Source organism: Astyanax mexicanus, chromosome 21 (genome assembly GCF_023375975.1).
Source record: "Astyanax mexicanus isolate ESR-SI-001 chromosome 21, AstMex3_surface, whole genome shotgun sequence".
Taxonomy (NCBI): domain Eukaryota; kingdom Metazoa; phylum Chordata; class Actinopteri; order Characiformes; family Acestrorhamphidae; genus Astyanax; species Astyanax mexicanus.
The window spans coordinates 27295989-27398495 of record NC_064428.1 but is presented as its reverse complement, the minus strand read 5'-3'; the positions used below and the strand labels follow the sequence as shown (position 1 = coordinate 27398495).

General features: G+C 36.4%; 6 protein-coding genes across 9 annotated transcripts; 3 read left to right on the top strand and 3 right to left on the bottom strand.

Annotated features, from left to right (window-relative positions):
• Positions 1-14694: 14694 nt before the first annotated feature.
• On the bottom strand, positions 14695-33765 carry si:ch211-243a20.3 (uncharacterized protein LOC100151507 homolog). The gene is made up of 4 exons (XM_049470137.1): positions 33387-33765; positions 21959-22096; positions 18656-18785; positions 14695-15795 (listed from the first exon to the last, which is right to left on the bottom strand). The coding sequence occupies exons 2-4, from the start codon at positions 22077-22079 to the stop codon at positions 15471-15473; spliced, it is 576 nt and encodes a 191-aa protein (XP_049326094.1). The 5' UTR covers positions 22080-22096; positions 33387-33765; the 3' UTR covers positions 14695-15470.
• Positions 33766-41277: 7512 nt separating this feature from the next.
• si:ch211-243a20.4 (uncharacterized) lies at positions 41278-52233 on the top strand. Its single transcript, XM_007253134.4, has 6 exons — positions 41278-41486; positions 44546-44824; positions 47606-47727; positions 49615-49719; positions 51790-51882; positions 52027-52233. Exons 1-6 carry the CDS (start codon positions 41423-41425, stop codon positions 52081-52083), a joined length of 720 nt encoding a protein of 239 aa, XP_007253196.3. The 5' UTR covers positions 41278-41422; the 3' UTR covers positions 52084-52233.
• A 1128-nt stretch (positions 52234-53361) lies between these two features.
• f8a (coagulation factor VIII associated) lies at positions 53362-59249 on the top strand. 2 transcript variants are annotated; one of them, XM_049469390.1, is made up of 12 exons: positions 53362-53473; positions 54409-54455; positions 54644-54716; positions 55350-55509; positions 55594-55662; positions 56105-56225; positions 56383-56475; positions 56807-56871; positions 57209-57278; positions 57971-58017; positions 58179-58234; positions 58771-59249. In XM_049469390.1, the coding sequence occupies exons 1-12, from the start codon at positions 53415-53417 to the stop codon at positions 58850-58852; spliced, it is 942 nt and encodes a 313-aa protein (XP_049325347.1). In that variant the 5' UTR covers positions 53362-53414; the 3' UTR covers positions 58853-59249. The 2 variants fall into 2 exon arrangements, with proteins under 2 accessions (XP_049325347.1, XP_049325346.1); XM_049469389.1 differs by having other exon boundaries at positions 57197-57278.
• A 1002-nt stretch (positions 59250-60251) lies between these two features.
• emp1 (epithelial membrane protein 1) lies at positions 60252-67983 on the bottom strand. 3 transcript variants are annotated; one of them, XM_022674690.2, is made up of 5 exons: positions 67510-67983; positions 64340-64457; positions 63222-63330; positions 62937-63077; positions 60252-62352 (listed from the first exon to the last, which is right to left on the bottom strand). In XM_022674690.2, exons 2-5 carry the CDS (start codon positions 64415-64417, stop codon positions 62192-62194), a joined length of 489 nt encoding a protein of 162 aa, XP_022530411.1. In that variant the 5' UTR covers positions 64418-64457; positions 67510-67983; the 3' UTR covers positions 60252-62191. The 3 variants fall into 3 exon arrangements, with proteins under 3 accessions (XP_022530411.1, XP_007253193.1, XP_007253194.1); XM_007253131.4 differs by having other exon boundaries at positions 67521-67982; XM_007253132.4 differs by lacking the exon at positions 67510-67983 and adding an exon at positions 67366-67435.
• A 4165-nt stretch (positions 67984-72148) lies between these two features.
• Positions 72149-86943, top strand: LOC103042293 (uncharacterized). The gene is made up of 18 exons (XM_015606849.3): positions 72149-72713; positions 73547-73675; positions 73758-73876; positions 73989-74154; positions 74255-74361; positions 75881-76682; positions 77266-77393; positions 77662-78034; positions 78885-79027; positions 79660-79750; positions 80682-80804; positions 80905-81077; positions 82034-82131; positions 82888-83015; positions 83136-83316; positions 84691-84850; positions 86267-86336; positions 86755-86943. The coding sequence occupies exons 1-18, from the start codon at positions 72224-72226 to the stop codon at positions 86775-86777; spliced, it is 3504 nt and encodes a 1167-aa protein (XP_015462335.3). The 5' UTR covers positions 72149-72223; the 3' UTR covers positions 86778-86943.
• Positions 86944-87055: 112 nt separating this feature from the next.
• LOC103041482 (zinc finger protein Gfi-1b-like) lies at positions 87056-98333 on the bottom strand. The gene is made up of 6 exons (XM_007253127.4): positions 98130-98333; positions 91724-91967; positions 90240-90400; positions 89082-89195; positions 88157-88322; positions 87056-87237 (listed from the first exon to the last, which is right to left on the bottom strand). Exons 2-6 carry the CDS (start codon positions 91938-91940, stop codon positions 87140-87142), a joined length of 756 nt encoding a protein of 251 aa, XP_007253189.1. The 5' UTR covers positions 91941-91967; positions 98130-98333; the 3' UTR covers positions 87056-87139.
• Positions 98334-102507: the final 4174 nt, after the last annotated feature.

The following is a 102507-nucleotide window of genomic DNA, read 5'->3' as shown; positions in this document are numbered from 1 at the left end:
AATAAGCGACTTTAGATTTAGAATTAACAGCAACTGCAGTATTTTGAACGGTTTATTCTGATCTACATGTGCAAATTTAAATACACAGTATTGTTAATATATATGTCAATATATAACATTTATATTATAAGTGTATGAATTTGCACAATGAGTGGCGAAAGGTCACCCAAAAGCAGTGTGAAAGACTGGTGGAGAGCATGCATTCTTCCAGGGTGTTGTGTTTGCTTTGTTTCTTAAATCGAAAACACCTTAACAGAAATCATGTGGAATTTCCCCCGAGGATAGTTTTATTGCACAACTGTTGATCTTTAGTGTCTCTGGAGACTCTGTATTTGTGATTCTCACTTACTGAAAGTTTCATTTAGAGATTAACTTTGCCACAAATGTTCCTCCAAAAAAAGCATTAGATAAAAATGAGACTTATGAGGTTAAAGTGCTCTAACCACTGAGCCACAAACAGTTTAATCAGTTTAACCTTTTATATTTTAACATTTTATTCCTTGAACAGAAATAATTTTGCGTGATAAAAAAAAATAAATCATATTGCAGAAATAAACCTAAAGTCAGAGATCCGAACAACATTTCTTCCTAATTCCAAACAAAAATATATTAATTTAGAGCATTTATTTGCAAAAAATGAAAAATGGCTGAAACAACAGACCTCAAATATTGCAAAGAAAACAAAGTCATATTCATAAAGTTTTAAGAGTTCAGAAATCAATATTTGGTTTAATAATCCATGCATCTTGGCATGTTCTCCTCCACCAGTCTTACACACTGCTTTTGGATAACTTTATGCCTTTACTCCTGGTGCACAAATTCAGACCAAAGCAGTTCAGCTTGGTTTGATGGCTTGTGATCATCCATCTTCCTCTTGCTTATATTCCAGAGGTGTTCAATTTGTTAAAATCAAGGAAAAACATCTTCATTAAGTTATTAGTCTCTTATTTTTTTCTATAGCTTTATATATATATATATATATATATATATATATATATATATATATATATATATATATATATTTCTCTGCTGTGCTGTGCTCTGCTGTGCTGGTGATAACTGTAACAGTCACTGGGAAGTGTTACACTGATGTGAAGCATTGGGAACAGTATGTACGTATATACAGTATGGTGTATATAGTCAGTGTATAAGTGTAGCTGTAACAGGGTGGTAATGTATATGTCTCTATAGTCTGTGTTACGCATGCAGCCCTCATCTCATTCCCCCCAGCATTAGTACACACACCGAGAGCCCTGTGACTGACAGCTGCTGCGGTTGCCATGCGACGGCCGGTCCAGTGTTGCAGCGACCGCCTCAGTTGGGTAAGTTACCGCTGCCGATGGTTGATTTTGGGGGGAAATGAGAAAAAAACTCTGAACTCACTGGTTTGGGTTTTTTTTGGCTGGTTGAATCCACTCAGACTCAGCTGATATGAGTGTTTATGAAATATTCAGACGCGTCTACTGTTATCACTGTCGTTCTGCTTAAAAAAAACACCAAGGTGCAGTTTATTATTCCATGAGGCTATTCTCTTCATGATGCTCTCTCTCACTCTCACTCTCTCACTCATACGCACACACTCTCACCACACACACGTATCCCAAACCCAGCCAATCCTGGAATACATTGCAACACATGTAACTACTTCTTGACAATTAACTGTTACCTAGCAACTGGGGGAAGGAGAGAGAGAGAGAGAGAGAGAGAGAGAGAGAGAGATTTGCTGTGTTCTCGTCGTGTCCTGGTGGATTGGATGCTACAATGAATCAACACTCAAGAAATGGAAAGTACAGCATGAGCTCAACACCCACACTCATCTAAAGAGAGAGAGAGAGCAAGAGAGAGAGAAAGAGAGCGAGCAAGAGAGAGAGAGAGGGTTGTGAGAAGAGGAATCAGACATCTAGAGATTAGGAATGAAAGAATTGAGGAGGAGGAGGATGGAGAGATAGATGACGAGAAAAATACATAGGATGATAAGGAAGATGGAGAGATGTAGTAGATTAGACATGCAGTGATAAGGAAGAGATAAACAGACGGTGAGATGGATAAGAAGAGATTGAGAGAGAGAGAGAGAGAAAGATAGATGAAGTGAGTGGTGGAAATGAGAAAAGTTATCAGACATCTAGAGAGATGAAAAGAAAGAATGGAAGACAGCAATAGAGAGAAGGAAGAGAACAGAAAGAATGGTAAGGGAAATGGAGAGCTAAAGAAGAGATGAGAAGAAGGTGTATGGATGGTGAGATGTATAAGGAGAGAAAGGAAGAGAGAAGGAGAGAGAAAGAGAGAGTGGTGATAATGGCAAAAGGTTTTAGACATCTAGAGATAAGGAGAGAGATAATGGAAGACAGTGATAAGGAGAGAAGGAAGAGAACAGAAAAATGATAAGGAGAGAATATGGAGAGAAAGGAAGAGAGAACGAGAGGAAAAGAGAAAGTGGTGATAATAAGAAAAGGTATCACATCTACCTTTGAGAATAAGAATGGAAGACAGCTATGGAGAGAAGAAAGAGTAGAAAGAATGATAAGGAAGATGGAGAAGTATAGGAGAGATAAGAAGGAGGTGGTTGGATGGTGAGGTGTATGAGGAGTGAATGTGAAAGAGAGAGATGATAATGAGAAAAGCTATCAGACATCTAGAGAGATGAAAAGAAGAATGGAAGACAGTGATGGAGAGAAAGAAAAGAACAGAAAGAATGATAAGGAAGATGGAGAAGTATTGGACAGAAGGTGGTGGATGGATGGTGAGATGTATAAGGAGAGAAAGGACAAGAGAGAAAGAGAGAGTGGTGTGAGAATAATGAGAAAAGGTATCAGACATCTAGAGATAAGAAGAGAAATCATGGAAGACACTGGTGATGAGAGTAGAGAGAAGAAAGAGAACAGAAAGAATGATAAGGAAGATGGAGGAAGATGGACAGATAAGAAGGTGGTGGATGGATGGTGAGATGTATAAGGAGAGAAAGGACTAGAGAGAAAGAGAGAGTGGTGTGAGAATAATGAGAAAAGGTATCAGACATCTAGAGATAAGAAGAGAAATCATGGAAGACACTGGTGATGAGAGTAGAGAGAAGAAAGAGAACAGAAAGAATGATAAGGAAGATGGAGGAAGATGGACAGATAAGAAGGAGGTGGATGGATGGTGAGATGTATAAGGAGAGAAAGAGAGAGTGGTGATAATAAGAAAAGGTATCAGACATCTAGAGATAATAAGTGAACAAATGGACAGATGTATAAGAAGGAAAACAGATGGATAATAGACAATGCTGAAAGGAAAAAATAAGGAGGAGGTGGAGAGATGTATAAGGAGAAGAGAAAATACATAGCTGTGTGAAGTGTTAAGATATCAAGAGATGAAAAGAGAAAGAATGGAAGAGAATGATGAGAGATAGAGTTGATCAGAAGGAATTGGAGAGATCAGGAACAAAAGAATGGAAGAGGAAGACGGAGAGATGCATGAGGAGGAAACAGATTAAATGATAAGGAAGATGGAGGACAAAAGGTGGTGGATGGATGAAAGAAGAGAGAGAGAGAGAGAGAGATCTAGGCATTAGCAGTAAACAAATGAAGAGGTGTATGAGAAGGAAAACAGATGAAGACAATGGACAAAGGGAATGATGAGGAGTATGGAGAGATATAGGTAGAAGACAGGTGGAGGAGGGTGAAAAGAAAGGTAGTTGTGAGAAGAGTTATCTAAGAGACATCTTGAGATAAGGAGAGAAAAAAATAGAAGATAGCATAAAGGAATAGAACAGAACAAATACGGATGGATGGATGGATGGATGGATGAATGGATGGATGGATGGATGGATATACGGATGGATGGATATACTGATGGATAGATGGATGGATGGATGGATATATGGATGGATGGATGGATGGATGGATGGATGGATGGATATACGGATGGATGGATATACGGATGGATGGATGGATATACGGATGGATATACGGATGGATGGATATACGGATGGATGGATGGATATACGGATGGATGGATGGATGGATAAGGGAAGAGAGATGAAGTATCAGAGATTTTAAAATTAATAATGGAAGAGAAAAATTGAGGCATGTATGAGGAGAAGACAAGACTGATAAGAATGATAATGAGAATGGAGAGATATAGGAGATCAGACATGCATAGATAAAGAGGAGACAGAGAAATATAAAAGGAGGAGAATAAAGAGCTGGGGGGGGATCTAAATGAGAAAAACATATTTGTGAGAAGATGTATCAGTTATCTAGTGATTAAAAGTGAAAGAATGAAAGAAAACAAAAAAGATAATTGGGAGAGACAAAGAAGGATGTCAGATCTGCAGAGATAAGGAAGAGATGGAGAGATGTATGAGAAGAAAATCTGATAGAAGTATAAGGGAGATGGAGAGCTATAGGAGATAAAACAAGGTAGATAGAAGTAGAAAGATGGATGGAAGAGATCTAGGGCTTAGGAAAGTAAGAATGGAGGAGAAAGATGGAAAGCTATCAAGATAAAAACAAGAAGGTGAGATAGAAGAGGTATCATACATGTAAAGAGGGAAAGAAAACATGACAAATAATGATGAAAAAGGAGAGAAAGAGGGAGGGGATGGATAGATATGAAGGTAATGAAGAGATGTGTAGGATAGGATTGGAGAGAAGGGATATCAGATATGTAGACATTAGTAACAAAATAATAAAAATGATGATAGAGTGAAAGAAGAAGGAGAACATAGAAACTTATGAGAGGATGGAGAGATAGAGAAGATCAGGTAATATAAGTAGGGGTTGTAAAGAGGTTTTTGAAATCTCGAGATTAGGAATGAAAGAATAGAAGAAGAAGAGAGATGTGTGAGGGGGAAAGAACAGATAGAATGATAAGGAAAATAGAGGGAATGTTTGAAAGGAATGATACGGTAAGGAGAAAGATAAGGATAAAGAGTCTGAACAAAAATATGGATTAGAGAAAGAGAGAAGAAAGGGAGAGAATGATGGATAGATAGAGAAAGATCAGACATGCAGATATAAGAAGGAGGTGGAGATAGGTATCAGACTCTAGAGATAAGATAAGATGAATAAAAGAAAAAGAAGGAAATGGAAGATGAAGCGAACAGAGAGAAATATAATAGATGAGACATAAAGAGATAAGAAGGAGAAAATTGAGAAATTGTGAGATGCATGAAGAGAATAGAGAAATTGATAGAGAAAGGAGGTTTTAGACATGCAAAGATCAGAAAAGAAAGAATAGAAGAGAATGATGGAAAGACTAAGGAGGAGAGGAGTGAAGAGGTGTGTCAGGCAGAGAGAAAAAGGAAGACAGAAAAAATGATGAGGGGATGGAGAGATATAGGAGATCAGAAATGCAAGGCATGCAGAGATAAAGAGGAAATTGATGGATGGTGAGATGTATAAGGATAGAGAATGAGAGAGATGACATCAGATATGTGAAGATTACAGAAAAAAGAAAGGATGAGAATGTGATGAGATAGGGAGATGGAGGAGGACAAGGGAAATGATGAGGGGATGGAGAGATAAAGAGGAAATTGATGAATGGTAAGCTATATATATATATATATATATATATATATATATATATATAGAGAGAGAGAGAGAGAGAGAGAGAGAGAGAGAGAGAGAGAGAGAGAGAGATGATATCGCATATGTAAAGATTTTGAAAAAAAAAGAATGGATGAGAATGATGGAGACAGAGAGAAGATGAGGGGATGAGGAGAAGATCAGAGGAGATCAGACACACAGAGATAAGGAGTAAATTGACAGATTGTAAGCTGTATAAGGAGAAAGAGAGAAAGAGAGAGTGAGACAGATGACATTAGATATGTAAATATTATGGAAGAAAAGAATAAAGAATGATGGAGGGATAGAGAGAAGGAGAAAACAAGGGGAATATTGAGGAGATAGAGAGATATAGAAGATATCAGAAGGCATGCAGAGATAAAGAGAAAATTGATAAATGGTGAGAAGTATAAGGAGAGAGAGATGACATCATATATGTAAAGATTACAAAAGAAAAGAATGGATCAGAATAATGGAGAAATAGAGAGAAGATGAGGTGATGAAGAGATCAGCGGAGATCAGAAATAGAGATAAGGAGGAAACTGACAAATGGTAAGCTGTATAAGGAGAGAGGGAGAGAGAAAGAGAGATAGTGAGATAGATAACATGAGATATGTAAAGATTATGGAAGAAAAGAATAAAGGAGAATGATGGAGAGAGAGAAGGAGAAGAACAAGGGGAATATTGAGGGGATATAAAGATATAGAAGATATCAGAAGGCATACAGAGATGAAGTGGAAATTGATAGATGGAAAAAAAAAGTATACAGAGATAGAGATGACATATAAGTGAAGATTATGAAAGAAAAGAATGGATGAGAATAATGGAGATAGAGAGAAGGAGGAGGACAAGAGAAATGTTGAAAGGATTGAGAGATATAGGAGTTGAGACATGCAGAGATAAAGAGGAAATTTATGAATGGTAAGCTGTAGAAAGAGAGGGAGAGAGAGAGAGAGAGAGAGAGAGATGATATCAGATATGTAAAGATTACGAAAGAAAGAATGCATGAGAATGATGGTGAAAAAGAGAGAAAGAGGAGGAAAAGGGGAATGAAGAGGGGATGAGGAGATATAGGAGATCAGAAATGCAAGACATGCAGAGATAAAGAGGATATTGATGGATGGTGAGATGTATAAGGAGAGAGAGATGACATCAGATATGTAAAGACATGTGAAGATAGAGAAATTGATTAGGGGATGTAGAGATAGAAGTTCCGACATGCAGAGATAAGTAGTAAATTGATGGATGGTGAGATGTACAAGTGGAGCGAGAGAAAGAGAGATGACATCAGATATGTAAAGATTGTGGAAGAAAAGAACGAATGAAAATGATGGACAGATAGCGAGAAGAAGGAGGAAAAGGGGAATAAAAAGGGGATGGAAAGATAAGGGATGAGACATGCAGAGATAAAGAGGAAACTGATGGATGGTTAGATGGGTAACTAACAGAGAGAGAGAGTTCACATCAGAAATGTAAAGAAGAACCAGAATGGAGAAAAGAATGAAAGAATGATAAAGAGATGTACGAGGGGAAGAACAAAGAGAATAACAAGGAGGATGAAGAGATGAGACATGTGACAAGAGGTATCAGACACTCAGAGAAAAGGATTAAACAGAGATAAGATATAAGGATGAGAGAAGAGAAAAACGATGAGGAGGATGGAAATAGAGAGAGAGAAAGAAAGAAAGAAAGAATGTAAGAGAGATAGACAGGAGGAGGAGAACAGATAAAACAATAAGAATGGAGAGATTCAGGAGGATGGAGAATAGAAGGATGTTTATGTAGGAGAACAGAGAGAATGGAGAGGAAGACAAACAGATAAGTTAATGTATGAAGAGAAGGAAAGAAAAAGTAAAGAAAGAGAATCACGGTGAGGAGGGAAAGAATGGAATGGATGGAGGGAAAGTTGTAAGTCTATAGAAGATAGAGAGCCATGTGTATCAAAAATGCAGAGAGCAGAAAAAAGACGACAAGGAATGAAGAAGAGAAAGGAAAGAAGGAAGGAAAGAATAACAAACTGGAAAAAAGCCACATATGAAAGATTTTCACTGTTCTTATGATAGTTGAGATTTATTGAGATTAATATTTTCTTCAATATCATCTCTATTAATATTCAACACTCATCTCAAATCCACTGTTTCAGCAACCACTGCTAACGACAGTTCATAACAGTACAGTCCAGTGTGAGTCTGGAAGTGAGTGATGAGGGAGAAGGAGAGAATAAAAAAGATGAAAGAGAGTGGAGGAAGGGAATTACAAAAATAATAGAAGTGATAAAGAGGAGGAAATTAGAGAGAAAAAAACAAGGTAGAGAAGAAGAGCAATGGAGTAAAGAAAGAGAAAGTGGTGAAAGTGATGAGCAGAATGGGAGGAGAAAAATTGAGAGAGAGGGATGATTGAAGAGAGGACTAGTGAGAAAGAAAAAAGTAAAGCATTATAAGAGTGATATGGAGGTGGCAGAGGATGAGGAATGAGGGATGAAGGAAGAAAGAATAAAGAGGGAGAGAAGAGGATTAAGGGAAAAGAGAAAAAAGATTAAAGAAAACGAAAACAAAAGATGGATGGATAGAAAAGGGATGAGAAAGAAAAAGAATGAGACAGAATGAGAGAAAGTAATAAGCAGAAAGATGAAGGGAGAGGGAGTGAAGTGGATGGAGAGAAGATAAATTAGGAAAAAGGAAGAAGTATAGAAAGAATGGAGAGTGTAAAGGAGAGGAAAGAGGAAGGAGAGACAATAGTACAGAGTGTGAGAGAGTGTTGAGGAGGATGGGGAGAAGAAAGAATGAAAGAGAAATCAATAAGAAGGATGGAGAGAAGAAAGGAATGAGAGTAAAGAATTGAGAAAGTGATGGAAAGAATGAAGACAACAGGAATGAGGAAGAAAAGAAGAATAAGAGAAAGTAAGGAGCAGAATGGGAGGAGAGAAGAATGAAGAAAAAGGAGGGATGAGGTTGGAGAGAGGAATAATAAGAAAGGAAAAAGTAAAGAATTAAGAGAGTCATAAGGAGGTGGGAGAGGAGAGTAATGAAGGAGGAGAGGACAAAATCAAGAGAAAGATAAGGACGGATGGAAATAAAAGGGATGAAACCGTAAAGGTGAAAGAATGAGAGAAAGTAATGAAAGGAGAGATGTAGGGAGAGGGAGCGATGAAGAGGATGGGGAGAAAAGAAATGAGAAAAAAGAGAAGAAGAACAGAGAGAGTGATGAGGATGGAGGACGGAATAGTGAAAGAGAAAAAGTAAAGAATAGAGAGAGTGATAAGGAGGAGAAGGATGGGAAAGGCATCGTTCCAATTCAGATAAAAGAAGGAGAGGGATGTGCGGGAAGAGCAGACAAAGAGTGATGGAGTGATGGAGCGATGGAGGGAAGAATGGACAGAGGATGAAGTAAAGAAGCTTTAATAGGCTGAGGGACCGCTCGACCATCATTTCTGCGGAGAGGAAGAGTGGAGAGAGGGAGGCTTGTTGCCGTAGAGACAGAGCACAGCGTTTTAGTGCTTAAGTTTTAATGAGGACACATAGTTCATACAGCCACACACAAACACACACACACACACACACACACACACACACACACACACATATACACATCTCAGCATGTGTACAGCGCAAAATACCTGAACACACACAAACAAATTACACTGAGAAACAAATGTAAGGAAAAAAGTGCCTGCGCTTACAGAATCCAATACAGCCTACACACACACACACACACACACACACACACACTCATAAATGGACAATACAAATAATGTACTTTTCTGTCCTATTCAAAGTGATAGCAAGGCTATTGTGATTATTTTGGTATCAATACTAGGCTTGTCACCATTTTTTGGCAATATATTGTTAAGCGATATATTGTATACTATATGATAAGCAGAATTTTTATTGTAAAGCCATTTTACATCACTGATATATTAAAATTATAATAGCATTATAAAGCAAATACCTAATACTTTTAAAGAGAACTAAACTTTTAAATAATGTAGTCTTTAAAATTGGCATATAAAATGTTTAAATATTAAAAATAATAAAGGAGACATAATACAACTCCCTTTGGCAGGAATAATGTCCTCCAGATGTGAAATATACAGCTCTGGAAAAAAAAAGAGAATATAATGGAATATAATCAAGAGGCAGATGAATGATCAGAAGCCATCAAACCAGGCTGAACTGCTTGAATTTCTGCACCAGGAGTGGCATATCCTGGTTATCCAAAAGCATTACATTACATTACATTACATTACATTACATTACATTACATTACATTTGGCAAAGCAGTGTGTAAGACTGGTGGAGGAGAACATGCCAAGATGCATGAAACCTGTGATTAAAAACCAGGGTAATTCCACCAAAAATGGATTTCTGAAACTCTTAAATTCCTTATGGGCAAAGGCCTTTTAAGCAGAGATTTATTCAGGCGGGTGCGATGGCCACTCTAGAATCTTCCAGCCCTTCTTCTGCAACCAAACCATGGTAGAATTGAAGTTATGCTTGGGATTGTTGTCCTGTTGAAAGGTCCAACGTCTCCCTATCTATGTCACTGACTGCATGATATTTCCTCTTAAGATCTCCTGGTACTTAACCGAATTCATGGTTCCTTCCACACGGTGGAGATTCCCTGTACCTGAAGAGGCGAAACAGCCCCAGAGCATGACTGACCCACCACCATGCTTCACAGTAAGCAGAGTGTTCTTTTCTGCATAAGCCTCATTCTTCTTCCTCTTTGAGCCATGGGCCCAAAGACTTCAAATTCTGTCTCACTGCTCCAGAGAACAGTATCCCAAAACCTTTGTGGTTTGTCCACATGGTTTTTGGCCACACTGGTTTTAAATCTTCTTATGCTTTGGAGTCAGCAGGGGGGTGTGCCTGGGAGTTCCTGCATGGATGCCTTCATCTTGCAGTGAGATAAAATCTGATACAAACCTTACAAATCCTCAAAAATGTGGTGTTTAGCTCAATAATACACACCAAATGCTATTTTTTCCCTTTGCTAGGACTACTGCACTTGCGCAGATCTCCCCACCAGAACGCTCACCTTCTACCTCTCATTTTTTTTTTGATTAAGGGCAGGACTTTATTCGGAAAAAGCCACTGGGTTGAGCACTTTAAAAAACTCCCATTCATTTTTCAGTCAGTGGCTGGTCTTCTCATTCATACAATCTCTGGTTTAATTCAGCTTTTCCTCCATTTTCCACGGATTTAACTAAATAATGTAAAATTGAAAATGTGTCTCACTGTCCTATACCTACAGCCAGATGAGTCCAGTTATTCCCTTTTATCCACACCCACATCTTGTCAGTTTTACATGCTGAAAACAAAAATAAAACATGTCAATCAACATGCTGGCATTGAAACGTGGCAGTCAACCAGCACTTTTTTTTATTATTTATGAAAAAAATACTTCTACTAATTACTAATTATTACAGACTTAATAGCATGTCTTTTTGGATAATATATGGCATTAATATATATATATATATATATATATATATATATATATATATATATATATATATATATATATATATATATAATTAGTGTTTTATATACATATATAGAGCCATATATTGAGTTTTATTGCTTTAATTTAATTGGTTTTGTAGCAACTTTCACCTTCTTAGGAGTAGATGTAAATATTTTAGTAGCTACTAGGTCCTATGTACAGTACCCGTCAAATGTTTGGTTGGACACAACTTAAATTTTTTAATGTTTTGCATTGTAGATTAATACTAAAGTCATCCAAACTGTAGAGAAGCACATCTTGATTTATTAAGTAAACAAAAATAAGTGTTAAAGTGAGATTCTTTGAAGTAGCACCTCTTGCTTAGATGACAGGTGAGGTAGAGTCACCTAAAATTGCTTTCAGTTAACAGCTGCGCTGAATACTTTAAGAAATGAAGGTCAGTCAAAATTTCAAGAACTTTAAAAATCTCTTTAAGTGCAGTTGCAAAGACCATAAACAAATTAATGATGAAACTGGTACTCCTCAGGACCTCCACAGGAAAGGAAGAGCAAGAATTACCTCTGTTGTACGGGATAGATTAATTAGAGTTACCAGCCTCAAAAACTGCAAGTTAACAGCTCCTCAGAGAAGAGCATCAAAATGCTTCACAGAGTATTTTGATTGGTTTAACACTTTTAAGTTACTACATGATTCCTTATTCTAAAATGTACTTTTTCAATAAAATAGGAGTTTGCACATCCCATCAGGCTTCTCACACTTACGTTTAGGTGTAGAACAAAATAATCTGTCTGTAGTCCTTATAAATGGCAGCATGATGTTACACACTGTTATATCATAGGATATCTCACTAAATTCGGTACCACTTTATAAGACTACCTTTATAAAGGGTTTATAAATGGTTTACAATTAGTTTATTAATAGATACTAATTAGGTTGGAAATGCCTTAAAAATCATTAATTATCAGTTACACATACGAAGAAAGGGCAACAATGACCTGTTGTTTGTCAAATAGTGAACCCACAGCCATCTATATTGTTGCCTTTTCTACGTAAGTGTTATAACTGATTATTAATGATTTTTAAGGCATTTACAACCTAATTAGTAACCATTAATAAACTAATTGTAAACCAATTATAAACCCTTTATAAAGGTAGTCTTATTTTACAGTGGTACCCTAAATTCTAACTCACTATGTGGATCAGAGTGATCTGAAGACTCGGATCTGAAGTCTGGTTGCTGAACAAAAACTGACACAAGGCTGCCACCTTATGGTCAATGCTGTATAGTGCTTATAGGTTAGGATGGCCCTTATTATTTAGTGCGCTAATACCGGTAGTAATTGCACTGCATTTGCTGGGCCTGTTTATATCAGGAGATACATCTGTAGGGGCTTATAAGGCACGCATTTTAGTTACTTTCTATATCTTTATAAACTACATATATAGATTCTGTATTTATTGTGTAGAGTATGCATTATTTACTATTTATGGAATGTACAGTAGAATATTATATTTCTATATAATTCTGTATATAACCTGTGCACAGACTAATGAGGATTTTAGAAGTGTAGTATATTAGAAGTTATAGATATATACAGTATAATAGAGCATATGTGTATATGTCTAGAATTGTGTTTTTGGTATAAAGTTGAATACACTATAAAAAACAATGACTGATTACTATCTTATATTCTACAGTAAATTAAGAGCATTCTGAGTATAAACTGTTTATAAATTATATCAATTTATTTTATATACAGCTCTGGAAAAAATTAAGAGACCACTTAATGATGATGTTTTTCTTTGAATTTGATATTTTTGCACCAGGAGTAAAGGCAAAATGTTATCCAAAAGCAGTGTGTAAGACTGGTGGAGAAGAACATGCCAAGAAACATGAAAACTGTGATTAAAAAACAGGGTTATTCCACCAAATATTGATTTCTGAACTCTTAAAACTGTATGAATATGAACTTGATTTCTTTGCATTATTTGAGGTCTGAAAACGTTCTGCATCTTTTTTTTATGTCAGCATTTCTCATTTTTGCCAATAAATGGTCTAAATGACAATATTTTTATTTGGAATTTGAGAGAAATGTTGTCTGTAGTTTATAGAATAAAACAACAATGTTATTTTACTCAAACATATACCTATAAATAGCAAAATTAGATAAACTGATTCAGAAACTGAATTGGTCTAATATTTTTTTCTAGAGTTATACACTCAGATACACATTCACACACAGATTAATCCATTGCAATGGTTATTTACCCCAAACTTTGCTGCCTGCATTAGCTCAATATGTTTTTCCCCCAAGGTCCAACCCAACATAGCTGAAAAAGAAAGTTTGTCCTAACTTGGTCAAAAAGCAAAATTAGCCAGGGACCCGTTCTATTCCCTCATTGGTGTAAACCGGCTAGGCAAGGTTTTTCAGCCATAGGGAGTTAGTTCCAGCCCAGTGAACCCGGCTTAAAGTTCCCTGTGCCGGGGAAATTTGATTGGACCTTTGAGATCTAAACTAACACTAGTGCTGCAGCAGCAGCAGCAGAGAGAATACAGCCTGGTAGCAGGAATGGTAGCTATGGGTAAGCCGACCCAGGCTGATCACAAACCTTCCCAGTGAAGAAAAATAAGGGGAAAAAGGTCTTTAAGCTGTTTGTTATTGTTTTCCCTGAGGTTCCATTTTGATGTTTTATACCAAAAAAAAAAAAAACCCTGTTTTGATTTAATTTAATTCTTGTGTCTCAAATCATTAAAGCACATTGCATGCTTTTTATGATGTGTTGAGGATATACCATATATGACTACTAAACAAAAGAAACAATTAAAGATTATTCAGGATAAAAATCTGTAGTTTTGGTAAACAGTTTATCAGGTGTTTTAGGTGTTTTACAAGGTAAAAAAAAGACTAATTTACCTAAGGACTGGGGGTGGCTAAAGTGTCGTAATCATAAATTGTAATAAAACTTTTTTTTCACACTTAAAATCCTTCAATTTTCCGTAAAAATAATTAGTGCGACTTATGTATGAATTTTACCAGTCAGGTTACAGCGTTATAAATAAAAGGAGTTCAGGGAAGCTTCTCCAGCACCGAGACTCGAGGCTGGAGCAGTATTAGCATTAGCCGCTAACTGCGCTAAACTCTGCGCTAGCTCTTTCGCCATCCAGAGGTGAGTATGTCGGACTGTAGCCTGCGCGTTTATCGTGTTAAAACAAGCTACTTGTGACTTATCGCTAACTGAAAGCACCCTGGGTTACCAGAACACTCCAGGTTCCTCAGTTTACTGCTGTAGGGTGGAATTTAATAGCGCTAAGTACTGCTAACTGCGGCTAGCGCTGCTGCTAACTGCGGCAGCTAGCACTGCACCTAACCGAGCTGTTAAAAATCATGGAAATCTAAGCTTACTGTAAATAAACAGAAGCACTTTACTTACACAATTAAACAGTTTTCAGGAGTGAAATCTGTGTGGATTAACATTCAGCACTCTGGCGACACCCTTGTTCCTTACTATTGTCCCTTACAATGTGTTTTTTAATCTGCGCCTTATTACCAGAAAATAAACGTTCATTGATAGCGTGCCTAATAATGCTTTGCACCTTAAAGTCTGTAAAATAAACTGTAATATTCTTAATGAAAAATATTCAGATGAATAAAACACAAACATAGAAATACTTCAATAATAATAATGATTAAGGATACATCTTTTATGAACATCTTTTGATCTTTTACAGTGTCAAAAAAAATACGTTTGAATTATATAGACAGGGGGCGTGAATAAACTGTGGTAGGCTATATAGGTGAGTATATGTAAATACATTAATAAAAAAAAACATTACATTTTTCAGCTGTCCAATTACACTGATGAAACAAAAATTCCATATTAAATAAAAACAAATATCTGAACTTATTGTGTGTCACAAGGGATATATTAAAATTTATATGAAAAAAAAAAGAATTTCACGTAACAATTAAAGTGAATTATTACAATTAGTATTTTATGTTAAAATATATTTTTGCTGTAATTTTAAAGTTAAAATGTACACTAAAATGTATTTGTTACAAAATTACTCTTGGATTTCCAACTGAAATAAAATATTTTTTAAAATGTGAACATGAATCATATAAAATATCACAAAAGTCGATAAAGTGTGGAATAACAGCTGAAATGTTTTTACAGGCCTAGTACCCAAAAAAAAACAGTATTTCTGCCTAGAAAAGCCATGTTTTTTCTGACTCACTCGCTATATATGTGTAAAATATATCATTCATAATTCATCATCAACATAACATACAATATTCTGCAGAAGTTATACCATATTTAATACATTAAGCAATGTTTTCCATATTTAATACAATATTTATAGTGTTTATAGTATCAGATTTACTCACACTCTTTTACTGTCTCTCTCTCTCTCTCTCTCTTATTCTTTCTATTCTTGTTTGCCCTCCCCTCTCGCACCTATCTCTCGTTCTCTCTGGCTACGACTCTACCGCTCTCGTCCTTATACACCCTCACTCTCCGGGTCTGTGGCACTCTGTTGACGGGCCGCAGCACGCGAACCCTGTAGCGTCGGGGGTACTTTGCCAGGCTGGTGCCTGCCCCCCTCATGCTCTGGGGGGCAGGTTCAGCCCCCTCGGCCCCCTCTTCTCCATCCTCACGGTAGCCATGACGACGGAGGAAGGGCTCCAGGGTTGCTAGGCGATGGTTGAGGTCGGTGATGCGCCTCTGTAAGTGTGAGACTTCTCTGAAGAGATCGTTCAGAGACTCGGAGAGAGGACGGACCCTGTGGAGAGGAGAGGAACTTTAGAGTCTGTGTGTGAGAGTGTATAAAAGAGCAAGAGTGCATTTATATAAAGGGTTACCAGGAATACTAAATGATTACTATAACCAATATTTATTATTATTAGTAGTAGTAGTGTGTAAAACAATGCATCTTGGCATGGATTTGTAGAGGTTCTTAATGAAATTTTGTGTTGATCGTGTGTCTAATAGCATCCTACAGCTGGTCATGACACTGACATCATCATAAACATTATGTTAACAAGTTCTTGCAACCAGTGGCCCTACATTTTGGCATGCACACTATTTCTGTGCACTGTTTAAACAGGACAATGCTTGTCTACAAACTGCTGCCATCTCAAGAGCTTGCCTTAAATGTCAAGCCCCATCACTACGCATCTCCCTGACAAAGAAAATGTGTGGGTGCTGTTGGACATGCTATCAACACTCCTACACTTCCACAAAATCTAAAGGATCTGGGAGAGAATATTTAACTGCATAGGATGGATTATTAAAGTACACCATTAAGAACCTCTACAACTTTATGCTGAGACATTTGGCCTCTATGTACGTATATCTGTATAACAGATAATAAATTATAAAAGAATGCATGTGTGTGTCTGTGTGTGATGTTCTCCCTCTTCCCTTTGCCACAGTGTGCTCTGTTTCCGCAACAGAAAAATCAATAAATGTGAAACAAGCTGAAAATATGATTTCATATCAGCCTACAGAGCTGTGAAACAACAGCTACTATTTACACACACACTCACTAACACACACACACACACTTTCATACTCACTAACACAATATGATTCAGTATCTATAATGATTAACTCAGTCAAAAGTAATGATTCAGAACTATTAGAAATGATTCAGCAACTGCTTTAAGTGATTCAGTTATTATTACATATGATTCAGTCAGTAATTAAATTGTACTACAAATTATTCAAAGTATATTCGAAATGGTTCAGTAACTGTTATAAGTAAATATATGAAATGATTTAGTAAATAGTATAATGTAAAATGTAGTAAAAATAGTAAAAAAAAAAGTACAATTATTCAGTAACTGCTAAAAGTGAATTAGTATATTATAAAAAAAATCAGTAACTGCTATACATGAAGTGGTATAAATGATTCATTATTTATTATAAATCACTATTATATATTATTATATAATTATTATTATATATTTACTAGATATATATGATCCAGTGAGTGTGTGGTGTGGGAAAATGTAAATATAACTCATTTAAAGTCACTTATGTGCTATGTAATCAATATAAATAATTTTGCATTTTTTAAAAAGAATAGTAAACAACAATGCATTCCACCTATCATAGTAACATTGGATAGTTTAGCATTTAACAATATTAAGCTGTGCTACAAAAATAACCAAAACCTCAATAGCTTAGCACTTTTGCCAGCAGACTCTGATGTTATTTATAATTCCTAAGGTAGGTGGTGCTTATAAAGTAAATGAAAATAAGGATCTAATAAAGCACAGAGCGAGTGTGTTTGCTCTGTTCTGTGACTCCTAACCCCTTTAACAACTAATTACAAGTAATCAGTGGAGCCTTAATGTTCTGCAGCAAAGTGCATGTGACTCTCAATGACCTGCACTTTAACCCACAGTCATGAGCTGCTGCACCACAGCTCTCAGAGAATATTATCCAAACATGAGGCTATGTGCGGCACGCAGTAGCCAAGAGAAAACTGGTCTTAGGGAGGGTATTCAGTGCTCTCACCTCCAGAGATGCTTTGTAACAGCATTAAATTAAATTGTTGAGTTAAAATTAAGTGCTGTTTGGATGTCACGGGTTAGTGATACTGACAGTAAAGAACCTTGGGGCATTCTAAGTGTTCAGAGAAGGCCTAATGATTTCTGGGAACTACGGCATACATACAGTTCATTTTTAATTTCAGAAAATCATTATGCAAATCAGTGTTTGTCACACTTATTCTGCACTGCCTCCCTTTTGTAGAATATTTGTAAGAATTCCAAAATTGTAATTGGCGCAACCACCTCAGGCTGATTCCCAAATTGTTCTCAGCAATCGGGTTGTTTGCACATGCGGCTCAGGCCGATTCCCATATTATACTCAGCAACCAGGGTGTTTGTGTAAATGGCTTGGGAGAATTCCTATATTATACTCAGTAACTGGGGTTGCTACATTGCTATGAGCCCCATAACTGTGTCAATCTCTGTTCTATACAAGGAACTAAGGAGTAAACTAAATAACTGAAAAAAGATAAACAAATAACCAAAAACCAAAAACCAAAACAAACGAGAGAAACTAAAGAACATAAACTAAACCAACTAGGGATAATAATAAGAAACAAACTAAACAGGGCAGGAAAATATACACGAGAAATAAACTAAGAAATAAACAAGGAAATAGACTAAATATATATACAAGGCAAAAACAGAGAAAAACACAGAGCAAGGAACTAGGGAACGAGGAGAATAAACTAGAGTAACGAGGAACGACAAAACAACAGAGGAAGGTGCAAAGGCCGACGAAGACACAGTGCCACAAGAGATCTATAAATTGGAACATGAAACAATGAACACCTGGGGAAGGGCGGAGCTACAAGTGCACGTGGTGGAAAACTACTGAGACAGGAGACACAGAGGTGCAGGGGTCACGTGGGAATAACACACAGGCACGAGGACAGACAGGAACAGGGCGAGGACGTGACACATGCAGCTCGGGCAGATTCACATATTATACTCTGCAGCTGGGATGTTCAGGTGAACAGCATCTGGTCAAAGCGTCCAGCTTTCACTGATTACAGATCACATCTCTATGTCTCTATGAAAGATATTAATGAAGTCACAGTTTGGGAATGTGTGATTAAGTACCTTGAGTAGTCAGGAAGTAGAGTGCTGGGCTGCGAGTGCAGCAGCGTCTTGATCTCGTTAAAGATGCGCTTCCCCCAAGCGTCCAGCACGCGTGTCACACTCCTTACATTAGCCACGTTTACGTTCTCCGCTGCCGTGAAAACCAAGAATACAATAAAAAAAATACAATAAAGTCAGGCACTAATGAGCAGAGTGAGGCACCGTGTGACCTCAGGCCACAGGTCAAGGAGATAATGAGTACATTAGATTGGTGACCCTGTGTCATTCTCTCTTGCTATTGTTAGCAAAACTGGAAAACCGGACTGAAAGGAGGCTGGAAGTGGACGTGACCTTTCGGAGCAGACGGCGACCGGTCGGCAATGTGATTTTCATTTCAATAACGTGACTGCATGAATGCTATCAGCCAGATTGCAATTAGAGTTATTATTGCTATAGGAATCTAATAAAGCAAAACACTCATTAGATTTCCAGCAGTTATTACAGCGAGCTTAATAAGTGTCGCAGCCCTCAGGGATTAGCATCCCGGATAACAAATTAGCCTGGATGGAAAACATATTTACATGGTGATGAGTCAAGAAATGATGATCATCTGCATGTTTTAAATCAAATAATTATACCAATCAGCAAAAGAGCTAAAAAAATATTTTCGATAATTAATTTTTGAAGACAGTCCGTGCACAAGCTGACATGAGGAGAACTTGTCTCATTTAGAGGCTGTATGATAGGAAGTAATTTGCAAAAAACGCTTTTTAAATATTTTATTTGACTAGTTTCACAAATAACTACATAAATTATTTTTTTGTCGAAATTTTTTGGTGGTACAAATTTTCTGGGATATTATTGTCTAAACTGCTTTATCAATGTGTTACAAGAAAGAACAGCCAGTCAGAACTGATTTTTTTTTTTTATCCCGACTAAAGGACCCAATAACAAAACCAGTTCTGTTTTATTCAAATGAATAAATATGGATTGGGGAATGGTCATAAACAATTTAACTATGACTTATTACTATAATAATAATTTCAGTAGGTCTTCTACTTAAGCCCACACAAATGAGGACCCTAAGGGAAAACTACAAGACCATGAAAATCTCTTTGTCCAAGAGAACAAGTCATCTTAAATTTATTCTAAACTAAATCTCCATACAAAGTCTGTAAATTGTGGCTCCCTAAAGTGAGGCCGGTTCACACAAGTTTAAGCCAACAGCATCTCTCTCAAGTGTTTTATTATTACAGAAAATGAACGAGCCGTGAATTAATAGTTACTTGACTGGGCGACTAGCCATATATCACCACTAATTAATTGCTAGTTTTTCCCAGATGCGAAGCTTTCGGGGAAGGTTTGGCCAAATTCCTGAAAACGCTTTTTTATTTTTTCATCTCTGGGAGACCTAAATGACTTTAGGGATTTGATTTTAGCGTGGAATGCTCCTTTAAACCTCATTTTACTGTAATACAAGTGTGGCAAAAATCGTTTTTTAATCATTCCCCAGATGAAGGCAGGCTAAATGTTGTTTTTTTTCATACAGTCTTTCTCAGGGAGGGAGAACAGCAGAGCATCGCTCCTAAGTGGAATAATTGGAGAGTGTTAAAACAGCAGGCTGTCCTCATCTGACACTGAAGTTTCCTCCCTTCAAGTCTCTAAATGAGGTGAAGATGGAATCAAGTGAGGAGAAGTGATTTCTAATTCGAGGCTGATATTAGACGCAAGAAATTGAAAAATTATTGTTCCCCTTGTTGCTATTTCTGCAACGCTGGAGATTCTCTAAACTCTAAACTGAGTTTACTGTATGTGATCTACTGTGTTAACATACAGTGTACTGGTCATCAGACGTTCAGCAGACGGCATGCTGTATAGTCAAAGTGCTTTACGTAAACACAGTAAAAAAAAAATAACATTTAAAATCAATATAAATAGGGCGCTGAGTGGTCCAGCGGTCTAAAGCGCTGCCACTATAAGCAGGAGGTCGCAGGTTCGAACCCCTGCTCATGCAGTTTTGCATCAAGCTGCCGGCGCTCAGAGGGAGCACAATTGGCCTTGCTCCCTCCAGGTGGGTAGATGGCGCTCTCTCCCCACATCACTCCTAGGGTGATTTCCACAGAACAGGGCATCTGTGAGCTGATGTATCGGAACTGAGCTGCTGCGCTGTCCTCAGAGCGCACTGTGATGCTGCTCTGCAATGCTGCATCAGCAGCAGCTTGAAAAGAAGTGGTGGCTGACTTCACATGTATAGGAGGAAGCATGTGTTAGTCTTCACCCTCCTAGTGTGTTGGGGCATTACTAGTGATAGGTGGAGTCCCAGTAAGTGGATTGGGTAATTGGCTGTGCTAAATTGGGGAGAACATGGGAAAATTTTGAAATTAAATTATATATAAAAAATAAAATGATATTTGGGACAGTAGTTACATTTTTTAATATTTAATAAAAAAACACCTCACCAATGATATGTTTACCTATGGCTGATTTATTTGTTTTCTTTTTTTAATGTTTCTCAGCCAACTCTCCCCTTGACATTGCAAGTCATTCAACACATAGCTAGCAATTACTTAATCCTGTGCTAGAGCATGAAAGGTGGTGTTGGTGACTGGCTGGATTAGAATTGTGTAGATTGAGACTTATCGAATCATGGGAAACTAAACTTTCATATACAGCACCTTTAATGTTAAGCAAATTAAGAAACCATGTCATGCTGTTCGCTGAGAGATGGTTCTACTTATAGTTTATAGTCAGCCAAGGACAGAAAGCTGAGGTTGCAATGGGCACAGACTCACAAGAACCAGGTAGTGATACGTTTATAGAGTGTATTTGTAGTACTATGTGTTTTCTTGGCAAACTTTGGACCTGTTGATACCAATCACTCAGTCATCACTTGTATGCCACAGCCCATTTGAGTATTTTTGACCACGTGCATCCCTTTATGGCCACAATTCACCCATGGTATAATCGTTTCTAAAACCAATCAGATGCAAAATTTGCAATCATGTCAGGATGCACCAGGAATGTTTTTTTTACATCTTTGGAATCCATTGTACAAAAATCGGAGGCTGTATAGCCATATCTACAACAGCTACTACAATATATTTGATATTTCTAGGAACATATAAATGGTGTCAATCCATAAAGCTGCTGGTACAAAGGTGTTAATATATAAAAAGTGATTTGATTTGACCGAATAATTGACAGATATTCTGAATACAGCATCCCTCTTTTTTCCTGATGTGGACCCCCCGTGGAGCCACTTGCTTTAGAACTAAAAGAGGCTTGTCAGGTTTTCTCAAATGCTTTTTTTAGTCCAGTGTTTACCTCCTTCCCTGTAGTTCCAGTTCCCATAATCCAGCTCGTTACTCATTGCAAGAGACTGAGCCAAAAGCGTCATGACCAGCATCAGTGTCGTCACGGTCCTCATCACCATGGGAACAGCCATGGTGAAGTTTCAGAGGCCTGAGGAGAGGAAGAGCGAGAGAGAGAGTGAGAGAGAATGGAAGAGCGTTTTAGTCAATTCAGTGGCAGTAGCTGCCAGTGGCATTAACAGTATCACAGAACATTACTGTACACTCAATGTCAGAATTTTGTGAAAACCCCTTCTAGTGAGAATGCATTCAGCTACTATAAGCTTTATAAAAGTTTCCCATACCAGGGATTGAACACAGACAACCCAGACCAAACCCAAATAAACAGACTTTTTTAACCGTTAAACATATACAGTTAGAGATCCTGTGCAGCTTGAATATTCTCACAGCAAATCCTGCAGATTTTGCTATAGGGTGGATGGAGAAGCAATAGCATGTCCACAAGCATTCCACACATTTTCAATCATTTCAATCAAAAGCATTGTCCTGTTGGAAAAATGCACAGAAATGTGCATTCAGAAAAAGTTGGTTACACAATGGTTGCAGGACCATGTTAACGTAACATTGATGTCTTAAATGGCATCTAATGGCCACAAAACGTTGATCTTGGTGGATCCAGATACACAGATGCCTTGGTCATCTCAACCAAGACCAAAGTGGGGCTCGTCACAGTCTGGCACAACTGCCTACCAAGTTTCATTCCTGTCAGTTGATGTCAGTTGGGCGAAACAATGAGTGTAGGCATTGGGGTGCAGCAAGTAGGGCTACCGATCAAGAGTTAAGTCAGCGCAGAGCACTCAAAACCAGAGGAAAACAGCAAAACAACAGTAATCAGCCCTTTAATCAGGCATTAAAATGGCTTTTTAAAAAGCTAAATAATAGTGTTTTTTTCTGGGATTAAAAGTGTGAATTCTGCTGTAACTGGAAATATCTGTCCAAAACTGTGCCGGACTGAGGTGCACATCTTTCGACACGTGTGTTTACTAGCACGTTTCCCAACCATGTGGATGAAGGCCGTGCAGTTACCTTGTGTTACCTCCTGCCCCTTTACCCTGTTGTGATCCCCTTATGCTTCTCAGGCAGCAAATGAGAGAATAAGGTGAAAATAAATGAAGGGATTTCATTCCCCAGCATGAGCAGATGCCCTGAAAAAAATCACTTTTATCTATTTAAATCAGACCAGATACTGGATAATATAGCTGTTTACAACAGTTACTTTTTCAGTTCATTTTCTTACCTGTGGAAAAGATGTTTAAAATTAAAGTAACACACCTGTTTTCTTGTACACATTACTTAGTGTTGTCTGATCTGAATCTAAATGATCTATTTTTTTTATATGACCCACTTACCCCTCCTTAATCAATCAATCAATCAACCTTTATTTTGACTTGGATGTACATTGAGGGCAACCCTCATTTTCAATGTAGCTGAGCATTTACAGAAACAGGGATTGACATGACAGAAAATAATAGCTAAATTTAATTATTGTAAAAGAGCAGTAAATAAAATATAAAAATAGGTAAAAAATAAAAATAGAATTGGAATAAAATAGAAAAAAATAAAATTAATGATTATAATAAAGTATGGTCTAATTGATAAAAAATAAGATCAAAAGAAAATAAGGCTAATACAATAAAAATGAATTAAAATGAACAAAAACTAACTTTTACATAATGCAATAAAAATCCAAATAAATAAATGAACTAAAAAATAATAATAATACAAATAATAGTAATAATAATAAAATAATAATAATAAAATAATTTAAAAAGCTGTAATAATAATAATAATAATAATAATAATAATAATAATAATAATAATAAGCTAAAAGAAGAACTAAAATAAAAAATAAAGAATAAATAGGATTAAGTAAAACAGGTACAGGCTGTCTGAAGGTGGTTAGATATTAAATGTTTAAAATGATTTAGTGACACCAGTGAGCTGAGTTTTAGAACCTTAAACTAGAGGTAGAGGTAGGGTAGGGGTGGGGTTGGGTTTGTTGAGTGCTCAGCATCCTTAAACTTCTTGACTCTTGATCCTAGCCTCGCCCCTGAGTGTTCGTATAACTGTACAGAAATGTACTGTATTTGTGTGCAGAGCATGGCTTGACCTAAGGCCTAAAATGAGCCTCAAAAGCTTGAAAGTTTGACCTTATAAGCTTGTTGGAAGGAAAACATCCGTGAGAAGGAAGCAGATCTGCTGCACCTTTATCGCACCGATAGGTCAATCTAAAAGCCAGAAAGCCGATCCGTCTAGGGGTGTGGAGAGAGCAAGTCAGAGAGGGTGAGAGAGAGAGAGATCGTACAGATGCACAGAAGATCAGATGAAGAAGAAGAAGAGAGACTAAGCTAATAAGCTAAGGGTCTCTGGCCCCTGCGGTAAGCCTCACAGATCAAACTGGGTCTGGGGACTGGCTTTTGAAGCCGTCGACAAGAAGGATCAGGAAGGATTGAGCCGCGCCGGTCGGATGGCATTACTGCGGTGTCTGTTTTTGCGACCATGTGATGCTAATTAGCTCATTTTCACTGTTGATGAGCAACAGCACGCGCTTAATTAAGAAGAGCATTAGATGTCTTGATTTAAATACGGGCTAGACATGAGCAGATCCATACTAAGGTATTAATACTTCTGATCCTGACCTTTCGTTTTCAGCATATTGATCTATGTAAACATAAAAAGCAATGTAAGCCAAATGAATGTATTGGATAGAAACTACTTTTGCTTTTCCCACTTAATTCCTCTGTTCTTTACACACACACATATATATACACACAAACAAACAAACAAAGCAGCAAGATACAAGATCCCAAAACCCCAAAATGGTAGGCTTTTTCAAACCTGTCAATCAGAGCGATTTCAAGCGATACAACATATATATTTCTAAGGACCCGCATTTACCCTCAGTTCTCTGCACACATACATATATACAAGGTAAAGGGAAAAATACACAATACCTTAAAAAATGGGCAAATCTTTGGAAAATTGTCTCTTAAATTGTTAGTTTTAATAGTTACAATTGATTCCTATGAAAAGTTTTACACCACAATTCCAAATGGTGTAAAAGTGCTTTCTCTGCTGCCCTATAAAAATCTCTCAGACAATATTTTTGAGTAGTGTACCTCTTGGTGAGAGACCATTGACTGCTAGACATGCCTCTACAATTTATCCAGTTCATAGACTTTAAGAATTCTTTCAACACATTTGATTTTAATCAGCTAATAAACAAGCCCTTTTCAGTTTAGAGTTACCCTGCATTCACACTGGAACGCGATGAGTCGCTTGTGTTGCCCAGCGTTTGTCGCTTGTGGGCGTGTCAAGATCAACGCACGCGTTTATCATGGTCCAGCCTCCGACAAGAAAAAAGGCACAAAAAATGAATTGCTTGGGCACTTTGTTCTACAGCTATAAGTCCCAAACTTGCTGGACTCTTGGGCTTTTCTGTGATTTAACTGCTCTGTAAAAGCATCTGTTCCCGCAGATCGACGTGGGTCCACCCGGTTCGACAGAATGAACAGTGAAAATACAGAGAGCAGGAGCTTGAGGACGTCGGAGCGCCTTGTTTGTGATTGGTCCAAAGAAAGCTAGAAGCCAATCGGGTTAGAATGTCGATTCACCGCGTCATAATTTATTTGCATAAAGTTGAGAAAAATTCGGCTCTGTGTCGCTTGTCGCCTCTCGCGTGTCAGGGCGATAAATCGCGCCCTGCCATAGGAAATTAATAGTCGCCTGTCGCTTTGTCGCTTTCCAGTGTGAATGCAGGGTTACAGGGGTTTGTTAAAGCAGAGAAACCTTTAAAATATGCAGAACAAGGTGCCTCCAGGACCAGGATTGATAAACACACACAACAACAGCTAACACCTCACAAAGTTTGAAACCCACCTTAATCAAGAAACAGCAAAACGGCCAATGCAGACCTAAACCAAAAGCTTAATTTAGTTTCTCTATTTGCGTTCTTATCTGTATATGTGTTCTTGTGGACTCAGGAAACAACCTCAGTCATTGTGTAGACTTCATACAATCTGATATTCAATAATTATACCTTTGCACCAGTGTTGGTATGATGGTAAAAGAGAAAGCTTTTTTTAAATAGTACTATTGGGTGACAAAATTAAGTTTTAAGATGCAGTATTTTTAGTTGAGAACGCTGTTGTTTAGACTTATAATATGTAGTTTATTTAATGAGAAAGGAAACTATATGAAAAAAGTCAAAAATATTTAAAATCAGTTGTAAAAGCTGACAAAAACTGAAAAGTTAGATTTTTCGGTACCACTTTAAAATAAGACTACCTTTATAAAGGGTTTACAATTAGTTTATTAATAATCAGTTATAACACATGCATAGAAAGGGCAACAATGTAGATGGCCGTGGGTTCACTATTTAGCAAACAACAGGTCACTGTTGCCCCTTGTACGTATGTGTTATAACTGATTATATGATTTTTAAGGCATTTACAACCTAATTAGTAACCATTAATAAACTAATTGTAAACCATTTATAAACCCTTTATAAAGGTAGTCTTATTATAAAGTGGTACCGATTTTTGAGCTTGTTATGGCTGCTGCGCTTGCACAGATCTCCTCACAGAGGGGAGCTTTTCCTATTAATAACAACATAACCAGCAAGTTGATTGGCTGTTTTTGACTGTAAACAGATTTAAATTGTGGTGACGCAACGTAAAACAGCATGAGTCTCGTCATTTCCATATGAATAAAGTATATTACAAATATTATGGTCATTTTAAATTAATATTATTCACATTTTTTAATCACATGCAGAGTCTGAGCCCATTTATTACAGCAATAAGTGAGAAACGCTGTGTGCTGATCAGCTGGTCTCAGGCCATGGCAGAGACTTGCTGCATGGCAACAGGTACAATTAAAAACAGAGAGAAATAAAAGAGTCAGGAGAGAAAGAGAGAGAGAGAGAGAGAGAGAGAGAGAGAGAGAGAGAGAGAGAATAAAGAGCTTTTTTCCACACATAACAGACTGCAGGAGTCGTCTCTGGGGCCAAGCAGAGAGTCCAGAACATTTCAGAACTCCTGCACGTGGACTCGCCACCACACATGTTCTTCTAATCTCAGCTCAGATTCATCTTTTCCTCTTAAATTTGGTGTGGAGTTTCTTTTTCATGCAAGCCATTAAATGACTGACCCATTGAACCCACTGATCGCCATTTATCTTTAAACTTATTCTGTGTAAGCTGTGAAGCTCCTATCTAAAATATGTTGCTAGTTATAAATAAAGGCATAAATATATAAAGGCATTTTTTAACATAGTCCACCTATATTTTCAGTTCAAAGTTCACAAGTAGCTGGAAAACTGAGCTCTTCCAATAAGTAACCATATGCCCAGATATTAAAGAACATTTAAGAAACATTTTAAAAAGGTAATGGCTGATTTGCATCACAACTTTTTTTTCACATAACATTCTCAGCTACAAATACTAACATTATGGAAGTTTATTAATAGTGACATTAATATTAAAACATTTACACAAGTGACATTGCAGCAACGTTACTAATTTTCTATAAAAAAATGTTCAAAGAACTTTCTGAAACCTTGACAGATTGCACAATCTAAAAATATCATTTGTAAGATTCAGAAACGTTCTAATAACTAAAAATTGTTAGCTGGGTATCAAGCATTTGTATAGGTATCAAATCAAATCAGTTTTCTTTACTATTGTAAGTTTATTTTATTTTAAGGGATACATATTATACCTCTTTTTACACAAGCTAGAATAGAATATATCTATAGGCTTCATGTTGGGCCATTGACATGTCTATAAGAGATCTCACCAGCTCTATTCTTGCCAGTTTCAGTCATTTCAGAATGAGCCATTTAAAAGCTCTGTTACTTTTATGGAAATAAGCTATTACTGGCCCGCCCCATGTTCACACTGAGCCTTTAGCACATGTTACTGTTAGCTTGTGCTAATAGCAAAACACAAACATACTAGTCCATGCATAAATGTGATGAGGCACAAAACTCATTATTTGAAAGTACTCTGTCATGCCACAGATCCCTCTGTCAGACGAAGTCTGCTGGCTATTCCCGCTATATGCTGTCTAAGGTTCTCAACCAGCAGTCCAAAGTGGGTGGGGCTCAGATGGTGGTTGATGAGTGAGGGGTGGTGCCAGGGAAGTTTGATGTAGGTGTTCTAAACGCGAGTTTTGTATAACATGTTCCCTTTAAGTGCCTTTATGAGTTAAGAAGTATTAGTCGAAATAAAGTTTTTTAAAGTAAACAGAAAAAAGGGATAAATGGTTGGTATATGGTTATTTATTTAAAGGGCTCAATTGATAAATAGTTTTCCTCATCATTTGAATAAGGAATGAAGGAGATAAAGGTCTGGGCATGTTAAAAGTGATAAATGTGTTTTGTTGCCTTGCCTTTTTTGGAGCTCTTTAAAAGAAGTTTTCCATGGATACAAACAGGGACTATGTTCATTCATGCTCACAACAGAGAGAGAGAAAGAGAGAGAGAGAAAGAGTGTGCTGATGGTCTTGTGACTACTATAACTCAGGGCTAACTTGATTAGTTTATCTATAATGTTTGTGTAAAATAGCCTTTGTGCTGAGTGAGGTCACAAGGCCTTGGTCTGCAAATGAGTGCAGACTCAACGGCATAAAGGACTGAGTTCACATTACCCTAATGCTCTGACTGTCAATTCAGGACATATTGAGTTCAAGTCAAGATCAAGGGCCCTAGTTTAGCGATCTATAGGTGAGAGGTCAACAGCACACCGCGCAGCTTGATTTAGGGCGTGTCAGTGTGTCTTTGCTATTGTAATGATGAGAAAAGTATGCATTGTGCTTCTTGAAACACGCAAAAGGCACCCCTTTCTTTTTTGTTTATGATACAATGCAAAAATGATACTCTTAAACAAGTTCAAGAATATGACTTAGCAGAGGTCTTATCAATAATTACTTATTTAAGTTGAATTTTACTTTTATTTAACCTTAGTATAATTGCATTCTCTGCTTTGGCAACCAACCTCAACAGCAAAATGCAATGTATACTAGACATGTATGTGACAGAAAAACATTTTTACATTCATTTTACATCATAATATCCCTAACGTTGTTGCACATTTAAAAATTGTAAGCAGCTTATCAAGCACAACCTTAACTTTACTCGCCTTAGAATTACACCAGTTTTTACACTGCCATGCTAAAAATCATGGGATAGCAGTATGTAAGTTGATCATGACAGCTTGGGTGAAGTTAAGCACTTGAGGCAAGGTGAATGTGAATTTTGTGTGGGATGTGTGGCCACATTTTCAACCGGTAGACCCACCCTCTTCTCCTAAACCAAGTTGCCTTTGTCTCAGACTTCCTTCATTGAGCTTACAGCACAAAAGCCAATCGGATTGAAGCAGCATAAAAATCAGTTCCTGTAAGTTGACTACAACTCAGCTACTCCATGTAATGAACAGAAAGGGCATGATGCAAAACCGGTTGGTTCCAGGCAACTCATTTTGAAGTGTAGCCCCACCTTCTTATGATATAAAAGAATAACACTAAAAATTATTTCTGAGGAAATTGTAAAAAGTGGCACTGGAGATGGAAAGTCAGGTAAGATGAGAAAATGAGATGGTAGGAAAAATGGGAGGGGCTGTTTTGTTAATGAAACCTTTGGGCATGGGTGGAGCTACACACTGCAATCATACTGCAACCAGCCAGCAGAGGCACTAGACCTGTGGTGACTCCACTTTTAAGAGCAGTTGCCATGTTCATGCTTTTCTACACTTATTAGTTATTATCTGACATGGACTTGTAATCAGACCAGCTTGTAAATCAGTATAGATAGCTTTTCCAATTCTATTCTTTGTTCTGCTGATTAAACCCTGGAAGGAAAAAGAGACAAGTCAGTGTAAATGTTGCTCATACTGAGGCACACATGGGTGGACCTTACATAACACTGAAATCACAGGAGAAAGTAACTGACTCTGATTCTTCTGCTTGTTATTATATTACATCATCTGAAAATGCCCTATAGATCAGGGGTGGGCAATTTAATTTCTTAAAGGGCCACCTCAGAATCTGTGACTGTTTTGGAGAGCTGGACCAACAGACTGATTTCAGTTTGGCTTAATGTTTATTTTATCTCTTGCAAAATGCAGTAAGTTTGATAAGTTGTCACTGGTGAGAGTAGATGTTACAATTAGGTCTAATAAAAAAAAACACAAATTTTGTATCATGATTTAATCATTATTCACATAAACAACTGTGAAGAAAATTGTCATTTATTTGTATTTCGATCATTAGGTGTGCAATACATCTATACAATAAATGAGTTTCACATTTTAACTTGAATTTCTTAAATAAAGTAACTTTTCAATTATACAATTTTCTTCTTTGGTTGTAATTCCTACCCTGACTATGTAGTGGCAGTACTGGTGTTTTATCTCAGATTAAAAGCCAAAAATGGGAGTCATGGGGTAACAATGGAGTTCAGGGGAAGCTGCTGCTTCATGTCTCTGATTAATGAATCTTTGTTTGAGGAACTTTAAGGTCAAAGCTCAATGCAGGTGTTTTAAATTATTCTGTTAATAAGACAGATCTTGGTACTTGTTTGTACTCACTTAAGTTTAGTACTGTCTTTTTTTCCAGAAAGGTTTTTTTTTCTGTGTCTTTTCTGTTTACTTCTTTGACTACTTTCTACTTATAAGAACTTTTTTATATACAAAGCTGAACTATTTAATCATTTTAATTCATTTTACTGCAGGGCGCATGATTGGTGGATATTGGTGGACTGTCTCAGTGAAACATGGGTGAGAATTATCCATTTGTTGTACATTTTTTTATTCTTTTGCAAAAACTGGACCAGAGAGAAAATTTATTTTTGTTGTTAATAGTGTGAACAAAAATCTCAGTAGACTCAATGAGTTATATATGTATATATAGTTTGGGTAATTTGATAGTTGTATATGTCCATTAAAAATTACTTTTTATGGATCTGTTAAACCTCAACAACAATCCAACCAAGTCTTCACCACGACCACCAAATAAAAGTTGGATAAATTTCACTACAGTGCACAGGATTGGTGGATATTTTTCTAAAGGACTGTCTTAAGTTAAACATTGGTGATAATTATCCAATTCTTTTACATTTTTGGATTCAAAAAACTGGATTGGAGAAACCTTTTTTGTTTATAGTGTGAACAAATATGTCAATGGACTGATTTATATATATATATATATATATATATACACAAAACTAAATATAATTTCTGTGATTCTTGATTTTGATGACTTTTTTAGTCCACATGAAATTGATCTTATTTGATGGTACCGTTCTCATTTATTAAAAAAAATATAAATGTATTACATATCTTAACCAGTACAATAGTACTGTATTTCTACTAGGCCTTTTGATTTGGTGTCTAATTGTGGTCTATTTTGGGTTTAAACAGTTTCTGAAGTGAAGTTATAAAGTGCCAGTTTTTGAAATCCAAGAACAGTACAATGCACAGGTCTGCCCTAGATAATATAAGTGAATAAGTCTGAAAAGCAAATCATTGTTGTGTTTAAGTTACTTTAACAGATACATTTGTTTCTATTTAAGCAGAACCTATTTTCTTTTTTATTATTATTTTTTTTAACCGCAATAAAACTCTTATTTTGGTTGGAAGCATCTTAAGTGATCTTGAGTTTTTCAACTTTTAAACTATTTACATCAACTAATAAACTATTTATAACCCTTTTTGTGTATATATAGAGTACACCTATACCTTCAGGACAATAAAGGTTTATATGTTGCTGATACTCTTCTTCACTCTGAGCTACTAAAGCAAAATAACCAAGGCCAGTGCCAGTAGACACTTTTTATAGATAAGATCTGCTTTATGGATATGGCTTCTGGACTGGAGTGGAGGAGCATCATCTCTCCCCACAGAGTAAGTGGAAATACAGATACAGAGAGCAGAGCCAAATACTGTACTCTCACTCTGAGATAAGTGCTACAAGACATGCATGTTAAAGTCCTGGAGTCCAACTGCTACTTTTAGAACCAGAGATGTTACGATGTGGAATTTTTAACTAGAATTTGGGCTGGAGGCCATGGCTAGTCGTTTAGACTGAAATGACACTAGGGATACAAGTCCTAATCTTTTTTTTTTTTTTTAAGATTTTGATTTAAATACAAAGTCTGCAGTTTTACTAGCAGAAACACTAATTTCAGCATCAAATATAAAATTCATACTAGTCAAAATATCAGCTCAACAGATCTATAATTCCATTCTGGCTAGTCACATAACAAGGACAACATATCCCTGTCCAATCTATAAATTGAAATAACTAGTAACGCTTGTAAGAGTTGGTTTAAGAAAAAGATAAATAAAATCCTCAAAGTTTTGGATTTTTTTACTTAACAAATAAAACTGTAACGTTAATTAACTAACGTTTGTACTTGACTTTTGCTGCAATTCTGCCGAAGAGGCAAAAATTATATTTTACAAATTCTTGCATAAATACAAGAACAAATTTTAGTTGTCATGCTCTTACATCTAAAAATGTGTGTTGATTTTTGCCTAAAGATATTCACATTAATAATACAAGTTTAGATTTTAGTTCACAAGTCCACACATTACAAAAACAAATTTAGATTTTAGTTCACACATCCTCATTACAAATACAAATTTAGATTTTAGTTCACAAGTCCTCAAATTACAAAAACAAGTACAGATTTTAGTCCACAAGTCCTCAAATTAAAAGTTTAGATTTTAGTTCACAAGTCTTCACAATAAAAGTACAAGTTTAGATTTTAGTTTACAAGTCTTCACATTAAAGTACAAGTTTAGATTTTAGTTTACACATCTTCAAATTAGAAATACAAATATAGATTTTAGTTCACAAGTCCTTACATTAAAAGTACAAGTATAGATTTTAGTTCACAAGTCCTCGCATTACAAATACAAGTATAGATTTTAGTTCACAAGTCCTCACATTAAAGGACAAGCTAAGATGTTGGTTTACAAGTCTTCACATTACAAATGCAAGTATAGATTTTTGTTCACAATTCCCCATATAAAAATACAAGTTTAGATTTTTAGTTTACACATCCTCAAATTACAAATACAAGTATAGATTTTAGTTTACAAGTCCGTAAATAAAAATGTAGAGCTTATATTCTTACTATAAAAACATTTCATAGCTGATACTGAAATGAGAGTTTCTGCTATTAAAACTGCACTACAGAGATCTGTTATTCACAGATTCATAACCTTTACTGATAGTTAGTTAGAGTCAAAGTTAGAGTTAGTACTGTATCTCTGGTGTAATTTTAGGCTATCATGGCTTATTATAGGACTAAATAAAAAAGAACATTAAACATGTTAAAGATTGCAGCAGAGCTCTGCAGACTGGGGTTCTACTCACAGTTTCCAGAAGCTGATGGTGATGTTTGGTTGGTTGCTCGTTCTCCTACACCTGCTTCAATGTATTCTAAATACAGAAAAAGCCCTTCTCTTTACCTCCTCACTCTCCACAGTTTCTCTCTCCGCTCTTCTCTCGTGCCTTCACTTTCTGAAGCTCTCTCTCCTTCCTCTAACTTATAATAAGATTAAAGCTGGAGCAGACGTTCCACTTAAACTAGTTTTATTTCTGCACAAAGAGAGAATTCACACCCCTCTCTCTCTCTCCCACTCTCTCTCTCTCTCTCTCTCTCTCTCACTTTCTTACTTCCTCTCTCCCCTACTCTCTCGCTCCAGCTGTGTCCAGATCCACAGATGTTTGCCCCAGTGTCGTCCTCAGTTTGCTCTTTCTGCTTTTGTTCTTTGGATCATTCAGCTCCCTCTCTCTCTCTCTCTTTCTCTCTCTTACCCTTCCTATCTCTCATACACACACACACACACACTGACAAGTTGGCAAATCATTCAGCTAAATTCACATCGCTCATATGATTTCTGTTATTGAATCAAAAGACTTGAGCAAAAATACGTCAGGAACAACTGGAGAACTGATGTGAGGAACTGAAGCCCAGTGACTTCAGCTCAAAAGCTTTAGATAACCGACCGGCAATTCAGGGGCCTCAACTTCTACTGCTACAACAAACACTTTTAAAAACTAGACAAAATATATAAATGTTGAGACGTATAGCTCTGGAAAAAAATAAGAGACTACGTTAAAATAATGAGTTTTTTTTTTTATTTTACCAAATTGAAAACCTCTGGAATATAATCAAGAGGAAGATGGATGATCACAAGCCATCAACCCAATCTGAACTGCTTGAATTTTTGCACCAGGAGTGCAGGCATAAAGTTATCCAAAAGCAGTGTGTAAGACTGGTGGAGGAGAACATGCCAAGATGCATGAAATCTGTGATTAAAAACCAGAGTTATTCCACAAAATATACATTTTTTAACCAAAAAAAACTGAAACACTGATTTTTCTGACAGCATGAAGCATTTCCATTGTGTGATGGTCCATCCCAGATGCTTCCAACTCCAGAAAGGTTGATGAACGGCTCCTGTTCTCCACAGTAAAGTTTTATGTGACATTTATGCATTTAATTGTGCATTGTATTATTTCACTAAGGTTTGCCAAGTGTTTTCTTGTGTGGATACTGCTCTTGTACCAATTCATGATTGCAACCAGCTGTTGTCATCCCTTGTTTAAAATGACATCATATATTTTTTTACCTTATTGTTAGCCCTAACTTTCCCCATCCCAACTTTTTGTTGTTGTTTAGATTGTGTTTCAGGTCTAAAATGCAGGAATGGATGTATATTAACACATTAAATTGAGCTGATCACACAAAACATGACATATCTTGGGTTTGTGCCATCTGCAATCAAACAAATATCATAAAATAATATAAGAAAATATATTATGGATATAAGAAAATGTGAGAAACACTGTATTTATATTTCATTTGCACCTAGGTTTGTCATATCATAGCAACTAGTGACCATGTAATTTTGTGAGGAAATACACATTTCTAAGATTCCAATCATTAATCACTTGAATTTATTATTAGAATTGTACTTTTTTTCGGTCCGAAGCGCTGCCACTATGTTCGGGAGATCACTTGTTCGAATCCCAGTCAAGCAGCTTGCCATCAGCTGCCAGAGCCCTGAGAGAGCACAATAGGCTTTGCTCTTTCTAGGTAAGTAGATGACGCTATCTCTCCTTATCACTCTCAGAGTTGTGCAGCACAAGGCATCTGTGAGCTGATGTATCGGAACCGAGTCACTGCGCTTTCCTCCGAGCAGACAGTGATGCTACTCGACAATGCGGCATCAGCACTTTACATGTATCGGAGGAGGCATGTGTTAGTCTTCACACTCCTGGTGTTGTGGCGTCACTAGTGAAGGGGGGGATATACAGCTAACTAGCAGCTGAATGGGTGGGACAATTGGCCTGGCTAAATTAGAAGAAAATGGAAAAATAAATAATAAAATAAAAAACATTGTACTCATTTATGTCTGTTTTTTAAATATAAAAAATATTTTATATTTTTATAAAAGGTATAAGTCGCATGAGGCCATGTATTGAGTTTCTGCATGGCCTCATATAGTTTAAATCTGTAATTTTAATTTACAAAACCATCCTCTGAAAGATTCTTTCCACACTTTTCTTTTGTCGCCTCCTAACTATACTAAATACTAACGCTAAGATTTTTATATTTATTGTTTTTTAATGGACAAGTTCCTGTTCCAAATCTCTCGCCGTCTCAAGCTATCTCTCTCACACACACACACACACACACTTACATCCTCTTCACTTATCACTCTCTCTTGCCCAAAGGCCTTCTTCTCGCATTCTTTTAAGTGGGTCACAACACACACACACACTCACTCTACACTTCACTCTACTGATTCACCTTCAAAACTCTACTGTCAAATCACTTAATAACTCCAAATGATAAAGTCCAGTTTTCTCAAACACTTTATAAAAATGTTTTAGTGCTCATAGTGTCAAGTTGAGCTGTTTACTGAACAATATAAGAAAGCTGGACTGAAAATTCTACAAAATCTATGCTATCTAATCTTTGTGCTATGGACTTTTGGGTAGTGCACCTCTTGGTGAGAAATGGTTGATTGTTAGACATGCCTTTACAACATACTCAAATACATTTTGCCCACTTTACAGATTTTAAATGGGGTACATCTTTGAAACAACCATCCTACATATCTCAGTCCAACAAATTATCCACAATGTAGGCCATCCATAAGCCATCACCACTGCCTTTGTTTGCAGTGATGTTGCGAATGAGGAACCTGGGCTGCTATATATATCCAGGATATGTTTGGTATCTGATGAAAGTTGGGTTTGACAATAGTTGCCTTATGATGAGTGTTTCAATTCTGCCTTTTTGTCATGGAGTGGCACACTGCAGTGATGTTGCGAATGAGGAACCTGGGCTGCTATATATATCCAGGATATGTTTGGTATCTGATGAAAGTTGGGTTTGACAATAGTTGCCTTATGATGAGTGTTTCAATTCTGCCTTTTTGCCATGGAGTGGCACACAGCTCGAACTGGTAGTATGATTGTTGATCTGGGAAGCCATTGCATACAACAGTTGGTCACCCGTAGTAGTCATTGGAGAGACCCTAGCAGCTCTTATAGCATGAGAATGTTCACCCTAGTAATGTCTCTGCCTGGTCACCATATTTATCGCCAATCGAATATTTATGAAACCAGCTTACATGGCAGCTTCTGCAACCTACATACATGTTTGCAGGACCTACAGCATATGTGAATAAATGTGCTGCAGGATGCCATACGGAACCTGTAATACCTTCATCAGTTTTCCTAAATACACGTATTCCTTCACTCCCATATCCCATCACATACCTTTATCATTATTACGTTCACACATACGAAGCATCTTTCAATTCTAAACTCCTTTTTGGATCATTTTGTTCTTTTTTTCTTGCCAGGGAATGTAAATGCATTACAGCCCAGCTTGTCCTAATCTGTTCTCAAACAGCTTTGTACTGTGACGTGTAGTGAACATCTTTAGGACCTTAACATTTGGAGCTGTTTACTGGTTTAAAGGAGATGTTTGAACGTGGATCAGTAGAGTAAATGTGTGTAATGGACCCATGTGTGTTGTGACCCCTCTAAAGAATGCAGAATGAAGGATTTGGGGGGGGGGGGAAGAGAGAGAGAGAGGGGTGAAGAGGAGATAAAGGGAAAAGAGAGAGAGATTATAACAGTTTTTCATTGACTGACATCCAGATGTTATTTCTGTTGGCCTCACATTCTCTCTCTTTCTCTCTGTCTCTCACACTCTCTCCCTTTCACCCTCTCTCTCTCTTGCTTTTTCTCTCTTTCACTCTCTCTCCTACTTTCTCTTTTTCACTCTCTCTTTCTCTGGCTCTTTCTGTCTCTCTCCTACTCTTACTCTCTTTTTCCCTTACTTTTTAGCCCTTCACATTCTCTCTCTTTCACTCTCTTTCTGTCACTTTCTCTTTTTCAATGTCAATGTCTTTCTTTCTTTCTCTCTCTCTCACTCTGTCTCTTTATTACTCTTTCTCTCTGTCTCTTTTCACGTTCACTCTTTTTCTCCTGCTCTCTTTTTCACTCTCACTCTCTCCTAATCTTCTCTCTCTCTCTCTCAGTTGTTGTACTGACATCAGCCTTGGCTGGCATTAATATCCAGTAACATAATCAATATAATGTTCTGTGTCTGTGTTTAAATTTCGTACTAGACCTGTGTAACAGTTAATGTTTCAAGATGACTCCGAATGAAGCCAATATTATAAATATAGAGGAATATTATTCTTCAATTTAAAGTACTTTCAGGACATTTTATTTCGTTTTCTAGGCTCTTTTTGATGTGTATATCTCCATGAGTAGGTTGGTAGCGCTTTCAGTCACCCTGTTGATTTTTTTGCCCTCTTATTGTGTGAGAGTCTCAGCTGTGTTGTGAAGAGGTAGAGTTGGTATACCGAGACCATCAAAAATATTATGATGGAACTGGCACTCATCAGGACAACCCCAGGAAAGGAAGAGCAAGAGATTACTTAAGTTAACAGCACCACAGATAAGAGCCATCTAAATGCTTCTTCACAAAGTATTTTGGTTTGTTTAACACTTTTAAATTTCTAAATAATTTCTTAAGTGTTCCTACGTAGTCTGAATGAATTTATTTACAGAAATATGTAGGAGGGAAAAAAATAAAAATAGAATGAACAATATAAAAATTGTCCACCCTGTAGTGCAGCTTGTCGTAACATGTATTACAGGAAATATAAAGGAAAAATGATCAATGTCTTATGTCTATAAAAAGTCAAAAATTAAATGTTTTAAGGCCCAAAAGTCACAGTATTCTGATGATAACCCCAAAATAAACTAAAGTAAAAATGAAGGTGTTACGTTTACTCTTCTCTTCTCTCTCTTTTCTCTCTCTCCCTCCTCCATAAGGCCCACATGCACCTGTTTTTCATTAAGCATGAGGTAATTTGTCACTGCAGACTGAATTCCTCTCTCTCTCTCTCTCTAGTGCTAACAGAAGCTAGAAAGGCAGCCAACTGCTCAATTAAATGAATGTGTGTATCACTATGCTCAATTACATCAAACTCAGTCTAATTTTCCTCTAAGAGTATCACATTTTCCCGAGCAGCTGTTTTCCCCTCAAAATAAGCCCATAAAAACATTAGTAACGCATGAAGCAGAAAGAATGCACAGCTCTCTGCTCATTTTATAACTTAACAATTCCTCTGACAATCTTACAGCAACAACAAATCCCCAGAAAAATAGAGGAAAACAACCTAATACACTGCTTAGCTCTGATATTAGAGCACCATGTGAGAGTTACACCATTAGAAAAGTATTTGTTGTGATTGAGGGTTTTTACCGAAGAAAGGTTGAGGGATATTCTAGAAATAATCTGCTGCTGACATCTAGTGGCCAAATTCAGAACTGTATAATATTTAGACTCTTAAACATTATGACTGGCTCTGTTTCACAATTACAGTCCTGAAAAAAATAAGAGACCACTACAGTTTCTGAATCAGTTTCTCTGATTTTGCTATTTATAGGTAAATGTTAAAGTAAAATGAACATTGTTGTTTTATTCTATAAACTACAGACATTTCTCCCAAATTCCAAATAAAAATATTGTCATTTAGAGCATTTATTTGCAGAAAATGAGAAATGGCTGAAATAACAAAAAAAGAATAAATAATGCAAAGAAAACAAGTTCTTATTCATAAAGTTTTAAGAGTTCAGAATCAATATTTGGTGTATTAATGTTGGTTTTTAATCACAGTTTTCATGCATCTTGGCATCATGTTCTCCTCCACCAGTCTTACACACTGCTTTTGGATAACTTCATGCCTTTACTCCTGGTGCAAAGATTCAAGCAGTTCAGTTTGGTTTGATGGATTGTGATCATCCATCTTCCTCTTGATTATATTCCAGAGGTTTTTAATTTGGTAAAATCAAAGAAACTCGTAATTTTTAAGTGGTCTCTTATTTTTTTCCAGAGCTGTACATGCATCAACTTTATTATTTTGGTAGATTTTCTTGCTACTTTTTTATATTTATGTTACATTATTTATTTAGTTACATTTCTATTGCTTTTTACAAAATTAGACTCTTGGTAAGTATTGTGACATGGATTTCAGTAAATAAAAATTAGAAAATAAAAGTGATTAAGCTGGGAAGTATGATTTCTGTGTAGTCTGTATTATATCTATGGTAGTAACATTTCTAAAACTGTAAATTGACTGACACAACTGAACAACGTTACTAGAACATTTAAAAACATTGCCATCATTTGAATCTGGCAGTTTATATTGTGGTATAAGTTCATGATTAATTGGCCAATAGAAATGCTCCAAAATGACTTTGAACAAAAACAATTACAATGACTTCCACTGAAAGAAATAAAGAATAAGAATTTGAAGATACAAGTTTTTTGTGTGACACTAAAAAAAATTACCAGTATCAACCTGCTGGCCGTCCATCATGATCAACAAGACCAAATGGGTCAATCAGCAAGACCAAAATCAAATTTAACATACACTATGATGGTCAAGAGCAGGTTAACCCCTAGCTTAGAACCAGCATAATGTACAGTATGTTTACACCTAAAAAAAAACAGCTTTTCATCCACCTCACCACCAGCTGGACCTTTCAGCAGGGGTCAACAGTTAGTCATATCATCCTCATATTAATCCCATAAATAAATACACAAGACTTCATTCCACTGCATGAAAGAGGAGAGGAAGTGAGGGCTGTGATGAAAGGAAAAGAAAGAAAGAGGAACACGTTTGTGAGGGATTGCGTGGGAGATTGTGTGAGAGACTGAAGTCTTGTGACAGCACACTGTGAGATAAGCTGTTTTCATATTTTGGGGAAGAACTTTATCATTATTGTAGATTTTAGTTAATTTTAGCGTTTTGGTGTTCAAGTGTTGACAATAAGGTCAGGGTATATTTTAGGTTCAACATCAGAACGTGTGTTGGGAAGTTATGGAGGTAATTCTGTTGCAGAATTTGAGAACTTGTTAGAAATTGTCTGTAAAATCCGCTCTTGTATTTTAAAAATTTAATTTTAAGTTGATTTTCTAGTTTCAATTCACAAGTCACTTTAAAAATGCAAGTGCATATATTAATATACAGGTTCCAAAAAAACAAAAACACATATACAAATATAAGAGTTTGTAGTGCCTGGTTTGAGAACATGTAAAACAAAAATCTATTCTTGAGTTTTAAAATTTTCTCTTCTACTTGTGAGAACAAAAAATTTAACTTAATTTTTGATACACTCAGAAAAAACAATAAAATAAGTTCTCACAAGTTTCTACAATAAAAACAACAGCAAAAATATTAGTTTACGGTTCTCAAATCAAAAAATAAAATAAAAATACATAAAACATTTTTGTACAATTTTTGGTTTACAAGTTCTCACATTAAAAATAGTAGGTTTACAAGTTCTCAAATAAAAAAAAAATAAAGTACAAATTTAAATTCACAAGTTCTCTAATCAAAAATGTAAATATAAAAATTAGTTTACAGGTTCTTAAATTATAAGTACAAGTACAAATTGTGGTCCACAGGTTCTGAAATAAAAAATACAAAAACAAATGTTAGTTTATGGGATCTCAAGTATAAAATAAAAGTACAAGTTTAAGTTTAGAAGTTGTTACATTAAAAATACAAGATTTAATTTTAGTTTACAGGTTTTTTTAAATGTAAAATGTAAGTACACATTTTGTTCTACAGGTTCTAAAGTTCAGCAACATAATTACCTCCATAGGAAGTGTTTGTCAAGCAGGTTCTTGTGCAGCTTCAGCTTTTGGTTGTGACATGACTTCCTGTAGTCACTTCTTTTGGGCAGTACAGAAAATGTTTGTCCAGTACTTCTCTGTGATCGTTTGTCACAGCGACCTCAAGCTCGCTACTCATTGAATTTTTCACCTTATCTGAGATACTTTGGGACACTTTGGATAGAAAATGTTTGTAGTAAAGTTTGGGATTTTCTGCATTTGTCTCCTGTGTTGCTGTAATAGGAGTGAAGGTAAGTGAAATTGTTGCTTTTTTGTTGTTGCTGTTGTTGTTGTTGTTGTTGTATAATGTCAGGCGTGGGTTTGAGGGGTATAAATCCCCCCAGTAAAAGTACTGAGCTGTAGAGCAGCTGTGGAGTTCTTGAGAATTGTTGTGCTCCAATCAGGACTTTTGAGACGTGTTCGAGATGATGTAGTATTATGATCATCCATTATTTTGACCTCATTTATGCCTCAATAATCTTTTCACTGATTGCAATCAAATCCTCACAGCAATGTTCCTACAAAATTTAAGAGAGTAAAGAAGGATAGACTCTTTTTAATACTCTTGACTAACAAGTAATTAGCAGGTGTCTCAATTAGGGGTGGGCGATATGGCTCTAAAATAATATCACGATATTTCAGGGTATTTTTGCGATAGCGATATACTCGCCGATATATGAAAACAGAAAAATAATTAATTAATTTCAGGAATATAGTATAATAGTATAACAGAATAATCATAATGTAGCAAAATAAATAATATAGCATAAAGTAATATAATGCAGCAAATAATATTGCAGAATATTTAGTGCATGCATATAAACTGCAAACTAAAACAATTATACAATAAATACACCTAAAGCTTCACAGTAAATAATAGACTACTTTTAAGACAGAACATCTCTATTATCACAATATGGATTTTTAATATCATGATATTTCTGTGTCACGATATATTGTATAGGATATAATATTGCCCACCCCTAGTCTCAATACAATACTTGTCATATATTGTCATATACTGCATTCATATTACTGTAACAGTATAATAATATTAACGTTCAACACACACACACACACACACACACACACACACACACACTGAGCCTGAGGTAAATATGTTGTGCTTTGTTGGTTTGTCTGCAAGAATATTAAAAATAATTAGTGTTTACAAGATTTCTTACAAACCAAGACAAAGTATAGATGATTAAATGTAATTTAATTTATTGTAAAAAAAAAATCATTGTGCACATTTTATAATGAATAGAATTAAATAAAACAACATACTGTAACCTATTTACACTGATTTATAATGATACTAGAATAATGTACTTTATAAGGGTATCAGATTGAAAAGAAAATCAGTAATATCTGCCATCCCTATTTACCCACAACCAAACATCCAAATTTTTTGTGGATATATAGATATGCCTGCACATCTATATAGCATCGTTTATTATATATTCACTCTTAATTAACGTAATTCTGTGCAATACCATTTTTTTCAGTATGTCTATAGTGTAAGTTATTGTGTGTATTGATATATTTGTATATTTGTAAAGTTGTCTGTATATTCAATTTTATTTCACTATTCACTATTATTTTTATATTGTGTTTTTTTTTAATGCAATGTAAAGCGTCTTTGAGTTTTCCTGAAAAGCGCTTTAAAAATAAAATGTATTATTATTATTATTATTATTATTATTATTATTATTTATTATTCTACATGTTGTAATTACTGTTCACTTCACAATTGTGGGAACCTTTTTCACTCCCATGTACACCTGTACTTTGTGACGTGACACTAAAAATCCTGAATTTTGACTCTTAACACAAACACACTAAAACAACCCAACATTAGCCAAACTAATCATAATATTTTGGCTCATCACTGAATCTCTGTGGGGAAATAAACAGTCCTACAGCTTGCACCTTTTAACAAAATTCATCAGTCACTTAATCAGCAAGTCAGTAAGCGAAATTGCCTCTTCTAGGCCGGATACTCGAGGGAATATTCAGAAGATGGCTCTGAAAATGAAAAATCACTGTTGAATTAATGACTCTTTCAATGGATTGACCCCAACCACTCAATTCTTATTCCAAAGGTTCTGTAGGGAACCAAAAGAGGTCATTCATCTATGGCACCAATTCAAGGAGCCCTTCCTGGACATTTTTAAAGGATTGGTTTATGTTAGACGTGGGTTATCCCACATAATCATAAGGATCTCGAGCAGTGTGAGTCATTTTGGACTGCGTCAACAGAAAAGCATTGGAAAAATGTGCAAATACTGCTGGACATAGTGACTATTCATATGTTCTGATCTAAAATTAGCTCTCAACCACAGCTGCATCATCCCTAAATGTTCTTACACTGCAAAAAAATTCAATTAACTAGACAGTAGAACATCCAAAAACTAGACAAAATATCATATAATGTAAATTGAGACGTATATTCTTGTATTATGCAAAAAAAATCTTAGTAAGAATGCTCAAAATCCTTAAAGTAAGACTTGAATCAAGTAAAAGTCCCTGATTTTATAACTTAAAAATGAACACAAAAATCACTTGTCTGGTGATTTTTTGTGCCTATTTTTAGACTGATTAAGGTCGTTGTTCCTAAAATAAGTAAAATAATCATACAAAATAACAAAAAATTTTATCTGAGAAAAAAACTTTTTTGTCCTGAAATTTGATTATTTTACTTGATAAAATATAGTTTTTTTTCTCATTTATCTGCACTGGTTTCACAATATGATAGTCAATAATACTAGACTTACATGTCAAAAAGTCATGGGACAGAAGTAAGTTGATTGTGATGTGTTAACTCAGAGTTATACTTGAATAAGTTGTGAGGTGTTATCTTTAAATGTGAGTGAGGTTAAAAACTGATCAGTCCACAGTGTCACGTTTGTATCAGGAATATGCTATAGAAAGCTAAAATTACCACCCACGGTGGACAGTGCAGTGCAGTAAGTTTACTAAGTGGGTGGGAATGATTGTGACCGGCAGCATCTGACTAGAATTGTCCCTTTGAACAGATAGACATTAGATAACAGGTAGATATCATTTCCTCTTTTAATGCAGGTGAATAACATGGAGATATATCCCACATATCAATGCAGCATCTTTTAACTCCTGTGGGACATGGCAAAAGTCATGGGACACAATTCGAACTAGTTTCTACCTCTTGGCATGTATGATAAGCCTAAATATTCCTTATTGAGCAAAGTAAACGGGATATATTTAGTATTAATTAATATATTATTCCAATATCAACCTCTCTTTGTTTTGTTTTTTTCTCTCCATGCAGCCAAAGAACTCGTGGTCAAGAACAGGACTAGCGTGGCATTAGCAGGAGAAACGCTCAGCATTAACATCATGGTCACTGTCCCAGTCAACAGCAGTGGAACAAAAGTTTCTTGCAAATATAAAAACATAGAGGTGTGGAGGCACACATTTAAACATGTGTATTCTGTTCCTACACCCATGTGGCTGTGGGCTAATATCTCCATGCCTAACAGCTCCTTCAGTGGGGAGTACAGCTTCAATTACCAAGCATCAGTGCTTCCCTGGCTGGTTCTTGTACGAGGTGAGTGAGCTTTAGAAAATAGGGGTTGGTGAATGAATAGTGTTATATTGTTAGGGGTGTTCTGCATCACTTATTACATTTGGTATCAGTCAGCTACTATATAACAAGATTAAATATATGAGCTTTACAGGACTAGGATGGTAACATTAGCTGAGCTAACTTGGATTTAGCTAGCATTTGTTTAGCATTTTTTATAAAATGTGCAAAACGATAACAGCCTTGGAATTCCTGATGGACCTGCTCTGCTAAAGCAAATTTATGAATAAAAGAGCAATACTGAGGTAAATGTATGACTGAAAAAGGACTTGTAATATATATTTATGATTAGAGTAGCATAGCACTGCTGAGGTGAATTTGTGACTGGAAAAGCACTGCTAAAGCAAATGTATGATTAGAGTAGCAGTGGTGAGGTACATTTATGATTAGAGTAGCACTGCTAAGGTAAAATTATTATTGTAGTACCAGTGCTGAGGTACATTTATGATTAGAGTAGCACTGCTGAGGTGAATTTGTGACTGGAAAAGCACTGCTAAAGCAAATTTATGGTTAGAGTAGCAGTGGTGAGGTACGTGTATGATTAGAGTAGCACTGCTGAGGTGAATTTGTGACTGTAAGAGTGCTGCTAAAGCAAATTTATGATTAGAGTAGCAGTGGTGAGGTAAATTTATGATTAGAGTAGCACTGCTGAGGTGAATGTATGACTGAAAATCCGCTGTTAAAGTATATTTATGGTTACAATAGCAGTGCTGAGGTAAATATATGACTGGAAAAGCACTGCTTTAGTAATTTTATGATAACAATAGCACTTCTGTGGTAACTACATTGTGCTTTAATAATTTGTCTGCAGGGATATTCAAAATGTTTAGTGTTTATTGTATGTTTGTTTTTCAAAGTTTTATCACAAACCAAGACAAATGTATATTTAGATTATTTCATGTATTAATTTGTAAAAAAAAAAAAAAATTATAATAATAATTTCAGTTCTGGTAAAAACCTCAGATGGGAAGGAACATTCCAAGTTCATTAGGAATTCCAAAGCTTCTATAATTTTATAATAAATAGATTTAAATAAAACAACATACTATAAAATCTATTTATAAAATAAATCAAATCAGTTGTATCTGCCATCCCTATTGACCCACAACCAAATATCTACATTTTCCTCATTTTACAATATTCACTAAAATAAGATTGATTATAATGGTAAAATAAATTAATTGAAAAACTTGCCATTAGAAACCCTATTGATAATTAATAGGTGTAGATTGTGCTCCGATAAGCAAGGCTATATCGTGCAGCTCTGAGAAAAGTAAATAAAGAGTCCTTATCAATCACTTCCACATTTGGATTTGGAGAAGTGTCCAATAATTTGACTTCTCTTTTCCTAATCTAGACCTATTTCAATTCTGCATTGTGTTATGTGTTATGTACAACATGCAGGGCCATTATTTAAAGTTTCACATGGTAAAAAAAATACTTCCCTTATGAGAACATGTGATTTATTATAGGATTCTGTATGAAAAGCTTTAATGACAATAAATGTTAAATATAGGGCATCTTTCATGCATCCAAATTTAGCTCAAAGAAAGATAAAAAGAGAAAAATAATTGAACGTACCCATTAAAACCAGTTAAAGAAGTGAAATGAGTTTAAAAAAAACAATAACCCAACAAAACAACAAAAATAACCCAACAATAAATGGCTGGAAATTGAAGCTAATTGAATTAAGCTAAATTCAGCTCCAGAGTGCAGAGTAATTCAGTAAATTAGATAATAAAGCACTAAAATAAAGATTAATATGAAAAACCCTAGTTAATAGAAGAGTTAAATAATAAAAAAAAAACAATTATTAAACATTATTAAAAGACATATTTATATGAGAACCAGAGAAATAAAAGGTAATAGAAGCTAAAATAAATCCCAATATGATTATTAAACATCTAACTTTTAAATTTAAAATTTAAATTCTCAGCACTGCAGGGACACTGGCATGGGGCTGGTGTGTTTGTGTGTGCAGCAGTGCTGCTGGAGTTTTTAAACACTGTTCACTTACTCTCCACTTCTGTGTTTAGTACACTCATACCAGTACTACACACACTAACACACCACAGCCATGTCAGTGTTATTCACTGCAGTGCTGAGAATGTCCCACCACCCATGTATAATACCTTGCCTGTGGTGGTCTATCCTGTGGGGTCCTATTGAAGAACAGGGTGAATAGAGGATAGAGAATAGAGGATGATTGGAGTACCAGTGCTGAGGTACATTTATGATTAGAGTAGCACTGCTGAGGTGAATTTGTGACTGGAAAAGCGCTGCTAAAGCAAATGTATGATTAGAGTAGCAGTGGTGAGGTAAATTTATGATTAGAGTAGCAGTATGCAGAGCAAAGGAAGGTCAAAAATGGTGAACATAGAAGCATGGGGGTGGTTATGATCATAATGTTATGATCATGAATACTTTTGCACTGTAAATTAAATGTTGTAACTTAAAAGTCATGAATGACACAAACAGCTATCTACTACTACAAGCTCAGGAGGAACTTTAGCTTCTTCTTATACAGTTTGTAGCATGACATTGTCCTGATAACACTTCAGTAAAAATTGTAGAGCAGCTGGAGAAAAAATAGAAATCCCCAAGCAGAACAGAAAGTGAGCGACAGTTGAGTCTTGTGACATATTGGACAGAAGCGGCCATCGCTGATTGAGCAATATGACATTTAACTTTCTTCATCATGTAGCTTTCTTCCTTTCTCTTTCTCTCTCTCTTTCTGTCTCGCAGATGTGGGTTATGTCAAGCCGGGTGAACCTCTACACAGTGATGTCATCGCTTTGCTGACTGTCACCCTCATTTTAGTCCTTTTCAGCATTATCGGATCAGTTTTCGTAGTCAGATGGCACAAGGTCAGTATAGAAGTGAACAGTGATCTGCGCTCTTATAGGATCTATAAGGAATATATTTTCTGTATTAATTCATAATATGACCAGGATGTGTGATCGGATATTAGATAAAAATGCTAAGTTAGTTAGTGTCCAGGAGTGCAAATGTACAAGACGTACCATAAAGTGTCCAGAGTGTCCAGGAGTGCAAATAAACAGAATATACTGTCAAATGTCAATTGAGTCTCAGGGTGTAGATGTACATGTTACAGAGTGTGATTACAGTACAGTACTCTCTTTTCCGGCTCCACTGGGAGGAGTTGAAGAGTCTGATGGCTCTCGGGACAAAGGATCTCCTGAGTCTGTCTGTAGAGCAGCTTTGTGACAAGAACCTGCCACTGAAGCTGCTCCTATGATCTATGATGATGGAATGCAGTGGATGACCAACGTCTTCCATGATGGAGAGTAGTTTGTGCAGTGTCCTCCGTTCTGCTACTGTTACCCCAGAGTCCAGCTTCACACCAACCACGCACCCTGCACGTCTGACCAGCTTCTCCAGATGCATTTTGTCCCTCTTGTTCATACTTCCTCGCTAGAACACCACAGCATAGAAAAGACAGCTAAAGTTAAAGCACTAGCATCTTTTAACAGCAGTGTTTCAGGCAGCATGTTCTTATTGTCCCATTCGTCTGGTACAGAACAGAAATCTGTGTGGGTTTTATTCTCCGATCTTACCCACCATCATTCCCCCAGTGCCATTTCCACACCCCGGGATGCCAGGAATAGAACACAGCAACAGGCAAACATTGTGCTGCAGCCAGAGAAGCAAGCAACAAACTGCTTGGTTCAGCACAAACAGCCTGAAAAGCCTTGTCATCTGTCTAAAAACCTTTATAACTAGAGACAGAGTAAAACAAAGAGTAAACATTTGCAGTGATTTAGACTGATGGAGACAGCTTTGAGCCCAAAGAACCCAGAAGAAAGATGCTAAACAATCTAATTTTCTCCTAAGCAAGTAAGAACTGAGCTTCAGCTAAGGTTTGCTTACTATAGCTTGATAATTTATTTCAATCACTAGGGTAGTAGTAAAGATTTGCTGATCTGCTTACAGAGTATGACTCTTTACTGCCTGCCACTGTGCAGGGGCGTTGCCTGGCCTGGGCTTCTGGGGCTTTAGCCCTGAATAATTATCCAGTAGCCCCGAATCGTTTGGCTCGTCTCAGCTGTATTATTAATGAGGAGACCGCTGTGTGCATGGAAAATCTATTAACGCTTATCACGGTGCCGGATCAAGGATAATGTTCAGGAGAATTTCAGGAGAAACAGCCAATCAGCTTGCTGGTTTTGAAGAGCGCAGTGAGCTAGTAGGGAACTGCCCAACTGATCAGCTAATGAACTACACATTATAGTGTTAAACATTATATATCAGGATACTTATTGTAATATATTTATATAACTAACTGGGCTGAGCCCCGGATCTTTACATACCCAGGCATCGTCCCTGCCACTGTGTTGTCAATCTGGCAACCATGTGAGTGGTCAGACAACTTCTCTCCAGTGTTTGGAGGCTGAAGTGTTGTAGGCATTTCGCACCTTTTTATCCTTTAAATTTAAAGGTGCTACAAAATGTTATTTGAGTAACACCATACCCAAGTCTTTATATGTCGATTTTGAATCCAGATTCCAGTCCTACATTTTGTTCTCATAGGAAGTTAAGGAAGGGTTAATGGTTTTGATGTGGTGTCTCGCCAACCAAAGATTACAAAGTCAAGAACTGAAAATTAGATTAGATTCCAGAATGTGCAGATTTTATCCATTTTTAACAATCACATAAAGGCCATCCTGATACTTAATTGGTTCAGATTCACATAGGAATTCAATTCTTTATTTGGTTTTCTGTAATGTTGTTAGGCTCCTCCTCAGACAGAGGTAAAAGAAGATGGAGTAAAAGGCAGAGAAAGACAGAGCAGTGTCGGTGTAACCACTCAGGTTGCACACTCTGAATCGGTGTACTCGGTAAGCCTGTTCTTCACTGTTTATTTAAGCTGTTCTTGCTATGCATAACGGTTTCTCTCAACTGTAGACAGCACACATCTACAGTTACAGCTTTCCTATTGGCCCCTGACATCCTTTATTTGCATAATGGGTGCGGCCCATCTTGCCTAACAGACTATCTTTGCCTGTTTATGTAGTTATTATTTTAAATAATGGTTGACTATTTGGTCCCAGTGTTGTAGGTCATAAGAGCAATTTGCCATTTGCTTTACTGCAATGCATGACTTCATCCAGTGCAGTGCAGGATCTCTGCAAAGTTACAGATGTATTAGGTTGGGATGTTGGATGATCTGTGTCAGCAGTGGGTGCAACTTAAAGTAACTAAATGTAGCATTCCTTAGGATTTTACGTGCTTCTCTGTTAGTATTTCTCAATTGTGTAAGTTTAGATTTGACTTTCAGACTAGTTTATTTTTGGTTCTGCATTTTGTTCTCTCATCCTAGTTTAGTACAGTATATTGTATTCATATAAAAAAATTGCCCACTTTTATACATTTAATGCAGCAGTTTTTAACCAGTGGGCTACAGTGCTACTACTATGAGGTGGTTGGCCAACTATATATATATATATATATATATATATATTTTTTTTTTTTATGTATTTTTTTTTTATCCTTCTAATACATATTAAAATTTCAACACACATCATTTAAGATGTGACAGATATTATATACATTATTTACGAAGATAAACTATCCTATTCAAGTTAATTTATTGGTCTGGCATATTTAGTAAGCACACTAATTGTAATAAGATTATAATAAGATTTTATCTTATCAGTGACATATATATATATATATATATATATATATATATATCAAAAATTGCTGAATGTAGTCCAGCTTACTCCCCTTGAACAATTAGCCAGTTACCGAGACAAACCAGTTTACTTTCCTGGTAGGATGAAATAAACACCTTCTACGGTTAAAAGTTCTAAAAACTGAACGGGCTGGTGAGTTTAATGGATGTAATTACTCTCTACATGTAGATACTATCTCATAAATCATGTGTGAATGTTGTGATTCATAGTTTAATAGTGCTTGTCTGCATTAAAACCACTGTGCAGTGATTTTTCAGTTGCCTTTTCGCAATTCCTCAAACTGGGGTTTATAATTTCAGGACAGCTGACTCAACAGCTGAGTTTCGTTTTTGCTGAGCATCACATTTTTACCTTTCCAAGATGCCTCAAATAAATTCAGAGTGCTGCATCAGGAAAAGGTCCTCAATATATCAACATGTCAGCAAGGACACAAGGCACTGAGCCGAAACATTATTACTGTAAAACACTGTAAAATATTAGAGATTCTGCAAAAAACAAATTGTGGTTGAAACCAAAACCAAACAAAATTTTAAACTGAACATGTTTTTAACAGGTTTTCATATTTTGCCACTTTTCTCTCATCTCTAAATAAATGAAATAGCCTAAATGTATTTTGATCATGCTTTATAAATAAAGACGCATTATCAATACTACACTCGACAAATATTTTTCAAGCATTGCTATTATAATAATGAATTTTCCTTAGCACTTCTACTCCAATCATATACTGCAGAAAACACTGCAATATGACTTAATTAATTTATAAATATTAACTTTTTTAGTATTCTTTTTTTTTTTTTTTTTTTTACATTTTCAGCCTAATAATTCCGGTTGCCAAATATCTTGAGTCTGAACGAAAATAGTTTTACCACATTTAAACAGCTTTTAGTTTACAATGAAGATTTAGACTTCTATTAAACTCAATTTAATGGCCTCGATTTTAGAAAAAAAAAACAATAAATGAGAAGGTCCCATTACTTTTGTCCATATAGTATCAACATATGTATATCTACATATTTGCCATTTTTACCTTTTAGATATAATGAGTTTTTTTTAATGGACACTTAGAGATGCTTCAACATGTATTCTGTTGATAATTCTTTTTTTTTTCTTTCTGCTCGTTTGCATTAACACTGATGTTATCCATGAATTCTTTAACTTTTTTCAAATTCTCTTTCTCTCTTTCTTTCTTTCCTTCACTCTCTTCCTCAGTCGCTGGAACCCAGACCGGTCTCTATTTATGATGTGCTGAATGTCGACCAGGTCAGACGGGAAAGCACAGAGAAGCGCACCTCACAGGAAACGGTTGGTAAAGCTCTAGAGTCAGGATGAGTTAGCAAACTTCACATTGGTCATTTAAACAGTGACAGTGTGACAGTATACTGTGACTGATAGTTGTGAAATATACTCTCAGATGCTCTTAAATAACGCACACTGTTTCTCTTTCAGGCCAAGACATCTCAGGCAGAAGAAGGAGTTTTTGAATCTGTCTATGAAAACCTGTGAAAGCTGTGATTAAATTCTAATGTTATGTATGTATGTATGTACAGTTGGTATGTCTAGGAAGCATGTGTATGGTCCCAGAATCTGAAAACTTTTATATATTAATATTTTGTCAACATGCACATAAATAAATAAAAGTCAACTAATTTTCTACCTGGCCTAAACGTCTTTTATTACCATAACAATGGAATTAAATAAATATGTTAATTTAAGACACAAAATAATTTCTCTGCCAAAAATGTAAATCGGTTAATTTTTTTCTAATTTGAACTAATACAGATCCATTTGGTACTGTGTGCTTTTGTACATAACTAAGGTATAATTACAGGGCCTTATTTCTGGTGGTATAATTGCTCCAGAGTACATTTAGAGTCTATTTTTTTAACACTTTTGGGATTGAATATAGACCATAAACAGTAGTTTAGTAGTGATACATTAGTACTGTATCCATTAAACATAAATACATAAAACACATTCAACCCCACACTACTCTACAGTGTGTCTTTACTGAATGGGGGAAATAATGACAGTTCTGTTCAGTTTGAACATTGACTTCTATATTACCCATTGTGGGTTAAATTCCTGCAGACAGCATGTTGATTATGAGCTCGTTCATTAACATTGCTAACATTAGTTAAACTAGCAGGCAATAGGTGTTATTAAGATATGGAAATGGAGATACTAGGGTTTAAAATACTTCAGTTGAAACATAAACTTAAACTTGTTATTCAAGTTTTACTTAAGTAACTTATATATCCATATAAACAATCCAAATAAAAAATTCTGGAATATAATCAGAATTCTGGAATATAATCAAGAGGAAGATGGATGATCACAAGCCATCAAACCAAACTGAACTGCTTGAATTTTTGGACCAGGAGTGGCAGAAAGTTATCCAAAAGCAGTGTGTAAGACTGGTGGAGGAGAACATGCCAAGATGCACAAAAACTGTGATTAAAAACCAGGGTTATTCCACCAATTTTGGATTTCTGAACTCTTAAACCTTTATAAATATGAACTTGTTTTCTTTGCATTATTTGAGGTCTGAAGGCTCTGCATCTTTTTTTTACGTCAGCCATTTCTCATTGTCTGCAAATAAATGCTCTAAATGACAGTATTTTTATTGTTTTAATTTGGGAGAAATGTTGTCCGTAGTTTATAGAATAAAACCTAAAAACATTGGCTGTGTCAAAAAAAATTATGGATAGGTGGTTCTACTCTGCAATTGGTTGATGCAAAACATGATTGACATGCTCATGTCCCGAGTCCCCGCCCATTTGAATCTCGCTGTTTGACCCTTTTGGCCCCGCCCTCCTCCTCCTGAAGCGAAAACAATGGCGGCTGAGGGAGATTTCCTGACGCGCTATCGGGCAGTGTCTAACAAGCTCAAAAAGTAAGAGATTTACAGCCTTTATCCGTCGTTTTACTGCCCAGACACCCCGGTAACTCTCTAGATAATAATGCCATACAGTGTCGCTTTTAGCGGCTCATTTTATATACTCAAAATGCTGGGGAAAGCTTAGCTTCATAGCTGGCTAATACTCACCTAAATAATAAGAGAGCTAGCGGAACAGAAATCCCGTTTTCTTTAAATACGGAGCGGCGGACACTTCTCTACAATATATAGAGACTCTTTCTGTCATTGTTGTTATTATTTAGCTCTTTTAAGTAGCGTTAATCCAGCTACAAGCTCGCTAACTAGTACGAGCAGCTCTCTAACCTAGGCTAGGCTAACTGGCTTAGCTCTCTGTTTGTTTTTAGCCTGTCTAACAAGCTAGCTATCACATTTCACATCTGGAATCTAAGGGTGGGCGATATGATTTTATTTTTGCAGCAACGATATTCTTGGCGACATTACTAAACGTTAAATTATACATTCTATTGAATTATATTGACAAATATATATATAGCTCTGAAAAAATAAGAGAAGACCTAAAAACCTCTGGAATATCATTAAGAGGAAGAGGGATGATCACAACCCATCAAACCAAGCTGAACTGCTTAATTTTTTGCACCAGGAGTGACAAAGTTATTTAGAAGCAATGTGTAAGACTGGTGGAGGAAAACATGCATGAAAACTATGATTAGAAACCAGTGTTATTCCACCAAATATTGATTTATAATCTTATAAAACTTTATGAATATTAACTTGTTTTCTTTGCATTATTTGAGGTCTGAAAGCTATGCGTCGTTTTTTGTTATTTTAGCCATTTCCCATTTTCTGCAAATAAATGCTCTAAATGACAATATTTTAATTTTGAATTTGGGAGAAATGTTGTTTATTTTTACTGGATGAGGTGAAATAATTTTATTTTTTCCCTTTTAAAGACGTTTTCTTCGAAAGCCCAACGTTGCTGAAGCAAGTGAACAGTTTGGTAAGTAGCTTATGCTTTATAGTTAGCTGTCCATTTCATGTGGCTCCTTAACTAGGTTAGCTAATCCATGTGACAAATGCCAGTTTCTTGGAAAGCTATCACAAGATGCTGACTGTCATAGTTAGTTGCTAGTGATTAGCTAATATAGATATATCTGATCATCTTTTGTCCTTTCTCTCTCTCTCCAGGTCAGTTAGCTAAAGAGCTGAAACAGCAGGACTGTCTTCAGTATGCAGCCTTCTGTAACCTGGCTATGGCTCGGTTAGTACTTGTGCAGTTGTGCTCATATGTTGTATTATTAATGAATTAATGTGTATTAATTCAACTAGTACCAATTTTTGCTTTACTACTACTTTTGATCACTGATTTAAATCACTACACCCAGCTATAAAAAGCATAACAAGCTAGAATTATTAAGTTTCCTAACATTTTTAGACAACTATTTGACCTAATTTAGCCAGGCAATATGAATATATTTTATTTTTTCGTATTGTATCAGTATTGTATCACTGTGCTTTTAAATGAATATTGAGAAGTAAATCGCTGTACATTTTGTCACAGAGAGTGTAATAAGTGTAAGTCTTGACAAAGCAACTGATTTATAATGTAATTGTAACCAGTCATATGTTGTTGTTATTGACTTACATGGAGTATTATTCTTTGTTTTTATAAAAAAAAAACATTTTTACTCGCAAAAAAGATTTACATGTGGAAATTGTAATTCTATATTTAAATACTGATTTTCACACTAGTTAAAAACACTAGTTCAAATGCTAGTTTCAAATTCCTATAATATTACACTGACTTGCCATGCGTCATCAAGTAGAACTAGTGTAATGTTGCATAATAAGCATGAGTCTTAATCGTTATTTTATAATTGTAATTTTTTTCCAGGTGTGAGCAGACTCTGTTTAATGCCCCTGGTGAGGCTCTGGCCCTGACTGATGCTGCTCGACTCTTTCTAGCCTCAGAGAAGGAGAACCGAGCGCTGCAGGCTCCGGGTTTTGACGAGCACATGCAGGCTGCACTAAACTCCTACAGCTTTGCTATAAAGGTAGCATTTATGCTTTGTATTGATGGTTACAGAATTTAACTTAAGAGGAGTGATCTGTTGCATCAATCCTGTATTATTTTACAGGTCTATATTGAGATGAATCAGCCAGTGATGGCAGCCAGTCTCTCCCTGGAACTTGGCAATGCTCTGAAGGTAGGGTTATCCTATTAGGCATCTTATTCTCTATAAACATGCTACATATGAAAACTGGCACACAAATACCCAAGTATCTCCAAAATCATCATTTCACACAGGGTAGACATGGACCCTTAAAAAGTATTATTAGATCTTAAATGTGCACAACTTTAAATACAATTCCAGTTTAATTTGCAAAAAAATTTAATGCAAGCTTAATGATTTTAAAGCAGAATTATCTAAGGCACATTTATAGGTATAAGCATTGATGCAAACTAGTTGGATAGCACCAGGTTTTCACTGGGCGATATTTTTAGTTCCAGTTCCAAAAACTGTAAATGTATATTTGTTTGAAATATTAGTTTGTAAAAAAAAAAAAGTACAGGAATCACACATGTAATGTGATGTTTTGTTCTTTTTTTTTCTCCATTTTATTTTTGTGAATTGTGCCTTTGTGTAGGAGATGAATAGGCCTGGTGAAGCTGTAGTCCACTTTCAGAGAGCTGCTGAACTCCAGACTCAGACCCCTATTGAGTCTCTGTTGTCTCTATGGGAGATGGCCTCCTGCAAAATACTGACCCGTATGTGCAGCGAAAAAAATCCAGCAGACTTAAAAACCGTTTACTATCATACTTTACTCTCAACTTATTGTTATGAAATGTTTGGGTTTAAAAATATTATGCAATTTCTGTCCACACTATGTACATAGAATATGATGGGTGATTGTTTGATTGACAGGTGATTATGATGGTGCGCTGGCTGTGCTTTCGGAAATGCAGAGTATGTGTCAGGAGAGAGGGTTGCAGCTTCCTGGTGCAAACACCCCTGTTGGTGAGACTAAATTCTGCTCATTGATTCTGCTCATCCTCTGTTCACTAGTTCATTTTGATCTCATTCTTTAATCTTAAAACTTTAGTCTGGCTATTGATTTTCGTGTTTTCTGATATTCAGTGCAAAAAGAGCATAGTTTGACCATTGAATGTATTATAGTCAATAATTAAATTTCTTACTTTTAGTGCATTCTGTCTGTTGTGTAATAATACTGTGATATATGTAATGTATCATAAAAAAAGAATGGCTCATAAAAATCATTATGTAATGTTTTTTGCTGAGATAAAAAGTACATGAAGTGTTTTTTGTTTTTTTTGTTTCCCTTCCTCAGGTGCTTTTATGGATATAGTGGCAAAGTGTGAGATCTCAAGAGTACTCCTTCTAATGTTGCTTGAGGTAGGCCCAAATTCATATGGTCATTTAGTGTACCATAATTAATGAAGATATATTTAATTTATGTGTTTTCAAAACATTTCTTGGATCCTTCTAATATTCTCATACAGAAAGCTGAAAGGAAATCAGAGTAATGTTACCTCATTTATGCCATTGTGTTGGTGCTTATTGAAGTTTTGCTATGAGTGGTATTATTGAGAAGTCTAGGAACCAATGCAAGCCGATCTGTTGTTAACTTTTTAGTTAACTGTAAGTTACTATTGTGTGTTAGTTGAGTGACTAATGTGTTAATGTGATCTGTGTCTATGTAACCTGGCGCTTGTGTTAGCCTCCCCCACAGAAACTACTACCGGAACATGCACAAACACTAGAGAGATACGCTTGGGAATCATTCGACTCGCACAGTCAAGGTAATGGTGGTGATTATTAACTTCCGATTACATTAGACTACAATGTCATTTTGAAGTGGGAATAGCCCTGCACATTGATAGACATTCTACCCCTTCAGACTCTTAATTCTTATTTATGCCCAATTTTATACCACTTTTGCATTTCTTTGATTGTGTTTAGTTTTTGTCTATTTAACATAATTTAAACAAATTAAAATGCTTCAAAATGATTTGAAATAAAATCAATTTTAAAATCGAACACAACCAATGCTTTGTGGACACAAGTAGAACTTATCGGCAGGATAAAAAAGAAGGGAAAATATATATATATCTAATATATATATATATATATATATATATATATATATATATATATATATATATATATATATATATATATATATAAATAAAACGTCGCTGTCCAATGAAAAACACTTATCTCCAAAACAGCAACTTTGCAGGAGAGAAAAAAAGCCTTGTAAACTTTCAATGGAAGTCAATGTAAAAAGAGTTTATTTCAGGTCATGTAGAAGAGTTTCTATTGGTCCGTTCATCAAGAAATTTTGGCACAGTGTAAGGAACAGTTTGTCTGTTCAAATTATGTTTGTTTCAAATGGTCCTATTTATTTTTATATAAAAAATATAGCCTTAAGCATGAGTAATAGTTATCCAGTATTGTCTCCCACTAAGTGGTTTGTGTTTATCTTTTTTAGTAAACTTCCTCCCTGAAGACGTCTTCCTGCTGCTGCAGTCTGTGGTGGTAAGTTATTTTCCTGCAGTGTATAAAACCTGCCAGTATAGCATACAGCATTATACAGCATTTGCTGCATAATATCCTTTACCGTTTTTGATGTTTGGTGGTCTTCAATCACAAATCTTTCATTTTGACAGATATATCTTTCTATATTTTCGGTTTTGCAGATGGCGTGTCAAGAAAAAGATACAGAATCTCTCAAGGCACTCCAGACAGAACTGTGGTAAGTTTTCACGAACCTGGTCTCACAAGCCAGACTTGTGATTATCATCAGAGAGTCTTCAGAACTGCCTGCTTTGGCAGGAAGGGGCCGTTTAACTGTCTGTGGCACACTGAGGGAAGTGAGTCGTAGAAGAGTCTGATACAACTTTCTCTTAATGGCATGATAAAATCCCAAAAATCAGGGACAGCTTAATGTGCAATAGATATCATTATACCATGCAATAGAGTGACTAAGTGATTTCTGACGTCTCTGAATCTCACGATTCTGTTTGATTCATAAGATTTCACTTGCTAAGATTTAGTTTTTTTGCAGTGAAAGTATTGGTGCATTTTTAACCCTCCTTCATAACAATGCAATTTATAATACATCTGTTTGTTTTACTACACTTCTCTTTCTCTGCCCTTCTGTGTTTTCTAGCATATTTTTTTTCCCTTTTCCTCCATTTGTTTGCTTTAGCACTCTCTTTCCACTTTTGTCCATTTTTATATATCGCCAACCTACTTATATTCTCTCACACTCTCTTTCTCTATTTTCAGGCCTATTCTCACTGCAGAGCAGAACCACCTCCTCCACCTCGTCGTTCAGGAGAGAATCACCCCCTCAGGTCAGGGAGTTTAGTTCAGTCCAGTCCAGTCGTGCACATCCACCCCCCTCCCTGTACAGTCTCATTCTGTGAAACATTCCTTCCCCGGTGCCTGGTGCATTATGCAGGGAGTCCTACAGAAGGTCGGGCAGTGATGGAGCTGTAAATGCAGACACTTAAGCATCGGCTGACGTCAACAAAAAATACTTACAGCGACCTACACTAGTCTACAAAATGGCTGCCTGCCATGAGCCTGAATCTCACTTTGTCCTCCATCTTGAGCTCATATGTATTATTCATTTTGGATGGTGATGTTCTGAATGATGAATGATTTAAGAAAGCATTTTAATATTTATTTGTAAATGTTGAGACATGAGACATGTTGATGATAATTATTGCTGTAAATAAACTAAAGCAGTAATGTTGGTCATATTTTTTATTTGTGTGAATTGTTTTATTTACTTGTTTATTAATCATACTCCTTATTTTAATCAGACTGATCCCAGAAAGAGATCAGACCACATCATAAAACAATCAATATAGCCTTTCTTTGATTAATGGAATTTCTCATCTACATAGGCATATACAGATCTGGAAAAATTAAAGAGACCACTTCAGTTTCTGAATCGGTTTCTGTGATTTTGCTATTTATAGGTATATGATTGAGTAAAATTAACATTGTTGTTTTATTCTATTAATTTCTATACATGAGAAATGGCTAAAATAAATAAGATGCAGAGTTTTCAGACCTCAAATAATACAAAGAAAACAAGTTTATATTCATAAGGTTTTAAGAGTTCAGAAATCCATATTTGGTGGAACAACCCTAGTTTTTATTCACAGTTTTCATGCATCTTGGCATGTTCTCCTCCACCAGTCTTACACACTGCTTCTAGATAACTTTATGCCGCTCCTGGTGCAAAAAATTAAAGCAGTTCAGCTTGGTTTGATGGCTTGTGATCATCCATCTTTCTCTTGATTATATTCCAGAGGTTTTTAATTTGGTAAAATCTAAGAAACTCATCATTTTTAAGTGGGTTCATTTTTTTCAGAGCTGTACATCAACATTTTTTTTATTTTAGAGATGTAAGCATTTGTTACAACATAAACTCTATTAACTATATTTTTATGTCTCTCTCAGTTCACAAGTTGCAAAACAACAAAGGCTTATTTAGAGCCTTCTGTCCTGTACTGTGTAAATTTGGCCCATGATTGTGCAGGCTTGTTAATGCGTAATGTTAAGTATGGATACATCCTATGTGGGCAGAGACTGTTACATAATTTAAAACTGGTTTATAAGTTTTTGAACATAAAGGAAGTATTGTGTCTTATGCCTCTGGGCATTTTTAAAACATGACTATCATAGTTTTGGCAAAAGCATAGTTTAAAATAGAAAATTATATATATATAAAAAAAAAGCTCAAAGAGTCAAAATGATCTTTCTGTTTTGTATTTACTCACATTCAAGTGTAAGATACACAGAAAGTTGTTGCAGCACCAGACTGTAAGATAAGTTAACAGAAACCATTGACTTGTATAGGCTCCTGAGCCCAAATCCGATAAATCTCTATACAAAAATAAAACAATCAGTCATGATATAAACTCAATTACATAAACAACTTAGTTGAAACCATTGTGGAGGATTTTAAAGTGAGCAAAGTAAAAGAGAAGTGTGATAAAAAAGCAACACAACACAAGATGCTACACTAATGCTAACGCTAATGCTATGCGAAGACCGTGAAGTTCAGTGGCTCTACAAACAAATGCTTCTGGAACTAGATCTTAGATGTGTATTCTTGTAAAACTACATTCTTATAATGTCCATTTATTATATAGTCTTTATATTTACACAGCATCTGCATTTCTATACACATATTAGATAAAATGTTTTTACACTTGTTTTTAAGTTTTGCATAACTTACATTTTCATTGTATTTTGCCTCATTTCTTGTCCCTGCCTTTTCTCATTAAAGTACATTAATGATACATAACGTCTGGTAAATTCCAGATTATAAAATGCAAATCAAATGTAGCTAGCTAACTCTGCTAACTCGTCCCCACTGACTTTCATTCATCATTAGCCATGTTAGCATATGTTTGTGGAGAATTCCTTCAAGAAAATATAGTGCATGACTAGGCCTAATCCATTTAATCTATCTCAGTTTGAGCTCAACCAATTTAATATTTAATATTTAATATTAAAAGCTATTAACAAATCGTTGCCATTGCTCGATGTGTTAAACTGGACAGAAATATGCATTAGTCCAGGACAGAGGACCTTCTTCCTGTATTTACTTTCCTGCTCCCGCCCCAGTCAGCCCTGACTAATTGTTAAGCAATGCAAACTTACTCACATTGCACATTTTAGTGCAACTTAATTTTTTGCCTGTGTGGGAACAAATAAAACAAAGAGTAGAAACATGAAATAATCTGTTAATTGATTCAAACCAGAGCGAACCAATAATAGTTGGGAAAATGTCCCAAATCCTTACCTGGACTATGCAATTATTAATTCCCCTTATTAATAATAATTTAAGAAAAGAATTATGGAACTGTGTCATGAAAACATCATACAATATTACAGATTAACACTTCCAGGACTACAGGACAGATCCAAGGCATTGATTAATATGCCTAGTTTTGGATTACACAGCATTATAAAATATAACAAAAAAAATCACAGTGAAATGATTTTGAATGATTTTGAGTCAGCGTATTGCTTACTTAGCAATCTTATCTGATTAGCTAAGAAACATTTTATTTATAAACTTGTGCTATGAACTACATATAGTAGTGTTTACATCATATAACATTTTTAAAGTTTCATATTCCTGGACATAGCATTTAGCCATGTTACACAGCTAATAAAGCAAAATTATTCAGCTAAAAGGATAAAAAAGGACTTGTGGTGTTAAAAGTCTGAATAATTTAATTTAAACAATGATGTTTTTGATACTGTAATCAAATCACAACCACTGAAGTGGAGTGAGGTGCTCAAATAAACGCTGTTTGCAGGCATTCATTTATTAAATGGGAAAAAAGTTGGCAAAATGAACAAAAACTATAATAATCCCTAATTTGCCTACTGACCTAGTATCCTAGTCTATCCCTGTGTTAACCTTCCCAATTTATTAAATCTTATCTGTGAACTGGAATTCTCCTTTTTTTAGTCAGAAACAAGGCAAAACTTTGGAACACATATTCCAAGAAATCTAATGTGGCTAACAAATGAAAGCTAACAGGGACCTGCTAGCATGATCTTCTTTGCTAACTAGCTCTTACTAGCGTTCACCCATTTTATTAACAATGTTAACAATTTTAGACAGTAGGAGTGTTCCTGTAGTCAGTGTCTTGGTTTCATCCAGCGTTGTGATCTAATCCACCCTCTTGCGCAGGATAATGTAGATGACTCCAGTGAGAAGAGTTAGCAGCCAACCAAACCAGGCCATGATGTAGGACCAGCCATACCAGCCGTTCTTCTCATCTCTGTGGAAGTGATCTGTGTAGACTGACAGGGCTACCATGATGCAGAAGCCTGGACAAGGGAACAAGAGTATGTAGATGGGAAAATTAGATAATTGCTTCAGGTAAACTGTGTGCCAAATCCTGCTAGAAAATGAAATCCGCATTCCCATAAAAGTTGTCAGCAGAGGGAAGCATAAAGTGCTGTAAGATTTTCTGGAAAAAACTCTGCACTGACTTTAGACTTGATGAAACACAGTGGACCAACACCAGCAGATGACATGTCTCTCCAAACCATCACTGACCATCAGTAAATGTTGTATTTTATTAGGAAATCAAAGGATCAGAGTCTGGAGGAAGAGTGGAGAGACGCACAGTCCAATCTCCTTGAGTTCTAGCGTGAAGTTTCCACAATCAGTAATGGTTTGGAGAGACACAGTGTTGATCCACTGTGTTCTATCAAGTCCAAAGTCAGTGCAGGGCAGTTTTGTCCAAGAAAATCTTACAGTACTATTTTATGCGCCCCTTTTCAAAGTCTGTCAACGAGGCAAAATATCTTTGAATGCATTATAGATTCAAGTGTAGCAGTCAATGATCTCTCACTAAGAGGTGCACTACCCAAAAAAGTAGCACCTAGGAGTATTACAGTATACTCACATGAGATGAGCTGCAGGACTCCAGAGTAGGTGAACCTCTGTCCTTTTCCCAGTGTGAAGAGTTGGTATACGAACATACTGAGGGAGAAGACAGCGAAGAGGCAGGACAACACTGCGAAGGCCTGCACTGCCTGTAGGTAATCTGTAAAACACAGCATAAAAGACGTAGGGTCCATCATATGTGCATAGATTTAAGTGTCTAATAATACTAGTCACTAATTACTGTTGAATTGTAGCCTTTGTGTAGCCTCTTCCACAATGTTGTTGTGCCAGTGGCTTGACTCACCTCTTCTGTAAGATGTAGGTATGTCCATGTACACCCAGACATCGTCATTATTCTCCATCACCCACCTCCCCCACAAGTCTGTGTACTGGTTTCTCGTAAACCACCAGGCCTAGAAACAAAGCAAATATTGTGAATAATTATTGGTGAAATGTGAATTACTGTCTTAATCTGTGTACTAGGGATCATTTTTTTCCCCCTCTGATCCAATCCAACCCAGTATTTGAGTTTGTTTAAATAAAAACAAAGAAAGGCATGTCTTTCTAAGGCTGATAAAACAGAGAGTGTGCTTTTTGTAGTTTCAGTTATTATGTAAAGCTGTTCCACACTGTAGACTCGAAACTCTTTAATTTACATTCTGAGAACTCTCCTCAGGAGGTAAATAAGTGCTGCCGGCTGGGCAATAATATATGTTAATGGTGCCTTTAGTACACCAGACGGTCCTATGAACACTGTGGTTAAAACATAGTTTTAGTAATGGAATAGAACTGAAACAGCCGCTACCCAAAACATACATTAAAGGAGACATATTGCCAGCTTCAGTCACTTTTATGCAAATAATCTGTTGCTGGCCTTGCCATGTATGTACTAAATGGCAAAACACAAACAAGATATTTCATGCTTAGAAGCACAAAATGTATCATTTGAAAGTACTAACATCTTTCCCATTTGCTGACCTGCCACGGACAGTAGGTACAGATCCCTCCCTCAGACGAAGTCTACTGGTTAATCCTGCTGTGTACTCTCTGAGGTTCTCAACCAAAATGACATTTCTTTAACTGATCTAGTGGATGGGGATTGACTGGTTAGGAGTGGTGCCATAGTAATTCTATGAAGGTTTTCCTATTGTGTCGTCACAATAAGGGAGTCATCCAAACGGCTTGTAGAAGCACATGATTCCTGCCACCAAAATCTTTCAACTGATTCACAGACAAGTAGAGTGCTTGAAGTGTTTATAGGGGCAGTCGAGACCCAAGTAGAAATACAAAAACACACAAAGTTATGCGTAATACGTCCCCTTTAGAATATACACAAGTAAAGTATATAACAAATACAGATTTTTTTAATTCACCCAGTCCAAAATGGCAGAGAAGCATAAACAAGAAAAAAACGCTACTTACATCATCAATAGTGGCCCAGAAAAGGAAGAAGATTGTCGTGAGGTGAAGGAAACAAATTCCAGACAAAGCCTTCAACATACTCTTAGAGGCTGAGGTGAAGACAAGTTGGAATTTCAAGCTGTTAATAGAATAGAAAAGACATGATTAATTAAAGTTTTATTGCCGATGGAAACCTGTGGGCTATATATTACAAAATAAAGGTGCAAAAATGTTCTTAACAAAATGTTCTTAGAGCGATGCCAAAGAAAATACACATTTGGTTTCATAAGGGAAAAAAAATTAAGTATTGATCAGAGAACAACAAAATATCCCAATGTGACATTTTCCCACTTTTGCATCCCTAGAACAGGAGAACAGTGTTTCAATCATTGCTACTCTAGGTTTAGCACACTGCTAACTGCACAATGCAACTCTGGTAAGATGAGCAGGACAATGCTTGCTAGAACTGTGGAACGCTGTGTCTTATATATATAATTATGTAAGATCTTGTAATATTAGTATGCCATCTCAGTTCACATGCTGCTTGATGGTTCTAGATCTCTAAACTGGTCCAGAATGCATGAGTACAGCATGTTGTTTAGGGTTCAACTGAAGGTTTAAAAACTTTCTTTACCAATTTAAACGTTCACATTCCCACATGAATCTTTATGGAACCAAAATTAGTTCCTCTATGGCTCTGAAAAAAGAACATTTATCCCTCAGCAGCACAATTATCATGAGATCCTAATCTCTAATTGGCTCTGATCTTGTGCCATTTAGATCCTCTGCCAAAGTTGTCTTTTCTCATGAATTTTTGATGTTCCTTCATTTCCCTCCAAAAAAAGGTTGGATGAATCTGACTACTAATAAACTTTCCTACCGTTTCCCCTCCAGGATTTACTGGAAATATGAGGTTTTAAAACAACATGGTTCAATCATTCTTCTTCATTCCAATTTTACTCAACATATTATACAAATACTAGAATTGTGAAGAGCTTAATCGAATCGAGAGCTGAGTGAGAGTATAATTATACCCTCAGACACTTCACACAAAAAGTACAAACTCAGTAAATCAGTAAAAAGCCTGTTCTGCAAACTCTGAACAGCTGAACTGGCAGGTCAATATGCACAGTGTTAAGGGCATGAACTCCAAGAATGAACAAATCATACATATGATTTATTCAAATGAACAATCTTTTTACTAAAAAAAAGCCCAAAACATGGCTTTTAAAAATATCCTCAGAAAACTGATAGATCTGTTTTAATCTCCTTCATGTCAGGAGATAAACATGCACATTCTATAGCTTCACTAAGACTAAAAATAAAAATGCATTGTTAATGCATTGATGTGGTCATCACTTTAACACCTTCACAAGAGGGCAATGACAACTACATATACATATAGCTACACATTAATTTTTGGTTAGTAGACCATTTTCTGAATATTACAGTTTGTTAGTGTTCTCAGAATGTTTAATCCGCTTTGTTTTTTAAACATTTTGGTATCATCGCTGTCAGTGTTTTAATTTGTAGGTTCGGGAATGTTACTTTTAACGTTTACATAATGTTAATATTCGTCTACCTGGAAACATTACGTCAGAAATGTTCTAATAGCTTTGTGACACAAACCATTATTTAGTCACATGTTTTCAGAACGGTCCTGAAACATTATTTCTGTAACCTTCACAAGAGGTCAACACAAGAGTTGATTCCAGTTGCCCAATAGTTTAGCTACAGACATCTTTATTTTCGTCATTTTAACTTTTTGATATAATGTTGACAAAATGCCATAATTTGGCACATTTTGCCATAACGTGAATCTATCAGTTGAAAGTTAAGAGGTATTATTCCTGTTAATAGTGTTAATAGTGCAAATTGGGATATGCAGAATTAGTATTCAACAATCTTCTCTAGGTTTACATTTTGTTCTACAAAAAAATATTTGTAGAAATAACTGAATTGTAAAGATGATATCGCAATCTTCACATAGAAGCTGAATGAGCGCATCTTTACAGCCTTTTAAAAACCATGATCAGCATGATGCACAATGCTGAGGTATGTTTTCCAAAAATAGACAAACAAATACACAATACATAGGGGCATTTGTGGAACGCTGTGTAACCCAAACCATAATTATGTAAGATACTGTAATATTAGTATGCCATCACAGTCCACATGCTTCTTTATGGTTCTATATCTCTGAACTCCAGAATGCATGAGTACAACATGTTTTTTAGGTTTCAACTGAAGGTTTTAGGAAAAAAAGCCTTTCTTCAACAATTTGAATGTTTACACTCTCCCACTACTTCTCATGTACCAACATAGTTCTTTATGGAACTAGTAGAACGTAGTAGATTGGCCAGCAATGCAATAAATATGTCAGGAAGTAATGGCAGATGCAGATCATTAAAAAAAAACGAATATTGTCCGATGCCAATATAACTTTGATATCATCATACATCCCTATTAATACATCCAATATGCTAAACATTTTTTTGCTTTTAAGATGTAGCCAGCTCATTTTTTTAACCTCCTCCATGTCATTTCAGGAGCTGAACACATGCATATTTTATATTTAGCCACACAATGGAGGCTAAACACCTGCACAACACTTACGTCTGTTTTTTATTTCTTTATTTTACTGCATATTCACAAGAGAGCCTTTTCCATCTGAATAATGATTAATAGTTTACAGCTGCAGACAGAAGAGACATGTCCTATGCAGTGATGACAGCATTCCTGCAGCGTCATGGAGCAGCTATACTCTGCTATACTCAGCTATACTGCATGCAGCATCTTTTTTCTTTTTTTTACAATGCACGACTATAGGAACTTATATTATGTGACCAATAGAACATCATAAACATCATAGCTGACCTTTTTCATAGCCTACACACAGCACATATCACATCACATCATCAACTTTAACGAGTCATACCGATGACATCATGCTGCGTTACGCTAGCTACAGATAGGAAAACGTTACCTGTGAGATTTACGCACTGATTTTTATTATTATTATTATCATTTTGTTTGATGATACACACCTAGCTAGGCAGATTCTCGAATCTCCTCGGTTCCTCCTCGCGCACCTCCCTCTCTCCCTCCCTCATCCCCACTCCCATCACCCCTCCCGCATCTGTTTTACTGCAATGCAAACCCCACCCATCCCACCATGCACTCTCACTTACTGACTACTCACTTCTTCTTCTAAAGCCTGGAGCGTCCCATAGCCTCCCACACACACAGTCTCTCAACTTCAGCAGCTGCTCTGCTCCTCTCTGCTCTCCTCCTCAGGCTTCAGCACAGCAGGATACTGATTACAGTAGTGAGATTTTTCATAAAGATCCACAAAATATTCCAAATTAAAGCTCCTCTGGATTAAATGCACCATTAGTCCAGGTTAGGTCCCAAAAAGCATCTTCTTGAGATGGAACTTCTGCCTCCAGCCTCCTTCACTCATTTCACTCATTCACTGAAGTTTTATCCATTTTTTCAGCTCTTCAGAAAACCAGCAGCTACTGATAAACACCACGCTGCTCTTCTTCAGCACGCGCTGTCTGACTGTCTGACTGTCTGTCTGTCTGTCTGTTAGAAGCTCTCCTCCATCCTCTCTTTCCCACCAGCTTCTCCAAACACGCGCCGGCGCTGCACTGCAGCTGAAAGTGCAAGCCCCGCCCACCGGTCCCGCCCACTTCCGTGCACGCTGGACAGCTCTGCTCTGGACCAGGCCCCCAGCTTTTCCCTTCCAAAACGTGCCACCGGAAGTGTGCTGCTGAGGAATGAGAGGACCATTTGAGCAAAGCTATCCATTCATTTCCATTCATTTCGGGGTGTCTTTGAACCAATAATAAATGTATTTCCAAGCCGTTTTCGATTATGACACAGCCCATGTTCTTTTCTACAAAGAACGGATTTTCTGCCATTTGATCCATAAGATTAATAATCTGGTTATAGCTTTAGAAAATAACATTTTTATACAACTATGCTAACGATGACGTAAAAAGACAACGACCCAAAATACCGTGCTGTAATATTTGGAGAAGTTGCTCCTCTTATTTAAAAGTACAGAGCTGATTGAATTAGAACAGGGTCAAAGTAACCTTTTATTATGCTAATATAATACTACTACTAACAGTAATAATACATTGTAGATAGTAAGATAGTAGTAAATAGAAGTAAGATAGACTATGAGAATTATAATGTATAGATAGAACTATAATTTATATTACACATTTATTATTATCATTACTGAGTTTCTAAATGCTTGTTATATAGACAAACTATGAATATTCTTCAGTAAATCCGTGGACTAATATTGGCTATCAGTAATTCTAGTTTATATCTGCTGTTCATTCAATAAAAGCCCCATTATGGGACGGAATGAACGGAATGACGGATTCTCACTGTGGAGTAAATAGTTCTGTGCAGCTCATATAAACAGTACGGCTGTTTGCACGGCACACGGAAGATTCGCGTCATGCTGGCGCCTGCGCAATCTCTCACTTTCCCGGTTAACGCCCCACGAGAAGCCGACCAGGAAGTGACACGATTGGCCTCACCTGGCTCCGTTGAAATCAGCGGGATGGCTTGGTCCAGTTAATATATACTGTCAATGCTCTGGACCGACCACGCTCTGGGTTCTGGGCGGGGCTAATGATACACCACGCCCTCTTCTCCTTGTTTGGAAGGGGGCGTGGCTATACATGTAACCCCTCCGTTTCTGCTCCTTTTTTGGGAAAACAGTGGGAAAAAATAGCAATATAAGGATTTAAGAAATAACCTATATCTTTACATAGGTACACTTAAACCTGACGCTTAATAATAACTTTTGTGTGCAAAAAAAAGATTTTCAATTATATAATTATATTTTCACAGTATAATTGTGATAAGTGTGATAAATATTACTTTCATGTCATTTTAAGACATCCTTAGAATATTCAGACATTAAATGTGACATCCAATAAAATTAAAAAAACTAAAGAAACAATTAATTTAAAAAAAAATGACAGCTGTTTTTAAATGATGTCAACATGCTGGCTCATTGACGTTAATGCTTTCTCCTTGCTAAGAAAAATATAACAGGCAATATTGAGGTCAACCAAGAAATACTGAGGTCATGTCCATATTTTAAATATTTTACAATAAGACGAAAATGTAATTATTGTGACAGGCTTGTTTTCTACATTAATAAACTAAAAATTGACTTAAATGTAAAAATATACTGTATGGTAATTTGAACTTCATAAACCGGCTCTGAGGAGACCGCGTTTTTATAATAAAACTATTCTGTGATCAAGTTGGACTCCCGAGCGAGTCCAAAATGGCAAAATAAGTTTATTAAAGTTAGATCTTTAATGTGATTATATCAGAAAATCACTACCCGCTAGAGGGAGCCCGCGAATGAGTCAAAAATGAATGAGGTTAAATGGAGCTAAATGGCTAAAAACGCAAATTAAAAATAGTAACTACCATACCTGTCAAGTTTTAGATTTAAAAATAAGGGATATTTTCCTCTGTCCACTTAAAGCCGTCCCACCAGCCCAACGAAGGTTCAGTATCCCTTACATTTTAAGACAGGTTTAAAAAAAATCTAAAATAACACTTACACTACAATTAGATTATCAGAATCTGAAATGTTGTGGACATTCCTACATATGTCATTCTTTTAATGCAGCCAAATTAAAAATCCTTATCTAGATATTTAAAAAAAAGTTAAGATTTCATGTCTTTTTTGGCATAATGCACTCTTTTATATGATATATATATATTTTTATTTAATGGATTTAAAATTGAACAAAGGGTGCACAAATTCTACAAAATGACTGTAGGTGACCTAAAAAAAAGTATCATGAGCTTTTACTAAAAGGACAAGGACCAGATATATTCCATCAGTATATTCCATTTTTAATTAATACTTCTTTCTTTTGATCACTCCTGATCAGTTCATTTCGGTCCTCTACAAATGTCTAGTTAAACTGAGTCACAAACTTTATTTTTATAATTTTAAAAGGTTTAATCTGTGTGTTTTATTTCGGAGACGAGTATTTTTTAAGCAGCTATCAGAAACATCTCATCATAGTTTCCATTAGCCTACCGTTACATTTCTTTTAGAAAAATCGCTGTATATACAGATAGGTTTTAACATCAGCTGCTCCGACTAGCTGCCTGAACTCACCGCGATGGGGGGCTTCCCCACACTGACCCTCCTTTGCAAGCTGATTGGCTGTTTCTCCTGAAAGGCGGTTCCCGGCCAAAACAAGTACCCCTCGCTGCAGAACCACAAGTCCAGGGGGTGGGGCTGGATCTGATCCAAGGGGTGGAGCCTGCCCTCCTGACCACCCATATCTTCTTTTCATTGGTTTTAAGTCATCGCATTTCAATTCGTCGTTAAACTTAACACGTGTCGCTTACGTTTCCCGACCAGGACTTTTATCTTATCAAATAAATCCTGGAAAATGTTATTTGCTACGTAGCACATTTAAATCACACAATACAGATTTAAAAGAAGGAACATGTCTGTGATTACAAACATAATAAAATGCTGTACATTTCCTATATAAATATTAACTATTTCATTTTTTATCTTTAATAAAAAGGGCCTAAAGACAAAATAAATAATTAAAATAAAGGATGCCAATGAGTGTCTTATCTACCAGCTACCATGTTCATTTATTATTACAGATATTAATACACAATCAAAACGGCGAACAAAAAACAGAGTTCTATAAAAAGAGTGTAACGATGTATAATTTTCCAAAGAGCTTGGAAAAATGCCCAGTACACTGAGAGTATAGAATGAGGATGTTGTTACTGCCAGATTGTTATTTATATTTTTTCTTTCTCCTCTTCCCCGTTCGTGATTGTTTACTTGACTCGGATGGGGAAGAGTCCGATCTGCTTCAGACCAATGAAAACACGACGTAGGAAGAGTTGGATCAGATCCAGCCCCACCCCCTGGACTTGTGGTTCTGCAGCGAGGGGTATCTCGGCCAAAACGGGAGACTTGACAGGTATGACCTACACGTCCGGCACATTCCTTTAATTTAAAAAAAACTATAATGAAATATTTCACAAAAAAAATCTAAAACATGTAGAGTTGACTGGTTAGTGAAATATAAAACAGAATACCCACTTAGACCACCAGTTCATTATATATTTTTACTTTTTTATATGTGAAGAAAAAAGAGAGGGAATTAAGATAAGAATCAGCCCAATCTGTGTGTGTATGTTTTTAAGTTAAAGGATATATGTATCTATTTTAACGTGTTTAGCTCCATTCACCTCCATTCATTTTGGACTCGAGGGCTCTCTCTAACTGTTAGCAGTAATTCTCTGATATAGTCAAAGCTGGTTTACAGAGAGAGACTGCTCATTTCATGTATTCTCAGTTAAATCAGATAATGACTGCTCGCCGCTAGAGGGAGCTCGGGAGTGAAGCCAAAATGAATGGGGAGAATGGAGCTAAATGGCTTAAAATCGTATTAAAAATATTAACAAACCACTTGCCCGCGATATTCGTTATATTTTGGAAATTCGAATGATGTGTTGCTAAAAGAAAAACGTTCCTATGTTGTATATTTTCTATAATAAACTGGTTTTAGGCTTATTTGGTACTAAAACTTTTAATATGTTCAGTAAGATGTGTGAACTCTGATTTTACTCAATTGCTCCATATGAACATATTACATTTTGGACTTACTCGGGAGCGCCCTCATGTGGGCAAATAAAAACTAAAGAGATTCGAAAGTGGGTATTCTTTCTATTAGAGGATCTGTGGAAATGGCGTTTTAATTGGCGCGTTTGATTGGTTCTTACACACGCACCTGAGATCGTGCTTTAATTAAGTGGGTGAAAAGCGCGCGCGGTCTGGTGTACACGAGAGTGATAAACGCTAAACAGGCGATGTCTTGCGAAGTGAAAGCGAGTTTATTAAATATTTTACTGTTATCAGCGACAGCCCTGGGTTCTGCTGAGACTGGGAACCGAAGCCTGGAGGAACCTGCAGAGCTGGATCTGGGGAGCAGAGCTGAACCCAGAGGAGAGGGGGGTTACCTGCGGGTGAACGGTGGGGGTGAGGGTGGGGAGAGCGGAGGAGGGTCTGAAGAACAAATGCAGACAAACAACTACACCACAATCAACTACACCTCAAACAACTACACCACAAACAACAACACCACAAACAACAACAGTTCAGCTCAGCCGGTTTGGACCAGTGTAGAGGATGAAGTTCCCCATCCACGGAGGAAGGTGTTCAGTTCTAAGCCTCCTCAGCCTGACCTCAGGGTCCTACAGAAACACCAGACCATCAGCCAGCCTCTCCACTCAGCTGACCAATCAAAATCACTACAGTGGTCTTCAGGAGGAGAGGACCGACCCCAGTCAGACTCTCCAGGTGTGGAGCTCTTTATACCTCAGATATGCAGTTTTATGAACATGTGATATTTTATTTATGGAAGCCCATCCTTTCCACATAAAAAACAGTACAGTTTTCCACATTTTGAAATACTAATTAGGTAATAATTTTAATTTGTGACATGTTGTTTTGCGGCACTGTCTTGTTTTACGATACTAAGTTGTTATTTTGAGACACTAATCTGTTATTTGGAGTTAATGTTTCGTTATTTTGAGGTCCTACGTCGTTATTTCTGAGACGCTGTCTCGTCGTTTTGAGACACTAAACTGTTATTTGGAGTTAATGTTTTGTTATTTTGAGGTACTAAGTCGTTATTTTTGAGACGCCTTCTCCTTGTTTTGAAAGACAAAGCTGTTGTTTGGAATTACTGTTTCGTTATTTTGAGACACTAATTTGTTGTTTGAAATGACTATTTTGTTATTTTAAGAAGTAAGTAAAAAAAAAAAAACTTACCACTTAATATCTCTCCATAATTTGTTAGTATTAGTCTTTAGATTTTCATGTAGTTTAGCAAGATACTGAATTCAGCTTGGGTGGTCCCAAATTAGGCAGTCTCCCACTCCCTCTGTTAGATAATTCACTAAGACCAACAGATAGCCTGTGGATAATTCTCCATGTGGTTAATATAATCTTCACAGACTCAATTATACCTGTTTAAAAATATTTTGGTCGCTATGCACACAGCACTAGGATGGATGTTTTATTTACTTGCCAAAGCAGCCTACACGTTTACATCCAAGTTATAATATTCTCACGGTTATGCAATTTCTTTTATTATTGATTTTTAATCGAATGTGGTGTTCTTGATTTAGGATATGAAGCTGCAGAAGACTTTATTACTCAACAGTGGTTTGGAATGAGACCCTCAGTGCAGTGTTCTGGAGGTGGATTGACCTTCACAGCTCAAGGGAGAGGCTATACTCATCTATTTGTGGAAAGAGGTTTGTTGATTTTCTTTTTTTGACATTGACAAAAAATAATTATTAACCAGAAAAGTATAAATAACTGATTTTTTCCCTTCAGTGGACGCAGCTCCTGTGCATGTGCTTCAGCTGTTTCCAGACTGTGGCTACTTTGTGAGGGCCACATGGAGAGATCTGCTACTAACGGCTTCATTTGATGCATGCTACATCTTGAAAGAGGTGTGTTTCTCACTTCATCATTGTGCTTACCAATCAATCATAAGTCTCATAATCAAGCAAGCTCTGGAGGTGAAGGTGTTTCATGAGTTTAGAATTGCTCTATTTATTTTAGAACGATAGTTATGTTTTGCCGTTGCTGTGGTGGGGAAGACGAGTAAAGATCTCCTGTTCAATGATCCCTGACTCCCCTCTGGCTCCTTCTGGCTTTTGCTCTGACTCCGGTCTGGCTATAATGATGGAAGGGGACCAGGTAGCTGTGGAGAAGTTTAAGGTCAAAGGTGAGGCGTGTTTATGGATGGATAAATGGACAGATATATTGATTTATTAATGAAGTAATTCATAATTTTTTTTAATCATTTTGTTCATCTTGTCTTTCAGCCAGTAGGGAGTGGGTGCCTTTTTTATCGGACACGTGTGCATGCAGAGTGGAGTCACCACCCGAATATGTAATGTTCTTCATTTCTTTTACAGCTCCATGTATTAAGGTAAGCTGGTTTGAATATCTAAACATGGAGTAGTTTTCTGTTTTCTCGCAACTCTATTTATGAAAACATGAACGTTTTCAATATTCAATATGTTTTTTGAGGTTGCATGTTTAGCATGGTCTAGAGCAATGTCTGGAGTGTCTTAAGGCCCGAAGTGACTAATTGCCAGAAGCATGAGTTGTGATTGATTGTAATAATTACTGGACAAAGCTGATTGTCAGTCTGTGATCTGAAGCTTAAGCTGTTGGGGTTTGCATCGATTCTCCGAAGCACAATAGCAAATCTGCTTGATGGCTTGAAAGAAAATATGGGTTGGGACTGAGCTTGTCAAAGATCTGCCTTGAGATATTGTAGTAGGACTTAACAGACAGTTTTACAAATTGATCTGAATTAAAGTCAGAATACTTTTCTTTAATAGCAAGAGCTGCCACTATAGTCAGGAGATTACCAGTTCGAATCCTGTTCATGTAGCTTGCCATCGGCTAACAAAGCCCTAAGAGAGCACAATTGACCTTGCTCTCCTTGGGTTGGTAGATGGTGCTCTCTCCCCACATCACTGTAAAGGGTGATGTCTGATGCTACTCAGCAATGCTACATCAGCAGCAGTTCAAAAAGAGGTGGGATCTGACTTCACGTGTGGAAGGAGGCATGTGCTAGTCTTACCCTCCTGGTGTGGGGTCATGACTAGTGATAGGGGTAGTCTTAATGGGTGGGTTGGGTAATTTGTGTGTAAATTGGGCAGAAAATTGGATAAAAATTATATAAAAAAAATCAATTCTTTAATAGCGATATGAAATGCTATTTTGTCAATTTAAAATTTCACAAGTATTGCTTCTTTGTCTTGTTAAATTTTGTGTCAGGATCTGAAATCATTTAGTGTGACAGATATGCAGAAATGGAGTAAAATGGAGATAGAAAAGGAGTAAACACAAGGTAACAGCCTTGTGTCCTCCATCCACATGGCTGAGCATGTGCTTGTAAACACAAGTGTTGAAAGCTGTGCGCCTCAATCCAGCACAGTTTTGCTCGGGTATTTCCAGTTACAGCTGAATTCATGCTTTTAATCCCAGAAAAAAAAAGCTCTTATTTACCCTCTAAAAAGGTCATTTAAATGCCTTATTAAAGGGCTGATATTTGTTTTTTGCTGTTTTCCTCGGGTTTTGAGTGCTGGGCGCTGATTTGGCTCTTGATTGTTCTGGATGCGAAGTGGCTGGTGGTGTCACAGGCCCTGCATTGCTTAATATTGCAATATATATTGTTGAAAAAAAGAACATTTGCAATGTAATTTTTTTCCAATATCATGCAGCCCTAATTACCTCATAGTGCACTGTCCACTGTGGGTGGTAATGCATTCTATGACTTATTCTCCTTCACACAAAAAAAACTGCCTGCAGCACTTTTACACAGCATGTCTATAGTGACTCCTGTTCTTCAAATATGAAATTGCATTAGTTCATTAAATTAGTTTGATCATATTTTTACCATTTATCCTGTGTTGATTTTGATTGTTTTTCATTAGGATAGCGGCGGCACCGTTCACATCCTCTTAAATCGGAAGGAGTATACTCTCTCCTGTAAGGATTCCCCCTCTTCATCTCAACAACCACTTCATCCAGGTCCAACACAGGCCCAGCCTACTACAGAGAAAGCTACACAGCACACGCCACCTTATCAACCTTATCCAAAGCCTAATGTACTACAACTTCCCTTTGGATTTGACCCCATCCATTTCCCTAACCCCTATCTGATGGACCCCCACCTTCCTGGAGAAGTGCCCAACTTGCAGCATTCCTATAGTGATGTAATGTCACTTTCTGAACTGGCAGCCCTGGGTGGTGCACCAGGAACCCACTCACAGCAGCACCTACCTGTGTCTCTGATACCACAACCACCCGGTCCACCTGGGATTCCTGCTGCATCGTATCCAAAGTTCCCGACTTTTTCACCTCCCGTTGGCCAGTACCATCCGGTGTTGGGACCTGTGATGGACTATCAGCTTCCTGACGCTTTTCCTTACCCCATACAAGATCATCTGAAACCCCCTCGTCCTCTGCCTCGTCCCGATGATCATGAAGTACAAGTACAACAAAGACTGGATTTAACCAGCCAACTGGGTGTTAATCCAAATTCTGTCCAAAAAGCTCCTCCTTCAAAGCTTCCAGTATCTCCCTTTACTCAAGAAGCAAAAGTTGTTCAGCATTCATCTAGAGATCCAGTGCTCCCAACTGCTTCCTCCGAGATGGAGCCATCCCTGTCATGCAAGGGCAGTCATTTGGTAGCAGATCTGCCCTCTGCAAAAATGGATTCAGTTAAAGTCAAAGGTAAAATTGCTGAGTGTAAGCTTTTGAATGCCTGTAAATTGTATTTTAAAAAGTTATGTTAATGAGTAAAAGCTGGCCCTTTTCAAAAGTTGTTTAGGGACCAAGTAAGTTGGGATATTTTAGAAAGTTGACTATATATTGGGCCAAATTTATAAATAAAGGAGCCAAATGTCATAGATAAGTCAACATAAATGCCCAGATTTAGCTTTTTTTTGTTTGTTTTTTTGTCTATCTGAACCAACATAGCTTGTATGGAAGGTGCCTGGATCCAAAGAGGGAGTTGTGAGGGACCTTTTTTATTTCTTTTTGATGGTTTGGTAGCAGAATGTCATCACCAAGTAAACAATAGAAGAAGAAAAAGCACTGGTGTTATGCTGACGTTTGACTCTTCTTCGCCTGCATACATGTCACGCAGCAGTGACAATGTGACATGGCTCAATGTTGATGCATTTGAAGAGGTTGTATTCTGGCAAAAAGGCAGAGTCTGACTCTGCACACACTTCTACTAAACAGTCTATTTCAAACATACACTAAACAGAACTGTGATATGCTCTCTCTTCTCCTTGTTTCTAAATGTGTGCAGATGTGACAAAAAAGAACACTTGGTTGCCTGTAGCCTCTGCTCCAGTGCACTGTGGGTACTCACTGCAGCGTAAAGACCGGGGGGTGGTATTCACCTCTCCTCTACCCACTTGCCACTCACGAACTCTGGTAAGAAACACCCGTGTGGCAGTTGTTCCAAGCTAAACTCAACATCAACATTTGTGAGGGTGCGGGTTTAATTTAGAAATGTCACAATGTGTGACTGAGCGGGAATTCGAAGCTCAGTAAACATTATTTTATTCTGTCCGTTCAGAGATGTGGTGATCATAAAGAAATGCTTTATTATTTTGCTGAATTTCTTCTTACCACCATGAAGTGGAGAACTTCAGATAGGCACCCCCAAATGTTTACCCCTTTGACCTCTCTCTTCATGTAGTCCTCTTCGCTCCTCGCTCTTTGGCTGAAGTTCTGGGACATTGTCCAGCTGCGACATCGTGTGCTGCAACTCCGCTGCCACAGCGCTGAACCTCCAGCGCCAGCTCCCACCACGGCGGTAGCTGACGTACCCTGGACACGGGTTACTGCAAGTCTGGTGCCTGAACCTAAACCTGAGCCTTCATATTCTCAAACAGCCAAACCGCCGCCACAGCCCAAACCCACTGCATCCTCTCAGCAGGCCAGAATCACGATGGAACCTTCCTGGGGGGCCAAAACCACACCTCAACCCCTCGTACCCCATATCCAGTGTCTCTATCAGCATATGAATGTAACACTGCCTTATCAATCAGTCACAGGCCTGACTGTCCAGAGTGAGTAACAGGTTTAATTGATTTTTTTAGTAGTTTATAATTACAAAGAGTACATGTTTATCATCTGTGCTTTAGCTTCTGATGAGAGCAAGCAATAATAACATTTTATCATTATAATATTCATCCTGAGCATGCAACTAGGCAATTAATTATGTTATAAACTCATCACGCAATAACTGAATATGGAGGAAAAGGACAGTATAGAGATAAAGTAAGTGCAGTTTTACTGTTGCTGTAGTCCTTCACACTGTTTCATCAAGGGATACATGAAAATCTGTAACATCTGATTTAAGTCAAAACTGTTTTATTACTAGTACGTCTAAAACACTTGTCAAATGCATGTTATGTTACTAAGAAAACGTACTCTGCCAAAGGTCATTATGTGATAGCTAGTGGTGTGTCTCATTATTAACTTACATACTGTTATCCCATGACTTCATGACATTAAAAACGTTATTCAGCTCTATTCAAAAAGGTGTGGTTATTGTAAAAGGGCTGGGTTACACCTAGCCGGGGTGGGACCAATGACTGTATGGGTGGGACCATAGAATGTGTATAGCTCTGTCGAGGCAGCCCTCAGGGGCGGGGTTATTTAAATGAGTAGGCTGTCTCTCCACAGTCTTTCTCCCTCCTCTGGTCTCTACTGCGCAGACTCGGGTTTCAGGATCGCCAACATGGCGGAAGATTTTGGCCACTTTTTTTTATTTACTTAATTTAAATAAGTAAGAATTAGAAGTTATATGATACTAAAAAGTAATATACATTGTGCATTTATATCATATACAAGTATATTCAAATTCAGACAACTAGTATGTAATTACATTTTATTTTTTCTTTTATCTCCTTACAGTTCCCTCTAGAGGAGATGAAGAGAATCTAAACGCAGTGCTGCTGAATGAAGCTCCAGTTCATTGTGGATACCTGGTGAAAGAGGACCATAATGGGTTTATTAACGTCATCTTGCCCTACACATCCTGCCATATGGCTTATCGGGTCTGTATCTAGACATCTGTTACTAAATTTCAGGCCGCAAATGTTATAGTGACAGTCTGAGTGTTTGGAGAGAATAAGTAATTGCACATAGTGTGCTGAAAAGTACTTTTAAAATATGCATTGGGTGCAGTTTTTTTTCTACAGTGGATGAATCTGGTGATTTTAGTGAGGATTTTGTTGTATACTCCTTAAGCTCGCCAGCTCTCTTCCGTTCTAATTTGGCACTTATTTGGTTTAACGATGTATAAATGAGCAGGTAAAGACTGGATTTTTGTTTCTGGTATCTATGTTCATAGTATGTCTTGTATCGTAGCCATTAGCAGTACTATGTTTTTTCAGGTAAACAGAAAAAGGTCTTGGGACCTACCAGACCACGTTGTTTTTAGAACAAATATATGTGGCTTTGTAGGAATGGCAGCAGAAGCACATTAACACTATTTATTAAAATATATTGCCCACTTCCCACTCAGAAACACTACAGAGTTCAATATAAAAGACACTATCTCAAGAACTGCTGCTTTAATATTAATTAAACAAAAATATTAATTTTGTACATGTTGGGCTTAAATATTGTTTTCAGACACGTATAGCTGTTTGCAAGTAACCAGTATTTTAATGTTGTTATTTTATAGGATGGACAATACAAAATCACGCTCGCGTATCGGTTAGAGGATGGTAATGGAGTCGAGGCCTTGCTGTCTTGCAAGCCTCCCAAAGGCCAAGGTATGAAGTAATTCCTACTTGATGTACTTACTATGTTCATACTTGATGTACTTGGAACAAGCTCTGCTTTAATACATGATGACTGTAGTTAAGGTTAGGGTTAGGTGGCAGTTGAATTTGGCTAGCAATTTAGCTAGTTGTGTAAGGTGAGGATAAACCTCCATAGGTAGAAAGTATTTTTAAGATATTTAAAATATGTTGCATTGAACCTGTGGCATGCTACACGATTTTTCAGACCACTTTACTTTCAGACCACTTTGTCTTGGACTTTGCAGTGAATTGGATTGAAAAAAATGTCCTCAGTCAGACCAATATTTACTTCATCTTACTCAAACTCCAGAGCCAGAGCTACTGTTGAATGTGTGAATGAGCCTTATATGGAATTATCTTCCCAGCTAATCATCTCAGTACAGCAACAGCTCTATGAGTCTCTACAACAGGCAACTGGTCTAAATAATCTTATCTGTGACTCCAAGTGATGAGGAGAGAGGGTGCACATCAATGCTCTCTCTGACTCTGGCTGCTGAGGGCGAAGATAAACATATATATATATATATATATATATATATATATATATATATATATATATATATATATATATATATATATATATATATATATATATATATATATATATATATATATGTATATATATGTATATAATATTATTATTATGTTTTTAATAAATCCTGTATTCTGTACCAGGCTGTACACAGTTTACGCAATGCTAACTCCTAAGTGTAAACCTCCATTACTTCTTGTATGTACTGTATGTTAGGGTCTTATCTTTAGTGCTAAAGTTTGGAGGCAAACCGTGCACACTAACCAAGCATGCATTTCTTTATGTATTTACTTATTTGCCACAGTGTGTGCATGTTTGTTGTTTTAATATCTCAAGGATCTGTTTCATAATGTGAATGTGTTTATGTAGAATGCAATCTGCCTGCTGAACTTCAGCTGGACTGTGGACCCAGCACGATTTTAGCTGAAGACTGCCACGCCCTGGGCTGCTGTTACTCCTCTGATAATGGCGTCTGTTATTACCCCATGGACGGTGTGTTTTCACTAATAATGCTCACAGCTTTTAAATCCCCAGTGCCTCTATCTTCACACAGTCTTTAAAAAAATATTATTTATTCTCTGTCTGTTCTAAGAGTGCACAGCCGACCGACATTTCGTTTTCTCCATCCCCTCGTCCCTCACGGACCCGCCCCTTTCCCCTACCCTCCTGTCTGCTGCTGGCAACAGCACCTGCATCCCACAGAGGGTGGTGGGAGACTCTGCTCTGTTTAAGATCCCATTGGATGACTGTGGTGCTCACAGATATGTGAGTATGATCACATCTGATGAATGTTTCTCCTGGTGTAGAGTTTGGGTGGGTCAAAATATTGATATTGCAATACATTATCAATTCATGGAGTCAGATATAGATATTTTTATTAAAACATGGGTGATAGAGTAGAAAATAGAGTAAACCTGCGGTGAAGAATATGGGTCAAATTCTGTGAAACTGACACCAATAAATCCAAAATCCTGGTATTTGTTACTAAAGAGGATTTAAAAATTCTAAATAAACAGATACTGTGAAGTATCGTGGAGAATGATAATGTGATTGTCAAGTATCACTGTATTGTAATATCATCATTATTGTGGGTAATGTATCATGGTGATATATCATAAGATGCACAGAGTTTTATTTATTTTATTTAGTTTTATTTGCAAACAGTTTTAAACTGGCTCCAAGTGATCCAGTGGGCTACGGGCTGCCACTATGATCGGGAGATTGCTGGTTCGAATGCTGTTCCTGTAGCTTGCCATTGGCTCCATATCGAGAAGCTGCATCACCTTTTCTGGGCTTGTGGTCAAATAAATGTAGTATTTCAGTTTTGCAGATTTTTTTTTAGGAGACATATAATAACTGTAACATTGTTTGATATTAAATATCTTGATCATCACTTCTGGATAATCTGGATGCAAATTTCTTTTATTCTTGTTTTGTCCTGTATTGAATATCTCTCTGTACCTGCACTGTCAAAAGTGCTTAATCTGTTTAGGCTAAATAAACTATTATTGTTATTATTAATATTTAACCTTATTGTTTGAGGTTTTGTTTAGTTTTTTTTTTTTTTTTGTTAAATTCTTTTTTCTCTTCTTTTTTTAAAGTTTTTATTTTCAGTTTTTAATTCTGTGGATTGATTATACATTGTGAATAGGCAAAGGGGTCAGTGTACATGTCATTTAAACATTTTGTACATATGTCCAATTTCTAAAACATTTTTATAGGAAGTTGGTAAGACCGTGATCTACCTTCTGGAGATTCTGAACACACTGCAGTCCCTCAGTCAAAACTACGGAACTATCACTAGGGACTCACCAATCAGGTACTAACTCACTTACTACTAACTTTTACTTATATATATATACTTCCACATTTGTTTAATATATATATACCTAATGTAGTATTTTTCAATCTTATATTATTGAGCTTGTTTATTATTTAAGTTTATTTATGTATTTAGCCTTTTTTTAACAACTTGTTTTTATTTAAATACAGCTCTGGAAGAAAAATTGACCACTTAAAATGATGAGTTTCTTTGATTTTACCTATTGAAAACCTCTGGAATATAATCAAGAGGAAGATGGATGACCACAAACCATCAAACCAAACTGAACTACTTAAATTTTGGCACCATGAGTGGTATAAAGCTATCCAAAAGCAGTGTGTAAGACTGGTGGAGGAAAACATGCCAAAATGCATGTCATTAAAAACCAGGGTTATTCCACCAAATATTGATTTCTGAATTCTTAAAACTTTATGAATATGAACTTGTTGTCTATGAAAGTCTGAAATCTCTGAATCTTTTTTAGTTTTTTCAGCCATTTCTCATTTTCTGCAAATAAATGCTCTAAACAATGATATTTTTATTTGTAATTGGAGAGAAATGTTGTTTGTAGTTTGTAGAATAAAACTACAATGTTCATTTTACTCAAAAATTTGAGAAACTGATTCAGAAACTGAAGTAGTCTCTTATTTTTTTTCCAGAGCTGTATATATCAAAATAATAGGCAGATTATGTAATATAATCAATAAAATATATACAGTTGTTGTAGTGACAGTCACTGTGTATCTCTTGCAGGTTGCTGGTGGAGTGCCGGTACCTGCCTGGCACCCTGGCCAGTGTGAGTTATCTGGTGAAGAGTCCGTCTCTTGGCCCGTCAGTTCAGGCGCAGGGTGTTTTTGGAGTGCAGCTCAGGATCGCTAAAGGTAGAAACAGTCGTGTGTGCGTGTGTCAGCTTGTGGTGATGTACAGGGTGCTTATTTTTTTCTGTAAAGATCTCGAGATTTGATCTTTATCATTAACTTGATGTTTTCCAACCACACTAGACCAGCATTATAGTAGCTATTACCCACAATACCACCGGCCCCTGAAAAAGCTGCTGGGGAAACCCCTGTATCTGGAGGTGCGTCTGCTGAACGCTCCGGATCCCAGCGTGGTGCTTTTGGTGCATTACTGCGTGGCTTACCCTCGCTCAGCTCACTCAGCCTGGATTCTCATCTATGATGGGTATGGTCCTAACATTTACACCACACACACCCATAATATTATTATAATATTATTGCTTTTATCAACATTTTTCAAGCCAGTTTTATATTGATTTTACCACGGATAAGTGGTTATTACTGTGAGCTGGGTTGCAGCTATTTTAGAGCTATAAAATGTACACATTTTTAAAAATATAAAAATTGACTTAATAGTGAGGAGGCAGTAAATATCTGATATTCAGTAATTGTAATATGACAGTAAAGCCGTTCATCTAACCAGCATATTTAACACTTCTATAAACTCACATACAGTGAATTACTAAAGTATTCATACCTCTTGAAATTTTTCACTCCTTTAATTTGTCACCTAACAACCACAAGCTTAATGTAATTTATTGAATTATTAATTTACTTAATGTAGTATTTTTCAATCTTATATTATTGAGCTTGTTTATTATTTAAGATTATTTATGTATTTAGCCTCTTTTTAATAACTTGTTTTTATTTAAATACAGCTCTGGAAGAAAATTTGACCACTTAAAATGATGAGTTTCTTTGATTTTACCAAATTGAAAACCTCTGGAATATAATCAAGAGGAAAATGGATGATCACAACCATCAAACCAAACTGAACTGCTTAAACTTTGGCACCAGGAGTGGTATAAAGTTATCCCAAAGCAGTGTGTAAGACTGGTGGAGGACAACATGCCAAAATGTTGCCCCCCCATATCAATACTTAGTACAGTTACCTTTCGCTGCAGTTACAGCTGCAAGTTTTTTGATGTATATCTTTGCCCGCTTTGCACATCTACAGACTGAGATTTTTGCCCCATTCTTCTTTGCAAAATAGATCAAGCTCAGGCAGGTTGTATGGAGAGCGTCTGTGAACAGCATGTTTTATGTTTCATATTTTGCCACATAAGCTCATTGGGATTTAGGTCAGGACTTTGACAGGGCCATTCTAACACATAAATATTCTTTGATCTAAACCATTGCACTGTAACTCTGACTATATGTTTAGGGTCATTGTCTTGCTGGAAGTTGAATCTTCTGAGGACAATTGATTGCAATAGATTTAACTTAGGGGTTTCAGAGTAAAGGGCTAAAATACAATAAAATACATTTACGTCTTGGCTTGTAAGGTGACAAAATGTGAAAACTTCAAGGGGTATGAATACTTTTGCAAGCCTCTATAGATTTCATGGAAAAAAGTATTGTTTCTTCAACCAAAAAAGGGTTTTAAAAGGGATGTATCTGGCATTAGTCCAGAGCAAGCAACCTTCATAAAAGTTGAGCAAGATAAAAAGATAAATGCAGCTTCTTCAGTATGGTGTGGTTTTGTCAGGTGACTCATAATACTGGTGATCTACATGTGTCTGCATACACCTTTCCATAGGTGCCCAAACCCTCTTGATGTGACTCCAACCAACAACCCCCCTCCCTCTCCACCGGAAGCAGTGGCCAATCACGTGAGACGATTCACGATCAGCACTTTCCAGTTCCTGGACCCCAATAAGGACCAATTAGAGCCCAGTGAGAAACAGGAGGAGGAAGAGGTACGCAGAGTTAGTGGGAGAGGTGTTGGCCTTGAACTGATGCTTAAACAAAAAAAATGGTGACTCAAACATTACAGACTCTTTAAAAACTTACAGTACTCTGTTTTTTACTTTAACTCTTGACACATACTGAACATCCTGAGAGCATTACTACAGAAAAGTTTGTAAATATGTTTGTTTCTGATCTTATTTATAGAATATAGAGTGCTGGTTTAGTGCTTGAGATAAAACAAACAAGTGTATTTTAGCTTTATGTGCCTTTTCCCCCAACCATTTTAACAATGCAAATGCTTTTATTAAATGTTTTAGGTTCAATATAAACCAGTTCTGAGCTGATTTCTAGAAAAAAATTGTAAAATATGAGTTATGAACCTGTTTTCATTTGTTACATCAGGATTTTAGCCTTAAAATATTTACGTTCACACAGTGAGGGGGGAAAAAAACATGAATGAGGGGCGCTGAGTGGTCCAGCGGTCTAAAGCGCTGCCACTATGAGCGGGAGGTCGCAGGTTCGAACCCCCGCTCATGCAGCTTTGCCATCAAGCTGTGCCGGCGCTCAGAGGGAGCAAAATTGGCCCTGCTCCCTCCGGGTGGGTAGATGGCGTTCTCTCCACTTCAATAATGGTGATGTCTGCAGCACAGGGCATCTGTGAGCTGATGTATCAGAACCAAGTCGCTGCGCTTTGCTCCGAGCGCGCTGTGATGCTACTCAGCAATGCTGCATCAGCAGCAGCTCGAAAGAAATCGATGGCTGACTTCACATGTATCGGAGGAAGCATGTGCTAGTCTTTAACCTCCTGGTGTGTTGGGGCATCACTGTTGATACCTAATGAGCAGGTAATTGGCAGGAGAAAATGGGGAAAAATTAGAAATAAAATTATAAAAAAAAACACGAATGAGCTGCTCGCTAAATTTATCCCGTTTCAATTTTAATTTTGGTATCAATATTCAGAAATGGGTTAAATATAGTTTTAAGGAAAAGTAATAAACAAAATTTGCAATCACAAAACGGCTCCCTTTTTTCTATTTGTTGAGTTTCATATTAAAAATCCTCAAGGCAGATCATATTAATTAAAAGATCAAATGGGTCAGAGGAGGCATGTGCTAGTCTTCACCAGTGATTGGGGATATACAGCTGAGAAGCAGCTGAAAGGGTGGGACAATAGGCCTAGCTAAATTGGGAAAAAAATGTATAAATGGATATAGAGAAACTTAGTTTTGGGTTGTTATAGATAGAATTATTTGAATAGTAAAGTTTAAAATACTTATTTAGCAAAAAGTGATAAATGCTATTCATTCTATTATTTATTTTTTTTGCACTTTTTTTAAAACTACTTAAAACAATAAAACAAATGCTTTATTATGACAATAAATTAGCATAGCTTCAGCCCTAATGGTTTTTCTCTGCCTTCTCAGATCTACTTCATGTGTGCCACTGAGGTGTGTTTGCCCTCTGAAGGGCCGTGTGTAGAAGGCTGCTTTGAGAGTGAGTACAAGCCATTTTTTAGTCCTTCTTATTTCTCTTGTTAGGACACACCCCTTTTTCTATTGTATTATGTACACTAAGGTTAAAACTTTGCAGTAAGTTAAAACTTTTACTAATTGAAAAAAATTGTCATACTCTTTTTAATGATAAAATGTGTTAAGAGTAATGAGCATGGGCTCTGATACAGTGTATATATAATTAATGTTTAATGAATACATAATATAATTAATTTTTTTATAAAAGTGGTGATCCGATCTCAAGGTAGATATTGATACTATTGGTACGACACATTATTTTATTAAATAAATGAGTCAAATAAGGATGAATGTCTGAACAGTAGTCAGCATAGTAATTCTATAAATGTACTGAACTGACTTTGATCACTCAAACATCTTTTCTTTAACTATAAATATTGTAGATGCTCTGACAACAAAGTCCTGAGGATGGGTGAGCATTATCTTGCTGATCATTGCCAGTTGCCATGAGAAGCAACACGTTGCACCAGGATGTTTGTGCTAAACATGTCGCTGAAACGGTTCAATGTACAAACACAATCTCGTGTGACCAAAAATGAATGCGTTTAATAAAAACGTATAAAAAAAAACCCCACCTGATTGTCTTGTCTCAGCTAATAATCAGTGTTGCTTGTGTGTGTGATGCATTTGGCTTTTGTTAAAAAAAAAAAACAGTTTTATTCATTTTTAAAAGCCGTTGTTTTATTTAAATATGTTTTACAATCACAAATCTTTATTATATACAGAATAATAATCCAGTAGAGAAGTGGGGGTAGGGGTGAGACAGGCTCAGCTGAAGTGTCTGTAGTGCTTTCTGCTGTGTGTGATGAGATTAGAGCTCTGGCTGAAGGCTTTTCCACACACTCTGCAAACGTGGGGCTTCTCTCCTAAACAAAAGAGAACACATATAACAAAATTAATGCCAAAGAGTGAAAAATGTCATTTTATTGCTCATTATTAAACTAAACTAGTATTGTGTCCCATAACGTGTGCCGTGTAACATGGAAGCTATTAATGCTGCACGGACATGCTGCACAAAGCAGTCTAGACTGTTCTCTTCCACTACCAGAGCAGGAGTGTCCCTCGCTACCTTAAAGAAACTCTCAAAGACAGAGCTCTTCAAAGAGCACCTACTCTCCTAACACCTCTAACAAACTTACTACTTCTAACCTCATTTCCTGCTTCCTCTCCTGTCCTCCTCTATCCCATTATTCTCATTGGCTTCCTATAGTCCCTGTCTATTATATATATATATATATATATATATATATATATATATATATATATATATATATATATATATATATATATATATATATATATATATATATATATATATATATATATATATATAACCCTTTAACTTCTTTGTCCTTTATTGCTAAATGAACATCATTATTGTTAAGTCACTTTGGTGACACTTCATAATCAATTTACATACAGCTGTCTGTATCTGTCTGTCTGTTTGTGTCTGTCTGTATCTGTGTGTGTCTGTCTGTGTGTCTGTCTGTCTGTATCTGTGTGTGTCTGTGTATCTATGTCTGTCTGTCTGTCTGTGTGTCTGTCTGTGTCTCTGTCTGTCTGTGTCTCTGTCTGTCTGTGTCTCTGTCTGTCTGTGTCTCTGTCTGTCTGTGTGTCTGTCTGTGTCTCTGTCTGTCTGTGTCTCTGTCTGTCTGTGTCTCTGTCTGTCTGTGTCTCTGTCTGTCTGTGTCTCTCTCTGTCTGTGTCTCTCTCTGTCTGTGTCTCTCTCTGTCTGTGTCTCTCTCTGTCTGTGTCTCTGTGTCTGTCTGTCTGTCTCTCTCTCACCAGTGTGGATGAAGGTGTGTTTCTTCATGTCTGATTTCTGGTGGAATCTCTTGCCGCAGTACTGGCAGGGGAAAGGCCGTGTGTCTGAGTGGATGAGCAGGTGTGTGGTGAGGGTGGAGGAACGTTTAAACACTTTCCCGCACACATGACACTCAAACGTCCGCTCCTGAAATACATACATAATGTGTAGTTATGAATCCATACACCACAGAAAAAAAAATACAATTAACTTTGAATGTAAAAAAATTCCATGTAAAATGGTCAAAACATTTTCTTTTTTGTATGCTGTGTATTGGCAAGAAAGTCTGAGTAAAAGGAAAATTTACTTTTTATCCAATCAAAACAGTAGGACCTGATGACGGAGTAAAACACTGCTGTCTAGTGGTAAGAGGTTTAAACATAACACAAAATGAACCAGTTTCATACCAACCAATAACCAGTATACACAGTACTTATATATTAAAAAGAATAAATAGGCTTTGCTCCCCTCTAGTGGATATATTCCTTAACATCATTGTTAATATATTAGACACTAAGCCTAGTTAATTAGAATTAACAATTTTTAAATATCAGTTAATTCATTTTAATGGAAATTGTATTGTACAAATATCAGTATCGTCTGATTAGGATTTTAATAGTCATAAATCGGTATGGGTATGAGCTCTCTAGATTTTATCTTGTCCTTGTCAGAACGAAACTGTTTTCTAAAACGGTAGTTTTCCATACGGAGGATGACACATTTTATAACTGTTGCTACTGTAGAGGTCAAAAGTTAATATTCATTAATTCTTTTTATTAAGATATTTTGAACCATTTCTGTTAATAATGAAATATTAATACGGTACAAAGGTGGTGCTGAACCCTGATTAAAGACAGAACTGAATGAGGATTGGAGGTGTTGATCTGAGGATGTAAATATAGTGACCTTTGTTCTGTATGGTGTCACAGGTTTGCTGCTGTTGCAGTAGACCACAGGCAGGCTGCAGCCGTCATGATACTTGTACACATGAGCCTCCAGGCCAGATAAAGAAGAGAAGAGCTGCAAAAACAAACCAAAACAGACTATCACTTTCAGTTTGAAGTATGCTTTATTTTTTTAACATCCCTGCAAAGCCACAACAACTCCTGCATTGCTGCTAATGGCACTGATACAAGAGTTCTTATGAACATGCATTTATCAGTATGGCAAACTCAGTCTCTTTCTGCTCATTCACTCAATATTAAACCAAAGAAACACAGTATTAAATCTGATAAGAGTGGAACAACAACAAGAAACTAAGACTGTTATTTTTAAATTCAGCTCTTTTTTAATGCTATTTTTATAAAGCTATGATGTGATAATCACAATATAGTAAAGTAACAAATAAAAAAAAAAGTTAGAAGTTAGAATGTTGTAAATTATGTTCTTGTTCTTGGTCTGTTTAATGAAAGTGCAGTCCGTAGTGCAGTGCCTAGTGCTTTGTTTTATGTGTTTTTAAACATTTTTAATTATATTAGAGTAGACGGGGAGGTCAGTTCTTAATAAACAATTTTCTTAAATAAAAGGTCTATGCTTCTTTAGTGTTGCAAAGTTAATTAACATAATTCTGAACAGATTTCGCTCATTCCAACAGCCCGAAAATGTTTTTAAAAAGCTCAGTTTTAAGAATGTCTTGTTTAAATCTCGGCTCGGGCTCACAAAAACAGTTAATGGGGCTGGTCTGTGCACGGGATCAAATCAGGCTGGATTTTTTGGGCCTGATCTAAGCTCTATGCTAGGTGCACTTACTCATTCTCACTAGAGAGATCCCCAAAACTTAGACTGTCACTTTTAATTTTCATTTGTCTAGTCTTTTTATTTATTGTATTCATTGTAATGTACAGTCTTATGTTGCACTTTATGTTGTCTATTGTTTGTTCTGGAGGAACGTAATTTCATTACACTGTGTACCTGTGTACCTGTACTCAGATGTAATGGCAATAAAAGCCTCTTGACTTGACTAAAGTAATTTAAATTTAATTTAAGCACGTTCACCAGTCAAATGATCAAAACTGCTGGCCACTGCACGTCTGTTTGATAAGCCATCATGGCTGTTGGTGGTACCTTGCCGCATATGGGACAGTGGGACGTGTTGGAATTCAGGGCACTGATCTGGGAACAGTCTCTGTCTTTGTTGCTGGGCTGTAACGTGCTCAACTCCTGTTTATCCACTGTGCTGGACTGTAGGGGGTGCCAAGGAACCAGAGAACGGCCTTCATTATACCCTAAAACACAAAATGAGAATAGAGAGAAAAACAGATCAGATCTTTTTGCCTTTTCTTTAAGCTAGTGGTTTAAGCTTACAGTTGCAATTGCAGCAAATTGTGTCTCTTTTAAGTTTTGATGTCATCACACTTTTCAGATTTTAGTTTGATAAAAAAATAATAATAATAATAATAAAACCAGTAGCAATACTTTGTGTTTGTCTATTACTTTAAAATCTCAATAAGATTACATTTACGTTTGTGGTTGTAAGGTGACAAAATGTGGAAAAGTTCAAGGGGTATGAATACTTTTGCAAGCCAATGTAGATGGTTGTTTTTAACTGGATTGTCATAATCCACATATCATTTCAATTCCCAGAACATACAAATCTAACCAGCACAGTGCCACCAATCTTTTTTTTTTTTTTTTTATATTTATATATAGTCATTAGTTCAACTCGGAAAACACTTAACTGTTGCATCACTAGTTAGCTGTTGGCCATTATGACTAATCTGCCATTTTTGGCTTCATAATAAACGTCCAGATTTGCCAGATTGTATTGATGAAAAGATGTATACTAAAACATAAAGAAAATCCATTGATTTATTTTATTTGGACTATTTTGTTATATTTGGACTTTACTAAGCAAATATTTGATCAAAATATGGACCAATTAGGACATATTTAAGTAACGTAGAAGCTGGTGTGTGGGACAGTCTTTTATAGTAGTTTTGTAATTTTTCCATAAATAAAGATGCATCTATAAAAATTCTAGTGTTGTGAGAGATGTACAGTATTCACAGCATTTGTTACTGACTGATCATTACAGGTAGCATTTCATTCATTCATCCATCCATCTATCCATCCATTCATTTGCACCACAGCTTATTCATTTGAATTGTACAGTTTAAAATACTTTTATTAAAGCGCCACTAAACCCTAAACCATATTTTTTCTATTAATAGCTGAAATGTGTTCCTTTGGTGTAATGGAACATACCAGTCCTGCTTAAAGTTTTTTAAACATTTATTTCCTAACCTTTAAAAAAAATATTTTACTGTGCTAATTTCTGCCTCTACCGTTATCAGAGGCACACTGCTGCTGCAGCTCAGCCAATCAACTCTCCCCTGCTCCTAAACCCATACATCACCCAGTGCCCCTCCCAAGCTACCCCTCCCAAGTTTTAGCCTTTTTCAAATTTGAGCAGAGGGTGGAGTCAGCAAAAATCATGTGGTTAGTTCTCTTAAGTTCCTTTAAGTGCATATCAATGCAATTAATGAATCCCACAGCCTTATTTACTTATCAGTCATTGCTTTTCAGCTATGAACCATGTGATTGATCACCTGTGCTCCAGGTACTGAAGGAGTCTGTGTGTGCTGTGGTTTCTGGTACAGATGAAGGCTCCACTCTCTGCTCTGGTTTCTCTTGGTTTATGGGGGAAGACTCTATGGGGGCTGTCCAGCCAGTGCAGGGAATGCCCAGGCAGGGTGTGCAGTCAGCGGGTAAAGGAGAGCGAGAACCTCCCCTTCTCTTCTTCTTCACCAGAAACGAGCGAGGCATGATGTACAGGACAGGATAGATCTAACACTGAAGAAAAATAGAGAGAGATTACATGTTTTGGATTATTTAAATCATGCTTCTTTAAAAATATCTTAAAGCCAGGAGTCCTAAAATTATCATTATAAAGGCTTTCCCCACTAGGTGGCAGCATGGGATTCCCCTCTGCACTGAGAGGCCAATTTAGAGGAAACACCAACATAGTAAAGATTGTAGGTCCTAAAGAAATGGCTAGTAATTGTAATACCATAATTGACATTAGCCCCTAGTACACAGTAGCTGACTAGTAGAAAGGGGCAACATAGGACCACTCAAAGACTGTATTAGTCATTGACCACCATTGAAAAGGTATTATTGCAAATATTTGGACATATTTGAAATGTGGGCTTGGTGGGTTCCAGGTAGTCTCAGAAAATGTTAATATTATATAAGAAAAATTGGTACTTTTGGCAGTGTGTGCAGTGTGCCAAGTCCTGCTGGAAAATGAAATCCACATCTCCATAAAAGTTGTCAGTAGCAGAGGGAAGCATGAAGTGTTGTAAGATTTTGTGGGAAAACAAAACTGCACTGACTTTAGACTTGATGATAAAACACAGTGGATCAACACCAGCAGATGACATGTCTCTCCAAACCATCACTGATCATCAGTAAATTTTACATTTCATTTGTAAATTAAGGGATCAGAGTCTGGAGGAAGAGTGGAGAGACACACAGTCCAAACTGCTCGAGGTCTAGTGTGAAGTTTCCACCAATCAGTGATGGTTTGGAGAGACATGTCATCTGCTGGTGTTGATCCACTGTGTTTTATTATCAAGTTTAAACTCAGTGCAGTTTTGTTTTCCCACAAAATCTTACAGCACTTCATGCTTCCCTCTGCTGACAACTTTTATGGAGATGGACTTGGCACACTGCCCACTACCAAAAGTATCAATTGGTTTTATATAATATTCAAATTTTCAGAGACACTGATTTTGGGTTTTCACAAGCCAAAATCATAATCAACATTAAAATAAATAAATGCTACAAAAATGTAGATCACTCTGTGTTTAAAACATCTATATATTATGAGTTTTACATTTTAATTCAACTAAATTAATCAAACAAAGTAACTTTTCAATGATATTCAAATTTTTTGAGATGCACTAGTATATGTGGCACCAACAGATGTACAAAACGTTCTGGTTTCCAGTTAGGCCACCCATACAGAACCCAACATCTGTCAACAGGTATAAAACGCCCCAGCATTGAGCTGTAGAGCAGTGGAAGAACTGGAATAATAGTTGATGCTCCATCCAGTACATTTAGGATAAGTTGATTTAGGAGTTGGGGATAAATGAGGTGGGTTTATGATCATCCAGCATCTCGACCCCACTAACTCTTGCTCTTGTCATTGAATGCAACCAAATCCTCACAGCAATCCTTCTTCAAAGTCTAGTAGGAAGCTTTCTCTGGACAGCAGATGCAGCAGTTATTTTAACAAAAGCAGGAATAAGCCAGCACAGTTTTATGACGCTCCTGCTCAAACACACTGTTTAGGATTGAACAGTTGGTTAGGCTGAACCAGATGTGCTTTGAGCATGTGAACAATATGGGTGCAAAAGTATCAAGACACAACTCTTAATCCTTTGTGGTATGAATTACATGTTTGTTGAGGAAATGAGAAGAACCACTGCTTTATCATGATTAATTTAACAAAAGTGGTTTACCTGCATAATGTTGTGAAAAGGCAACGAATAAAAAAAAATCTGTTTTTGTAAGTTTACAACAATAATCACAAGAATAACAGCAAGAATATTTTGAACATATACAAATTTTAATTTATGACCCACCGATATGTATTTTGTATTTGTATTGGATGTACTAGTGCATCTCAAAAATTATCTTATAATATAATTTCAAAGTAACTTTATTTCAGTAATTCAGTTAAAAATGTAAAAATCATATATTATATAGATAATAAATCCTACAGCACTTTATGCTTCCCTCTGCTGACAACGTTCATGGCGATGCGGATTTCATTTTCCAGCAGGACTGCCAAAAGTACCAATTGGTCTTATATAATATTAAACATTTCTCAGACACTGTTTTTTGGGTTTTCATTGGCTGTAAGCCACAATCATCAACAATAAAGGAAATAAATGCTTAAAATAGATCACTCTGTGTGTAAAACATCTATATATTATAAGAAACCCACATTTTGAACTGAATTACTGAAATAAATAACTTGGAACCATATAAGCGTCCAAACGGTGGCTTAATATGTGATGCTTCTATGCAGAACCATTGCCTAATGTAAAGTAACACCTTTCAAAAACACCTGTATATTAAGGGCTTTATACAGGATTTAGAATTTCTCATAAAATATTAATCATAATCGTCATTGTTAAAATAAGCCTAACAGTTATAGAGAGAGAGAGAGAATTAGTGTGTTTAGCGTGATGCTCGCTCGACCCTGTAAAGGTTAAATGCTTAAAAATAGATCACTCTGTGTGTAATACATCTATATATTATAAGAGACCCACATTTTGAACTGAATTACTGAAATAAAGTAACCTTTGAATTATATTCTATTTTTAGATGCACTAGTATATATGCCTTGTAATGTTATATTACAAATAAAATGAAAATAAAATTATTAAAAATAAGGTACAGTATGATACGGTGTAAAAAGCAAAAATTTGATTTATTGCTTGAGAGCAACACTGAACCATAGAGGGTTAATCAGTGGATTCAGGTCTTTAATTCAGTCCTAATCAGGCCACAAGTGTATAAAATCAAGCACCTAGCCGTGCAGTCTTCTTTTACAAACATTAGTAAAATAATGCATGATTATTTAGAGCTCTAGTGGTGGTACTGTATATAGGACGCTACAACCGCAACAAGTCAGCTGGTAAAATTTCCACAGGAACTCTGAGTACATAAAGTCCGAGGACATAAAGTTCCAGATCAGAGTTAAATAAAAAAAAGTGCCCAATGCTCTGTGTCCCAATACTTTTGGCCTTCAGTGATCTGTGTGTATAAACAGTGAGGCAAAATGAGGCAGCAATTGACCTACCAATCATCTCCAAACCTTTACATAAAACAGTCGAGAAAAGGATAGCGAATCATGTCAGGATCACTACGCTAAAAACCTAAAATAAACTCAACCAGTATGAATTTGCAGTTGAGTACCACTGACACTTTCTTTTGACTTTGCTGGAAAATTAAAGCTTAATCAGAAAATAACCTCCATGAAACTGAAGACACTTTAACTTTAGAGAGCAACAATGTGTTTAATAGAAAACTAAAAGTAAACCAGTTTAATTGTCCAGTAAGTACCATTGACCCTCAACCACTTTCTCATGAGTTTCCTGATGAGAAATCTCCAAGAACAATAGATACCATAACTTTATAGACCTTCTATTGACCAGGACTCGACCGGTATGAATTATGCACTATGTTTATGCAGACGTTCAGTTAAATGCCTCTAAACTATTTATTATTATTTGTCATTGGAAAATTTGAGTTTACTCAGTTAAAACTAAAGACGCTTTAACTTTATAGAGCACGAATAAGTTCAGTAGAAAACAAAAAGCCAACCGGTATGAATTTGTTTGCTGGACAAGTTGAGAACAACGGACCAATTTCTTAAATGTGATTTAAGAAAATCATTGGAGACTTTATACATGATTTAGATTCAATTCAGTAGAAAACAAAAAGTATGAACCAGTATGAATTTGTTAGTTGGATGAGATCAGTTAGTAACTACCAATTACCTATTACTCTATTTGTCACAGAAAATAAGAGCTTTCTTTATGAGGGAACCTTCAACAACGGAAGATACCAAAACCTCAAAAACCAGGACTGGGCAAAACAAAACTATAAGTCAACCAGTATGAATTAATTTGATGCAGAAGTTCAGTTAAAAACCTCTGGCGCATTTATTAGTAGTTTATTTGACTATGTAAAAGCTTATGAGAGTAGAAAACCAAAAGTTAACCCATATGGATTAGTTTGCTGCACAAGTTAAAGTACCACTGATCCATATCATGATGATTTTTAATGGAGGAAAATACTTTTATGAAAATAAAGACACTTTAACTTTAGAGACATTCTGCTTGAGTTTGATTAAATTAAGTAGAAAACAAAAAGTTCAGCAAGTAAGCATCAATGACCCACTTTTTAACTTGGGGAAAAAACGAGCTTTGTCATGAGAAAACATCTATGAAACTAAAGATGCTATAACTTCATTTACTTTGTATTTGAGCATGATTTCAGTTCAGTCGAAAAAATAAAACAACAACCAGAGTGAATTAGTTTGCAGTTAATAAGAACCTCTGACCCTCGTGAGAGAAGCTCTTAGAGAAGATGCTGTAACTTTTGTTTAACTGTAACAGTTGCAGAGAGATAATTAAACAGTTCTACTATTAAACAGGACCGTAAGTGCACTCTGTACTGCAGTAAATGTAATCATTTTCAGTGGATTTTTTGAAATAGTTTACCTATCTAAAAACTGCTGCGTAGCTTTTAGAAAGTGCGTGGATGGCAAATCTGAAACTACGCTTACCACAATACCTTCAAGCTGAAGGACCAAATCACGGAAACACTCACCACTGGAAGCAGTATAAAGATGGGTACCGCTGTCTGACCTACACTTTAAAAAAAAAGGTTCTGTAGCGTTTTTATTGCAAGAATTCCAGGTATATAACTTTTGAACAGTTTGGCTGTGAAAAATTGTAATTACTTTAAGAAGCATCTACACCTGGTTCGTCATACTCAGACAGAACCATGTATGTAAAGATCCAAATGTTGGCTTAAGATGTGATGCTTCTATGCAGAACCATTGACTTACATAAAGTAACACTTTTTAAAAACACCTGTAGATTGTAAGGGCTTTATACAGGATTTTGAATTTCTTGCCATATTAGACCATAAACCAGAGCTCATAAAATAATAATCATAATCGTCATTGTTAAAATAAGCCTAACTGTTATAGAGAGAGAGAGAGAATTAGTGTATTTAGTGTGATGCTCGCTCGACCCTGTAAAGGTTCACTTTAATCTGGGATACCAAAAAAAAAAAAAGTTTGCACTAAAGCTTTGCACTAAAAATTACATACAGCATCTCCAAAACATATATATATAGGTCAACTCTTTACATTGACTTCCATTAAAAGTTAAAGAAGGTTTAATTTTGTAGAATTTCTATTGGTCCATTTATCAAGAAATTTTGACTCGGAGTAAGGGACAGTTTGTGTGTTCAAATTATGCAGTAAACTAAAAATAGGCAACAAAAAAAAAAGGAAAGGAAATACTTGTTTTTTCATTGGGCAGCAACTATAAGCATTCCTTTACAAATGTCAAATTGTGCACCCCTGGTCAAATTGTGTTTTTAAATGCATAAAAATAATGTTTGTAAAAATGTTTGTGTTTCTGGTTATTTGGTTTTTAAAAAAGTTGGCAAAATATAACAGTAAATGTAATGTGTACAAATGTGAATAAGTGCAACAGTGAAAACTTAATGGCACAAATATACAATGTTTTGTTTCTTTTTGATCTTTTAAATTCAGTAAATAATTAAAAAACTGTGCCTAAAATGTATGCATATTTTTTTCTGAGGATATAAAAGAGGATATATGCAATATTTCCAAACTGAATCAAAAGTTTCAAATGTGCTAAATTTTTTTGCATCAAATGTTTTTGTTTGTGTTACAGTTTAAAATAGTAACTTAACAGAAAAAGAAAAAAACAAACCCTAACTTTCAATGGATTTAAATTTTGAAGAATTTCTATTGGTCGATTCTTTTTGAAATTTGGACACAAATTATGTAGTAATCCATAGGTAGTAAAAACTGTCAAAAAATGAGATGCATTCATTTAGTTCTGTGTAGTTGTTCTGAAATAATACAAAATTGTTATGTTATTGTGTGTGGTTAGCACAAAGTCAGCTTTATCTATGCATAATCATAATCTGATTAGAAATCTGATCATCAGATAAGAAAAAATTACAGACAGCTCACCAGACCACTGATAAATGGCTTTCTTTTTTTTCTTTTTTTTTTACTTCTTATCAATGCATACATTTTGCATTGCAATATTTTTTCAATATATATTGTGCAAGACGTGTGACACTGCCCTGATCATCCCTAATGCATTCATCCACATACCAGTTTGCACTTTTTTGCATTGAGCAAAGTAAAAGTGAAATTCTTACCTGCTGAAATGAAATCAAACGTTGTGTCCAAACTACTCTGCAACACCTTCAGTCATCTGAAGCCTCAATATGAAAAGTTAATCATAATAATAAAGCAGTAAATGTAAGTGTGTGAAGCAGTAAAGTGTGATAGTGAGTTATACGGGCTGTGTGTGAGGAGCTCGTGCTCTCCAGCAGTGAATCTGAGTCGAGTGAAACTGAGCAAGGAAATGGGCCGGCCAGCAACCCAGCAACCACACCTCGTCACTTCCTCCAGCATGGCTTCTTCATCAGAGCAGCTCTCTCAGACAACCTCAGCTGCGTGGTGTAGCCTCCAGTAGGTGCCAGACGCTTTTGTTAGCCATCAGGAAGCTTCCAGTAGAAAGTGGGTGTGGGATTAGGTCACTCGTCTCAGCACAAATTTTTGGTTCAGTTAAATTTGTCTTTTTTTTTGGTGCAATCCTGACTTTCCTGCACAGTTTGGAAGACCAATTACCCAATGCCGGTTTATATATTCTCCCTAGACACTAGGAAAGTAATGGCCGGCACATGCCTCGTCCAATACATGTGAAGTCAGCTAACACCTCTTTTTCAACTGCTGCTAATGCAGGATCAGTGGGTAGCCAGTGCACACAGAGGAAAGCGCTGGATCCCCAGCTCCAGTACATTATCCCTAAGACACCTGTGCACTGTAAAAAAAAAAAAAAAAGGTAATTGTGTAACATTTGCACTAAATAACCAGAGTAAGTAACTGAATAGGGAATTTTAAGCACCTAATTTTTAGCAGTAAACATATTTCAGGAAAGACAGTAAATACAGCTCTGGAAAAAATAAGAAACCACTTAAAAATGATGAGTTTCTTTGATTTTTATAAATTGAAAACCTGTGAAACATAATTAAGAGGAAGATGGATGATCACAAGCCATCAAACCAAGCTGAACTGCTTAAATTTTTGCACCAGGAGTAAAGGCATGAAGCTATCCAAAAGCAGTGTGTAAGACTGGTGGAGGAGAACATGCCAAGATGCATGAAAATTGTGATTAAAAACCAGGGTTATTCCACCAAATATTGATTTCTGAACTTAAACTTGAACTTAAAACTTTATGAATATGAACTTGTTTTCTTTGCATTGTTTGAGGTCTAAAAGCTCTGCATCTTTTTTGCAAATAAATGCTCTAAATTACAATATTTTATTTGAAATTTGGGAGAAATGTCTGTAGTTTATAGAATAAAACAACAATGTTCATTTTACTAGAAAAGACAAACTAGAAAATAATAATTATTATATATTATATATATATATATATATATATATATATATATATATATATTATTATATATAATTATTAGAATGTTTCTCACAAAACTGAGAGCTGATGTATCAGAACCATTGCTAGTGATAGGAGGAGTCCTAATGAGTGGGCTGGGTAATTGGCTTTGTGAATTGGGGAGAAAATGGGAGAAAAAAATTTAAATAAATAAAGAAATTAATTAATTAAGTGGTGCTGAAAGCTCCAAAGACCTTCAATAGGCAGAGTCCAAGGCCTCTTAAGTTCCTGTTATTGATCATGATTGACTACACAGCTGACACCACCTCTGTGCACACATAAAAAAAATTAGATTGACAGCATTCAGGCACTACCAGCTCAAATCCAATTCTTTGCATATCTATATTGTATCCAGATCCATTTTTAAGAGTGTAAACAGTCAGAAACCACATTTAATCTGATATTTGCAAACTGAAGGTGGATTAAAATGTTATTTCTTTTAGGTTTGTACAGATATCTACTAGTCTGGATGCTGTCTTTTGTGTTACTCATAACATGACAAACAACAACCTCCTCAAATCCACAGTGACAAAAGTGTGGGGGTCCAAGAAGAGCGCCAAAGGTTAGTAACTGATGCCGTGCCGACCCCGTTACTACAGCAACCCATGCAGATACCCTTGTGATGTCCAGACATGCAACCCTGATCTGATCACTTGCAAATAACAGTGTGGACAGTCATCTCAACAGATCAGATCTGAGAAAAAAATATATTGAACGTTGCAATTAGCATTCTTAAACGTAAAGTTTTCTGGATTTTTTTTTAGAACATCTTTATTAAACATGTTTAAAGGTTCTAGTAATGTCGCTGCAACATCACTTGTGTCAATGTTAGATTTTCTAGTTTTAAGAATGTTCCTTTTATTGTTTCCATAATGTTATTATTCATCTAGCTAGAAATGTTGCCTTGTGCTGATCGACATCACCCTTTGGAGTGATGAGGGGAAAGAGTGCGTGCTACCCAGAGAGAGCAACGCCAGTTGTGCTCTCTCAGGGCTCCGGCAGCTGATAGGAAGCTACATGAACGGGATTCGAACCAGCGATCTCCCAATCATAGTGGCAGCGCCTTAGTCCACTGGAACACTCAGGACCACTTAATTTATCAATCTAAGTGAGTTTTTGTATATTTTTGGTCCTGTTTGTATAAGTTTGGCCCTGTGCTGATCAGAACCCCCAAATTTTGTAATTTGTAGATCAAATAGCTTTTTTTTTCATTAAAGTTTTAAGATGTTTATCACTCATTCTGCCATAAATAAAAAGACTAGCTAAAGGAAATCACAGAAAAGCTCGGTGTTCGATTGTGAGTTTGTTATTTTTTATTTCTCTTTCTTTCTTTTATCTCTTCATACATTTGTCTGTTCGTTTTCTCCTCCCCCCCCCCCCCCCTCGCAGTAGATCAGCCTCCTCCACAGAGTGAGAGAAGCGCTGAAGTTTTCTGTCACTAGTTTTATGGGTTTGAGGGTGAAGAACTTGTGTGATCAGAAGTTGTGAGTCTTAGCATGACACATCAGCCCACAAGGGACCTGTGGGTTTCGTTTCGGTTAGGGGGGTGTCAAACGGTGTCAAGAGGCCTGAGAATTCACCTAGAAAAAGAAAGAGAAAGAGAAAGAGGGAGCAGGAAAAGTGATGAGACAAAAGGAAAGGTGGTCAACGGTGGAGGCAGAATTCTGAGGTGTGAAGGAAGATCTTAGCGAAGTTCAGTTAGCATTTAGCCGGCATCAGTATGAATTCTCAGTGGACTACGTAAACCAGTAGAACAGCACATTTGCAAAAAACAAATTTGCAAGAACAATGATTTTTATTGAAACAATGCCTTCTAAACATGTTATTAAAGAAGGTGTGTATTGTCCAATAGGTTGATGTGGCAAAGTGGGAAATGCCACTACTTGCCAGTGAGCTGTCACATTATGTGGGAGACTGGGGTCCTGATAAGAGCCAATTTCATCATAAAGTTTTTGAAGGCCTTAGTTGTTAAAAATGTTTCAGATTGTTCCAAAAGTCAGTCATTTCTTTACTTAGTTGAGAAGTTCTTTATATAATATGGATTAGAACATTATTCAAATAGAGCTATTTACTGTATACCTGTAACTCTACCTCTTCACTACTTTACAACTGATGCTCTCAAACACATTAAGAGGCAAAAAATTCAAGTAATTAACTCTTAATAAGTTCAGCACAGCTGTTAACTGAAAGCTGAACATTCCAGGTGACTCCAGCCAAGATGTTCAAAGCTGTCATCTAAGCAAGAGGTGATACTTTGAAGAATCTAAAAAAATAAAGCATACTCTGGTTTGTTTTACAATTTTTTGTTTACTAAATAATTCCATAGTTTTTTTAATAGTTGGAATGACTTCAGAATTAATCTACAATGCAGTAGTAAATACAAAGTAAATACAAAACCCTTTTTTTTACATGTACGTTATGTATTCTAGCTTTTTCACCTCGTCCTAATCGTCGAAATCGTTTTTGCATTTTTTCTTTTTTGCCTTTTTCAATGTTTTTTTTTTCGTGTCTCATTAACTGTTCACCATCGATTCTGCCTTTCCAGATGTGTAGGCTGGCCACAACATAGGCTTGTTGAACTGTGTACTGATAACAAGCTGGATGGTCTCTTTTGAATCTGCAGGATATCGCATCCGTGGTTTACAAAAACAATTTCACATTTTTATTCATCTGACCATAAAACAGTTGTCCTTTATGCTTCAGTTCATTTGAAAAGAGTTTTAGTCCAGAGAGAGTACCATCTAAGGGCTCAAAGATCACCCGCACCTAATATTAACTGTGGGCCTTGTCTCTTACACACAGTGATTTCTCTTTTGGTGATGATTATGCACTTTAGATGGTGTGATATCCAGAGTCTTCATAATTTCTAGAAATATTTTCCGCAGTTTGGTTTATCTTTACTCTGTTTATTAAGTCATTTGATTCGATTGTAAATTAACTCTTACTGCAGCTCGTTTTTTTTAACGCTTTTTCCAGCCTTTTGTTGCCCAGACCCAACTTTTTAAAATGTGTTGCTGCCATCAAGCAAAAAAAAGGTCTAAATGAGTTAATGTTTTTTTTTTCCACCATAA

Excerpts from the sequence above, each read along its gene's own strand:
- LOC103042293 (XM_015606849.3), top strand. The coding sequence starts at position 72,224 with ATGTCTTGCGAAGTGAAAGCGAGTTTATTAAATATTTTACTGTTATCA. Across the intron at positions 81,078-82,033 it reads ACTGTGGTGCTCACAGATAT|GAAGTTGGTAAGACCGTGAT; the intron begins GTGAGTATGATC and ends ACATTTTTATAG. Across the intron at positions 83,016-83,135 it reads GCAGCTCAGGATCGCTAAAG|ACCAGCATTATAGTAGCTAT; the intron begins GTAGAAACAGTC and ends CAACCACACTAG.
- emp1 (XM_022674690.2), bottom strand. The coding sequence starts at position 64,417 with ATGTTGAAGGCTTTGTCTGGAATTTGTTTCCTTCACCTCACGACAATC. Across the intron at positions 63,331-64,339 it reads TCTGGGCCACTATTGATGAT|GCCTGGTGGTTTACGAGAAA; the intron begins GTAAGTAGCGTT and ends CTTTGTTTCTAG. Across the intron at positions 62,353-62,936 it reads AGTCCTGCAGCTCATCTCAT|GCTTCTGCATCATGGTAGCC; the intron begins GTGAGTATACTG and ends TCCCTTGTCCAG.
- f8a (XM_049469389.1), top strand. The coding sequence starts at position 53,415 with ATGGCGGCTGAGGGAGATTTCCTGACGCGCTATCGGGCAGTGTCTAAC. Across the intron at positions 53,474-54,408 it reads GTGTCTAACAAGCTCAAAAA|ACGTTTTCTTCGAAAGCCCA; the intron begins GTAAGAGATTTA and ends TCCCTTTTAAAG. Across the intron at positions 56,226-56,382 it reads CTCCTGCAAAATACTGACCC|GTGATTATGATGGTGCGCTG; the intron begins GTATGTGCAGCG and ends TTTGATTGACAG.
- si:ch211-243a20.3 (XM_049470137.1), bottom strand. The coding sequence starts at position 22,079 with ATGGCTGTTCCCATGGTGATGAGGACCGTGACGACACTGATGCTGGTC. Across the intron at positions 18,786-21,958 it reads CTGGAACTACAGGGAAGGAG|CGGAGAACGTAAACGTGGCT; the intron begins GTAAACACTGGA and ends TTTTCACGGCAG. Across the intron at positions 15,796-18,655 it reads CTACTTCCTGACTACTCAAG|GGTCCGTCCTCTCTCCGAGT; the intron begins GTACTTAATCAC and ends TCCTCTCCACAG.
- LOC103041482 (XM_007253127.4), bottom strand. The coding sequence starts at position 91,940 with ATGCCTCGCTCGTTTCTGGTGAAGAAGAAGAGAAGGGGAGGTTCTCGC. Across the intron at positions 88,323-89,081 it reads TGACACCATACAGAACAAAG|GAGCGGACGTTTGAGTGTCA; the intron begins GTCACTATATTT and ends TATGTATTTCAG. Across the intron at positions 87,238-88,156 it reads ACACACCTTCATCCACACTG|GAGAGAAGCCCCACGTTTGC; the intron begins GTGAGAGAGAGA and ends TCTTTTGTTTAG.
- si:ch211-243a20.4 (XM_007253134.4), top strand. The coding sequence starts at position 41,423 with ATGTTTGTAGTAAAGTTTGGGATTTTCTGCATTTGTCTCCTGTGTTGC. Across the intron at positions 44,825-47,605 it reads CTGGCTGGTTCTTGTACGAG|ATGTGGGTTATGTCAAGCCG; the intron begins GTGAGTGAGCTT and ends TCTGTCTCGCAG. Across the intron at positions 47,728-49,614 it reads TCGTAGTCAGATGGCACAAG|GCTCCTCCTCAGACAGAGGT; the intron begins GTCAGTATAGAA and ends TAATGTTGTTAG.